Below are 125,663 nucleotides of genomic sequence, written 5' to 3' on the forward strand. Positions count from 1 at the left end.
GGGCCTGTTTCCACATTGTAGGGAATCAATCAAATATCCAATGCTTTCTCTTTTTATTTTGCTAGTATTCATTCTGTCAATCCCATCTCCCTTTCTTCTTTCTTTTATCTTCCTTAAAAGGCGTTCCTTTCAACAAATGTCTGAACAGCTCGTTCTTTGGCCCTGCACCTATTTCCTTCATACAACTCTGCAAAGTGCACTGGGATGTTTGTCCATGTTAGGGGTGCTATATGAATGCAACTTGCTATTGCTGACATTAACAAAGGAACTTTAGCACTTATATTTGGGTTGCCATAATCCAGAATGGGACAGTTTGGAAATGAATTGCTTCTCAACATAGGAAGTAGATGATGTGTAGAATGACAACTGGATTGATTGTAAAATTAATTTGATCAGATCAGATAGATACTGCAGAGCATCACTTTCTAAAGAAAATAGTTCCAAGAACCAGGACTCAAAAATTTTGTTTTGCTTTATGTTCTTACAGTATTTTTAAAAGCAATCACTTTGTTCCAACAAAAAAGGAAGTGTTTGATCTTTTGCACCATTCACAGGATGTGGTTGCCATTTCCTTATGAGTTTTTTGCAATCTCTTACACGTCTTACCACTTACAACCTACATTTAAGGGGGCAGTTGATTCGATTTGGCAAGAAAATGGCCTGGTCTTTTAGCCAGTTTATGATTTCACTGGCTTTTATTCTCTCACTTGGTAAGTAAAAATGTTAGTTTCACTTTGAAGATACTTTTTATTGTTGAGAAGTTATTGCAAGTAGTTGATTATATCTACGGTTTATTAGCTCTGCTAGTTCCCTGTGTAACCAACACTACATAAGTTCAGATAGTCTTGTTAAATGTGAAAGAAAAAGAACCTGAAGTTTATCAGCAATTGATGAAGAATTGGTCTGAATTCAGTAAATGTTAGTTTCTTTCATATGTTGACTACCTTTGTTCGGCATTATCAATTTTCTAGCTTTGAGAAAATCTGGGATCATCTTGATTGCTTTAGTGTAGACCAGTCTTACAATTTCTGATCTGAAGAATGCCCTGAAGAACCTTAAAGTTCATTATTGACCTGGCAAATCTTCACTGAAATCAAAACTCAGAGAGCAGTTCCAACTAAACTTGAACCGAGGGCTTTGTGTCCTGAGTCAAGAGGTTTGAATTGAGCAATAAAATAGCTTGGGTGGTAAGTTGGCTTTTCATTGACAGATATAAATAAATTTGTTGAATTTTGTGCTGTTTTAAGTTGGCCACCTGTGAATTTCAGAATTAAAAAAGTAAGTGTATTTGCTATTGTGTGAAATGCTCTATTTTGTTAGTCTTTAGATTCCTAGCTCCTTTACTATTCCTACAGCCATTAATTGACAAACGTTGTTTGGCCAGGTACCATTCCACTAGCACATTCAAATAGTGGCTTTGTAATACCAACCCTATGGGTATTGATGGGTCATTCCAGCAGTCAACGCCAATGGAAAACTTGGGCATTCAGAATTTCCTGGAAGCATTTTGGCGTTGTGCCAATGAGCAAAATACATTGACTATTCTGTTCATGCTAATTTGCATGTTGTCTGTTAGGATAAAGTGACTGGTTTGTTAATTCGATACATAAGGGATTTAGCAAAGCTGCCCAAATCTGTGAACTATACTGATTCCAATACTGATTAATATTTCTCTTGGAAATTGTACATCTTCTTAAATATCCTCAAATTCACGGTGTTTTCCTAATCCTATATTATCGGGTGAGACTTTGGGCCACTCCTACTGCTAGAACATTGACAATAAATATTCATGCCAAGAATACAGCCTCACAAGATTTAGCCTTCTCTCTTTGGTTACTAGTAAGAAGGGCTAGTTATTTCAATACATTTCGGTGTCCTTTGCCAGTTCTCTCCTGAGATTGAGGAATCATGCTCCAATATACTGCCAGAGGAGAAAACTCAAAGTTTTAATGACCTCCTTCGTGCACAAGCACAGGTAGGGAAATGTCATGAGACTATTTATCGACCGAGATCATTGCAACTGACAATATCCTTGCCTGCAGTTCAAATTACAAACAAAGGTCACTGCACAGCCATCAGGAATAAGGAACCACACAACCATTTACCTTTAAAACTGAGGCAATCATTTAGATTGAGAGGGACTGCCTGAGGCCAGCTACGAGACTTGTCCCCTAACTGTGACCTCTTCCATTAATTTTCAGCCTTGAGTAAAGTCATTATCAATGTAAAATAAATGATAAATGAGTTGCTGTTCTTTTGATTGGACTTGGGTCCAACCCGTCCAGGCCAACCAGATATCCCAACCCAATCTAGTCTCATCTGCTAGCCCATATCCCTCCAACCCTTCCTATTCATATACCCATCCAAATGCCTCTTAAGTGTTGCAAATGTACCAGCCTCCACCACTTCCTCTGGCAGCTCATTCCATACACGTAACACCCTCTGTGTGAAAAAGTTGCCCTGTAAGTCTCTTTTATATTTTTCCCCTCTTAATGGTTTTGATTATCAGTCATTTCATGGCTTTTGCTTTTCTCCAACTGTAGCTATGTGACTTTGGAGAGAAAGTATTGATTCCAGAGAGAGGTTTGGAGTCCCACAGCTTTACTGTCCACATCTGGGCTGGTTACTTACACAATCTTTGTCACCCGGTGGAGAACACATTGGTGAACAGCTATGAAGCCCTGCATTTGTACTCGGCAACCCCAGTGATAATGGCAACATAATGGGCCATGAATAAAGTTTGAGCATTCACTGCAGCATCCCAATGTCAGGTGATTGCTGCTGGTGTCGCAATAGAAGTTGTTATGTTCACTATCAGACTCTGCTTGTGGTTAGGTCCAAAGGGTGCATTGTTGGAAAGGATAGACTCTCAGCCCTCTATATTGTGCAGTGTCATATCCGTGCTAGACTCCTCCAAATAGGCTGCGGCTATTTTCCTTGGAACAGCAGATCTACGGGGTGACCTTACAGAGGGTTTTAAAATCATGAGGGGCATTGATCGGGTGAATAAAGAAGGTCTTTTTCGCAGGGTAAGAGAATACAAAACTAGATGGGTTGAGAGGGGATGACTTAAGTGCCAACCTTTTCATGTAGAGAGTGGAATGGAATGACCTGCCAGAGGAAGTGGTGGAGGCTGGAACAATCACAACATTTAAAAGACATCTGGATGGGTATATGAATAGGGAAAGTTTGGAGGGATATGGACCAAGTGCTGGCAAATGGAACTAAATTAGGTTGGGATATCTGGTCGGCATGGATGAGTTGGACTGAAGGGTCTGTTTCCATGCTGCACAGCTCTATGACTCTACGATCCTTGACAATGACACAAGGATGCTTCCTGATGCAGTGAGAACTTTTTTTGTTTTGTGTACAATCATCAAAATGCTCATTGGATTCCTTTGCAGCATAGCCCATGGGGCTATTTGTTCCTGTGGTAAGCCAGCATCTATGCTATCCTTGCCCCATCTTCTGGCTGAAGCCCACCTATGCCTCTATCTCACAGGGGAGGATTCCATCCCCTTGCTGTCTCGTGAAAGTTTGCAGTAGGTCAGAATCTGAGCTGTTTACAGACTGCAATTAACTGACGGTACATCTTTATCAGCACTGTCTCCTTGCTTTCCTGCACCGCCTGGGCAAATTGCACATCTTGCAAGCAGGCCTATCCTCTTCCGGTTAGAGAGAGGGTAGTGTTTCAGGCAGAGTCCTCAATTTGTTTGGTTAATGTGTCCGACATAGTCGAATATCTGGCAGTGTGTGCAAGTTGTGAGATTTGGAAGTTTTGCAATGGTGCTGTGAACGAAGGTGTATTGAAGGGTAAGAATTTCAGGTATGTGTCCTGATTGTCGGAGAATGTTAGTAAGTGAGTAATGCAGATGTGATCAATTGAGCAGAATCTGAGGCCAATGGTGCCAGTGCTAGGATATGCCATTTGAAGATGCATATGTTAACTTTGAGCATGCATGCAATGCCATTGAATTTCATGCAGCACTGCATCCAAGTCCTCAGGGCGTGACCCCTTGCTGACCTCTACTTCCATGGCCTTTTGAAAATGTGCCAGCAGCCTCCTGATCCCATGTCTATACACAATGTCTGTCCTTCTTTACACCACTATCTGTTGAATTCACTATCCCAAGGTGCAGTGGACGCTAAGAATTGGAATAAATTTAAGGAGAAGTTAGACGGATTTTTAATGAGTAATGGGTAACTAGTTATAGGGAGTGGGCAAGAAAGTGGAATTGAGGCTGAGATGGGATCAGCCATGATTGTATCAAACGGGGAGCAGCTTGAGGGGTTGAATTGCCTACTCTTACTCCTTGTTTGTTACGTTCTAATGCACACACCAATTGTTCAAAGGCTCTCTTTCCTGTGTTGTGTCCCAAGTGTGAGAATCAAAGCTCACTCACTTCAATAATTTCAGTCCGAGACAAAAATCTGAAACAGTAGTGTCGTTTATTTGTACACTTGCAAGTGGGTGCAATGTCTAATGCCAGGTAAGTCAATGACAAATACACATCAAATCCAACAAACTCTCGAAATTTATACAATTTGAATCCCTATATTTTTTTCTTATTTCATTGTTTGCCCCCTCCTCCGCTTACGTCACTCATTTCCTTAAGACTGATCCCACAATTTCTGTTTATTCGGCCTTGTCCGTGACAAATGCCTATCTCTGGCCCCCATAAGGTTGTTTGACGTCATCCCATCCTTTGCTTACCATTATCTACTCCCTCCATCTGCGCTGCCCCTCACAAACCCAGTCTTCGTCCGATCTGTACTTTGGCCAGAAGACAGCGGGACGAAGAATGGATTCCTTAGTCCATACAAAGCAACAATATTTAATCATCTTTCTCCCTTGTACAAGTATTATTTTGCCAATTCCACAACATCCTGCCCAAAGGACTTTCTGGAGGTATGTTGTAAGGGACCCCGCCTCCATTTTAATTGGGGTTTGTTCCTGTGTCTCTGTACAAGTGGGAAACCTACTGTTTATACAGGCCTCTCTTCACAGCATTTTATCTAGTGCCTGTATTTCTACCATTGTTTTGTAATCACGTCTCATGCTGACATATCATTTTTAATGGATTATATATTTCCTCATTCTTGCTAATTCAGCTCTCGGCCGAAACAATCCCAAACTAATGTGAATTCATTTACTCTGTATCAGAACTTATAATTGCAGAAATAACATTAATTCACCTATATCCCACACAAGTGAATAATTCCCAGTTTGTAGTCACTTCATGACAACTGCCAGAAGTTACCCCAGCCATAATGGAGATCCCCTCGAAGAGGTGCAGGCTAGTTATAAGCAGTGCAGGCCTGTTTTAAGTAGTCCTTGTCAATCTTTATATTTGCTAAAGTTGTTAGGCCTGCTGGACACTGAAAATTGGTGTGTTGCTTGCAAGACAACACAGATCTATGGGTTTAGTGTGCATTGCAATTTGCACATTTGCAGGGGCTACTCCCTTAGTTTGCTTGGTAGAACATCTCAGCATTGTACAGGCTAGTAAAAATGCAGAGTCATGTTTGGTAGATTTAATGCAAAGTCAACAATAACAAATTCTTAATTTCTATTAAATAACTATTACATCACGAGTATGTCATCTGATGACTTGTGTAGGCGACTTGCTCAGATTACGTATGCAAGTTTCTATGGAAAATTGAAATTCTTTTTATTGTTTGTAAAGTGGGAATTAATTATAAATTAATTTTAATGACAAACTTAGATAACAATTGCATGGCTTTATTGAAATATATTGAAACACCTTTGAAAAACATTTCAGAACTGCATTGCTTATGATGAACATGAATCATGCAATATATTAATTAAACACAAGGTGGGAGAGAGTCAGCTTTGCAATTTTAGCTTGAAATTGGGCCATTTTGAAAAGTGCTTATCCTCCATGAATCCATTCAAACTAAATTGTGTAATGACGAACACAAAACCTGCTTTCGACTGGCACACCAGCCTTTTTTTTAAGTTGCTTGGTAAAATATACAAGGATACAATTTCTTAAGAATTGGAATAGATCATCTAGCCCTTTTGAATCATCTTTACCATTCGATACAATCTTGAATGATCTTCTCCCTCAATCCCACTCCCCCGTATTCAGTGACCAAAATTCTGTTGATCAATAGCTTTACTTAAGAATGGTAACTCACTAAAGTTTGATCATTAGAGCTGAAAATGTTAAAGGAGGTAATTTTAAATTCATGTTAATCCACCAAAGTCAGATTTTAAATGAATGGAAAAAATTTGAAAACCTAAATAAATTTTCTTGCTCGGCACAGCAGTCAGGACTTGTACATTTTTAAAATTAATTCAAAACCTTTTAAAACCTTCCCTGCAGCCAAGAGATTCAGCTTGAGTCTTAGCGTGTTTTTAAGGACCTGCAGAGAAGCATAATTACCTGCACCCCACTGTTTATTAACTTATTCTGAGATCTTGTGGACATAGCTTGTTTCCTCATGAGTTATTTTCAAAACTAACAGAAATGCTCAACAAACTCTGGTTGCACTGTACACAAATTTTGTGTGCTTTTACACTGGATTGGCTGATATTCCAACAAGAGTGTTTGGTATTCCAGTGCAATCAGGTGGGAGCCCCATGCTTGCAGTTCATGGCATGTGCTCAAGGATCAACATTGAAAATAATTTCATGGTGCATGAACAAATGAGACAAATTAGGCTGAGAGAAAAGCTAAGTGCTGGATGAAAAGTCGTCACCAGGAATATAACTAAATTTGCCAAAAGTTTGTCCTTTGAGAAAGAGCATGGATGTTGTTACAATTACAGTCCAAAAGAGTAACTGTTATTATTAAAAGTGCAAATCCAAAATTGTAGCTATTACTTTTTCTCTCTCTTCCTCTCCTGCTACTTTCAGTGATCTATACACATATCTCTCTCCTGCAACACCCCCTTTAGAATTGTATATCTTTTAATTTATATTATTTTTCATAAGAAAGACTTAAGAAAGCCTGCAATTTTAGCTTGATATCTTTATTTGTTTAACTTGGAGATGCCAGTGTTGGTTGGACTGGAGTCCAAAGTTAAAAATCACACAACACCAGGATATAGTCCAACAGGTTTATTTGGAAGCACTAGCTTTCGGAGTGCTTCCAAATAAACCGTTGGACAATAACCTGGTGTTGTGTGATTTTTAACTTTATTTTTTGACTTAATACTAAGAGTGACTTTAATGTTTAATTTTTAACTTTGTTCCTTATTTGTTTCTACCTTGTTCCTAAGTTTTTGTAACTAGGTACTTGTACCTAAGATGGCGCTGTGCGTGGCGACATTGAAAACTTTTGTACTTGAGTACACATGACAATAAAGTCTAAATCTAAATCTTTTCAATGTTCTTCTTACCAAAATGGATCACTCACATTTCTTCTCTGCATTGAAACTCATCTGCCACCAACTACCAACTCCCCAACTTGTCCATGTCCTTCTGGAATTCTACACTGTCTTTCTCTACAGTTTACAATTCTTAAAGGATATAACATGACTCCCAAGAGAACGTAAGGCACGACCAAGCCAAGTTCCACAGGTATGGTCACCAGCAAAAATGACACTGCTCTGGGCAACATCTACCATACAATCTTAGATGGAATAGATTCCCCCAGTGTAATCTTCAGGAAATGAAACAATTTTAGTAACTGTGTGTTTGCTTCTTCTTAGTTTCTGGGTCTAGATCTGTCTTCATTGTCCTGCCTGGGCTGCACTACTGGACCCATCAATTTAGATTAGATTCACTACAATGTGGGGACAGGCCCTTCGGCCCACAAGTCCACACCAGTCCTCCGAAGAGTAACCCACCCAGACCTAATGCACCTAACACTATGGGCAATTTAGAATGGCCAATTCATCTGACCTGCACATCTTTGGACTGTGGGAGGAAATCCACGCAGACACGGAGAGAATGTGCAAACTCCACACAGACGGTCGCCTGAGGTGGGAATTGAACCCACGTCTCTGGCACTGTGAGGCAGCAGTGCTAACCACTGAGCCACCGTGCCGCCCACATGTAATCTTATCATTTGAGAAATCAAATCTCAACCTGTTATATTATGATTATAGCATCTAGCTGTTTCTACAATTCAGCAATTTATTTCAATCATTGATCAACCACAGAACCATGGGATTTTTACGATGCAGAAGGAGGCCATTCGGCCTATCCCGATCCATTAATGTACCAATCTGTATGCTTCTAATTAGAAAAAGTTGAAAATTTTCCAAAGGGAAAGCAAATGACTCTTTAGTATTCCTTGGATTTGTAAACATGGTACTGTTGTGTAATCAAATTTTGCATGAACTTTCTCTCATTCTTTCATTGGGATCAATGGCAAGGTAAGGCTTCCTTCATTGCTTCTTGAAAGATGGTAGTGAATCATTTTCTTGAACCCCAAAGTCTACCTAACTGTGTAGGCTTGGTTTGTTTGTCCACCTCACAGGACAGTTCAACTACATCGCTGCGGGTCTGGAGTCACACGAAGGGCTTTTGCTCGAAACATTGACTCTCCTGTTCCTTGGATGCTGCCTGATCTGCTGTGCTTTTCCAGCACCACACTCTCGACATTGGCCAGACCTGGCAAGGACAGCATTTTCCTTCCCAAAAGATCATTAGTGAACCAAATTTTTTTTTTTTTTGCAACAGCTTCCTGGCCACCGTTCATGAGATTAATTTTATTGTCCAAATTAATTAAATTTTAAAATTCCACCTGTTTCCCATAATGGGATTTGAATCTTTTATCCCAAAACAGAGCCTAGGCTAACATTTTCCCCTCAACAAACGTTATCAAAATACTTACATTACATCAGCAACCATACTGCAAAGGTATTTGACTGGACATAAACATCTTTGGGTGGCACGGTGGCACAGTGGTTAGCACTGCTGCCTCACAGCGCCAGAGACCTGAGTTCAATTCCCGCCTCAGGCGACTGACTGTGTGGAGTTTGCATGTTCTCCCTGTGTCTGCGTGGGTTTCCTCCGGGTGCTCCGGTTTCCTCCCACAGTCCAAAGATGTGCAGGTCAGGTAAATTGGCCATGCTAAATTGCCCGTAGTGTTAGGTAAAGGGGTAAATGTAGGGGAATGAGTGGGTTGCGCTTCGGCGGGTCGGTGTGGACTTGTTGGGCCGCAGGGCCTGTTTCCACACTGTAAGTAATCTAATCTAATCTAATCTTGAGATATCTGGGGGATCGTGGAGTTCATTTTTGAAATGAGTGTTCCTTTCTTACTTTTCTGTTTTCAGTTCTCAGTATGTTCATCCTTCCTCAGTACACATTATGGTGGGTGATTTTCTGCAGGTAATGTCTGGGGCTGTTTTACAAAGTTGGAATTGAGGCCCAAAAGCATTTGAAGCTTACACTGTTACCAAATTAAATAAGTAGCAAATTCTTATTTCAAGCTGAGCCAATTCATTTTTCGACTACAATATAATTTGATTGCCAAAGTATTGAACTTAATAGGAAATAAATTGCCAGTTAGTCATTAAAATCTATCAGATTCAGTTGAACTTTCTTTCTGACACAGATGCTATGTTAATAACGACATTAATCTTATTAGAATTTATATGTTTAGAATTATTTGTACAAAATAAATCATGATCATTACTTTTTCATGAAATTTAAAAGCTTTGGGCAATATAGTGCAGTTCATTCCTTAGTCAACACAAACTTGACCACTCATTTCTTGACACTCCTGCTAAATGTTAGCTACCATCTGATCACCCAAACAGCTCTGATAACATTTAAACCCATCGTATGTATGTTCAACTTCCTTACAAGCTGTCACAACTTTCCTACAATATGCATTAGTTAGGACCAGGTGTAAGCCATTTGCCTCCTTGAGCATTTAATTATGTCATTGTTGATTTGATTGTAACATCAACTGCACATTCCTATCTACCCCTGATTACCTTCCACCCCTTGCTTACCAAGAAGTTGTCCACCTCAGCCTTACAAACCTTCAAAGACTTTGAGTCCATTACCTTCAAGAGAAGAGAGTTCCAAAGACTCGTGGTCCTTTGGAAGAGGAAATTCTCTCAAATGGATGACCACCTACCTATTCCTGATGAAGGGCTTTTTCCCGAAACGTTGATTTTTCTGCTCCTTGGATGCTGCCTGACCTGCTGTGCTTTTCTAGCACCGCCCTAATCTAGACACTTATTTTTGAATGGCAATTTCCAATTCTAGATTCTCCCACAAGAGGAAATATCCTTCCACATGTACCCTGTCTAAATCCATCAGACTCTTATTATTTCAGTCAAATTGCCTTCTACTGTTTGAAACTGACAGCTGATCACAGTCCCGGATTCCTTGACATTTGAATTCAAATATTTACTTAAAATAAAAGACATATAGCCAAAGATGTCAAATTCAGTGATTTTCTGACAACACCTTGAGAGGAACACCGTGCATGAAAGTGAACAACAAACAGGCACCCTACAAAAGGGAGAGAAGGCATTCAAAACAAATTGGCTGTGATTTACTATGATGACTGACTGTTCTCAAGAAAACAATCTTCTGTGGGTTATGTCTATTATTACAGGAAAAGAATAAGTCAGGGTCAAAAACAATTTGCAGTCCTGGTTTGTGTGTATTTGTAGGCTGATACATTAATGTGGACAAATATGCTCTGAGCGTCTCAGCTTAAGGACAGTCATTAAACAGCCCTGCAATGCAAGTAAAGGAAGGATATTTCTCACTCTGAGTACTGGAAGCCAGGCAAGCCAGTTAAATCACTGTTAGAATGAAACAGGATAAAAGTGTGTTGGCTAATTTGCAGAGCTTGGTCATTTGGCTCCTTTTAAACGATAATGACATTTGGATTGGAGAATGTTATCAATGAGGTAAAATATTCATTTTAAGTTAACCATGAGTGATTGAGAGATGGGTTTGAATTAAGAAAGGGAGACAGTTCATCCCTCTTCATCTTGCAACATAACTATTTGGGGGTATCCTGCTCAGAATCTTAATGAATTGGGTACCCTCACCCAGGGATTTTTTGTAACAATTTTCTCATAAGTCAACATGCCTGGATTTGTTAGCCTAACAAATCTTCTCTGAATTGCTTCCAACACATAGTTCCTTGTTTAGACAGGGAGACCAATGCCATATACAGTATTCCAGATGTGCCCTCACCAATTCCCTGTATAACTGAAGCATAACTTCCCTACGTTTGTGTACAACATTTCCCTTCAGAAGAGGTAATAGCATGCTGTTAGCATTCCTAATTACTTTCTGTACTAGCTGTTTTTGTGATTCATGAACTAGGACACCCAGATCCACTGCAAGTCAGAGCCCTGCAGACTCTCACCATTGAGATAATAATGTTCCTTTTTCCAATTCCTCCTGCCAAAAGGAACAATTTTATATTTTCTCATGGAATACACTATTTGTCCACTTACTAAGCTATCCATATCTCTTTTACAACTTGCTTTTCTGTCTATTTTTGTATCATTAGAAAATGTCACAACCACATGTTCAGTTCCTTTATCCAAGTCATTCCTATAAGTTGCAAAAAATCAAGGTCCCAGCAATGAACCCTGTGGCATTAACTACTCAAGTTACTCTTGCCAACCAATAAAATGACCCAATTATGGCTACTCTTGATTTCCTATTAGCTAGTCAATCTTCTAACCCATGCTAATATGTTATCTACTACACCATAGTAATACAGGGATAGACATAGGACATTGAGCCTACTCTCAGTGTAATACAATTATGGCAATTGAACGCTTCTTTTTAATTCTTTCCAATTCCTTTCACCCATACTATCCTCATATCCTATAGACTATTTGTAATTATAAATCTACCAATTTCAACTTGAAACATACTCAAAGACTGAGCTAGCTTCCAGAGGTGTGTGGGTAAAGACTTTAAAAGATTCATAACCCTTAGAGGGAAAAACAAATTCTCCTCATCTCGGTCCTAAATGTCAACTAACTCCTTATTTTCAATGCTTGTCCTCTGGTCCTAGGCTGTGCTGCTGGGGAGATCATCTTACTTGCATCTACCTTGTCTATTAAAGAACAAACAGCAAAGAACTTTACAGCACAAGAACAGGACCTTCGGCCCTCTAAGCCTGCGCCGATCTAGATCCTCTATCTAAACCTGTCCCCTTTTTTCTAAGGATCTGTATCTGTCTGCTCCCTACCCATTCATGTATCTGTCTAGATGTATTTTAAATGTTGCTTTCGTGCCCAACTCTATCACTCTGCTGGCAACGCATTCCAGGTACCCACCACCCTTTGTGTAAAGAACTTTCCATGCATATCTCCTTTAAACATTTCCCCTCTCACCTTGAACTCGGGACCCTTAGTAATTGAGTCCTGCACTCTGGGAAAAAGCTTCTTGTTATTCACCCTGTCTGTACTCTCATGATTTTGTAGACCTAATCAGGTCTCCCCCTCAACCTCTGTCTTTCAAATGAAAATGATCCTAATCTACTCAACTCCTCATAGCTAGTGCCCTCCATTCCAGACAACATCCTGGTGAACCTCCTCTGCACCTCTCCAAAGCATCCATATTCTTTTGGTAATGTGGCGACTAGAACTGTATGCAGTATTCCAAATGTAGCTGAACCAAAGTTCTATACAACTGTAACATGACTGCCAACTCTTGTAGTCAATACTCCGTCCAATGAAGGAAAGCATGCCGCATGCCTTCTTGACCACTCTATTGACCAGCATTGCCACCTTCAGGGTACAATGGGTCTGAACACCCAGATCTCTCTGTACATCAGTTTTCCTCAGGGCTTTTTCATTAACCATATAGCTCGCTCTTGAATTGAATCTTGAATTCCATCTGCCATTTCTCTGTTCGGCTCTCTAATCTTTCTATATTCTGCTGCCTTCTCTGTCAGTCTCCTTCACAATCTGCTACTCCACCAATCTTAGAGTCATCTGTAAACTTGCTATCCTTAAAAACATTTTGTAGGTTTTAATGAGATCATGTCTCACTGTTTGAAACTCTTGAGAATACAGGCCCAGTTTGCTCAATCTCTCTTCATAGTGCAGTCCTGCCTATCAGAAACAAGTCTGATGAACTTTTGTTGCACTTCCTCAATTCAACAATATCCTTCCTGAGACAAGGAAAACAAAAAATGCACTCAGTACTCTAGATGTGGTCTATTCCATTTTCTATACAATCGAAGCAAACCTTCACTACTCCTGTACTCAAAACTTCTTGCAATTATGGCTGCCATTCCATGAGCTTTCCTTATAGCTTGCTATATCTGCATGCTGACCTTCAGTAACTTATTGGCAAGAAACCTAGGTCCCTTTGGACATCCAATAAAAGTGGATAACCTCACATCTTTCCACATTATATTCCATTTGTCGTGTTCTTGCTCATTCGCTAAGCCTGTTCAAATTCTCCTGGGGCCACTTTATACATTGAATCCCTACAGTGTGGGAACAGGCCATTCAGCCCATTGAGTCCACATTGAGCTTCGAAGAGTATCCCACCCCTTATCCTGTCTCTGTAACCTTACATTTCCCATGGCCAGTACACCTAACTTGGACATCTTTGGGCTGTGTGATGAAACCGGAGCCTTCTGAGGAAACCGACGCAGACACAGGGAGAATGTGCAAAAATTCTAGCCCGAGGCTAGAATCAAACCTAGGTCCGTGGTGCTGTGAGGCAGCAGTGTTGCCTACTGAGCTATTGTGCTGCTTAGTGACTCACAGCACCAGAAATTTCCTCTTCATAACACACATTACCAATTAGCTTTCCACCATATGTGAAGTTGGAAATATTACATTTGGTCCCCACATCTAAATCTTTGAGATATGTAGTGAACAGTTGAGGCCCAAGTATGAATCTATCAGCACCCACTCGTTATAGCCTGCCAACATGAGTATGACCCATGTATTCCTACTCTCCATTCTCTGCCTGTTAGTTAATCCCTGCCAGTACATTTCCTTCTATACCGTAAGAAATAGGAGCAGAATTAGGACATTTGGCCCATTGAGTCTGAACTGCCCTTCTATCATAGCTGATATGTTTCTCAACACCACTCTCCCGCCATTTCTCTGCAAACCATGTGCTTTAATTTTGCGAAGCAACCTCCCTTATTAAGTCAGACCTTATTAAAAGCCTTCTAAAAATCCAAGTATTAAATGTCCGTTGTCTCACCTTCATCAAGTTTGTTAGTAACACCTTCAAAAAACTTCCAACTTCATCAAACACAATTTCCCATTCACAAATCCATGCTGACTATGCCCAATCAATTCACCAAAGATCTTCAAACAGCACTTTCCAAACCCACAACCACTTTCTTCTGGAAGGCCGAGGACAACAGACGCACTGGAACACCACCACCTTCAAGTTCCCCTCCAAGCCACTCACCATCCTGACTTGGAAATATATCGCCATTCCTTCACTGTTGCTGGGTCAAAATCATGGAATTCCCTCCCTAATGGCATTCTGATTCAACCCACAGCAGATGAAATGCAGCAATTCAAGGAGGCAGCTCACCCCCACCTTCTCAAGGGTCAAGTAGGGACAGGCAATAAGTGCTGGCCGGCCAGTGATGCCCACATCCTACAAATGAATAAAGGAAAAAAAATTAGATAACTATTATCCAAGCATCCACTTATCATATCCTTTATAAAATGTTTGAATAATTTTCCTACTATAGGTCCATAAAGACCATCCATTGTCACTGCACAGTTTTTAAATTAGATTACTTACAGTGTGGAAGCAGGCCCTTTGGCCCAACAGGTCCACACCGACCCCCCTACATTTTACCCCTTCACCTAACACTACGGGCACTTTAGCATGGCCAATCCACCTAACCTGCACTTTTTTGGACTGGGGGAGGAAACTGGAGCACCTGGAAGAAACCCACGCAGACACGGGGAGAATGTGCGAACTCCACACAGTCAGTTGCCTGAGGCGGTCTCTGGCGCTGTGAGGCAACAGTGCTAACCACCGCGCCACCCATATTGTTATAAATGTATTTTCCCATCCACCTCAGTCAAATTTGAGTCACATGGAGTTTCAGTTTTTGTTATTCAAATTTAGCACCCTTGCTTCAGGTTGAACCACCTCACCTTTCAAGCATAATGAAAAATTCTATCATTTTGTGATCGCTCATTCCTGAAGATACTTTTACCACAAGATTTTCAATTAGGCCTTTCACATCATGCAATACTAAAATAGCCTACCCTCTGATCCCCTCTTCAAAACAATACTTTAGTAAACCATCCCTAAGACTTGCCAGAAACTTGTCCTCTAACCCTTTAGTGCTCAGTTGGTTTATCCAGTCTTTATGCAGATTCACGTCACTCAAGATAACTGCGTTACCCATGCTGTAGGTTTCTCTAATCTCCTGATTAATACTTTGCCCCAAGCTAGGGCTCTCATGGTACCATGGTAGTGTCCCTACCTCTGCGCCAGGCGGCCTGGGTTAAGTCCCATCTGCTCCAGACGTGTGTGATAATACCACACTGAACCGCAACTTCTGGCTGATCCCCCTTCACCTGGAAAGACATCCTACAGCTGCTCCATGACATTCTTGACCCTGGCAACTGGGAGGCAATGAATCTTACTAGAGCCATGTTCAATGTTGCTTGCCTGATCCTCTGATGATGTAACCCTCCAGCCCTATTGTCCATCCATTCTTCTTCAACAGCACTCCACCCTGACCCCCACACAGCTGAGATGGCTGTGGTGCCATTGCTTGGGATCTGGCTACACCCCCCCCACGGAACCAACGTCTTCACCAGTTTCCAAATGGAATACCCATTAGCAAGGTGAATGGATCTGGGGACTCCTGCACTACCTTCCTAGGTTATCCATTCCCTCTCTGCCTGCATGCTTCTAACCTGGGATGTGATTACCTCCCTGTACCATATAGTCCTCTGCCTTATAGATACATAACCGTGACTCCAGCCGCTACTCAAGTTGTTAAACCCAAGACTCACGCTGGTACAACCGAAGACATTTCCTGCAGATGGGTCATATGGTGATAAATCCATACAATCTGCTGGATGTACGTTCCTATTGGCCTACTGACCTGTCATTATAAAACTCTAAAAATGAATTGTTGCCTTTAGAATAAATTTTACTAAATTTTACTTCTCTTATGATAACTTTATTTTCTTCAGTTTACTTGAATAATTTAGTTTACTTTGGCTTGATTTAATTTTACTTTCTCTTTGGTTGGGGTCCTTACTGAAATCTAGATGGGCTACGTCTTTTCTATAAACAATATGTTTTTCTGGTTTTAAGATATTTTATCACTAACAGCAGCTTGTCACTAAACAATGCACTTCGAGATTTCCTATGATTTCCCTCTTGGACTTCCAGTTAGCCTGGCTGCTGAGTAGCTATGATTTTTTTATATATTCATTCTTGGGCAGCATTTATTGGCCATCGCAGAGGATTGTTAAGAGTCAACAAGATTGCTGTGGGTCTGGAATCACATGTGGTCCAGACCCAGTAAGGGTGGCAGTTTACTTCCCTGAAGAGCATTAGTGAACCAAATGGGTTTTTCCTGATAATTGATTATTAGGCTTTTAATTCTAGAAATTTATTGAATTCAAATTCCACCATCTGCCATGATGGGATTCATACCCTGGCTCCCATAACAGTATCTGGGTCTCTGGATTAATGGCCCAGCAATAATACCACTAAGCCATCTTGAACATACAGCGCAGCATAGGCCCTTTGGCACCTGGATGTTGTGTCAACCTGTGAAACCAATTTGAATCTAATGGAACCTTCCCCAAATCTCAGGAACTTTGGAAAATTGGAACCAGTGCATCAACTATCTCACTGGTCTTTTATTTTAAGACATAAGATGAAGTCCATCAGTATTGTCAGCTTACAGCTCCAATAATTGAACAGTACCACCTCCCTGGTGATTGTAATTTTTTGAGTCCTTGCCCCCCCCTCCTTTGTTTCTTGGTTAACAACTAATTCCACAATGTCACTTGTTTCCCCTATAGTTGAGACCAATGCAAGATACCTATTCAGTTCATCTGCCTGCTCTTTATTTTCCATTGGAGAAGGGCTCCAAATTTTCCTGAAGAAAGGCTCATGCCCGAAATGTCGATTCTCCTGCTCCTTGGATGTTGCCTGACCTGCTGCGCTTTTCCAGCAACACATTTTCAGCTCTTTATTTTCCATTACTAATTCACCAGATGCACTTTCTATAAGACCACTTAACATACTCTTTTCTTCCTAAATATTTATAAGAACTCTGTTTTTCTGCTTCTAGTTAACTTTCTCCCATATTCCCCTCCTTATTAATCTTTTAGACATTCTTTGCTTTTTAAAAAAAAATTCTGACAATTTTTCTGACCTGCCACCCATCCTTGTGAACTTATATGCTTGTTCTTTAAGTTTGAAACTAACTTTAACTCTGTTGATTAATCACAGATGATAGGTCCTCCCCTTGGACTTTTACTTTCTCATTGGAATGCACTTTTAATGCATAATTTGAAATACCACATTAAATGTCTGCCATTGACTGATTCCTTAACATAATTTGACATTAAGAATTATTCTATCATTATTACATTGCTGAGCTTCCTTCAAAAATAGGGATATTGTATTTCCAAATTGAGCAATGTTACACTTTAAAAGGTCCTTAGATTGCTTTTGTTTTTTTTTTCAAAGATATTCCAGGTTCATGAAGCACTATAGAAATGCAAATTTTTCTGTCCCATCATTTAGAAAAGAAATAGTAAACTAAGGTTTATCGGCCTGATATAATCTAAGCATTTTGAATGTTTTCCTGCCACCTGGTGATTTGAAAAAAAAAACAAGGGTACAAGCTCAATTATTTTATATATCAGCCTGAACTGAATCAAATGTTGAAGCCAACTCAGATTTCATGGGATTAGTCAAGCTGAACATTTGCTGTTCAGTCAGAACTTGGCTCAGATCGTATGTTGCAGAGGGGAGAAAGTGCAAGGGAACATTGCTAGGTCTTTACACACACCAATTTTGAAGAAAAAATATTGGCTTACTTACAAGTGCGTAGTTTCTTTTCAGAAACGTGCAGTATAGCTCCCATTTTGGCTAGCTGGATTAGTCTGGCTGATGCTAAGCTAAATTAAACTAAACCTCAGAACCACAGCATGGTGCCATACCTGCAGACTGCATTATTCTGACTCCGGACTGCAACAATCTTAATGGTACTTGCATGGAATAAGACGCTGTGGAAGGAACATTTTTAATGCCTCTGAGTAATTCCTATTAAAAGGTTCTTGTGTAAAAATAGAACTTTTGCTTTGTTTTGAGAGAGTACAGTAGAAATCTGGCTCTTCCCCATGCACTTTATCAACATTGCTCATAAGATGTCAAATGATGTACACAGGATTATTTTTAGAGATATTTGGTTGCGGAAAGTTGTCAAGGACATTAAACCGTAACATGTTAAATGAACTTAGAAAAACTGAACAAAAACGTTTGTTCAAGAATAACACTCAATATCACTGAGTGCAGCAATTAAGCAAGTAGTCAGGATGTTTATTTGAAATGCAAGCTGACAAAGAACAAATGTATAACAGCAAGGGGACACATTTCTGCTTTCTCTGCAGAAATGCATCCCTTGTGAGTTCAAGACAAAATTACGTTTTGGTGGTTACCACTTTTTAAAAAATCTGTGAGATTGTGCTGTGCACAGATTAGCTGCTGCATTTCCCTCACTCACAACAGTGCCTACATTTCGAGGCAGGATTTTATGGCCTTCAGATAAGAAGTGGGCTGCCTGAAGTTGGGGAGGTTGCTGCATCATCATAGCATAAGCGTTCATAATTCTTTATAAAGCCACTTGCCAGTTAAAGTTAATGTCCACTTGAACCCCTTGTAATCCAGCTCAGCCACAGAAACCTCTCTCCATCACCATCAGTGTCAATGTCCACACTAGATATTTCTTCTGAAGCTGCAAAGTTCTTTTATTCATTCACAGCATGAGGATGAGAGCATTTATCACCCAGAGGACAGTTAAGAGTTAACCACATTGCTGTGGGTCAGGAGTCACATGTAGGCCAGACCAGGTAAGGATGGCAGATTTCCTTCCCTAAAAGATATTCATAAACCAGGTGGCTTTCTGTTAACAATCGACAACAATTTCCTTGTCATCCTTAGACTCGCCTTTCCAGATATTTATTGAATTCAGATTCCACCATCTGCCATGGCAGGATGTGGACCCAGGTCCCCAAAATATTACCTGGATCTCTGGATTAACAGTCCAGTGATAATACCTTCAGACCATCAGAACCAGTCTTCTGACCTGTATTTTTGTCCAGTTTCCCATCTTGTAGCTTTTCTGTGGGAGATTGTCATTTAGTGCTGAATCGTGTTTACTCAGCACTTACTACATCTTCAAATGAACCTTTGAGGTGTGGGCCTCAGAAGGTATTCTAGCTGCCTCGATTCTTTAAGCTCTAATCATCATAGTTATCTTTTTCAAAAGTCTATTTCTTCACCCAAACTGTGTTTTTATTGTGTCATTCCGATTAGTCTGCACTTTGGAAAGGCAGATCAGAAAAGGACTTATACACTTAATGGTAAGGTTCAGGGGAGTGTTGCTGAACAAAGAGAACTTGGAGTGTAGGTTCATAGCTCCTTGAAAGTGGAGTTGCAGGTGGACAAGTTAGTTAAGTAGGCGTTTTGTATGCTTGCCTTTATTGGTCAGTGCTTTGAATTTAGGAGTTGGGAGGTCATGTTGGGCCTGTATAGGGCATTGGTTCAGCCAACCATGGAATAATGCATCCAATTCTGGTCTCTCTGCTACAGGAAAGATGTTGTTAAACTTGAAAGTGCACAGAAAAGATTTACAGAGGTGCTGAGCTATAGGGGGAAGCTATTTTCCCGAGAGTGTCAGAGGCTGAGGTTTTATAAACCTTATAGAGGTTTATAAATCATGAAGGACATGGATAGTGTGAATAGCCAAGATATTTTCCCTGGGGTGGGGGAATCCAAAACTAGAGGGAAAGGATTTAAGTTGAGAGCGGAAAGATTTAAAAGGGACCTAAGAGGGATTTTTTTCACTCAGAGGATGGTGCATGTTTCGAAGAGTGTGGTGCTGGAAAAGCACAGCTGGCCAGGCAGAAAATCAATGTTTCTGGCATGTGTTCTTCATCAGGGCTGAAACATCAATTCTCCTGCTCCTCGGATGCTGCCTGACTGGCTATGTTTTTCCAGCACCACTCTTTTCTTAGGATTCCCACAGTGTGGAAACAGGCCCTTTAGCCAAACAGGTCCACACCAACCCTCCCACCCAAACCCATTACTCCAAATTTATCCCTGACTAATGCACCTAATCTACACATCCCTGAACACTATGGGCAATGTAGCATGGGTAATTCACCAACCTGCACATCTTTGGATTGTGGGAGGAAACCAGAGCACCCAGACACAGGGGGAATGTGCCAACTCCACACAGACAGCCACCTAAGATTGGAGTCAAACCTGGGTCCCTGGTACTGTGAGGCAGCAGTGTTAACCACTGAGCCATTGTGCCAATCTCCAGCATTGGCAGTCCTCACTTTCTCCTAGATAGTGCATGTATGGAATGAGCTGCCAGAGGAAGTGGTGGAGGCTAATACAATTACAACATTTAAAAGGCATCTGGATGGGTATATGAATAGGAAAGGTTTAGAGGGATATGGGCCAAGTGCTGGCAAATGGGATTAGATTAATTTAGGATAACTGGTCGGTGTGGATGATTTGGCTCGAAGGAGCTGTTTCCACGCTGTACATCTCTGTGACTCTATGTTAAAACAGCAGTATACCCGTGCTGGCACTCCCTTGTACCACATATTTTCAGCTGGAAGACATTTACATACCAGACGTAATCTGCATGATAAAAAATGTTACCAATTACCAATGTAACCATTTCACTGAGGGGCGAAACAGTAATGTGGTTACTTGAGTAGTAATGACAGCAACTTTGTTACTCTGGTTCCACCGTTAGATGTCATCAGAAAGCTTATTCTTTGGGGGCCCACCATTGCACTTACGCTGCAACTATAGAGACAGAGTTGAAGCATTCCGAGAAAATTGCTGACCAGTAATGTCAAACAGGAAAAATAAAATCTGGGAGGTGGTGCTCTTTGACACGCAGCTCAGAAAGTATTTCAAATCACTGTTCTTTCTCTCATGTTGTGCTCAATTGTTTTGTATTTGATTATGACAGTCTGGTAACTGATCCATGACCCAATGTGCTTGTTTAGTTCAGCCTGGGTATTGACTCAAAGATAACAAACAGACTGGAACTGAGCTGGAAGGGGAGTATAGACACGTTAAAGCATCGTATAAGACTCCTGCATACTCAGAAACTGTATAGCTGAGGAAAACTAAACATATAAACTTTACAACATTCAAGATGTCCCAAAGCATTTTAGTGCCAATACTTTCTTTGAAGTGTAGTGTACCGTAGTATCACAAAAGTCTTTTAGGTCCCCTTGGACAGACAATAACATGTTAATGCTTTATCATTGTGCACACTTTGAATGCTGCAAGGAAGCAACTTAGAATAAAGGGCAGAAAAAATCAATCGTCCAGGTTATCTTAATGTTCGCAGGTCTTTGAGAGGACAAATTTTTAAGGGAACATATGATGGATGCACTATTGTGAGTACAGCACTGTACACCCTTGCTCCATTTAACCAGAAACTTTGGTAACCATCTCCATGCTGAGCATAAGATTGATTTCCTAGACCCTAAATCATGTGCTTTTTAGCCCCTCGGCCTTTTTGATTTCAGGAACTCAGGCCATTTATCCTTCCAGAGCCTGCTAGCCTCAACTCAGTTGGCTTGCAGATATTGACAGGCACACTGATTATCAACTGACCCAGAGGAGCCCCTTGACATTCAATGGTGTTAATATCACTGAATCCCCTGCTATCAACATACTGGGGGTTATCATTGACTAGAAACTCAACTGGACTCCCCACACAAACACAGAGCTGCTTACTGATAAGAGTACTGCAGCAAGAAACCAGCTCGCCTCCACTTTCTCAAAGGGAACTGGGCATGGGGTTGGGCACTAAATGCTGGCCAACCTGCAATGCCAACACCCCATGGATAAAAACAAGAAGAATCAAAATAAGGCTCTTAGAAGCAAGAAAATGGTCTGGAAAGTGAAAATCCTTCCCAGATATTTTTTTCACACTCATACAGTTTCAAATCTCCTTTCCAAGTCATTACCTTGTTTCAACAGTAATATCTGGCATCGTCTTATAAGGGAATCCTGTTCTCTGTAGTTTTCCTGCCAGGACTAGCTTTGTGGGTCGGATCACACTGCATCAAGTGTACGTGTCTAGAAGAAGTAAAACAATGCTCTCTGAAACTGATCTTGCTGAACTGATCACCAAGAAGCTTGAAAGCTATGCGTTGTTCATTGCAGTAATGCATGGCTCCCGCTATATATGGTTAACAACGCGACAAGCAGACTAGTACATGAGAAAGCCAAGCAGTGCCGTGTGGTGATATTAGCCTGCATTTCTCACTGATAAACAAACAAACACTTGCTTCCACATATAATGCCTTTGAAAACCTTAGGGTGTTCCAAAACACTTCATAGCTAATTAGAAATTGAAGTTAGTCATTTTTATAATATAGAAAGCCAGCAGCTGAGTTGCACTCAATAGCTTCCCTACAAACGATGCAGAGGGAATGGCTGGATCACTTTTTGCAGCATGTTAGTTGAGGGATAAGTAGTAACCAGAATATCAATGACAATGCTATCCTCCCAGCCATCCCACCCCAGCTATAGGATCCCTTCCCAATCACCTCCAGGTCTTTGTTTTAATCTCTTGCCTGAAAGCCAGCACCACTGACAGTGTGGTACTCCCTCAGGACTGTGCTGGTATATCAGTCTAGATGATGTAAACAGATCTGTGGGGTTTGAACTTATATCCTTCCAGTCTAGATGTGAAACTAAGCTCCAGGCAACAACACAGGGAGCATAGGTTTGCTATGGCAGCTGTGAGTTACAGGTCTTAACTATATATTGACAACAACAGAAGCTTTTATTCAATTAGGACTACACCTCTAGTGTCAATTTGGAAACTGTTGCTTGTGACATGATTGTCGCATCATTCTAGGGTATATAGCCAACCTATTATTGGGTCCATATCCTAGAATGACATGACAATTGTGACCAGACAACTAGTTCCTCTTAATTTAAGAGTTGGGGAGAAAACCAATTGGAATCCTTTAAACCAATCAGAATTAACCCGAGTTTTGATGCTGTTTGCTGTAACCTTGTGTAACTGAAGCAAAACTTTTAAAATAAATATTTCAATGGTTAAGCAAGAAGATTAGACATGCAAGGGAGGAGGGCCTACAAAACATGAAAATAATGTGAAACATTTGCTGTGCAGCTCTGACAATCCTGGTATGAAACCTATCATTGTGCAACATAAACATGAAATCTAGTAATTTGACGAGGTACTATGGAACTCCGATGTCAGTTCAACATTAGTGAAAGCTAGTTGATAAAGTACACAGAACTAAGTTGACAAGCCTATGAGTGAGAACTATGTCTTACATAGTTGATGACATTAGATTCACAGCACTGTTAGGTTTGTTACCCTTCTCTGTTAAGTAGATTCTGCAATAGTTTGATCAGACAGTGTTCCAGTTTTGAAATTGCTGTCTGTGCTGGTGATGATTTGAGTTTCACTCTACCCTGTTTTGGGAGTTTGTTCAAATTGACTCAGCTGTTCAACCTATCTCAATGTGAACAGCACAGCAAAGCACCATCATGTATAATCTTGAGCATTCTCTCTTCTTTAAGTTGTGTCACATTATTTTGCAAGCAGATAGGTTTTTGGCTAATTTAGGTACACAGAGACTGGCAGACATGCAAAGAACCAAGTTTCAAGAAGCAAGTTTCCTGTATTTCTGGCATTAATCCCCCTTTGGCATTTGATTCCATTTTCAGATCAACTTGTTGCTTATATTTGACCTCTATATTGCTACCTACAGTGAGCATTCGGTGAGCTGTTATTTCTCAACAGGAAAGCACAAGGTACAGCACAACACGGTGGCACACAGTACCAGGGATCCAGGTTTGATTCCAGCCTTGGGCAACTGCCGGTGTGGAGTTTGTACATTTTCTCCATGTCTGCACGAGTTTCCTCTGGGTGATCTGATATTCCTCCCACAGTGCAAAGACGTGCAGGTCAGGTGGATTGGCCATGAGAAATCTAGGGTTACAGGGATAGGATGGGGGAGTGTTGGGTCTTGGTGGGATGCTCTTCAGAGGGTTGGTAAGGACTCAGTAGGCCAAATGACATGTTTCCACACTCAGTGGACTTTATGATTATGATTGTATTAATGGTTAAGAGAAGTCAGTAAAATATAACTGGGTTAGTCACCTGGCGCCCAGCAGATACCCGGTGACCATGGCAAGGACTGAGTGACATCGCAGCTTCTAAAAAGAGACAGTGCAAGTTAGCAGACAATGACACATCCCTCCCAGATCATCTCAACACGTTCTATGCTCGCTTTGAGCAGAATTGCGGCAGAGAGATAACACCTAGTCCGACAAGTCCTGATGAACCTATCCAAGTCACTGTATCAGAGGTCAGATCAGTTTTCCTTTGTATGAATCCAAGGAAAGCGATGGCAACAGACGGAGTACCAGGCCATGCACTCAGAGCATGCACAGATCAACTGGCAGAGGTCTGCTCGGACATCTTCACCCTCTCCCTGCAGCAGACCACTGTCCCTGCCTGTTTCAAGAGGGCCAACATCATCCCTGTGCCTAAGAAGGCTCATGCAGCATGTCTTAATGACTACCACCCATGGCCCGAACTTTGGTGATCATGAAGTGCTTTGAAAGGCTGGTCATGACATTAATCAACTCCAACCTCCCCACTACTACTGATCCACTCTAATTTGCCTATCGGACAAACAGATCCACATCGGTTGCCATATCAATTGCCTATCACTCCTCCCTATAACATCTTGACACCAAGAACAGCTATGTAAGAACCTTACTCATCGAGTACAGTTGAACCTTCAACACTATTATCCCCTTAAGACTGATCACTAAAGTTAGTGATCTCGGACTAAGCCCCACTCTCTGCAACTGGATCCTCAGTTTCCTGACCCACAGGCCACAATCAGTGAAGATTGGGGATAATATTTCATCCTCACTAACACTCAACACAGGAGGCCCCAGGAGTGTGTTCGCAGCCCCCTACTGTACTCACTGTATACCCATGACTGCGTTGACAAATACCAGACTAATGCCATTTACCAGTTCGCTGATGACACCACCGTAGTCGGTCGAATCTCAGCTGGCAATGAAACAGACTACAGATGGGAGGTGGAAGACCTGGAAAAATGATGCACTGAGAACAACCTAGCTCTCAATGCTGGCAAAACCAAGGAACTCATTATTAACTTTCGGCGGGATGTTACTCATGCCCCCCTACATGTTAACAACACGGAAGTGGAACGAGTGGAGAGTGTCAAGCTCCTGGGAGTGGTCATCCACAACAAGCTTTCCTGGACTCTTCATGTGGACGCACTGGTTACATAGGCCCAACAACGTCTCTTCTTCCTCAGGCAGCTGAGGAAATTTGGCATGATGGAGAATACCCTTGTCAACTTTTATAGGTGTACCATCGAGAGCATTCTGTCTGGATGTATCACTTCCTGGTAAGGCAGCGGTACCATTCAAGATCAGAGATGGTTACAGAGAGTGGTGAACTCAGCCTGGACAATCACAAAGGCCAACCTCCCATCTATAGAATCCATCTACCAGGCCCGCTGTCAAGGAAAGGCCGCCTGTATTCTCAAAGATCCATCCCACCCTGGCAATGTTTTTCTACAACCTCTACCATTGGGGAGAAGGTACAGAAGCCTGAACACATGCATCAGCCGGTTTCAAAATAGCTTCTACTCTACTGTTGTTAGAATACTGAATGGACTCACAAACTCTTAACATTCGCCTGGACCTGTGCTTTGGTTTTTGCTGCTGTTTACCTATTAATTATTTATCTATGCTACTTAACTCTGTGATCTGCTTGTATTGCTTGCAAGACAAAGCTTTTCACTGTGCCTTGGTACACGTGACAGTAAACTCCAGTTGCGTTAACCTGGAGTAAATATTTGACTGATTGCCAATCTGAAATCGCGTCCTACTTCTGAACATATTTTGGAAGTGACCTAGAGTTGTATATTGTTGTGGCATTCTTTTATTATAGCTGGACATTACCTGTGTACTTTGCTATTCCACATCATTTACACTGACTTCCAGTATGTGCTGTTAGATTGTACTTGTGATGTCTTGTCAAATGCTCTTTGCATTGCCCATACTTTATAAAATGTCATCTGAGGTTGGGTTGTTTTCTCCTCTCAGGATGTCTTTAGAGATTGTGTTACACTATGTGATTGGGTGAATCTAATGTGATTTCAACGTTAACTCTTTCAGAACCATTACCATATACAACGGTAATTGTTGTTGCAGTTCAGGAAGGTAACTTGTGGAAACCAAGGTCCTGCCATGAGATAATACTTAAAAATGGATTATTGGGCAATAAATATTGGCCAGGTCACCGGGAAGAGCTCCCCAGCTCTTCAAGTTGAGTTATGGAATCTCTTATGCCCAACTGAGAGAGCAGCTAAAAGAAAAATGACAATGATGTTAATAGTGTCGTACAAAGATAAGAAGTTAATTTTGATACATGTGATGCAGGCGATGGTGGGGAAGGCATGACAATGTGCAAATTTATGGCTGCAGTATGCACTGGTAATTATATAGGGGGGAGCAAAAATCAGGCTCCACATCTGTATTAGATAAATCTATCTCAAAATGTCAAAAGCCACACACTGCATAACACATTTTGCGTGATTAATTTGACACCAGGATCCATGACTTCACCATATGTCAAATATTCACAGGAGACTGTTTGTACAGCATGTAGCATTAAATGTTTAAGGCGAAGAAGCTTGCCAAATTAAACTTCGCTGCCCTGTTATCGTCTTAGTCCCTCACATTGCTGTGTTCACACTTTCCATTGACACTGTATTAGTGAGAGGGCACTAACCATAAAAACTCAGGCTTCAGCCAGAGGTTCCTTGGCATGGTCCACACATGTTTTCCCAATAATTACCCTGTCCGGAACATTACTACTTTAACTGAACTTTCAACACTTTCTGTAATCAAAGTCTACTACGCCGGGCTCTGTGTGGAAAACTGAGATTTATGGACAGGTTTAGCAGGGGGAATAATCTCATTTTTAGCAGTCACGCTCAAACATGTTTGGAATTTAAACAATGATTTCTTAGTTTAATAAAGGAATTATTTGCAGGGTTTGTAAATCTCATTTGGTGTCGATTAAGGTCAAAACGTGTCTCCCACTTGCTTGCCTTCACCAGCATTCCTTGCTGTGAGCCAGAATTCGGGACAACTGTAATTCCAGAACTTCCTCACAACAGCTAGCAAAACTCCTCTGTCAGCAGATTTAAGTCCAAAGTAGGCTGCGATGGTGTGCAATAAATTGATTCCCAAAATGCTAATAAAGATTGCTTTGGCTCCATGAGGGACTGTTTCTGCAGGGATATGTAAGGATTTGTTAATACCCGCAGGACTTTGCTGGAGAGTGCTGGATGTATGAAAGGCTGGACTTCCTAAATGTGACATACTAATTCTGCAAGATATATAGACGTGTGTATTCCATACATCTGTAATAAGGTCTTGCATAGAATTTGCGCATCTTCTAAAGGGCAGACATTTTCTGTCATTGTGTTCAGATCGCACTATTTTTGGCATGCTATACAGTATTCCACCTATTGTTCTCAAGGGTGGCACGGTGGTACAGTGGTTAGCATTGCTGCCTCACAGCACCAGGATCCCAGGTTTGATTCCAGCCTCGGGTGACTGTCTGTGTGGAGTTTGTACATTCTCCCTGTGTCTGTGTCTGTGCGGGTTTCCTCCCAGAATCCAAAGATGTGCAGGTTAGGTGAATTGGTCATGCTAAATTGCCCATAGTCCGGGGTGAATATGGGGAATGGGTCTGGGTGGGTTACTGTACGGAGTGTCGGTGTGGACTTGTTGGGTCGAAGGGTCTGTTTCTATAGGTTAGGGGAATCTAATCTAAAAATAACCTCTTCAATAGACCTCCTAATCTCTGTTTCTCAAATGGCCCTGTTTTCCACAGTATAACCTGGCTCAGCCCAGCCTTACTACCCAAGTATTTCCCTGGATTACCTTTCTTCCCCTGTCCCAATTTCACACTGGGATCCACGAGTTCACCATTTGTCACATGTTTAGAGGAGAAGGTGAAATAAAATGAGGAACTGCAGATGCTGGAGATCTGAAGCAAACAAAAACAGAATTTGCTGGAGAAACTCAGCAGGTTTGATAGCACCTGGGAAAAAGAAATTGAGTTAACATTTGAATGAATGATTTTATTGTCATGTGTATTTTACAGTGAGAAAAACAGTAAAAAGCTGTGTAAAACTTTTCCACTGTTGCCATGATCCATCGCAATTTTGAATAATTTTAAGAATAAGTAAAAAAAAAGTATAGCTTAAAGAGAGTCCATTGGTCCCGAGCCAGCTCATTACCAACAACGCCCTTGCCACCATCTCTCCTCCATTGCCTCACCGCTAAACCCAACCAACAGAGAAGTTACCACTCCTCAAGCACCATCTACCACCACTGAGCCAGTTCTCCTCGGCCAATGCCTTGCTGCCACCTGTGCTAGCCCCACCAATGTCAGAGTCACAACTCTCATTGCTGGATCCATCGCTGCGATGCCCTTCCACCACCGCTTCGCTGCTGCTGGCATCGGGTCCAACCAACATCAAGGTCGCCACTCTTCAAGGTGCCATTATTTTGCCATTGGGCCTACCTTGCTCCCGTTGGCTTTGCCAATGTAGCAGCCACCAATTCAGATGCCAGAACCTGTGCTTGGCCCAAAAGAGTTAGTAGGGGCTTACTCAAGCTGGGATTCCTCACTGCCGCCGATGCCAGGACAAGAGATAAGTAAAGTAAAAGAGAAGAATAAAAACGAGGAAAGAAAGGTGATCAGAGCAGAAAACGCTTGGCTCAGGAACCCTGCTCCACCGCCATCTTGAGTTTGAGTTCAATGGCCTGTTCTGAAAGAGGGTCACAGGACTCGAAACATTAACTTTGTTTTCCCTCTCCATGCCACTAGACCTTTTTCCAGCAATTTGGCTGTTCGTTTCAAAGGTAATTCATTTCTCTTCCTGATCACCCTATCAGCTGACTGGCCATGAATGCCTCCCACACGTGACCCTACATAAGCACAGACTGGCTTTAAGGTATTGCCTGTGCTTCTCCAATCATGAATAGCATACTCTGCGTTCAGCCAATGCATTAACTTAACCGCATGTAGCAGATTGGGAATCTAGATATACTGTTAATGGCATTTAAGTTTGTAAATATAAAATGAGCAGTGCTTTTTATCTCAAAGTAATGTACTAGTCTGTGCATGTGTTCACAAACCTAACTTTTCAGATTTGTTGGCAAAATGCTTAGGTGTATAAATGTTTTACTTCCTTCGTTACTGAATGGTGAGAGATGTTTGTTCAGTAAATATACACCCATGTGAAGTAAATTAACCTATAATGTTGAGTGTAGATGTTTTGCGCTTAGTATGTCCAACTAAACAGTATTACCGCACCCATGCCTGGATGAAGAATGTTTGTTGGATAATACCGCACTAAGCAAGTTTTGAGTTACAATCCTGAAATGTGTTTCCTAGAACATTAAGCCTCTATTATTTAAGACATTTCACGATGAGCCCCTTGTAAGTTTCAATAATCATGCTTGTTCCAGCTTCTGTTATGTAGTTCTTCTGTGGAGGCAAAGAGAGGGGGGAATGGAGTGTTTGTAATATTTCATCTTCAGTGCACTTTGCACCCAATCCCACCTTCGCCCTCAGTTCCTTGGATATCTCCCAAACCCCACCTTCCGCAAAATTTTCTCCTATGTTTCCTTGGAACATTCATCACTTCCCCCTAACTTTGCATTGACCCTTGATGAAAGACCCTTGGATAAGCATGACCATAAGCTTCACATTTTAAGTTCTAACATGAGAAATGAAGCACTTTATTGAGGACTTACGCCAGGTTCTGTGGAGAGATTGCAAACATGACCGTCTTGCTTTATCTGAGGCTTTCTAATATAAACACCCACTAAGATCCACTTTCCCAGTTTCCCTAGACCCATCAACACCTGCCACTATGCTTTACACTGCCAGCAAAGTCTTCTTTTCCATGTTTCAGAATAGTTTTGTCAGTCGTAATATTATTGCTTACAGAAAAGTGATTTACTTATTGCAGTCTGCTTCAACCGAAACTTCTGCATTCCACAGTGATTAAGGATTACTGCCTAGTGATTGAAATGACAGCGAAGCCAATTTTAGTTGCACATCTGACTGAGACAAGCTCTTTGATGGTCTGAATTCTGTTGCATCTAAGTGCGTAATTGCATGATAATTGTTTCAGGTTGGCATCTTGCCTGAGCTGAAATATATACTGGGAATTCAGGAACCTTTTCCCAGCATTTTATACCTGTTATTTCTCTGAATTGAAGATGATGCAGCCCTTCCACTATACCCTTCCAGCAGGCAAAGACACATAAGGGCAGGAAGACTTTACAGAAAATTAGCCTTTACTTTTTGTACCCTGTCCATCAAATATTTCATCATTGTTTTCCTCTTTGTGTCAATCTTCTGAATATTTAGGCAAATTGATTCTTTTCTTCAATATTTCCTTGTCCAAGATATCCCCATACTTGAAGATAACACTTTTTAAAATTAATGAGGTGTGAGTGTCACTGGCTGGGCAAGCGTTTATTGCCCATCCCTAATGACTTGGAGAAGATGCTGGTGAGTGCCTTCTTGAACTGTTGTAGTCCAGGTGTCCATCCCACAATGCCATTAAGAAGGAAGATCCAGAATTTTGACCTGGTGACAGTAAAGGAATGGTGATATATTTCCAAGTCAGGATGCTGAGTGGCTTGGAAGGGTACTTGCAAAAGGTGGTGTCCTCATGTATCTGTTGTCCTTGCCCTTCTAGGGGAGAGGTCAGAGGTTTGGAAGGTGTAAGGAGTGTTAGTGAGTGTTGGGGATAGTGACATGATTTAACAGAGAAGGGCACACTGATAATTGGGCTCCATTGCTTTATAAGCCACCACAAAATTTATAGATGTATCAGATCCCAGTGAGACCACCACAGTGAGCAATTTGTCTGGCTGACTGCTACCTAAGATGAAAGCAGTTCACACCAGTGAGTTGAAAAGATTGCTCTATATTTATTGTAACACACTTCCCTGGGACCATGGCAATTTTATAACGTAGTGAGTACTATTTGTGGTCTCGAGTGTGGTACTGGAAAAGCACAGCAAATCAGGCAGCATCCGAGGAGCAGGAGAATCGATGTTCCAGGCAAAAGCCCTGATGAAGGATACTGCCTGACCTGCTGTGCTTTTCCAGCACCACACTCTCGACTCTAATCTCTAGCATCTGCAGTCCTCACTTTCGCCTATTTGTCGTGTAGACTATTGTAATGTCAGATAAGATCTGGGATATCTCAGGTAGATTTGCACCCACCAATCTTCCTTTTCAGTATTATCAAGTTACCGATACCATGTCGAAAAGATGCCCACATGATATCTTAGAACATAGAACATTACAGCACAGTACAGGCCCTTCGGCCCATGACGTTGAGCCGAGCATTTATCTTAATCTAAAATCAACCTAACTTACACATCCCTCAATTTTCTGTTGTCCATACTCTTGTCCAGCAGTCGCTTAAATGCCCCTAATGTTTCTGACTCTACTACCACCTCTGGCAGTGACTTCCACGCACCCACCACTCTCTGCGTAAAGAACCTACCTCTGACATCTCCCCTATACCTTCCTCCAATTACCTTTAAAATTATGACCCCTAGTGACAGCTATTTCTGCCCTGGGGAAAAGTCTCTGACTATCTACTCTATCTATGCCTCTCATTACCTTGTACACCTCTTTCAAGTCACCTCTCTTCCTTCTTCTCTCCAGTTTGAAAAGCCCGAGCTCACTCAACGTCTCTTCATAAGACAACCTCTCTTCATTAGGCAGGATGTATGTGCCATTTTCCTGAGTGGTGGATAGGTTTATTCCATGTTACTTAATAACTTAGTTGCATTACCTTTAAAATACAGAATTGTGTCTTGTGAGACATGAGGGTCAACTTAAAAATAAGTGCACATCACTACATTAGCAACATACGGCAAGCCCAACGTGTACCTTTCGGAGGACATGAGCAGTAGATATAACCTAAGATATGGGATTCAAACACACAAAATATTCATCCGGGATTACTAGTCCAATTACATTATCACTACACCACCAGCATGCCTCCACATAAATGCTATGGATTAAAAATAAATGCTTCAAAGGGAAATGAACTCCAAATGCAGCAACTTCACAGCCAGTCAATTAATGCGTGGGAAAGGAAAATAGGCCAAAGTTTGAATTATATCCCTTCATCAGGAAAAGGCATTCAAGCTGCAGATGTACCTTTGACAGGACAGAGAGACCCATGAACAGTTGGTGTAGTCTAAGAGGCATAAAGCCTAACTTCCTCAATGAATCATGATCTTTACTTTGGACTAAGTTTGAGTGTAAATCTAATAATGACAAAAATAGTCGAGAGGTCAGATATGTTGACAGCTTTTACGAAATGGCAATGAGTGTCATGAACTTTTTACATGGCTGTCTAATTTTGATTAGATTAGATTAGATTACTTACAGTGTGGAAACAGGCCCTTCGGCCCAACAAGTCCACACCGACCCGCCGAAGCGCAACCCACCCATACCCCTACATTTACCCCTTTAACCTAACACTACGGGCAATTTAGCATGGCCAATTCACCTGACCCGCACATTTTTTGGATTGTGGGAGGAAACCGGAGCGCCCGGAGGAAACCCACGCAGACACTGGGAGAACGTGCAAACTCCACACAGTCAGTCGCCTGAGTCGGGAATTGAACCCGGGTCTCTGGCGGTGTGAGGCAGCAGTGCTAACCACTGTGCCACCGTACCGCCCAAAACACAGTAGAGTCACACGGAGCCCAGTCATTGGGATTCTCAGAATCAGAAGTCCAGAGAATTGAAGGTATTTCTAATTTATGCAACTCTAACTATATTCCTTCAAAATTTCAATCATATGCATGTTTAATCATCATTAAAACAGGCATAAGACAAACAGCTTCAGCTATACACTATGGGTGGCAATGGAATATAGTGAGGGTGAACAGAATTCTAAAGATCAAGAGTCTGAACCACAAGATGGAGAATTATTTTTCTCAAAGCAGTTTTGAGTTTCACAATGTAGATACATGTAAAGAGATGGTCACCCTTCAATGTAAAGGTCTGACAGATGAACTTAAATATTTTCTTGCATTAATTTCCTCTTTTGAGCATTCTTATTTTTTGTGTCTTTTTTTCCCACATCGAGGTGGGAAGAGAGAAAGACAGAGACAGAGAGAGATAGGTGTTGTCTGTATGCAGGTTCTGGATGGTTCTTGCATGCTCTGTTGCTCTTGGCACTTAAAGCATTTTAACATACTGCAACTCAACCAATCAGAGGGCTGTTTCCAGGCAGAATGTCCTTAATTCAAAAGTGGATTCTCAGATCCATTTAGTCTTGAATATCAAAGGGCCTTGGCTGTATTCTATCTTGCAGGATGTGGTCATTGTCTGGCTCTAGTTCCCTCCCACAGAGATGTGGATTTAAAGGTATGAAAGTGTCCAGGGATGTGCAGGCTAGTCGGTTAGCCGCAGGACTTAAAGAAATGAGGTGGGACTGGGTGGGATGCTCTTATGAGGGTTGGTGTGGACTTGATGGGCTGACTGTCCTGTTTCCACACTGTAGGGATTCTGTGATAAATGATTGTCCAGCCAGTGAGACCCACATTCCATGAGTGAAAAAGTGTCAGTCAATCCGTAACGAGTTATTAATTATTAAACTATTACCATCAACATGACAGTAACTACTCATTGTGGATAAGAAATTCCCCCTATTCTTCCAATGAATCTTTTGACACTAGTTTATTAAAATCATGGGGAGCAGTTCCTTGTAAATAGGTATAGATATGTGATGGGACTGTGCTTCTGAAGTGAAAATCTCTTCAGAGAGACAGAGGTGTAACGTGACAAGTATCCTGTCTGTTAAGCAATTACCAATTAGTGTCTGACTTGAAAGAGGTACTATGGGTCCACCGTGACAAAAAAAAAGCAAAACTTTGAAGGAAACTTAAATTGAAAAGCAACTCCAAGCATTGATAAGGCACTCTAATAGTTCTCCGATTGCAGAAAGATTGTCAAAGGCTTCCCAGCGACAGCTGGTCATGGACACACACCAAAAGAGAGGTAGACAGTCAGGCAAGTAGCCTCCTTCTGTGCTGTGGATATCTTCATTGAATGGATTCTGTTTATAATTTGAAACAGTCACTGTTGCGGTTCAGTTTTAAAATAGACAAAGTTTTTTTTCACTTTGAAACAAATCAAAACCTGGTAGTTTCCACTTGACATCTTACAATAGACTGGAAAGAGTTAAAAAAGTACTGAATATTAAACCAGGAAGTTGGCTGATGACTGGTAAAAGGAAGTACAGACGCAACACTTTTTGCAGTCCGACTTGTGTATACAGAAAGTGTGGATACAAAGACAGAACTGGGGCAAAGATGCTAATAGTGGGTGAGCAAAAGTAAAAATATACCGTGTTATACTTCGATAATTTTGTTATAGTTTTATGCTGTTTTGTTGTAGTGTACGCTGTTACTCCCCTGGACTTTCTTGGTGCTTTAGTCTCTTCATTATTTACTTTTCTATCTGCTCTGCAGCCCATAATGAATTTCATAGAGTCATATAGCACGGAAACAGACCCTTCAGTCCAACTAGCCCATGCTGACCATAATCCCGAACTAAACTGGTCCCACCTGCCTGCTCCTGGCCTGTATCCCTCCAAACATTTCTTATTCGTGTACTTATCAAAATGTCTTTTAGATGTTGTAACTGTACCCGCATCCACCACTTCCTTTGGAAGTTCATTCCACACATGAACCATTCTCGAGGTAAAAAATTGCCACCCCCATGTCTTTTTAAAATCTTTCTCCTGTCACCTTCAAAATATGCCCTCTAGTCTTGAAAAAACCCGCCCGAGGGAAAAGCCACCTGCCATTCATCTTATCTGTACCCCTCATGATATTATAAACCTTTATAAGGTCACCCCTTAGCCTCCTACCCTCCAACAAAACAAAGTCCCAGCCTATCCAGAACATCCTCATAACTCAAACTCCCCATTCCCAGCAACATCCTGGTAAATCTTTTCTGCATCTCTCTAGCCGAATAATATCCTTTGGATAACAGGGCGTCCAGAACTGGACACAGTACTCCAGAAGAGGCCTCATCAATGCTCTGCACGCCTTAACATGATGTCCCAACTCCTATACTCAAAGGTCTGATCAATGAAGGCAAGTGTGCCAAATGCCTTCTTAACTCCATTTACATGTGAAGCAAGTATCAAAAAATTATCTCCCCTAGGTCTCTCTATTTTACAACATTACCCAGGCCTTACTTTTAATTGTGTAAGTCCTGCCCTTACTTGTTTTACCAAAATGCAATTTCTCATATTGATCTGAATTTCATTCACTCAAACTCAAATCTAGTCATTCTTTCACATCTAACTGTTTGTTGAATATCTTGAGAGGTTCATCAAATATATCTCAGCTTTCATCAAATTGAGCTCTGGAATGTTTGATACAATTCTAAGTGGCTTGGAGTTACAGAGGTGTGTCTCAAAATATCTTGCAGCTAAATCCTGAGGAAGATAATGTTTTACCCAAATTGCTATAAATCTGCACATTCACTCCACATAACTGATCTCTCAGTCTTCAGGCAAACAATCAAGTTCCTTCCAGTCTGAATAATTGCACTCAAATCTAACCAGAAATTATCCATTCCAGAGCTTACATGATTTTTTTCCTGTGCAACAGATGATCCCACAGTCTGCTGTCAAACAACTTCCTCTCCTTGCTGAACTTGGAGTGTACATTGTGGATAGGCTTGTTGCATGAGATAGGACTGAAAGTCGTAACTGACAGAACAGGAAAAGCAACGCCCATGAAGATGTAAAGAACTCGAAGGAGTTAAGCTGTGCTCTACAAGATCTCTCTAATTTCTTAATCAGTTCCTCAAATGTTGATCTTTGTGTTGCTGCATGTAACTAACGTTGTAATGTGCACTTATTCTTGAGTTAACCTTGATATCTCACAAAAGGCAATTGTATATCTTAGACATAATGCAACTGGTTATAAAGTAATATGGAATAAACATATCTATTGCTGAAGAAAATGGCCCCTGCTTAAGATGATGGGCATCTCTCCACAAGATATCAATAATTCAGTTAATACCATTAAGGAAAATTGGTTGTAGTGAATCTACCTGAGATATTCCAGATCTTATCTGCCATTACAATAGTCTAGATTGTACCGGATGCTTTGTAAAGTTGCCAAAGCCCCAGAGGACCATAAGGCTGCTCTTTCATTAGGGAGTGGTGGTGACTTTAACCTGAGTGTCACCAGACAAGGGGAGAAGTAGAGAAGGCAGAATTTTCATGATAACCTCAGCTGGTGTGGGAATTGAACCCGTGCTTTCGACCAACTAAACTAACTGACCCCAGCTGCATTACAACCTCATTCTAACCAGCAGGAGTGGCAAGAGTCTAGTAGGCTATTGTCTTAGAACACACCAGAGTTTGCAGCACACCTGAGGCTATCTAACATACCGTCACATCACTTGTGCACTTACAGTGGTATAACTTTGTTCTGGTCCAAAACCATATTTCTAAAATGCCAGCACACCATTGGGAGCTTTGGTCAGCTTTGAAACTCAGTCTAGAATCCTTCCTAATGCCAGAGAAATGTTCCTGCTCTCCTCTCTCCATCTGAGCAGCTATGCACAGAATCCCTTTTTTTGCTCACCTCTGTGTGACTCACAGATGCCAATATAGCTAGAATCAAGTGGCTACACTTCACAGTATGTTGATACATCAGTAGCACTATACAACACAGACATTAAACAACAGTGTGACTGAGAGGAATAGTACTGGCTTATATACCCACCAATTGGACATATCACTCAGTGTCTGCCTGACTGCAACACAATTTATTTTGTCTGAAAGCAACCTCGATCTATACCTCAGCAGAGCAAAGAGATTTGAATATTTGGAGGCGGTGAGGGTGGCAAGGGTTGAAGGAGAGAATCACCATTTCTTTGAATATTTAATTTGAGGCAAGGATTAAAAAGCTGGATAGTGTTCAGAAGAAATTTACCAGGAAGGGGTTTAAGCTGAAACGTTAACTCTGATTTCTCTCCACAGATGCTGCCAGACCAGCTGAACTTTTCCAGAAATTTCTGTTTTTGTTTGAGCTTTGCTAGGATGTTGCCCAGGCTGAAGTTATCAGGAGAGAATGGATAGGTTGGGACTTCTTTCACCGGAGTCTGGAATGTTGAGAGGTGACTTTATGGAGGTTTACAAAATCATCAGGGTTATAGATAAGGTGAATGGCAGCTGTCCTTTCCTTAACATGGGGGGGATTTGAAGACTAGGGCATACTTTAAAGATAAGAAGAGAAAAATTTAAAAAGACATAAGGAGCAATTTTTTTTAACGCCGAGGGTGGTTCATGTGTGGAATGAACTTCCAGAGGAAGTGATGGATGTGGGTATAGTTACAATGTTTAAAAGACATTTGAATAAGGACATGAATAAGGAATGTTTGGAAGGATATGGGCTGACAGCCGGTAGATGGGACTAGTTTATTTGGGATTATGGTCAGTATGGACTGGTTGGACTGACGGGTGTGTTTCCGTGCTGTATGACTCTATGGTCTAACAATCTCTTTGAGTTTGCAAACTAGATTAAACGCAACATGCCAAAATGAAAGCTGAAAGATCAGGGGCTTGAACTCCACCTCTCTCTGAGTTCCATACTCTGTACTTACAGGGCTGTGTCAGTACAACGTGAAAATGAGCGAACATACAGTGTCAATGCATCTTTGGTTTCTTTCACACTATGAATGGAAGAGTTCCTCCCGGAAACTGTAAATTATTTATAATTGAAGCAGTCATTCAGCATTGTTTAGGCATGGATGATACATAATGGAAGATTATTTCTACGCAGGGGGGATGACTGACTTCTCCAGCCAATGGACTTTGCTCTTGCTATGAGACAGACTGTGCCTTTGCAGGCTAGCTGTCTATGGACAAGTAGTGAGACTTGAAAGCACATGCTTTCATATCCAAGCTTATTTCAATGCCACCTCAGAATCATCTTCTCTTTATAAGGCAGGACAGAATACAACCTATCAGGTCAAGAGTCAGAGCATAAGCCAAAGAGCACAATTATTTAATGTTGAACAAGTAAATAATTGTCAATTAGTTTCACCATATATTTGTCAGAATAAACTCAGTTATGCTTTTTGAAAGGTTAGGGTAAGAAAGATTAAAACCACAAAGATGCTTCTTTAGTGCTATTGCCTTAACAGCATTAATCCTTAAAGTGGCAAAATGGTACCATTGAGATATACACCATTGACTGCAAAACATGACAGCCTCTTACATCTCAATTTTCTGAATATACTTTAAAACCTGTGATTTTCTCTATATAAGTTTAAAAGCTATTTGCAAGTTATCAGTTGTGAAGGATGGTTTATCACTCATTGGGTACTGCTACCTCACAGCGCCTGGGTCCCAGGTTCAATCCCACCCTTGGGTGACTGTCTGCATGGAAATTGCACATTCTCCCTGTGGCTGTATAGGTTTTCTCCGGGTGCTCTGGTTTATTCCCAAGGTCCAAAGATGCGCAGGTTACGTGGAGTGGTCATGCTAAATTGCCCATTGTCCAGGAATGTGCAGGCTAGATGGATATAGCCATCAAGAATGCAGGGATAGGGTAGGGGGTCTGGGTGGGATGCTGTTCAGAGGGTCAGTGTGGAGTCAATGGGACGAATTGTCTGCTTTCACACTGTAGGGTTTCTATTTACAAACTATGTTGGTTCCCAGTCTGCAAGTCTTAACTTTTTAAATTATTATCCTTGTTTTCAGAACCCCCTGTGACCTTGTCCTCTCTCTTTTTGCAACCCTTTCCAAACCTCCAAGATTACAGGCAAACTGAGGCAGATATTTCCAATTTTCACTTGGATGTCAAGTAACTTGTACGTGAGTCACGTTCATGAGATCAGAGTGGATTGCGTCATGCACTCGGATCACCAAAATTTCAATCCATTTACATCAGAGGATGTACACAATAGTGGCAGCATGCTTGGCAGATGTCCGATCTCAGATTGCTATCATATGACAGGAATCTGCTGTTATCATTGCTAAGGGAAAGCTGTATAATTATATACTGAGCGGATGAGTTGTAGCTTTGCTCTGTCGAGTATTTTTAGAAATGTTTTCAAATTCATTTTATGTTTGCAGACTACTTCACGACAAGATCATCTGCAAATGGAGCAGCTAAGAATGAAGATGAAATAGGTATATAATTATTGTTCTATTTAACTTCCAGAAATACATTATTTCATGCCTGATGCTGATAAGCCCAATGACTGGGTTCAGTGTGATTCTATTGTGTGACAACATTCAACAGACATGTAAAACGTGCATGACTATCTGTGCTTTTCTATAAAAGCTGCTAGCGTATCTGATCTCTCAACGATATTTGTCATGATTAGATTTACTCCAAAACCTAGAACCCCTGCAATGTGGAAGCAGGCCATTTGGCCCATTGAGTTCACACCGACTCTCCAAAGTGCATCCCACCCAGACCCACCCCCTGCATTTCCAATGGCTAATATACCTTATCTATATATCCCTGGACACCAAGGACAATTTAGCATAGCCAATCCAGCTAACCTTTGGACTGTGGGAGGAAACCAAAGCACCCTGACGAACCCTTGCAGACAAGAAAAGGAATGTGCAAACTCCATACAGACAGTTGCCCGAGGGTGGATTTGAACCCAGGTCCCTGGTGCTGTGAGGCAGCAGTGCTAACCACTGAGCAACTGTGCCACCCCTTTCCCAAAGTGCATCGCACCCCTCCCTCCTCCTCCTCCTCCCCCTCCCCGCACTTACCCCCCCCCCCCCCCCCCCGCACTTACCCCCCCTCACCCCACCCTTCTCTGTAACCCTAATCCAGAATATAGAACATAATTCATGGGGGAAGTTAGGCTTTATGCCTCTTGGACTAGATCTACTGTTCATGGGTCTCTCTCTGCCCTGTCAAAGACACTGCCCTACAACTTGAATGTCTCATTCCAGTGAAGAGGTATAATCCAAACTTTGGCATCTCTTCCTTTCCCAGGCACTGATCAGCTGGCTGTGAAGTTGCTGCATTTGGTGCCCATTTCCCTTTGAAGTATTTCTATCTAATCCGTGACACACAACACATATAGGCAAGCTGGTCGTGTAGTGGTAATGTTATTGGACTGGTAATCCTGGCTGAGTAATTTGGGGAAATTAATTCAATAAAAATCTGTAATTGAAGAAAAAAGTCTGATCATGACCACTGTCAATCTTTGTAAAAAACCATCTGGTTCACTAATGTCCTTCAGGGAACAAAATCAGTTGTCCTTAGCAATTCTGACCTCCATTTGGCTCCAGATCCACAACAAGATGGTTGACTTTTGACTGGGGAATAAATGCTGGGTGACCCAGTGACACTCACAGTGAATGCATGAATAAAAAAAAGTAAAAAGGTAGTTCTTAAAGTTATCACTTCGGGCTGTGAGCAGCGGAAGATGGCAATTCTGCCCTTGTTCTCAAGGACCAATGAGGCTCCATTCCAATCAGCCGGCCTGGTGGTTGTTGTTGAGCAGATGTCCCACCTCAGTGACCTGCTGCCAAGTCAGGTTTCAATACTGGAAATGCCATTAGGAGCGGTGGCCACTGCCGGTAATGCAGTCGGCCTGAGGAGAACAGCTGAAGCCCTTGGAACATTGCAAAGGGACAGGGTAGGCCATGGTGAGGGTGAGAGGGAACCATTGGCATAAAGGGCAGGGAGTGACTTCCTACAGGCGCAACCCATGCCACTAGTAGGTCCCTGCATCAGGCGCAGGGAGATTATGTAGGAAGGAACCCCTCTACTACGCTGAAGGCAGCTGGTCCCACGCATAGGCCCCTTACCCCTCCCCCCGGCAGCAGGTAAAGTACCAGCAACAGTGGGTTGGGTCCTTTAAGTGGTCCTTACTGAAATAATTCCAGAGGCTGGTATCCCATCACTAAATTACTTTTTATTTTGGAATCATAGACTCCCTACAGGGCGGAAACAGGTCCTTTGGCCCAACAAGTGTACACCAACTCTCCAAAAAGTAACCCAGCCAGACCCATTCCCCTACCCTATTACTCTACATGTCCCCCTGACTAATGCACCTAATTTACACATCCCTGAACACTATGGGCAATCAACATGACCAATCCACCCTAATCTGTGTATCTTTGGATTGTGGGAGGAAACTCCTGCAGGCACAGGGAGAATGTGCAAACTCCACACAGCCAGGTCCCTGGTGCTGTGACGCAGCAGTGCTAACCACTAAGCCACGTGAACAGTATCTGACACTGACCCAGCTAGCACAGAGCCAACTCCTAGAGTGAACAGAACGCCTGTTTATATCTGTCAGCCAGGGCTCCCTGATTGGGGTTGTTGATCCGTTCAAATCAGGGCACTCATATTCGATGAGGTATAGCTGGCTGCCCTCATTCTGATGACTATGTCCCTCCCCCTCTAAGTCCAGGGAAGTAGCCCCATTCTTTTTTCTGTAGCTTCGCCTGGGGCATTTTTGTACCAGGTCTGGTTCCTCAGACTGCGCCTTGGATACTGGCGACATGTACTGGACCGTAGCCTGCCTCTTGCACCTGGAGCATCTCAGCCAAACCCCTCTTCTTCAGGCGGTAACGGCATTGTGGTTGCGACATCTGCTTTTTCTGTCTCGTCCTCAGTGGTTACTTCGATGCAAGGTGGAGGGGGAGATCCCATAGTTTCTGACAGCCTTGCTGGATGTTCTGAGGGGCCGGCTATGTTCTGCTCCTGCCCTGTTTGTGAGTTTGCAGCTTTCATGTGGTTCACACGCTTGTACAGGATCGCTTCACCCACCCGAACCTTGTACATCCTGACTTCACGTCGACCATGTCTCCTACCCATGCAGGCCAGTCCCATGGTTTCAGCACCTAATGTCATCCCTTGAAGTAACCTGTCTCTCTCTCCTCAAGGAATCTTGTGTCCGGCATCTGCCTTCCTGTTTCATCATCGACCCCCTCAAAGGTCCTGGACAATCAGGTTTAACCTGATGTGGAGTCTTCTCCCAATTAGCACCTCTATTGGAGCTGTCCCCGTAGTGGTCCTATAATCAAGTAGGAACCAGGACAGTATCAATTGAAACTGTTGGCTGTTTCTTTAAGACTTCAAATTTTGGACTGCTCTTTCCGCCAGACCATTGGACAATGGATAGTACAGAGCTGTCCTTACTCACCGAATGCAATTTGACTTCAGGAAATATTCAAATTCCCTGCTGGAAAATGATGGCCTGCTGTCTGTGACCATCACCTCTGTGAGTCTGGGTATAGCGAACGATGCTCGCATCTTCTCAATCATTACTGAGCTGGCCAAGCATACTTTATGCATGCCTGACCACTTTGAATGGGCATCCACAATGACCAGGAACATAGAGCCCCATGAAAGGTCCTGCATAGTCAACGTGTTTACCCAGTTTACCCGGCTATTCCCACTAATGTGGGGGAGCTGCTGGTGGTAATTTTTGTCTTTGCTTGCACTAAGGGCACTGCCCCACCAATGCAGCTATGTTGGCGTCCAATCCTGGCCACATCCTGCTAACATGTTCATTTTGGAAACCCCTGGTTAATCCTGGAGGAGTTCAGCCGATATCTGGCAGTGACCTATACTTGGGACAATCGCTCTTGCTCCCCATAATAACATGCCGTCCTCCGTTAGAACCGGGTGACCATTTAACCAGATGTTAATTTTGATTGGTTCTGATTTGGCTGTTGCTAAGCAACATAACTGTTCCAAACCAGCAGTAGATGGACTTTCCAGAGTGTGCACTCTCCTGGATATGGCCTATGAGTTCTTTTACTCAGTTCAGGCCAAGTGTGAGTCTTTTGCCATCTTGTGTCCGCATACCTGCAGCAACTACAATGGCTTGCTGGCCTGTATCCTGAAGAAAACTTTAACTGTCTGCCCGAGGCTTAGCTTTGTTTTGAGATTTTGCTGTGACCTAGAGTCCCTCTATTCAGGATGTGTCCTGAGTGAGGCTAAGCCTTCACTCAAGTGGTGTTCCCCAAGCTCAGATGGACTGGTGCAGGTATTCATTTCCATTGATATATCTTATAACTCATATGTTCCACTTGCCGCATTTTCCAATGACAAAACCAATTGTAGTGCCTGTTTGAAGTTCAGTTAGGCTTCAGCTAGTAGGCACTTTTGCATGATTACATCATTAATCCCACATACCGAAAGGTCTGTCAGCATCTCACTTGGGGTTAAACCAAAACTACATGCTTCTGCCAGTTGTCTTAACCTCATCAAAAACTCAGACAGATTCCCCTGGTTCTCAAACTGTTGACTAAAACTGATAGCATCTCAGAATTAGAGATGGTTTGGGTTCCTAATATTCCTTAACTAAATCTGTTAACTCTTGAAAGGGCTTAGTATCTGAAGCCTCAGAAAATATTAGGCTCCTAATAACCGAAATAGCTGCGGATCCACAAGCTGTCAGGAGAATTACTCATTGCTTTTCATCTGCCCGAAGGTCATTTTCCTGGAATAGCTAACACATTCTTTACACATACTGGGCCCAGTCTTTGACAGTGGGATTGAATGAGTCAAGCTTTCCAAACAATGGCATGATTCCAAAAATGCTCATCCCAACTCAAAGACAACTATTGCAAGCAAATTTCTTCAGGGGCATGTTTTCCTCTCATTACCACTGAATTAACTCCACAAAGTCATCCTTTATTTGCACATGCATAGTACATAACATTGACCTAGTTGGCTCAGAGCCAGCTCCCAGCATGCACAAAACCCCTGACACTCCTCTTTTTTTTTATATAATTTTACCCCCACACTACCACCTAAGTGCGGTAGTGCTTATTTTATCCCCAGCACCCATGGTGTGTGTGTGCAGGTGTGAGACACAGTGACACTCCTGTTTATATCTGTCAGCCAGGATTCAGTGATTGGAACAGCTTAACAGCCCCAGTCAGGGAACTCATCCACCTGGCTGACCTCATTCCAATCATTACACTTACATTGATTTTCAATCTTCAATTTGATTCCCGGCATGAAGACTGAACTCAACCCTTCCCACCTTCAACTCAATTTTGGGGGAGGAAGTCAGGAAAGTGAAAGGCTCACCACTCTAATATTTCCCACCTCCTTCCATGCTCTCCAGTGCCCATTTCCTCCCAGCCTGCTCCCAATAGGGGTTAATATTATCCAATGTTTCACCCTGTTACAGTTGGGACGCTGCAATTGTTTAAAGGAGAAAGACTCGGTTTTATATCACTCCTTTTATAAACTCAATTTGATCAAAAAGTGCTTTACTGTCGATCAAAGTTCTTAGGAAATGTATTAATTGCTACAAAGTCAGGAATTTGTCTGCCAATTGATGTAGTGTCCCACAAACAACAACTCAAAAATCTGTGTCAGTGAAATTGAGGGAGAAATATTGACTGGGTGACTGGAGAGAATTCCTTTGCTGTTCAAACAGTGCCATCGGAATTTTTATGCCTCCTTTCGAGTACATATAGCACCTGAGTTTTAAATTTCACCTGAAAGATGGCACCTCCAACTATGCAGCACTCCCTGCTGTGGAATGTCAATATTTGTTCAAGTTTCTGCAATGGAATTTGGAGCCACAACCTTAAGACTCAGAGTTTTGACACTTCATAAAACATCTTACTGCTATTTTGTAGCTTTAACATTGTGGAAACATATTTTTGACGTGGTGCTCTCTCACACATTGAGTCAGACAACTAAACTGCAGACCAAAGGCAGGCAGCACAGTAGTTAGCACTGCCGCCTCCCATTGCCAGGGACCCAAGTTTGGTTCCAGCCTTGGGTGACTGTCTGTGTGGAGTTTGCAAGTTCTCCCTGTGTCTGTGTGGGTTTCCTCCAGGTGCTCCGGTTTCCTTCCACAGTCCAAAGATGTGCAGAATAGGCGGATTGTCCATGGGACATTGCCTGTAGTATCCAGGGATGTGTGGATTAGGCGGATGAGCCATGGTAGATGTGGGGTGGGAGGTGCTGGTTCTTGCTGGGATGCTCTTCAGGAGGTTTGTGTGGACTCGGTGGGCTGAATGGCCTCCTTCTGGACTGTAGGGATTCTATGATTCTATGAATGTCACCTGAAACACATCATTGCCATAACAAACACAGCTATTAATGTACCAGAACGGTCACACATTACTGTTTGTGGGAGCTTGCTGTGCACAATTTGGTTTCCAACATTCCCAAATGTGATTATATCTCGAAAATACTTTGTTGATGTGAAGCACTTTGGGAGATTCTGAAGTTGTTGGAGGTGCTATATAAATGCAGTGTTGTCCTACCTAATGTGAATCTATCAGGATACATTATTGTTGCATGAAGAGAACAGCCTTGCTCTCCTCTGTTACACCAATAATTATTGGCTATATTCTGTCTTCTCTTTTTTAGAAATGAAGTATGCCTTACTGGGTGCTGGAATAGGAATATTTCTCGTTGTCTCATTTGTCCTAATTAAGATTTACATGATCAAAAAGCACATTTATGAAAATGAGTTAACAGGTAAGATACAGTGACAAGGCGCACTATTCCTAGGTGCCTTATCTTCTAATATTAGCATGAGTGAAGTATGACTAATTCTCCTCAGGCACAAACACGTCAGCTTTAAGTAAGAGGTAACAATTTGGGCAAATGCACTCTTTCACCTTATGTTGCTTCAATCTCATTATTTCCTCTCAGCTTGCATTCTCAAAGCTTCACTAATGAAAGTTGAATAAACTTCTCTTTCTCTGATGCATGCTTCACAGTCAGAATCTCCAAACTGGCCTATGATCAGGCATGTAATGAACCCTAGCTTCTTGCTGAAACCACATTTTAATACGTCCTAACTCCCACTCTATTTATTTTCCCACTGGATATCTCAGTGGTGTCAGGAACACACAAACAGAAAACAAGAAGGGATGTCTTAGAAACCTGGGAGATGTCGGCCTGTCCTGCTCCATTTCGAGAAACTTTACCCAGGTGGGCTTTTTCAGACTCTCCATTCAAGAGAACGTCAATCGCTGTTTACCCAGTCAGCCCTCAGAGTTGTAGTCAGGCCCCTGTGTTGTCAATGATCTGCATTTTGAATAAAGAATCCCAGTGGCTGCCCTTGATCAATGTTTTGGTCAGGTTGGAATGGGACATTTGAAACCAACACACAATGCTGTAGAAATTCAGCAGGTCTAACAGCATCTGCACAGAGAGAAACAGTTAGCGTTCTGAATCTGGTATGACTCTTCTTCATTGGATGACTCCCTTTGTTTCTTTGTATCTGTCTCTTGCCCAGATCCTGCAAGGCAAGAAGAGGGCTGAAGGAGAGTCGGGGTGGGGGGGAGGGCACAGTAGGTTAAAATTTCCCTTTCAGGGGTCAATGTACAGTCCATAATCTGGCAGCAAAGGTGAAGGTGCGAAGCAGACAGTCTGCAGGTCAGGCAGCATTGGAGAAGCAGGAGAATCAGTGCTTCGGGCACACACCCTTCTCCACCATCTGAAGTCCTCACTTTCTCCTAGTACCAAATCTTTGTGTCATACAGACAGCTTTGCACACTGCTGGAATCTGAAAAAGGTTTATATAAAAGCTTTCGTGCCGAGACAGGTTTGCACAGCCATCACTAACAGAAATTGTTAAACTATTAAAAATCTTTATGAGTCTTTAGAAAGGCTTGTCAGTAGCTTACTAGTAAACAATGGCCTCATGTTTAGATAACAACTTCTAACTCTGCTTATTTATGTCGTTAGTTAGCAATGGCTCAGTCCAATTCTGCGTGACACTGCTGAATGTCTTGTTCTGACAATGTCCTGCTGTCTAATCAGATATTTCCCAACCAGTGTTTACCTTTGTGCATCTGAGGAGTCCAGTCATCAGCAAAGTGTGTCAAACATTGCAGCAATAACAGTTTTAATCATCTATTCAAAACAAGGCTCTGAGTTAGAAGTTCCTTTAACCCACTCGCATTTTGCTGCATATAAATCAATCTGCATTGTATTTGAAACAAGGAATGTTGGAAATTACAGCAGGTCAGATAGTATCTGTGGAGAGAGAGAACAAGCTAACGTTTCAAGTCTAGAGGCATTGTATTCAACTGACTCAATGTACTGAAAATGCTAAACTTGGAAAAGCAGGTTCTGAACATTCTGCTACTTCTCAATGGTAATGCAGCAAAACGTCAAGACTTCCTTGCACCCTATAATATCCCAATGCAACCAGAAGTTACTATTATAGTGACTGTGTTTTAATTACCTCTAATAGCTCACAAAGAGTTAGCAGTGCATTACCTGGCAGTTACCAAACCGCAAGGTCCTGTTGACATTTACAAATCATTCAAGATTTACTTTTGTGGTTTAGCTGAAGATTATAGGTTAGGTTTGAATCTTTGTCTTATCTTGCCCTTTCCACTACAGTATTCTGAGGTAGATATGAATCCCTGTGCCCATGCAACCTAAAGAAGAGGTAGTTAAATGTTCAACCTATTAGAATTACGTATTTGGCCAAGTGTCAATTTACGCAGAGTATCCAAACCTTCCACATGGCAGGTGCCACAGTTATTTAAAGAATTCATGTCAAATTCATGAGCCACAAAGACTGAGGGACACTTTTGAATGATATAATCTGCAAGTTCTTAATTTGGGTTGACATTGCTATCCCATTCAGGTTCAATCTCTGATACAGTCCATGGATAGAAGCCCTAACCTCAGCTCCATGTAAAACTGCACTGTCCAATCTCATTAATGAAACATTGCAGGCTGATAGTGCTCCAATTTGCAAGATGCATTCTCAGATCACAGCAAAAAGCAGGCCATCAGAATGCCTTCCTATTTACAGCCCATCAGTTTTCATTCTTCAGTGAACTGAGGAAGAAACCATTTTTCTTCAATGACAGTACATTATTCATACATAAACATATCAGCAATATATCAGTAACTTGTCTCTGTTTCATCACATTGGACTGTGGAGCTAACTTCCGGGACACCCGTACCAATCAATCCCACCATTCCGTGGCCCAACATTTCAACTCCCCCTCCCACTCTGCCGAGGACATGCAGGTCCTAGGCCTCCTCCACCTCCACTCCCTCACCACCCAAAACCTGGAGGAAGAACGCCTCATCTTCCACCTCGGAACACTTCAATCCCAGGGCATCAATGTGGACTTCACCAGTTTCCTCGTTTCCTCATTTCCCCTCGCCCCACCTCACCACAGTTCCAACCTTCCAGCTCAGCACCATCCTCATGACCTGTCCGACCTGCCAATCTTCCTTCCCACCTATCCACTCCACCCTCCCCTCTGACCTATCACCTTCATCCCCACCCCCAGTCACCTATTGTACTCTTTGCTACCTTCTCCCCATGCCATTTATCTCTCCACCCTGGAGGCTCCCTGCCTTCATTCCTGATGAAGGGCTTTTGCCCCAAACATCGATTTTCATGCTCCTCGGATGCTGCCCGACCTGCTGTGCTTTTCCAGCACCACTCTAATCTAGACTCTGATTTCCAGCATCTGCAGTCCTCACTTCCTAACTAGAAATTACAGTTTCTCTTGCAGTTGGTTCTTGATCTTAAACATTCCAAAGTAAATTCAAAAAGAAGGGAGTGTCCCCCTGCAAAAAAGTATGTTAATGACATTTCTCTATTTTCAAAGGCCAAATTTAGGAAACAAAATAAAAGTTTCTCACTTTTAGGTTCCCAGAAGGGGCTGGGAACCTAACATGTGACTTCAAAAAGGTTAATAAGGCATTCCAGACATTTTACTTTGAATTATACCAATCTGAGGGTTGTGAGGAGTTGGCGGGCCAAGCTGGAGTCCTTTTACAAAGATCTGGAGCTCCCATGTGTGTGAACCGCAAATAAAAGTCTTTTCTCAATGCCCCCTTATCAGAGCAAGAAGTGCAGGAGGCTGTGAAGCAGCTTCAGAGTAGAAAGGTGCCTGGTCCTGATGGTCTTCCAAGTGAATTCTATGAGGAATTTATAAGCATATTGTCAGGCCCGATGCTCTATATATTCAATGACTCGTACACTCATGATCGTCTCCCGCCATCTCTAAGAGAGGCCAATATTTTGCTTATTCTTAAAAAAGGGAAGGTCCCAAAGGACTATGCTTCTCACAGGCCCATTTCACTCTTAAATGTTGATTTAAAATCCTCTCTAAGACTCTCGCGTTAAGGCTGGAAACTGTATCACCTTCTATTGTTAAAGAGGACCAGACGGGCTTCATAAAAGGGCCACAGATCCTCCAATAATGTTAGGAGGCTGCTTAATGTAACCCAAGCGTGTCAACAACAGTCAATACAGAGTTTGGTGATTTCTCTAGATGCAGAGAAGGCATTTGACTGAGTTGAGTGGCCGTACCTTTTTTATACTCAAGAGCATGTTTGGCTTGGGCGAAACCTTTGTAAAATGGGTAAAGATCCTCTCCAGTGGCCCTCTCACTGCGGTCATCACCAATGGGGTACGATCAAGCAATTTTAGTAACTTAAGGGGCAGCTGACAGGGCTGTTCCCTTTCACCATTGCTTTTAACATCGGTGATTGAACCGTTGGTGGAGGTCATTCGTAGGCATCCTAATATACTAGCTCCAAAAGTGGGGTCAAAATTACATTAGATTTTGTTGTATGTGGACAATGTCCTAAGTTTTTTGTCAAATCCAGCAGTTTCGGTGCCTTGCCTGATACAATGTATCAGCTCATTTGGCACCTTTTCAGGGCATAAGATTAATCTTCCTAAATCAGAAGCTATGCCTATGGGTGGTCTTACGAAGGTGCTAGGTCTTGAGGGCGAATCTAGATTCCCATTTAAGTGGTCACAGAGGGGGTTAAGTATTTAGGTTGTTTAAAGCTAATTTTGTTCAATTATTTGACAAAATCAAATAAGACCTTCAAAGCTGGGAGGCGCTTCTGGTCTCATGGCTAGGTCGGATAGTTCTTATTAAGATGAATATTCTTCCCATTTGTTGTACCCTATATGAATGCTTCCCCTGATTTTCGATAAGCAAATGTTCAGGAGACTGAACGGCTGGTTCAGCTCATTTATGGGGCATTGTAAGCAGCCCTTTATTAGATTAGATTACTTACAGTGTGGAAACAGGCCCTTCGGCCTAACAAGCCCACACCGACCCGCCGAAGAGCAACCCACCCATGGCCAATTCACCTAACCTGCACATTTTTGGAGTGTGGGAGGAAACCCACCCAGACATAGGGAGAATGTGCAAACTCCACACAGACGGTTGCCTGAGGCGGGAATTAAACCCAGGTCTCTGGCGCTGTGAGGCAGCAGTGCTTACCACTGTGCCACTGTGCCGCCCACTTAAAGTAAATTAGCGAAACTGCAATTGCCTCACACACTGGGGGGAGTGGACCACCCAGACATTAAAAACTATCAACTAAGATTGCTTTTATCCTATGAAAGTGATTGAATTTGTAGGGACCCTCCTTCAATATGGTTAGATATCAAAACCTCTCAGGCAAAGTGACCCCTTATTAGCTTGCTGGTTTTGGACAAAATGAGGACAGTTAAGAATTTTGCTATAATCCAATAGTTATCGATACTGTTAAAGCATAGAGGGCAATTCAGCAGAGGGAAGGCAATATTGGCAAAACATTTTTTCTTACACGTGTAGTGGTATACTGGGTTTTCAACCGGGGATGATGGATCAGGATTCAAACATTGGGCAGCTAGGGGTGTGTCTTGCATGGGAGATTTATGTGAGGGAGATGCAATAATGCCTTTTGAACAGTTAGCGTGGAAATACGAGCTACCTAGCAGGGACCACTTTCGTTTTTTTCAAGTTAGGGATTGTTTTAAAAAAAAACACTACACTTTTGACTGATCTCTAGAAATCTGACATAGGGTGCTCAGTGCTAAGAGTACACTTTCTGTCAGCACTTTATATCATCAATTGGCTTTGCAGGGTGTAGGAGAGAGAGCTAGGCGTTGAGGTCTCCTCAGAGGCATGGAAGATATTTGGGAGAATGCAAGAAAGATATCAATTTGCAATAGGACCCATGTTTTACAGTTGAACGTTCTCCACAGGGTCCACTTGGCTTCTGATCGCTTGTCAAAATTTAAATCAGGCGTATCTTCAACATGCCCCAAGTGTAAAGTTAGTACGGGCACACTTACCCATTGTCTCTGGTCCTGTGGCAGTCTTCAGACATGCTGTAGTTCTGTGGCAGGTGCAATGGAGGAGATTTTGGGTGTTAGGGTGGAGAAGGACCCGATCTCTCCTCTTCTTGGCCTGCCCTGTGTGCTCGCTGTAGATGCGCATAGGGAAAAAAACCTTTTCAACATGCCTCACCTTCTGCACAAGAAAGAATATCTTGTTAGGTTGGGTGACCGGAAATCCCCCAGGCTTGTTGGGTTGGCGTAAGATTGTTATGGAGCATATCCCCTTGGATTTTCTCACAAGTATGCTACACCACAAAACTGAGAATTTCTATAAGACGCGGCAGTCCTTTTTGGACTACCTGGACACAGATTTGTCTGCCACACTAATAAGGACTTTTATATAGCCTCAACAATGTGCTTTACGAGTCCAATATCCAGAGAGGTGCCACTGCGAACGTATGAATATGTGAAAATTAATGCTCTTGATATTTGAGAGTTACTGTTTTGTTTTACTGAGCTGTATACTTATTATTTATTAGTTTGTTGTTAGTTATTATTTATTTAGTTAAGTAGTTAGTTGGGTTTTTTTTTAAAATTGTATATATAAATTATATATACGGTGGCTCAGTGGTTAGCACTGCTGCCTCACAGCACCAGGGTCTCAGGTTCGATTCCAGCCTTGGGTGACTGTGTGGAGTTTGCACATTCTCCCCGTGTCTGCGTGGGTTTGTTCCGGTTTCCTCCCACAGTCCAACGATGTGCAGGTCAGGTGAATTGGCCATGTTAAATTGTCTGTAGTGTTAGGTGCGTTAGTCAGAGGGAAATGGGGCTGGGTGGGTTGCTCTTTGGCAGGTCGGTGTGAACTTGTTGGGCTGAAGGGCCTGTTTCCACACTGCAGGGAATCTAATCTAATCTATGTTTGTACATGAGGGCGGTTTGGGTTTAAAAATTTTTTTTGTGTTCTTTCTTTGTATTGTTTTGAATTGTATTGCTTTGTATTTGTTGTAGTATTAAAAAGTCTATTTTTTAATAAAAATATATTTCAAAAACAATGTGACCACCCCAACGTCAATAATTAAGCTGCAGGATGCTGCCTGCCACTTGTGTGCCCAGAGGATTGCTTCTTCCCCGCTCAGGCTCACTCGAGTCTCTGAGTGAATTTAATCCCTCCACATGTCACAGGCTGGCTTTGGGGAGCACACCTGCAGTTCATAGACACGCATTGAAGGAGGCAGTTCCTCAAACCAAATTGTCATGTACAAAGTAAAGGGTTAATTAAGCCTTTACTCAAAGGATAGCTACTGCATGCGTATGTACGTGATGTACTATCACATGACACGAGAGTGCTAGTCTATCGGGTTCCAGAGACATTGTCTCTTTCCATCACTTCCTGCATAGTACGTCTAATTAAAACCTGTTCAAGATCACTCCCCCAAGTCCCGATCTTAGTTCCCAGCTGCATAGAATCATAGAATCCATAGAATGCAGGCAGAGGCCATTCAGTCCATCGAGTCTGCACTGACCCTCTGAAGAGCACCCCACACTGACCCATTCCCCCCTACCCTATCCCCGTAACCCCTCAATTCCCATTACTAACCCACCAAGCCTCCACATCCCTGGACACTCTGGGCAATTTAACATGGCCAATCCACCTCACCTGCACAGTTTTCGAGTGTGAGAGAAACTGGAGCACCCTATACACTTCCCTATAAGCAGACTTCTATTCTTCACATCTACTGTATCACATCATGTCATAATCTTAAAGGCAGCAAGCAAAATTAAAAAGAAAACGCTTTTTAAAAATGTCCAGTTATTAATATCCAAAGAAATGAGACCCAAGACTTTGAAGGTTCACTTTCAGTGTCTGTGAGGGAGTTTGATATACATTAAGATCTACCCCAATACTGAGACTGTAGTGCAGCAAGGTGACCCAGTGGTTAGCATTGCTGCCTCACAGCACCAGGGACCCTGGACTCGATTCCAGCCTCAGGAGACTGTCTGTGCGGAGTTTGCACGTTCTCCCTGTGTGTGCATGACTTTCCTCCAGGTGCTCCTGCTTCTTCCCACAGTCCAAAGATGTGCAGGTTAGGCGAACGGGCCATGCCAAATTGCCCGTAGCAGTCAGTGATATGTAGGTTAAGTGCATTAGTCAAGGGTAAATGTAGAGTAATAAGGGAATGGGTCTGGGTGGGTTACTCTTAGGAGGGTCGTTGTGGACTTGTTGGACACTGTAGGGATGGAAAAACAAAAACTAAAATTTACTTACACACAAATGTACAAGCCCTAAACTAAAAAAAAACTAAAGAACTGCAGAAGCTGGAAGTTGGAAACTTTAACAGAAATTGCTGGAAAAAAAACGCAGCACATCTGGCAGTCCAAAGACGTGCAGGTTAGGTGAATTGGCCATGCTAAATTGCCCATAGTGTTGGGTGAAGGGGTAATGTAGGAGAATGGGTGTGGGTGGGTTGCTCTTCGGAGGGTCGGTGTGGATTTGTTGGGCCGAAGGGCCTGTTTCCATGCTGTAAGTAATCTAATCATCTGTGGAGAGAAAACAGAGCTAATGCTTCAAATCCAGTGATGAAGGGTCAGCAGACCCAAAATATTAAACTGCTTTCTCTCCACAGCTGCTGCCAGATCTGCTGAGTTTTGCCAGTAATTTCTGTTTATATCCAAGTTCTAGTTTTTTTCTGGTGTGTATAGTGCATATATCACGCAAGGGACAGACTTTTTTTTGCTTATAACTGATTTTATGATTATTAGTTCAAAATAATGACCATCCATTATGGTAAAATATTGCTGTTCTGTTCCAGATACTCCATCCAAACAAAGCCACTCATTAAGGTAAGATTGGAACTTTCCTCAGACAGAATAATGAAGACTGCCAATTAGTTTTGGCTGATCATTACAAAGTATTCACTAAAATAGTCCTGCTGCAGACCAAGTTTGAATGATGTTTCAGCATCGATTTATACTTAATTGCAACTTTAAGATACAACAAATCTCAAGGGGCTTCATAGATATAAGGAGAAAAATAAATTTGGAACCAAAAAAAAAGTATTCAGAAGGGTAACCAAAACCCGTCAAAGAGATGGTACTTAAGAAGGCAAGGGAGTTGGAGACATGCAGGGTATAGAGTAAAGTCCGCATCTTTGAATCTACGCTTCTGGAGACATGACCAATATTGGAGCGATGGAATGATGAGAAGGTGTGGCAGTATTTAGAGTCAGAGAGACAGAGAGTTCAAGGAGAAGGCTCGTGGAGTAAAGAACTAAGTATGAGATGAATAGGAGGCCATGATTGTAAAGAGTTTGAGACATTGGCCATGGAAGAGGATGAACTCAGTGGTAAGGAAAGATCATACAATGACCAAGTCATAAAGCTGTACAACACAGAAACAGGACGTTTGGTCCAACTTGTCCATGCTGACCAGATATCCTAATTAATCTAGTCTCATTGGCCATCACTTGGCCCATATCCCTCTAAACGTTCCTATTGATGTACCCATTCAGATGCTTTTTAAATGTTGTCATTGTATGAGCCTCCATCATTCCCTCTGGCTGCTCATTCCATATACGCAGCATCCCCTGTGTGAAAAAGTTGCAGTCAGCCTTGCAGGTTTGCTGCTGAGTCAGACAACTGTGCAGGTTTGCTGCTGAGTCAGACAACCGTGCAGGTTCACTGCTGAGTCAGACATCTGTGCAGGTTTGCTGCTGAGTCAGACAGCTGTGCAGGTTTGCTGTTGAGTCAGACAGCTGTGCAGGTTTGCTGTTGAGTCAGACAGCTGTGCAGGTTTGCTGCTGAGTCAGACAGCTGTGCAGGTTTGCTGCTGATTCAGACATCTGTGCAGGTTTGTTGCTGAGTCAGACAGCTGTGCAGGTTCACTGCTGAGTCAGACAACTGTGCAGGTTCACTGCTGAGTCAGACAACTGTGCAGGTTTGTTGCTGAGTCAGACAGCTGTGCAGGTTCACTGCTGAGTCAGACAGCTGTGCAGGTTCACTGCTGAGTCAGACAACTGTGCAGGTTTGCTGCTGATTCAGACAGCTGTGCAGGTTCACTGCTGAGTCAGACAACTGTGCAGGTTTGTTGCTGAGTCAGACAGCTGTGCAGGTTCACTGCTGAGTCAGACAACTGTGCAGGTTTGCTGCTGATTCAGACAGCTGTGCAGGTTCACTGCTGAGTCAGACAGCTGTGCAGGTTTGCTGCTGAGTCAGACAACTGTGCAGTTTCATTGCTGAGTCAGACATCTGTGCAGGTTTGCTGCTGAGTCAGAGAACTGTGCAGGTTCACTGCTGAGTCAGACAGCTGTGCAGGTTTGCTGCTGAGTCAGACAGCTGTGCAGGTTTGCTGCTGAGTCAGACAACTGTGCAGGTTTGTTGCTGAGTCAGACATCTGTGCAGGTTTGCTGTTAGGTCAGACAGCTGTGCAGGTTCGCTGCTGAGTCAGACAACTGTGCAGGTTCACTGCTGAGTCAGACAGCTGTGCAGGTTTGCTGTTGAGTCAGACAACTGTGCAGGTTTGCTGCTGAGTCAGACAGCTGTGCAGGTTTGCTGTTGAGTCAGACAACTGTGCAGGTTTGCTGCTGAGTCAGACAGCTGTGCAGGTTTGCTGTTGAGTCAGACAACTGTGCAGGTTTGCTGTTGAGTCAGACATCTGTGCAGGTTTGCTGTTGAGTCAGACAGCTGTGCAGGTTTGCTGTTGAGTCAGACAACTGTGCAGGTTTGCTGTTGAGTCAGACAGCTGTGCAGGTTTGCTGTTGAGTCAGACAACTGTGCAGGTTTGCTGTTGAGTCAGACAGCTGTGCAGGTTTGCTGTTGAGTCAGACAACTGTGCAGGTTTGCTGTTGAGTCAGACAGCTGTGCAGGTTTGCTGTTGAGTCAGACAACTGTGCAGGTTTGCTGTTGAGTCAGACAGCTGTGTAGGTTCGCTGCTGAGTCAGACAACTGTGCAGGTTCACTGCTGAGTCAGACATCTGTGCAGGTTTGCTGTTGGGTCAGACAGCTGTGCAGGTTTGCTGTTGGGTCAGACAGCTGTGTAGGTTCGCTGCTGAGTCAGACAACTGTGCAGGTTCACTGCTGAGTCAGACATCTGTGCAGGTTTGCTGTTGGGTCAGACAGCTGTGCAGGTTTGCTGCTGAGTCAGACAGCTGTGCAGGTTTGCTGCTGAGTCACAGAACTGTGCAGGTTTGCTGTTGGGTCAGACATCTGTGCAGGTTCACTGCTGAGTCAGACATCTGTGCAGGTTTGCTGTTGAGTCAGACAGCTGTGCAGGTTTGCTGCTGAGTCAGACAGCTGTGCAGGTTTGCTGCTGAGTCAGACAGCTGTGCAGGTCTGCTGTTGGGTCAGACATCTGTGCAGGTTCACTGTTGAGTCAGACAGCTGTGCAGGTTCACTGCTGAGTCAGACATCTGTGCAGGTTTGCTGCTGAGTCAGACAGCTGTGCAGGTTTGCTGCTGATTCAGACAGCTGTGCAGGTTTGCTGTTGAGTCAGACAGCTGTGCAGGTTTGCTGCTGAGTCAGACATCTGTGAAGGTTCTCTGCTGCGTCAGACATCTGTGCAGGTTTGCTGTTGGGTCAGACAGCTGTGCAGGTTTGCTGTTGAGTCAGACAGCTGTGCAGGTTTGCTGCTGAGTCAGACAGCTGTGCAGGTTTGCTGCTGAGTCAGACAACTGTGCAGGTTTGTTGCTGAGTCAGACATCTGTGCAGGTTTGCTGTTAGGTCAGACAGCTGTGCAGGTTCGCTGCTGAGTCAGACAACTGTGCAGGTTCACTGCTGAGTCAGACAGCTGTGCAGGTTTGCTGTTGAGTCAGACAACTGTGCAGGTTTGCTGCTGAGTCAGACAGCTGTGCAGGTTTGCTGTTGAGTCAGACAACTGTGCAGGTTTGCTGCTGAGTCAGACAGCTGTGCAGGTTTGCTGTTGAGTCAGACAACTGTGCAGGTTTGCTGTTGAGTCAGACATCTGTGCAGGTTTGCTGTTGAGTCAGACAGCTGTGCAGGTTTGCTGTTGAGTCAGACAACTGTGCAGGTTTGCTGTTGAGTCAGACAGCTGTGCAGGTTTGCTGTTGAGTCAGACAACTGTGCAGGTTTGCTGTTGAGTCAGACAGCTGTGCAGGTTTGCTGTTGAGTCAGACAACTGTGCAGGTTTGCTGTTGAGTCAGACAGCTGTGCAGGTTTGCTGTTGAGTCAGACAACTGTGCAGGTTTGCTGTTGAGTCAGACAGCTGTGTAGGTTCGCTGCTGAGTCAGACAACTGTGCAGGTTCACTGCTGAGTCAGACATCTGTGCAGGTTTGCTGTTGGGTCAGACAGCTGTGCAGGTTTGCTGTTGGGTCAGACAGCTGTGTAGGTTCGCTGCTGAGTCAGACAACTGTGCAGGTTCACTGCTGAGTCAGACATCTGTGCAGGTTTGCTGTTGGGTCAGACAGCTGTGCAGGTTTGCTGCTGAGTCAGACAGCTGTGCAGGTTTGCTGCTGAGTCAGAGAACTGTGCAGGTTTGCTGTTGGGTCAGACATCTGTGCAGGTTCACTGCTGAGTCAGACATCTGTGCAGGTTTGCTGTTGAGTCAGACAGCTGTGCAGGTTTGCTGCTGAGTCAGACAGCTGTGCAGGTTTGCTGCTGAGTCAGACAGCTGTGCAGGTCTGCTGTTGGGTCAGACATCTGTGCAGGTTCACTGTTGAGTCAGACAGCTGTGCAGGTTCACTGCTGAGTCAGACATCTGTGCAGGTTTGCTGCTGAGTCAGACAGCTGTGCAGGTTTGCTGCTGATTCAGACAGCTGTGCAGGTTTGCTGTTGAGTCAGACAGCTGTGCAGGTTTGCTGCTGAGTCAGACATCTGTGAAGGTTCTCTGCTGCGTCAGACATCTGTGCAGGTTTGCTGTTGGGTCAGACAGCTGTGCAGGTTTGCTGTTGAGTCAGACAGCTGTGCAGGTTTGCTGCTGAGTCAGACATCTGTGCAGGTTTGCTGTTGGGTCAGACAGCTGTGCAGGTTCACTGCTGAGTCAGACAACTGTGAAGGTTCTCTGCTGAGTCAGACAACTGTGCAGGTTTGCTGTTGGGTCAGACAACTGTGCAGGTTCGCTGCTGAGTCTGACAGCTGTGCAGGTTTGCTGCTGGGTTAGACATCTGTGCAGGTTTGCTGTTGGGTCAGACAGCTGTGCAGGTTCACTGCTGAGTCAGATAACTGTGAAGGTTCGCTGCTGAGTCAGACAGCTGTGCAGGTTCACTGCTGAGTCAGACAGCTGTGCAGGTTCTCTGCTGAGTCAGACAGCTGTCCAGGTTCTCTGCTAAGTCAGACAGCTGTGCAGGTTTGCTGCTGAGTCAGACAATTGTGCAGGCTCTCTGCTGAGTCAGACAGCTGTGCAGGTTTGCTGCTGAGTCAGACAGTTGTGCAGGTTTACAGCTTATAAAACAATAATTATTGTTCCTCAAATTCAATAAAATCAGTCCCAACACTGAAAATACCTCATAAAATGAGCAACTCTTTCAGGAATAACGTTTTCCCATACTCCATCTCGGATTACCCAGAGTGTTTTATTATTGGTGACCAATGGGTGAATTTAGTCTTTCTGACACAGAGTTGAAAGAAATTGTGACTCATGTAAGGCTTGATGCGTCTACCAACTACAGAGATAGCCAAGGTGCTGGAAGGTACTGTAGAGTTTGAACTCATCTCAAGTTGGAGGACGGTGCTGTCATAGGCTATATATAGATGAAGCTTTGAAGGGGTAGGCCCACATTCTTGGGAGATTGTGGAGGCAATGACAGCAGAAAGACAAACTTTTCTGGGATGTACGGTGACTACAATCAGATGGAGATTAGTGAATTTAGCAAGCATAGTCTCACTGAGGTAGCTAATGAAGAGAGGTATGGGTGACTAACATTTTGTCAAATGTGACCAAGGTTAATTTTTAAGGACATAGATTGAAGCAATATTTGGTGAGTTGTTCCAATTTGTTACATTTTAATGACTATGCCAATGACACCAACATTCGAGGTGTAGTGGACAGCCAAGAAGGTTACCTCAGAGTACAACGGGATCTTGATTCAATGGGCCAATGGGCTGAGGAGTGGCAAATGGAGTTTAATTTATATAAATGCAAGGTGCTGCATTTTGAAAAAGCAATCCAGAGCAGGAATGTAATGGTAAGGTCCTGGGGGAGTTTTGCTGAACAAAGAGACCTTGGAGTGCAAGTTCATAGCCCCTTGAAAGTAGAGTTGCAGGTAGCTAGGATAGTGAAGAAGGCGTTTGGTATGCTTTCCTTTATTGGTCAGGGTATTGAGTAATGGAGTTGGCAGGCCATGTTACTGCTGTGCAAGAAATTGGTTAGGCCACATTTGGAACATTGCTTGCAATTCTGGTCTCCTTCCTATTGGAGGGATGTTGTGAAAAGATTTACAAGGATTTGCCAGGGTTGGAGGAACTGAGCTGTAAGGAGAGACTGAATAGGCTGGGCTGTTTTCCCTGGAGCATCAGAGGCTGAGGGATGACCTTGTAGAGGTTTATAAAATCATGAGGGGCATGGATAGGATAAATAGACAAGGACTTTTTCCTCGGGTGGGGGAGTCCATAACTAGAGGGCATAGGTTTAGGATGACAGGGGAGAGATATAAAAGGGAACTGTGGGGCAACTTTTTCACACAGAGGGTGGTACATGTATGGAATGAGCTATCAAAGGAAGTGGTGGAGACGTCAAATTAATTACAGCATTTTAAAGGCATCTGGATGGGTATATGAATAGAAAGTGTTTAGAAGGATATGGGCCAAGGGCTGGCAAATGGGACTAGATTAGATTAGGATATCTGGTCAGCATCAACGGGTTGGACCGAAGGGTCTGTTGCTGTGTTGTACATCTCAATGACTCTATATGGATGTTATTAAATGACAGAGTTGGCTCAAATGGCCTACTCCTGTTACCCATTCATGTGGATGAACTTCTCTGACTCTGAACATGTGACTTCTAACACATTCAGTGACCTATCAATGGGGATAGGTGTCAGTATACATGTGGTGTGGAGGTGCCTGTGTTGGATTGGGGTGGGCCAAGTTAAAAATCACACAACACCAGGTTATACTCCAACAGGTTTATTTGGAAGTACAAGCTTTAATAGAATGTATAGTAAATTTACTATATTCTGTATCCTATGACCCCGCCCCACTAGCTACCTGACAAAGGAGCAGTGCTCCAAAAGCTTGTACTTCCAAATAAACCTGTTGGACTATAACCTAGTGTTGTGTGTTTTTTGACATTATATACCATGTACTTCTGTATATTTAAGGCTGAGTTAGATAGATTCTCGATCATTAAGGGAATCAAGGGTTATTGGGAAAAAGGGACATGATGAGTGTCAGAGTGGCTATGATCTTATTGACTGGTGGAACAGGCTCGAGGGGTCACTTGGCCTACTGCTATTCCTAATTCTTATGGTTATATAAAATTAACAGAGTTGCAAGAAGTGGGGAAAATGAGAGTGCCCTATTTTCCGAAGTTGACAGAGGCATAGGAAGAGTGGCAATTGAAGAAAGGGTGCTTTGTTTTAAATGGGGTCTGGCAGAATGGGTTTCCTTTTGACACAAGAAAGTTGAGAAGAGTTGGACACAACAAACTGACAAAGAATGGGTGCTAACCTTTTAATGGTAATCGGATTTACAGAGGTTTATAAAATGATGAGGGGCATGGATAGGGTAAATGGACAAGATCTTTTCCCTGGGTTGGGGGAGTCCAGAACGAGAGGGCATAGGTTTAGGGTGAGAGGAGAAAGATTTAAAAGGGACCTAAAGGGCAACTTTTGCATGCAGAAGGTGATGTGTGTATGGAATGAGCTGCCAGAGGAAGTGGTGGATGCTGGTACAATTACAACATTTACAAGGCATTCGGATGGGTATATGAGTAGAAAGGGTTAAGAGGGATATGGGCCAAGTGCTGGCAGATGGGACTAGATTAATTTAGGATATCTGGTCGGCATGGACAAGTTGGACCGAAGGGTCTGTTTCCGTGCTGTACACCTCTCTGCCTCTATGACACATCCCCTTGAAAATCAGTCGCAACAATCAGACATCCTACAGTCATGGTATACATATACTTTTAATTCATTTTTAATTCATTCATGGGTGAGGACATTTCTGGCTAGGCCAGCATTTATTGCTCATCTCCAATTGCCTAGAGAGCAATTAAAAGGCAATGACACTGCTGTGGGTCTGGAGTCACATGTAGGCCAGACCAGGTAAGAGTGGCAGGTTCTATCCTTAACAGACATTAGTGAACCAAGTGAGTTTTTCCCAACAATCAATTCACAGTCATCATTAGATTCTTAATTCCAGATATCTGTTGAATTCAAATTCCACATCTGCTGTGGCAAGTTACAAAACGTTGGTTCCTCGAACATTAGCTGGGATTCTGGATTAACAGTCCAGTGATAATAAGCTAGGGCCATCACCTCCCCTAAGAGTAACTTAAAGTGGTGGGAATCAGTTGCTGCACATAACCATGTTGCTAGATGAGGTATGGGCTCAACTTTGATGAAACAGTCAAGAAGCAGAGTGGATGCAGTCAGATTAACATCTCCATTGCACATATTCTTATTATAGCCTTGTTTTCCAGTTTTTGGAAAGACGTCCCAGAGATCACAAGGATTAGCCTCAAGGGATGTTCTGAGATGACTACTTGCACGTTCAAATAAAAAGGGAAGCTAACTTTCTCACGGGTTACAAATCATCACTACAATACTCTGCTGTTTGCTGCAGTAAAATTCCAGCGAATGAGGAAGAGTGTCCTATACATAGCACATACATCTTTCACCAGTTAACAAGCTAAATCTTCTAAACACATGCACAGTAATCAAGAAGGAAAACTGGTTTGATTATCCCCTAAGTCACCAATGGCTTGGCTGCATACAATTTCCCAAGGCTTGGAATGGTCTTTCCTTTCTATCTGTGTCTCTTATCTTCTCACACTGCTTTGGCTAACGTAAAGAACATTTTAGACCAGCATGAGGTTTGACTTCCAATACATCACTCGGAATAAATATCATGGGCAGCCTTCTCAAGCTTTTTGTAAATAAAAAGATATTAAAACCACATCAATGAGTCTAATAACACCGAGCCAGATGTCATGATGATATAAACCACCAGCTACTGAATTTTGAATTCATCGTCCAATTTAATACCTGGGACGTCATGGGTGGAAACAGTTTGAGAAGGGGACAAACACTAACGTAAAATGGTCACAAGTATCATCTGGGAGAAAGTGACACAGTTTGGTCATGTTTCATGAAACTGATGAATCAGAATTAATTAGTTTTGTTGTCATGTGCACTTGAATGAGTGCTGTGAAAAGTTTGCAATATCGCTGCGTATGGCACCATCTTAGGTACAAGACTTCTAGGTACAGATACTTAAGTATTTGGTACAAAACTGAAAGTAAGTAAATAAAAAATTTAGCATAAGAATGACTGTCTGACTAGAAATTAAATTTTCCCTGGAGACAATGAAAGCAGTCAACCAGGCACCCCTGTGAGAGTGAGAAAAGGTCCTTAGTTCCTGATTGATTTAGAATTTTCACATGTTGCAACTGCCTTCAATTACGAAGCTTGAAAACTTAACCTGAACAGACACAGAATAAATGAACAAGCTGCAATCTCAAGGAGCATTGTTTTTGGCAAACTGGAGCAGATGGAATTAATGTTGAAAAACACTGAACAGAGACTGTGAAGGTTCTCTCTCTCATTCTAAAAGGAAGAGAACAGTTAGGGCACACTGAACAGGGCAGAAGCATCAAAGAACTTAAAAAAAAAAGCTGATGATCACCAAGAAACCAACCAACCATGGACTCAGGTTAAAACCTTAGGCTTTAAGGTCACTCAAAGGATTCTAAGCTGCGTGTAGTTTTATCTACTGTGATCCTGAACACTATCTCCTTCAGTCTTGGCTTGTGGGCCCTACTAACTGCATGAAGGCAATACATTTGATGTTGCAGCTTTATTATTTTCCTTTGGGGCTAGCAGATAAAAGAAAATTCTTTTTCTTTTATTCATGCAAACATTGTGGTTTGGCCCCTCACAACGTGAAGTAAAAATAATCCACTGCATTTTAAATGAAGATATAGCTTTGTGCTATAGGTATTTTAACTTCTGTGTGACCAACCGTACAGATTGAAAAGAAAGGGAGTCAGTTTTCCCCTTCTCGTAGACTAAAACATTTCTTACAGGTTAGTCTTGTCGATGATTATCGCTGTGGTCTAATCAGTTGTCAATGCTCTTCAAGTCGCATGCACGACCAAACCACATTTGGAATGCTGTTACCTGCAGGCTACCAGCGGAGTGCAGGAGTGGATGCCTTTGAGAATGGAGACACAATTAGACGATTCAAAAATGCCGTGAAGAAAATGCAAATACAGCAATGGCACATGACCTTGGTTAAAGTCAAATACCCAGCTAGTGACTGCATATATCTATTTAAAGAACCGCCGTCATGACTAAATTGTGATGACAAATCCTGTCATCGATCTTCCCGGGATGGTGAGTTCAGGTTTTCAGGGCAACATAATCCCATTTCTCAGGTGATTAGTCATTGAGGCACAGCTCAACCCATATAGTGGGAGCTGAAGTTTAGGATAGACGAAGGAAATTACATAGATTGGGTGTCACAGCCTTCAGTTAATTGGCTACCATGACCAGTTAGCGGAAGAGTTTGTCATTGTGCTATCTGCTCTGCCAACTCCTACAGCTGCCTACCCATTATCAGTTTTCCCTACAGAGACTGCCATTTGCTTTGGCTCTTAGACGATTGTAGTGCAGAAGAAATTAAGAGCGGTTATTACACTGCTCTCAAGTTTTCAAAAATTACAAATAGATTTCAATTTAAATAGTGAACATCAGAAATATTCCCTTATTACATGGTTCTGTGCTAGATTCCTCAAATTCCAGATATTAGCAAGGTTGGACATTATTACTCCAAAATATGCACTAATTGGCAATACTGTCACATTAGTTCAGAATGGAAGTTGTGCATTAAACGGGCAATAAGTAGAGCTAAAGTCTGCAATGATTACAAAATGCTTTTAACATCAAGTAAACCAAAAGTGGCAACGAATGAATGTCCTCCCATAAGCTTATAGAAGTTTACAAAATCATGTGAGGCATGAACAGTCAAGGTCTTTTCCCCGGGATGAGGGAGTCCAAAACTACAGAGCAAGGATTTAAGGGGAGAGGGGCAAGGGACCTAAGGGGGATGTTTTTCACGCAGAGGGTGGTGCGCGTAGGGAATGAGCTGCCAGAGGAAGTGGTGGAGGTTGGTACAGTTACAGCATTTAAATGGCATCTGGAAAGGAAAGGTTTAGAGGGATATGGCAAATGGCACTGGGATTACGTTAATTTAGGATATCTGGTCGGCATGGAGGAGTTGGACTGAAGAGTCTGGTTCTGTGCTGGGCAACTCTATGACTCTATGACTATGACTCTAAGAGAGATAGAAAAAGTTATGAAGGACACAATTAATAGAGGTCAAGTCTTCATTGGGCGAATTGCTTTATCTTGTATCCCATCTAGGGGTGTGGGAGAGGGGATTATATCACAAAAGCCTGTTATACAAGGGATCAACAATATCTATTTCAAGCAATGGGCTTTCAGAGGTTAATAGCGATTGCACCACAGTGTTTGGCAGAAAGGAGAAATAGATGCAGCTTTAACTTAGCAGGGAGAAGAAGTGGGTGTTCCTTTTGGGACAAGAATTAAATGTAATGTTTTCAGTAAAATTGACAATGCTGCCAAAGTAAATTCTGCCACAAGATTTCCCAGCCTGGTGTGGAGCCTTCTCCCAGCCAATTACAATCTTTATTTATTTTGTTAACGTTTTAACACGAGGCAAATCCAAGTGGTCTAGTGTGGATTGGAACCTTGATGAATTACATTTCAGGCCAAAAGACAATCAGACAGAATGGGGTCTGGGACGAGGTAAATTGGCCACCATATCAACACCTATTAGAAAATGATCAATCTGTGCAAAAATCATTACAATCCACCAATTTGTTTCTAATGGATAACTAAAGTAAACAGCCCTGAAAACAGCTTGTAGCAAGAACGCAGATGAAAGACTGTATTTAATACGGGCTTTGGGTCACTTAGTCTCACATTGCTGTCAACGTACTCCAGCTGCAATGCTCTCCAGTTATTTTTGGGTTGCCAATCCAGAACTCAGACCAGACGCTCATTAAATTGGATACAAGTTAACTTGAATTGGTCAGACTGCTTCGGAGAAAGTGCTTGATAGAGATATACTTCACTTGGCACAGAAATGTTGCTATATCAGGAGACAATCAATAAAAAAAATTTTTAAAAACTGCTGCTGGGCAGAAGCGTTGATCTGGAGGCAAGCGTTTGAAAAGAAAAATCCCTTAGAGAATATGAATCCTCTGATGTGGATTGGCTATCAGTGATGGTACTGTAAGTTGTCTACAGTATATGCCAGGGGCTTATACTTCGGATACTGAAGTGCCTCTTTTGAAAATATCTTGAATAATGTCTCTTTTGACAATCTCAAAAGAGCAGTCACTTGAGGAGGGATTTTCAGATCCAAAAGACGGTCAGATCAGAGATGGACTATATCCGAAAGTATCAGAAATGGCTGACATGCAGCTTTGAAAATGCCATTCCCAAAATGACAGAAGAACAGTCAAATACCTCAGAGAAAGAAAATAAGCTCAACACAGCAAAGTAGAAAGAAAACTTCCACCCTACCCCCCTCCAATTCCATAAAATAAAATAGAGCAGCTCAACAGTGGCCAACACAGTAGTGGTGCCAAAGTATGAATATGTTCACAGTGATCAGTTTACATCATCTAATTCATCTCCAGAGTATTTGAAACATTAAAGCTAAACTCTGGTATGTTGATTTGTCTTTTCCTATTGGATGTACAGGTTGCAGGGTCCAGACAATCAGCTGTTCCAAACATTTTGATTTGCAATTGGGGGTTGGGGGAGGGGGGGGCAGTGCTGGTTTCTGGGAAAATAACTCAAAATAACAGAGAGAGTCTGAACAAGGCGTCAGTATTAGACAACACTTCATGAAAAAAGCAGCCAGCTGCTGTCACAGGAGCTGAAACAACTAAGCAGTAAAACACTGTCTTTCCCACTCTGCCCCGGGCACGTATTGAATTTTCCAATGGGTTTTGGGCTCCCATCATTGCAATGCACTAGGGATCCTGGGCTCACACTACCCCCTCAGCTATTGCCGCCAGCTCACTTGAGGGCAGCACGGTGGCTCAGTGGTTAGCACTGCTGTCTCACAGCGCCACGGACCCGAGTCCGATTCCCACCTCGGGCGACTGTCTGTGTGGAGTTTGCACATTCTTCCCCGTGTCTCTGTGGGTTTCCTTTGGATGCTCCAGTTTCCTCCCACAATCTAAAAATGTGCAGGTCAGGTGAATTGGCCATGCTAAATTGCCCATAGTATTAGGTGCATTAATCAGGGGTAAATATAGGGTAGGGGAATGGGGCTGGTGGGCTACTCTTCGGAGGGTCGGTGTGGACTTGTTGGACTGAAGGGCCTGTTTCCTCACCGTAGGTAATCTAATCTAATCTAACAGGGGGCCATGTGAGCAATGATGTGGTGGGACAGGGATTCAGAGGGCACCTCAACATTAAGGTGCCCTTGCTTGGTGACACAGCAGTGAAGACATGAATGCCATCTCGGATGTCAAGACCACAGGGATGGAAGAGTGAGTTCTTCTGCAGGGTCTGGCTCAGCTGGGATTGTGGTTTCTCTCTGTCATAACGGCCCAGTCATTAGGATGTTAGGATCCAAGGACTTGCTGCGGGAATCCTGCCTACATCAAGCTGATGGCTGTTGGGTGTGGTGCTGAGAATGGGGCACGCTCTACCTGGGGTACAAGGTGCTGGCTAAGCTGCACTGTTCCTCAAACTGGAGCCTTAGCCAGTTTAATTTGCATCCCACCAATTCCCATGTCACTCCATATCAGGAATATGTCATGTGAGCTCCTGGCTCTCCGACCTCCCAGCCCGTCATTATGCAGCTAGGAAACTTTCCTTCTTTCTTCTCATAATAAGGAATTCAGGACAGCCTTCTGAGTCTTGAGAATGTGAGGCTAACTAGCCCAGGAGGCAGTTGAGATGGATAAGCATTAAAGAGGGGTCCAAGATAAATAAATGAGGGAGAAAGGAATAAAAGGATAACCAGAGAGGGTAAGACAAAGCAGAATATGAGAAGGTTTGAGTGGAATGATAATACTGGTGTAGGCCAAATGATCTATTTCTCTATTGTTCACTCTGTGTAATTCCTGTATTTTATCAGTGCCGTCGCTATTCTAATTGGGGTCATTAGCAATGTAGTGCTGGGATATCACAACCTCTATGGTGTTCTTCTGCACCCTAGTGAGAGAAAGAGATAGTGACAGAAGTTGCTGACACAGTGCACTAATAATAAATCCAAGGTTGGAGCACATTCAATTGTGATCTCGTGGTAAACATTTCCTGCTGAGAAAATTCTCTTAACTCTGGCTTAATCCAGAGAATGTGTGCTTTAATCACACTGTGTCCATTTGAGAATTAAATTCAATTTTTAAAAAATTAAATTAAACTTCGCTGAGAGGTGACAAGATTTTGAAGCGTTTAGTCTAGCACTCATCGGAATTAGGACACGTGACAGATGCGATAAAGATTGGCACCAAATTATACGGCATTGAAAAATGAGTTAAAGCAACATTTCCATCATGAACAGTTAACTGTCAATCTTAGTTCTTGGACCAGGCAGATACACTATGATTGATCAGGGAATGCAGCAAAGTTCAACAGTCTCCATGATCCTTTTTTATGCCAAAGAAATAGGTGTAATAGATGTACAAATTCCTTTTGGCTAAATAAAACGGGGTCCAGTGTACTCATATATGTGGCTTCTAGCCAGAACATTATAAGCCCAACTGATTATCTTAACGTGGTTTTAGGGGTAATTAGTTAGCAAATGGTTTCTGGGGAAATAAGTCAAAATAACAGAGAGAGTCTGAACAAAGCCTCAGTATTGGACAACATAATAAAAAAAAGCAGCAAGCTGCTGTCACATGAGCTAAAAACAAAAAAGCAGTAAAACACCATTCTTCCTGCTCCGTCCCGGACACATATTGAATCATAGAGTCATAGAGTCATGGGGATGTACAGCACGGAAACAGACCCTTTGGTCCAACTCGTCCATGCTGACCAGATATCCCAACCCAATCTAGTCCCACCTGCCAGCACCTGGCCCATATCCCTCCAAACCCTTCCTATCCATATACCCATCCAAATGCCTCTTAAATGTTGCAATTGTACCAATCTCCACCACTTCCTCTGGCAGCTCGTTCTGTACTAACAGAAGGCTGCCGTCAAAACAAAATGACGTTTTGCTCACAACACCAATGAGTAATGAGTACATGCGTTTCAGTGCCAGTGTGATGTCAGCTAGGTAGGTCATTCATCTCTGTAACTGATAGAATGCAACAAACAACAAGTTCCATTGATCATTCACAGTTGGCAGCTTGCTGATCCCGCTTAATCAGTTCAACAAAACTCCTGAACAGTATGTTTACCATAACATGTAATTCTGCTATTAGCAATCATTTATTAAATAAACTGTGCTCGGAATTTTATTGGAAGCCAATTCAGAATTTAGTTGGACTCACATGTATTATTGCATGTTGTAGAGTCATAGGTCATAGAATCAGAGATGTACAGCATGAAAACAGATGCTTCGGTCCAACCCGTCCACGTGGACCAGATATCCTAAATTAATTTAATCCCATTTGCCAGCATTTGGCCCATATTTCTCTAAACCCTTCCTATTCATATATCCATCCAGGTGCCTCTTAAATGTTATAATTGTACCAGCCTCCACCACTTCCTCTGGCAGCTCATTCCATATACGCACAACCCTCTGCATGAAAATGTCACCTCTTAGGTCTCTTTCCACTCTCACCTTAAATCTATGCCCTCTAGTTTTGGCCTCCTTCATCCCAGGGAAAATACCTTGTCTCTTTACCCTATCCATGGCCCTCATGATTTTATCAACCTCTAAGAGATCAGCCCGCAGCCTCTGACACTCCAGGGAAAATAGCTCCAGCTATTCAGCCTCTCCCTGTAGCTCAAACCCTCTAACCCTGGCAACATCCTTGTAAATCTTTTCTGAAACGCTTTCAAATTTCACAAGATCCTTCCTATAGCAGGGAGACGAGGATTTCAGACAGTGTTCTAAAAGTGGCCTAACCAATGTTCTGTACAGCCGCAATGTGACCTCCCAACTCCTACGGTCAATGCACTAGCCAATAAAGGAAAGCATACCAAACACCTTCTTCACGATCCTATCTACCTACGACTCCACTTTCAAGGAGCTATGAACCTCTACTCCAGGTTTCTTTGTTCAGCAATGCTCGCCAGGACCTTACCTTTAAGTTGCTCACCACTGACGTCAGGCTCACTAATCTATAGTTCCCTGGCTTGTCCTTACCACTCTTCTTAAACAGTGGCACCACGTTAACCAACCTCTAGTCTTCCGTCACCTCACCTGTGACTATCGATGATACAAATATCTCGGACCCAGCAAGCACTTCCCTAGCTTCCCACATCTAGGGTACACCTGATCAGGTCCTGGGACTTATCCACTTTGATGCATTTCAAGACATCCAGCACTTCCTCCTCTGTAATATGGACATTTTTCAAGATGTCACCATTTATTTCCGAGTCTACCATGAAGAACATTGTTGAACGTCTTACTGAATTCCACATAGATCATGTCCACAGCTCTGCCCTCACCAATCCTGTGTTACTTCTTCAAAAAGCTTAAACACGATAGTGAGGCACATTTTCCCATGCGCAAAGTCACGTTGACTAATCAGTCCTTGCCTTTCCAAATACATGTAAATCCTGTCCCTCAGGATTCTGTCCAACAACTTGCCCACCACCGATGATAGGTTCATTGGTCTATAGTTCCCTGGTTTGTCTTTACCACCTTCCCTTAATAATGGCACCACATTAGCCAACATTCAGTCTTCTGGAACCTTAACTGTGGCTATCAATGATACAAATATCTCAGCAGTGGGCCCAATACTCACTTCCCTAGCTTCCCACAGAGTTCTAGGCTACATCTGATCAGGCTGCAGGGATTTATTCACCTTCATGCATTTTACATCTATTTCCCCACTTTTCACATCTTCCATATCCTTCTCCACAGCAAACACTGATGCAAAATATTCGGTTCGTATCTTCCCCATCTCCGGTATTCCACATATAGGTGGCCTTGCTGACCTTTAAGGGGTCCAATTCTCTCCTTAATTATCCTTTTGTCCTTAATGTATTTGTATCCTTAACCCTATTTGCCAAAGCTATCTCATGTCCCCTTTTTGCCCTCCTGATTTCCCTCTTATATATACTTCTACTGTCTTTATACTCTTCTAAGAATTTACTCAATCTCTGCTGTCTACATCTGACATACGTTTCCTTCTTTATCTTGACCAAACCCTCAATTTCTTTAGTCATCCAGCATTCCCTATACCTACCAGCCTTTCTTTTCACCCTAACAGGAATATACTTTCCCGTTATCTCATTCTAAAGGCTTCCCATTTTCCAGCCGTACCTTTACCTGCAAACATCTGCGCCCAATTAGCTTTTGAAAGCTCTTGCCTAATACTGTCAAAATGGGCCTTTCTCCAATTTAGAACTTCAACTGTTAGATCTGGTCTATCCTTTCTCATCGCTATTTTAAAACTAATAGAATTATGGTTGCCGGCCCGAAAGTGCTCCCCCACTGACACCTCAGTCACCTGCCCTGCCTTATTTCCCAAGAGTAGGTCAAGTTTTGCACCTTCTCTAATAGGTACATTCACAAACTGAATCAGAAGATTTTCTTGTACACACTTAACAAATTTCTCTCCATCCAAACCCTTAACAATATGGCAGTCCCAGTCTATGTACGAAAACTTAAAATCCCCTACCACAACCACCCTATTATTCTTAGAAATAGCTGCGATCTCCTTATAAATTTGTTTCTCAATTTTCTACTGACTGTTGGGGTGTTTATAGTACAATTCCAATAAGGTGATCATTCCTTTCTTATTTCTCAGTTCCACCCAAATAACTTCCCTGGACGTATTCCCTGTCGTAATTTTATCCCGAATCAAAAACACCACTCCCCTCCTCTCTTTGCCTCCATTTTTGTCCTTCCTTTAGCATCTCTACCCTGGAACATTAAGCTGCTAATCCTGTCTATCCCGGAGCCATGTCTCTTAATTGCTATGATTTCCCACTTCCATATTCCCAACCATGCCCTGAGTTAATCTGCCTTACCTGTTAGGCCTCTTGCATTGAAATAAATGCAATTTAAATGATCAGTCCTACCTTGTTCTCTGCTTTGTTCCTTCCTGCTGTGACTATTTGACTTGCTCCTTTTCCCAACTGTACCAATCTCAGACTGATCGCTTTCCTCACTATTTTTCTGGATCCCAGTCCCCCTTCCTCACCTTACTACTTTACCAGTATTACATATGCTGGCGTACACAACCGTGTTTTGTGTAGGCAAAGGAATTTGTACATACACTGCATCTTTTTCATTGCAACAAATATGGATCAGGGAGACCACCAATCTCTGCTGCATTCTAAGGGAAATCAGAGACTACTAGCTTGATCTGAGAGCTAAGATTGATATTCAATTGTTCTTGCTGCATCTCCATTCCAATGATGGCCCAACCAACTAGCAGCCTCTTTACATGTTGTCTAAATTGGTGTCCCTTCTTAAAGTTGGGTTCTTGCATCGTTGTCCTGATAAGTGCAAGGTGAAAAGCTTCTACTTCCTGTATCCTTTCAGCAATGTTTACTTACTGTACCACCGAGCAATTATTTATCTGGAAATTTAAAGTAGCAGTATAAGTACCCATAAAACTAATGGAATATATTGAAACCACAATTGTTTTATTAACAGCTTTATTTCTCTGATTTTTAATTGGGCTCACTAATTGTGGCCCCAGCTTCACAACAACCTGCGTGACCCTGTAGCGAGTGGTCGGAAGTGCAGTTTGGAATAACACTGTGATAGAACTTTCATCACAGAGGTGAAGAATTCTAACCACAACTTCCTCACACCAACCAGCACTGAGTGATTAATTCCATTCTTGCTAACGAGACCTACAACCTGAGATTAGAAATTAACCACAATGATTTAAAATAGTACAAATGAGCCATTGTTCAATTTGTTATATTTCTACTGAATAAAAATGTGCACATACATCATTCCTTCTCCCTGATTGAAAGTTCCACAGGACGCCAGGAATTTAGCTTGATATTTAGTTATTTTATACTGTGTGGCAGCTCTACACAGTCGGATGGTAAACGATCTGATGGAGACCCATGGAAGTAATGGCTCAGCATATTACAACCAAACCTCAATATGTTCCCCAATATGTTATAGTTCCAGATAGGATATTCTAAAACGTTAAGCTCCCATGTGGGGAGGGATGAACAGACTCCTGCTGGTTACTCACATGCCCCTTCACTTGGTCACAATAAGGTTCTCTTTGCTTGTGGATATCTTATGCACTTATGTTTTGAAAGGAATCAGTTTAACCAGGCTTTCTTGAATTTAGGAAAAGAGTGAATCTATTAATTACTACATGGGAGATGAAATAGTAATGTAACATATACAGACCCAGAGGAGAAATAAGAGATACATTCAAAAAGAAAGAAGCAAAAAAAAAGTTATGAGAAATTTTCATGAAGATCAGATAACACCACATTGTGGCTATTACTGGATAACAGCAGGAGTGTTGATGTTAGCAATTAAGCAGTCAGCTTCAAGATTATTAGCTTTATAGATTGGCAAGAATTAGGTTGGTTTAATTCTTTCAATGGTGACTGAATTCCAAGTGAGAGAGAGCCTTTCATTTCATTTTACCTGCAGTGAAGGAGTGTTCAAACCAGCTACTCTCAAAGCTGTGGCCTTTACTACATTTTAGTTCGTATGTTAGAACATTCAACCTATAACAAGACTGTTCCAGTCAGGTTTTATTTTGTTCTTGTATATTCCTAGAAGGAGTGGAGATTGAGGGGGATGGGGGGAGGGGGGATGAGGATGGGGTGGGTGTAACACAGTCTTGTCTACAAAAGGTGGCTTTCTGCTGAGGGCGACAATAATTACATCCTTGTTCTCTCTTCTTATTAAGTCTTTTCTTGTTTGAGATTTCCCTGACACTTTATAGATGCGACATTCTATGGGTCTCTCACAGGACAGTGCCAGTCAATGACTTTACATCTGAAGTCTCTTGTTTCTCTCTCTCTTAGAAGTCCCCTTGTTTCTTACAAAAAACACATAATGAACTTAAAAGCATATTAATATTTTTTGGTTCTGATTCATTATTGTAACAGTAAATAGCATAAAGTACAGAACACAAAGGATTACAGTTGACCAACAGCAAAGACATAGAGTCGTAGAGCAGTACAGCATGAAAACACACCCTTTGGTCCAACTCATCCATGCCGACCAGAAATTCCAAATTAATCTAGTCCCATTTGCCAACATTTGACCCATATCCCTCTAAACCTTTCCTATTCATGTAGCCATCCAGATGCCTTTTGAATATTGTAATTGTAGCAACCTCCACCACTTTTTCTGGCAGCTCATTCCCTACACATATCACCCTCTGTGTAAAAAAAAAGTAGTATTTTTGTCCTTGGAAATTGGAATTGCGATTATATTGGTGTAGTAATATCAGCACTGAACTAGTAAGGCTCTGGGAACATGGGTTCAAATCCCACCATGGCAGATGAGAAAATTTGAATTCAGTAATAAAAAAATCTGCAAACAAATATCTAGCCTAATGGCCATCAAGTAAGCATTATCGATAGTTTTAAAAACCCATTTAATCTACAAATATCTTTACCTGGTTTTGCCTATGTATAAGTCCAGACTGACAGCAATGTGGTTCACTCTGAACTGCTCTCTGCACAGTTAAGAACAGGCAATAAATTCTGGCTGAGTCAAAGCTAAAAAAACATGGATAGCATTGCATGTGTTTGTAACTGTTATTATATTCTTCAACTGTAACCAGTTCAGATAGGAAAATGGGAAAGTTTATGCATTCAAGGGAATCAGAGTATCAGGGTGAATGATTCTTGGTTTTATTCTCATTTGTGGAAAGGGATGACTTTTAATCACTGAGGGGGGAGAATGCTACATTGTCGAGCCTAATTGTACCATACAGGGGTAAGTTCCTTTTGCACTATACCAAGCACCGACCTGGGCAATAATGTGAGTAGAATGTCATTTTCACATAGCCAACTAGAATCTTTGACAGTGGGGAAAGGCAGGATTTATAATTGCTCTAACTAATCGTGATAGGGACTAGTAGTATTTGTTGAAACTTTATTGCTGGAACAGCACAGCAGGTCAGGCAGCATCCAGGGAACAGGAGATTCGACGTTTCGGGCACAGGCCCTTCTTCAGGAATGAGCAGAGAGTGTTCATTCCTGAAGAAGGGCCTGTGCCCGAAACGTCGAATCTCCTGTTCCCTGGATGCTGCCTGACCTGCTGTGCTGTTCCAGCAATAAAGTTTCAACTTTGATCTCCAGCATCTGCAGACCTCACTTTCTACTAGTAGTATTTGCTAAAGAACCATAGGACTGCTCTCTCATTGGAGAGAATCAGAAGAGGGTGAGGTTGAGAAGGTGGGACCTTCATGGTAACCTCAGTTGCTGTATAACTCTATGACTTTATAATTGAATCTGCAATGTTGGTATCACTCTGCACCACAAACTAGCCATCCAGCCAGTTGAGATAACCAACATGGCCTCCAAGTTATTATTTTTTAAATGCCTTTTATTGGTCGGGAAAGCACACCACCTGCTCCTGTCTAATTACAAGGCCAATTCTTTTTCGCTGATTCTGTCTCCAATGCATTTATTAGGATCAATCTGTGTGAGTCAGTTTTAAAATCAATTTGATCTCAATGTGGTGCTCAAGTAATCAACCATTGATGCCACTGTGGTCAGGAGCAAAAGAAACATGAATAAATAAGTTAAGTGGTTTCATCACAAAGGTAACTGCAGATAACTCAATAAATTATTACAGGTTTATCCTATTACTGACACTGAACTTTTTTCAGTTTGAAGCTAACTCTTCTGAGGAAATTAATCTCTGAATATTGCAAATCGAATAATAATGACTCCCAGTTATACACCCAACAGTTTCTTTCTGTCTATTTGTGAAGCTTCTTGGAATGTTTCTACTTGTTAAAGGTGCTATTTAAATGCATGCTTATCTGCAAGATGATATGAATGTATTAACAATGTCATGATGTGATCAATTTAGAAATATAGTGGTGGGAACAAAGTAATGAGCCTGTTAATCAATGATTAGGAAAAACTCATTGGGGAGTCCAATTGATCTGCACTTGACAACAGAACATGGAGGGGGTGGGGTTGGGTGAGTGGATGAAGGAGAGGGGAGAGCAAAATATCCTTTGCATAGATATACAAGTGAGAAACATTCATTTCTGTGTTTCTGCTTGGAGGTCTGATGCAAAACTACATAAGCTGAAAATGTGTTGCTGGAAAAGCGCAGCAGGTCGGGCCACATCCAAGGAGCAGGAGAATCGACGTTTTGGGCATGAGCCCTTCTTCAGGAAGCCTGAAGAAGGGCTCATGCCTGAAACGTCGATTCTCCTGCTCCTTGGATGTGGCCTGACCTGCTGCGCTTTTCCAGCAACACATTTTCAGCTCTGATCTCCAGCATCTGCAGTCCTCACTTTCTCCTGCAAAACTACATAAGTTTGTTTTAAATAATTATTATCCTCAGAGTCTAAAATAGTAGCTGTTTTAAATTTTGGGGAATGGAGAGACATCATTCTCCAACTGTAATGTTGGTCATCTGAATTCAAATTCTGAGTCAAAGATCAATGGAGAACTTAACCAGGCTCCTCCTGTTCTTATGTCTCTGCCTCAATGTAAAATTCGAAAGGTACCAATGAGATTACAAATCCTTCTGTACATGTAACTCTACAAAGTTAGCTAGTTTAACTGTTGGCTGACACTTCTTCATCAAAAACATTTTTAAAAAATGTATCTTTCACAATCTTGATGTTGTTTTAACACTTTTACAATTTCAAATTACAGAGAAGAGAGAAAGAGAATTGCCCAGAACTAAAAGACATGGGAGCTGTGATGGGGACATCACCTCACAACTGTACTTCCTCAAAAGAAGGAAAATAAAAAGTGACATCAAGTACTGGATACATTTGGATTCATTCTCAGACATTTGGTGGATTTGCAAAGAATGTACAACACAAGAAACAAGCCTTTGGCATTTAAGTCCCAATCATGGCCCCTTCCATTCATATTCATCTATCTCCATCAATATAACCCTGTATTTATTGCTCCCACATCTGCTTATTTAGCATTTACTTGAATGCAATATATCTCAATGGTTACAAGTTCCATATTCTCACTGGGTAAAGAAGTTGCTTCTGAACTCTCCATTAGATTTCTTAATGACAACGATGTATTGATGGCCTCTAGATTTATTGAAGCAATATTATATTCCTGGTGTATGTAATCTAATATGTTTAATCTAAAAACCACTTTATTGTACTGCCTCTTATCAGTCTTTCTCATAACCTATTACAAAAACATGGATAAATCCTGTTGACCCAAGATTGCTTATTGTTGCATAGGAAGGATTGTGTGTGCCTGTTGTTTTCCTGATGGTGTATATTCCTACATATTATGATGTGGGATCAGGAAACTGCATAAAGATATGAATTTTCTGTGAACCCTAAACTGATCTCAAATTATTTTTATGAAACAAAGAACTGTGATGCTGGAAAACAGAAATTGCAAGAGAAACTCAACAGATCTGGCAGCATCTGTGGAGAGAAAGTATTTTCAAATTATTTTCCTTGATTGTTCATTCGGACAAATATTTTTACCTCACTGTTGTGCTTCATGGCCATCTTGCTGGAATGGAATGCTCTCTGGTCACCAGGCCCTAAACTAAAAACAGGTCAATCATGAGTAATGTATTTCCAAACAATTTGTTCATCAAAACTGTCATTGTAACTCATGGTTAAATGTATAGTACGCCTTGTGAAGCTCTGGCTGTTTTCCCAAATGGCTTGTCTCTGTGCTATAACTGTTCTGTAACACTTTTTACTGCCAGTTCTGTAAATATCATTATATTAGGAGGAAGAGGAACCCAAAATGTGTCAGTAGAAATCCTGGCTGTGTGGTGCTAATATTTAGCAGTTTGGCAGTTATTTTCAAAGATTGTATTCATGTAGCCTCTTTGTTGGCACTTACTTTTTCTTACTGTACATACTTTATATAATGTAAATAACTAAACTCAGAATAAGTGGTTTCTTTTCTCCATTGGTTATCTTTAAACTTGAAGTGATATCACATGATCCTGAATCATTGCTATATTGTAATTGTAAATGTTGTATTAATTTGTTGTATAATGGTAGCATGCAATGTTTCATAAACAACAAAACTACTTAAGTGTGAACAGTGGGATGTAAAGAGTGATTACTTAATGAATTAGTTCTTGTATCTCACTACAGCCAATCAGTAATCCTGGACACGTTCCACACACTGTAGTTTCTGATCCATCATCTCTTCCGTACAATTCAACCTGTTTTCATTCCCTTACCTCTCCCTGGGGAATTGCTGCAACATTAATCATAAGTCTATCAACCCCTCAGAAAACGAACAGGAATGACATCACCACAAACCCCAGGAACCCCATTCAGGAGAAAGATATAAATAGAAAGCAGGAGACAACAGCTTCGCTTCACTTGGAGGTCACCACTGATGATGTTACCTAGCCAGGTAATGAAACGTCTGGATATCAAACCTACAGCTCAGCGAGCAAACCTACACCCTAAACCTCAACCTGAGCTACAAACCTTCACAAACCTTGCATAAGTCTACTTTCAGAACAAACTTTCTGTAAGGATTGCAGTCCAACAACAACCATCAGGTCTGTTTCTTCTACAGCTTAAAATGAAGAGTTCTATTTTGCAAATATATTAATTTTCAGCAATTGTTATGAAACAGCACTCAAAAATATATGAGGAGAAATTCATATTTCATGTGTAAATTAATAAAACATAATATCCTTAAGTGTTTATGTCTACTTTGAATACAAAATTTATATTGAAGAATGCATTCCTGATTGCTTACAACCTATTAAAGACTCATTAATTAAAGAGTGACAGTGTTCACAGTCAAAAAGGGAGTGTCGTGGTGCAGTGGTGGCCATCCCAAGTATTGGGACAGAAATTTGAAGTTCAAATCCCACACCGGGATTTGTTGACCATAGACAATGTATTTGTAACGTGACCAAATAAGTTGTTTTTTTCAGCCTGTAAATCCTTCCAGTACATCTGGTGGTAGAAGGCTGCTTTAGTGTTATGGTAGTGTCCCTACCTCTGAGCCTGGATGCCTGGGTTCAACTTCCACTTGTTCCAGGGACATGTTGTAACCTTTCTGAACAGGTTTATTCGAAAATTTATGTTGGGAAGCATGAAGTACGGGAGTGTTTGCTAGTCAGCCACCCTGCAGAAAGTAATGGTTGTACTTTGCCTATAATCATAGACCAGTCATGGTGCAACCCTTGGAAATGAGGGGAGGTGAAATGATGGACAAGCAGAATACTCCAATTCATAGATGTGCCCATTGTGGCGTAAATGGGTAGTGTGTTCACATCTAAATCAGTGGCTTGTGGGTTCAAATCCTACTCCAAAAAGTACAAAACTCAGCTCCTTTTCTGGGGTAGTACTGTGACAATTGGTGTGGGTCTTGTGATTGATTGACTCAGTCTAACGCTTCACTAGTTCATTGTGACCAACAGAGTCTCTCATAACTGGATTTTAAAGTCAGTCATGACATATACAGAGTGATGCTAAACTATCAAAGCAGCACGTCGAACTAGCTAGCATCACTCCAAGTGGAAATGCAACTGTTCTCCCTCTGTCCCCCAGCTCTTTGAGGTTGCACATGGAAACATCTAGTGGACTTGTGTGATTCCTTGCAAAATGAAGTCTCAAAGTATCTGTGTGGAGATGGAATTTAGTAGTCTTTAACTCAATCCTCAGCCTGTCAAGAACAATAAGGCACACTGTTCAATACAGTTATCCAATTGCTTTCTTTTGAGATTTTTTGGAATTGTTTAAATTGACTGTTCAATTAATCATATTATTTAGTGAGCCAGTATACATTTTTTTTCTGGATGGCTCGGAATGGACAATGAATATGGCCTTGCCAGAGTAACCCATATTCTACAAACAATTTTTTAAAAAGTGGGAGGATCAATTTTCCATCATTTTCTGATGTGCATTGCTATCTGTGAGGTAACTAACCACTTACAAACTACAGAAACTCTATCCTTAAATGTATTTCTGCACCTTTCTGAGCATCTGTTAAATTCTGTGGTATAAGTCAAGTGAATGCACCTGGACATATGCACATATATTTGACATGATAAGTGTCTCCCTCAAATGAAGACACAGTTGTACAATGAAAATATTGGGCTGATTTTAGCACATTCAAAACTTAGCTACTTGCACAATGTCGAAATCCAACTGCATGCTATATTGGTTAAGCCGAGAATATACACAATGTAAAATTGAACTTCCATCACATTTATTACAGTACTGGTAATATCACAAATTTATTCTTGTCATACTCAACACCAGAGAGAGGGAGTTGTCCCCAATTGATTTTGGATAGAAAAGTCTTGATTTCAACCTTCTGCAACAATGGGTATAGAATGATTGCAAAGCTCATCCTGATGATGTTGGGAGATTTGAATCTTTTTGTTGGTAAGGCTTTTTTAAAATTCAATAGTTGTGGTTTCAGCCCATTTACAGGGCTGTTTGGGAGATTTCATAAAATGTCCCGGTTATTGGTCTGATGCAAGTCATTGTAAAGGATTGGAGTGATCTGTGAAATTAATGTGGTGCAAAATGAATGGGAATTGAACCTTTGTCAAGGGAGAAACATGTGAACTTGTCACCTTGAATGATAAAAACTAGTCCATTCAGAAATTATGCTCTAATCAACTTGTCCAGCAATGTTATTACCTAGTTCTGGAGCAGGTGGGACTTGAACTAGGTTTCTTGGCTCAGAGGTAGGGACTATCAATGCACCATAAGAACCCTCATAAATCCTAACTAATTTGAACTCTGTACTGCATGCAAAGTGGGGTCCCCTCATGCTCACTCTAAGCTCATTTTCCCACTCATGTCCCGGATGTGCATTGATTGATGAGATTTCCTCTCACTGTTGGGGATACTAGTCAGAAGTCAGAGTGGGCACACCTCAGTGCAAAATAATTGGTAAGTTGGAATAATTTGGTTTTGCTTTGCTGCAACTCTATTGATGACTAAAGAGCAGACAACTGACAGTTAACTCACCAGGCTGCATGTAACATGCTGGAATTTGTTTATACCACATGTCACTTGGCAATCAAATGGAGAGAGATAGTGAGTAATATAAAGGAAGTGTGACTATGCATGTTTCCTCTTCTGACTCCTGTACTTGAGCTCTTGGAGAGTTACAACTCTGATTCTGACTCATCAATATACTCAGGAAATGATCTGTAAAAATGTTCTTTTCTTGCAATGTACAGTGAAGTATGTCCTTTTCATCTTAATGATAATGGTCTAATCATCAATCTTTCATCAGAAATTGATTAACTCATGGGTTTATTGAAAACAATAAAACAAATAATAAGTTATGAAGCAGAAATGAACCAACTTCAGGCAGCTTGAAAATCCCTAACACACTAACCACCAGGCAATGTGACAACACTATGCGTTTAAGAGGTATTTTGCACTCATTGTTTTTATGAAGAACGATTGAGACAGAGGTTCCAGGCAGTCTGCTCAAAGCCAATATGGAAGGGCAGAGAGTTAAGCCTGCAAGATTAGCAGTGGAAGTAGTGGATCATTACAATTGGTTCACAAATCAAAGTTGGCTTCCGACTTCGATTTTGGTCTGTGAGGGATAGAAATTGGGGGAAAAAGAAATCTTCAGGTGGTAAGAGAAAAGGAGATCTCATTAAAGATAGTAGAGATAGTTTGCCAGGCAGTAAAATGGAAACCCTTTAGGGGGAAAGAGAAGTAAACACGCTCAGGTGTTTTCATAGGCCACGTGAAGTTGCAGTGTTGATTTAAAAAAATGAACTGAGAAGATGGATGTTGGAAAACAGGATAAGCCAGTGAGTTTTGTGGAAGTGGTAAAGGAAAGTACAGTGGATGCTAAAAAGCTCCAAAAGAAGGTACAACCTGGTCAGTCTTAATTGATTGAATTGGACTCCTCTGTGTGGGGTGGCACAGTGGCTCGATGGTTAGTGCTGCTGCCTCACAGCACCAGGGTCCCAGGTTCAATTCCTGCCTTGGGTGACTGTCTGTGTGGAGTTTGCGCATTCTCCTTGTGTCTGTGTGGGTTTCTTCCAGGTGCTCGGTTTCCTCCCACAATCCAAAGATGTGCAGGTTAGGTGGATTGGTCATGGTAAATTGTCCATAATGTTAATGCATTTGTGAGGGGTAAAATGTAGGGGAATGGGTCTGGGTGGGTTACTCTTTGAAGGGTTGTTGGGCCAAAGGGCCTATTTCCATACCATAGGGAACCCAATCTAAATCTAAAAAAAAACAGAAAGTGGGAATCTGCATTTGTTGACTATAATGTATGTGTCTACTAGATTTCCAGAGGCCATTCTATGCTGCAGTATTATGGCTAAAAGGATCGTAGAAGGTATGGACTACTCACGGAAAGATGATCAAATTTTGCATCAATATTATTTAAGGAAGTTATGGATAACTTAGGAATAAAACAATTCAAATCCACTGTGTACATCCAGAATCACAGGGGGTATTAGAACAGTGGCAGCAATCAAAGAGCACGTTGAAGGCTATAGTCAAGACTATCCAGAGGATTGGGATAAAGAAATTCCATTTGTACTTTAGGGATGTACCTAATGAATCAACTAAATTCAGTCCATTTGAATTAATTTTTGAAGTGAGAGGATGAAGTGAGAGGACCACTGGAAGTAATTAAGGAGAAATTGGTAAGTTAGAGTTCAGAGACCATACATTCAGGGTATGTGTCAAATTTTAGGGAGAGATTAAATAGAGTGGGTGAGTTGGCTAGACACCATTTAAAAGTAGCATAGCAGACAAGAAATCAAAAATGCATAATTTTGTTAGTAGAGATAAATTTTTTGTGTCACTCCTGGTGATACATGAACCTTTGCAGACAAGGTTTAGTGGGCCTAACCAAATCAAAAGGAAATTGAATGAGGTGAATTATTTGAAAAGAATGCCAGATAGAAAGAAATCTCACACTTTATGTCATGTGAATATGTTTAAAAGGTATTTTGATAGGGAAGGAAAGCAAAAGAAAAATGTGTCACTGGTTACAACACAGAGTGAAGAATTATGAATTGGACAATTCCTCAAATTAGATTGGAAAAAGAGGAAGTTCTCAAAACTTGAAATAAATTATTGAGTTAATTTCCAGAAGAAAATTGAAATATCCCGTGGGATCTATTACAATCGCATGGGGAGATACATGGGAATAAGTTGTGAAGTACTAATCTAAGTATGTCTGGTATAGACATAGGAAATGCTGTTCCAATTAAGCAACATCCTTATAGATTTAACCTTCTAAAATTGGCAGAGGTTCAAAAAGAGCTTGAAGGCATATTCAAAAACACCATAATTGAAGCGAGTTGAAGCAAGTAGAACTCATAGTGATGTACCAAAACCAGATGGTACCCAAAGATTATGTGTGGATTATCACAAAATTAATGCAGTTACAAAATCTGATTCATATCCTATTCCACATTTGGAACATTGTCCTGAGAAGGTGGGAAAGATGGGACAAGCATTTGGGGTATTACGGTGGCTCAGTGGTTAGCACAGCGGCAGGGATTCGGGCTCGATTCCACCTTCGGGTGACTGTCTGTGTGGAGTTCTCCCCATGTCTGCCTAGGTTTCCTCCAGGTGCTCTGGTTTCCTCTCACACTCCAAAGATGTGCAGGTCAGGTGAATTGGCAATGCTAAATTGCACATATTGTTCATGGATGTGTAGGCTAGGTGCATTAGTCAGGGGTAAATATGGGATAGGAGGAATGGGTCTGGGTGGGTTACTCTTCGGAGAGTCAGTGTGGACTCATTGGGCTGAAGGGCCTGTTTCCACACCATAGGGATTCTATTCTTATATTTCAAAGTTGGACTTCCTCAGAGGACACTAGTAGGTACCTTTTTTCGAAAGAGCAATAGAAATTACAGATTTCCTGATGCGTAATGGGTCACCAATTTAAAGTCATACCATTTGGTATGAAAAATGCACCAATCATATTTCAAACACTAACCAATAAAGTCATTTTGGGATTACCCAATTGTGTGGTGTTAATCGACAATCTGGTGATTTTTAGTCACATGTGGAAGGAATATTTGGAGCACCTATCGGAATTATTTGATCGATTTTGAGAGGTAGGCTTGGTGATAAACTTGAGAAAGAGCCAGGTTGCAAAAGCCCAAGTCACGTTCCTGGGCCATGTTGATGGACATGGACAAATCGCTCCACATACTGTGAAAACAAAGGTTATCATGGAATATTCAATACCATTGACCATTGAAGAGGGCAGTACTCTGACTCCGGGGACTGAATGATTTATATCGAAAATTTGTGCCAAAGTTTAGAGTGTGGTTGCTCCACTGACTTGTTGAAGAAGTGTAGAAAATTTCATTGGACAGAGGAATGTCAGAAGGCATTTGACAGCCTGAAAGCTGTGTTAACTACTGCCCCAATGTTAGCCACACTTAATTGTGTATAGCCATTCAAGGTGGCTATTGATGTGGGTGGTGTGTGCTAGTGCTGTACTCTTGCAAGAAGATAGTGAGAACAAAAAAGTAGCTAATGGGTATTTTTTAGAAAAATTGAACAATCATCAAAAGAGGTATTCCATGATTGAGATGGGGAGCTTGAGCTTAGTTTGCATCATTTCAACACTTATGTTGCTAGTAATGTGTCTGAGACAATTGTATATGCTGGTCATAGCCCCTTAAAGGTTTTGAAAAGATTTAAGGATGAAAATATCAGATTGTTTAGATGGACAGTTGTATTTCAGCCATTCAATTTGAAAATTATATACCTGGCAGGCCTATGCCCAAAACATCGATTCTCCTGCTCCTCGGATGCTGCCTGACCTGCTTTTCCAGGTCTCGACTCTGATCTCCAGCATCTACAGGTCTCACTTTCCCCTAGGACGAATAATTGCCAACATTGTCACAACCTTGACGATCGAGCCCTCCACAATCACCTGATGAAGGAGCGTCGCTCCGAAAGCTAGTGTGCTTCCAATTAAACCTGTTGGACTATAACCTGGTGTTGTGTGATTTTTAATTTTGATGAATGAAAGCATTCAGTGGCACTCAAACAGATTGCAGCAGTGAATGTTTGCATGCTTAGAGTCAATGTAATGTCTATGTATTGTAGTGTACTAACACTGTAAGGCTAAAGATTTTTAAAAATGAAGCCATCTTTGTATAGTGATTTTTTTTAAGGGGGAGTCATGACGATACTATGGCTTTAAGAGGTATATTTTATCTGTTTTTTTTGATGAAGAGAGGTTGAGACAGTGGTGCTGAGTGATCTGCTCAAAGCCAATAGAGTAAACAACTTCTGAGACCTTGGAATGTTTTTGGAAGTTGGAACAAAAGAAGTAGTGTGAATGTGTGTGGCCAAGCTGTTCCCAGAGCCAGGATTTTTAGTTTTAGCTTTCCGCACTTGTTGGGGTCTTGAACCTGGATGTGGAAGCTCTTATTCCTCTCTCTCTTACAGCTAAAAGCTGGGGATTCTCTGCCTGCTGCTAGAGTTACAAGCTATTTACTGAATTTGCCTTTGCCAAGGGTGTGTTTATGGGATTTTACGATATTGGAACTGTTAATTAGTAATTAATATATCTATTATTTTGTTAAACATTTAGGTAGTTACAGCTAAGCCAATTCTTTTCTTCCATTTTTATCTTGTGAGTATTTTCACTGGAATGTAAAAATCTGGAGTGTGTTTTGTTTAACGTTGATTTGCATACGGAACACAATGCCTTACACTTAGCTTTAAAATAAGAAAAAGTTAGGGTTTAAGTTATCTTCTTAATATATTTTGAGGGGGTTTGGTCTGGTCCATAACAGCAGGGTGGAAACATTATTTACATACAGCCCTTAAAGGCAAAGACAAGGTACACAGACAACAGATTTTAAAGGCACTTCACAAAATTCATATCCTGTGTTCTATTTAGATGTAGCACAGTAATACTATTACAAAGCACGGCTGAAGCAAAGCCATAAATTATGGGCTGATGTTTAAAAAATGCTGCTTATTCATCTGCTTTTACAGTCTAAATGCATTGGGGTCATGCGGAGAGTTCATTTGCCTAGAAAACAGATATTGATCTTAAAAGAGAATTGAGGTGAACAGGTATCTCTAACTTTACATTACAGCAAAAAAAAAGATGTGGAGCAGGAATTAACTTGTTACTGAAATCACTCCACAGGGGCTGGTATCTTGCCACCAAGTCACCCTTTAGCTACACATTCTTGACACTGTTCCAGTTCTCTCAGAGCCAGCTCTCAGAGTGAACAGGACATTTGACACTCCTGTTCTTTTCTTTTAGCTCGCTCAAAGCCAGTCCCTTGACTAAGGAGCCTTCTGAATGTCTTGTTTTAATACCTTCCCCCTTCTCCCCAGCCTACCACCGCACCCAGAGAGTTCCCAGCAGTACTGTGCATGTTTTCCCCACATTACCTGTGCCTGTGTGCAGTGAGTCAGTAAAGTGACACCGTTGTGCAAGACTTTTATTCCATAGTTTCCACCACCAGAAGAGCATCCATGAGCTTGTGAAGCATTAACAAGCAAGGCCTGACAGGAGCAATGTTTACATGAAGAAAGTGAATGGGGAGGGTCAAGATTAAATCAAAATGGAAAGGAAGGGGAAATAAAGCAGTCTAACTTCCTTGGTATCCATCCCTCCCTCACAGCATGCTCCCTCTCCAAGGACATGCAGGCTTGAGCATAACCACGGAACAGGGTCAGGCAGTCAGCATGGACGACCCCCTTCACTGCCCACTGCCTGGATCTGTTTACAGCTGACATTCCTTTTTTTTCCTCTTTTTATTTTCTTTCTTTTACCCCCACACTACCGCCTAATAACAGAAGTGCTTATTTTTCCCCAGCACCCATGTTGTGTGTGCGGGTGTAGGACACAGTGAAGAACAACAAGTGCGTAAATCTTTATTTGTATTCCACCATCAAGAAGAAAGGAAACACCAGAGAGGCCAGTGACGACCAGTGCTCTTCTCAAAGGGCAATGCTGCACGATCAAAAAAAGTGAAGGGAGGGCAGGGATTAAATCAAAATAGAGTTGGAGGATGAACACTCCACTCCCTGCAGCGCCCACCTTTTCCTGAACAGCTCAAGGGTGTTGGTGGACACTTCCTGCTCCTTCTCCAGGGACACCCGAGATTTAACATAACCATGGAAGAGAGGCAGGCAATCCATCCTAATGGCCCTCTCCACTGCCCACTGCCTGGACATGTTTAGAGCTGACATTCCTCTTCTTATCTGTCAGCCAGAGCTCCCTGATTGGACCAGGTTAACAGCCCCAGTCAGGGAACTCATATTATTTGAGGTCTAACTGGCTGACTTCATTAGAATCACTACATGTACCTCAATAGCAAAGCAAAGGTACGTCCAACCATAGTTTTCTATTGACAGACCATGTACTGCAGGCTCACTCATCTGACTGCTCAATTAGTGTGGTCAAAAAACCAAGGGATTTAGTGCAGAACAGTTTGGGATTAAACTATAATTAGCATTTTTCTTTTTTGAACAAAATAACCTTACAGCAGCAATCAGAAATGTAGACTTCTTAAATTCCAAGTCGGATGCAGCACAGTTAGACTTAGTCTCATTGAAATTAGAAATGACATCTGCCTGTGGTTTATAATTGTTTGTCTACGGAAGCAGATTGTACTAAATTGGTCACATTAGTTAGATCCATATGTCATGTAAAGTTCTTATTTCCAGGTTGTTCCCAGCATATCCTGTTTATAGCCATTTCATAGCCCTTCCTAAATCTTTTTATGACTTGGAGAATTCCTCTGTGGTATGTGGTTTTTTTCAGTATCATGAGCAATAGTATTAATTAGCATCATTTAAAAGGACCTTTTTTAAAATTTGTTTGCTTGCACCTCCTTTACCAATTCACTTGCTAAAATTACTAAAAATGTGTGATTATAGATGTAGCAAAGATAATTTATACATTGAACATATGGTTATGGAAGGCTAATTTCCATAATCAGGATTTTTAGTTTTAGTTTTAGTTTTCAGCAGTTGCTGGGGCCTTTCTGTGTGTGATTCGTTTCATGTGTTGTTTTGCAAAAATCACAACCTTTGCAAAATGATCCTGTCCCTGTAAACCTTCTAGGGGCAAAACCTCCAGTCAAAATCGGACAATTGAGATTCAGTGTTTGTGACAGATCTGGGATTTAGAGGCATGGTATAGCATGACCAAACTCTTTGCCCAATAACACATCATTGGAAATTATGGATCTATCTGTTCACCTACAAGGGCCTCATTAAACCTCAAACAAACATATTAATGAGAGTCATGATTATAGAAAGTGCCTAATCTCTAAAGTTGCTTCAGACAGAGAAATGTAGAGCAGGAGGAGGCCATTCACCTTTTTTAATCTGCTGGGACATTCAACATGGTCATGGCTGATTCATTATCTCCATTAACAATTCCCACTTTCTCTCAATACCTCTTGATATTAATAGATATTAATTTTATTATTGAATATACTCAGTGGCCTGGCCTCCAAAGCTTTCCATAGTAGTGAATTTCACAGATTGACTACACTCGGAGTGAGTAAATGTTTCCTCATCTCTGTCTTAAAAGGCCTGCTAACCACCCCAGCCTGTATCTCACAGGATCATTGAGACCAACATTAATGACTCCCTGTGGATGAACACAGGGCTTACTGACAGTTGCAGAATTGAACAGTTTGTGAAAACGCCAATTGCAAATAATGTTGAGACAAGTCACAACATTAATAGGGTTGACTAAATACTTACTGCCTTTAGAGTTTGACCCTACATCTGGAATATAAATTCTGCCCCCTGTCTTGTCGACATGAAATGACAGCATCACTGGGCAGTTGGTCAATGATGACCAGCAGCAATTGCCTGCTTCTTAGTCCAGCAGTCACAAAGTTGTGTTCTTGACCAATCATCTGTAAAAGTGAAACAGTCCTTGCAATGCACCAGTTACAGTATTATCTCTAATTCTATTACATCATCGGTCAATTCTTTAGCTAAGTTGCTCATGTTGGTTCCTATGCACTGCATTAACTCTTCGCTCACCACCATGCCTCTCCCATGTCATTCCTCTGAAGGGAGTTTCTGGAAAGTTGAAGATCCTTCACCAGAACCCCTAACTTCCCATTGCATAGACATGACTTCGCAGAATTAATCCACATCCTCGGCTAATTTGGAGTCAGGTTGAAGGCTCGAGCAAAAATCAAAGGTAGAACAACAATAACATTAATTTGCATTCTTTTCCCATTAACATTGCCACCGTAACTTTTATCATCTGATTTTATTTTTAAAGCTGTAGAGGTATTTCTGTGGGATTGGCTGGGTTGTGTATATTGACATAATGGCTGAATTGGCAGTTTCAACTTTGACATTTTGCAGTTGTTGCAGGTATGTCAGCACTTGGTGTTAGGATTTTAATACTTTGACATGAATTATATATATTATATATCCATTTTAAAAGCAAAATCCATTGCTCATTAAAATATAGCATAAATAAATAAACACTTGGACTATCTACTCAGCAGTATTAAGATGACAATATTCAATCTTCCGGTCTCTCTGTGCTCCTAGCAAGAGCAGGTCAGACTGATAAGAGATGGGTACTGGCCTTACACATTTCTGACTATGCTGTACTGTGAAGATATCTAATATACAAAGAAAAACTTTGCTCTGGGTTTGTACTTTTTAGGCCCAATCCAGTAAGCAAGGCCATGCTCCTTTGCACAGACTTTAGTGAAAATTAGATGATGTTATATTCTTTGCAGGCCTCACCAGTTTACCCACTGTTCTCACTGCTGGAGACACCAGTTTCAGAATAATGGATAATCTTGAATCAAAGTCAAATATCGCTGCTGGCATACAACTCAAACTTTACTATAAATGATTAGATTACTTACAGTGTGGAAACAGACCCTTCGGCCCAACAAGTCCACACCGACCCGCAACCCACCAAGACCCATTGCCCTACATTTACCCCTTTACCTAACACTACGGGCAATTTAGCATGGCCAATTCACCTGACCTGCACATCTTTGGACTGTGGGAGGAAACCGGTGCACCCGGAGGAAACCCACGCAGACACGGGGAGAATGTGCAAACTCCACACAGACAGTCGCCTGAGTCGGGAATTGAACTCGGGTCTCTAGCGCTGTGAGGCAGCAGTGCTAACCACTGTGCCACCGTGCCGCCCATATAGTCATAGAGGTATACAGAATGGAAACAGACACTTCAGTCTAACTCATCCATGCTGACCAGATTAATTAATCTAGTCCCATTAATCTAGTCCCATTTGCAAGCATGTGGCCAATATCCCTCTAACTCCTTCCTATTCATAAAACCATCCAAAAGGTTTTATATAACTTCTACAGAAAGCAAGTTTCCAATCAAATTTACTCACCTGTATCTTTATCCAGAACATTCCAGGTTTGTACACATGATTACATTATCCAGGCATATTCAAATTAGCTCACATGACTACATTATCTGGTTGCACCATAACATGTTCACATCTTCTAAATGTGAGTACATACATGTGATTATCAGAAACCCTGCACTGTCCTTTTTCAACCCCCTATCAGCTTGGACTGTTATCCATGGAGAAAAGTATGCTAAGGGGAGTCTGATAGAAATTTTGAAAATCGTGAGGCGTCTGGATGGAGTTGATAAGGAAAAATTATTTCTAGTAATAGAAGGATTGAGAATGAAAGGCCCGATATTTAAAGCAATCTGCAAACATATGTGACATGAGAATAATCCTTTTAACACATGTGTGGTTGGGGAATGGAATGCACAATCTGAAAGTGTGGTGGAGGCAGATTTAATTGAGGCATTCATGATGATTATTTGAATAGAAACAGAAACACATGGACTTTGGGAAATGTCAGGAAAGTGCTACTGAGTCATGATATTGATTTGGAGAGCCAAGTCTTACACTTTGGGCTAAATAGCCTCTCTCTGTACCCTGACATTTCAGGTGATTTTCAGTGAGAGAGGCTGCATTCTTCAGAGGAGGAAAAAAGGAGGTTGATCATTTTTACAATGATAGAACCCCACAGCTCCAATGAACCTGACTAGACTTATTGGAAAACTGCTACCAATGGATCTGATTTGAGTAAAGTCATCATTCATTGATGTCAATGCATTGACACTACAAAGGCCAGAAGCCCTTGTTCAATCCCAAATATAAGTGCAGCTTTTTGTTTTATATTTCATTCACTCTTCCTATAGTGCAATAAAAGTTACTGTTACACACTTTTGAAGACCTGATGGTGCTGCATTCTAACATGACCATGTTTTATGATAGTGTGTCTGCTGGGGAAAGTATAGCAGTCTTTCAGACAGAGTTTGAACATCATGTGGTGCTCAGGGTGAACAGTCTCTCGAGCTTTGTTCTTCTAACTGCAACAAAAATGACAGTCGATCAGGCAAGTGACAATGCAAAGTTAATTAAAAGATTACAAATGTACTATTCAGTTTACAGTGAAGTGTCAGCCACAAACGCTCATTAAGTTTCTGTTTTCTTTCTTTTGCACTCCATCTCGGTACAGTCCCAGGGTTCTTGAGGTGAAGGAAGCCTTGCCTACCGTGGAGCTTGTTGACTTGGAGTTTTGGTCAGGTGAGCCCAGAGGTGTTTATGAACAGAGGAATACACTTACTAACAGGGTCCTAGCCAGATGCTGGCTCACCCTCCTCTGCTTGAACTCCCACAGGCTTCAGGGTCAGTAGAATGACCTGGCATCTCTGAAGAGTCCAGTGAGGAGACTTCTGGAGGCCCTGCTTGTGGTTCCTCCTCCATATAGGTGCCACTCTATCTCCTTGTGAGGAAGGGGCACTCAGAGTGAGGTCAAGTTCCCTCATTCTCTTACCATTTTACATTGATTTTGAGCACCAATGCAATTTTGGTCGGCTTGCTCAGTCAAGGTATATTCTGCTGGGCCTCGCTCTTCATGGCAACTCAATGTATCCATGGCAACAGCAGGAATGTAGTATCCAGCGCTGCACTGATAGTGTTGGTGGAGTCCTCCACCGATCGTCTCCAACAAACCAATCCTCTGCTCCACTGTTAATGTGTGCATTTGAACAAAGCTTTCGATAGCTGAGGCCCATGGGGGTCCTCTCTTGCGTAGGGCTGACCAGGGTATCTGGTCTCGGGCAGCCCTCCGAGTGCTGAAGCAGGGCATTTCGTTCTCAGCCAACTATGGAGATGTGCTACCACATACATAGAATCACTGAATCCTTACAGAGAGGAAGCAGGCCATTCAACCCATTGAGTCTACACTGACTCTCCAAAGAGCATCCCACCCAGACCCACAGTCCTATCCTATCACTGTAACTCTGAATTTTCCATGACTAATCCACCCTGACCTGCGCATCTTTGGACTTTGGGAGGAAACCAGAGCACCCAGAGGAAACCCACACAGACACGAAAAGTATATGCAAACTCCACACAGACAGTCACCCAAGGCTGGAATCGAATACGGGTCCCTGGTGCTGTGATGCGGCTGTGCTAATCATTGCCGCCCCAGGTGAGGAAATGGAGGTCGGGCACTCTAGCATGGTTCCCATGCTCTGTAATGGGCCATTTTCTCCTGAAATGAGAGAAGGGCAGGAATTGAGTGAGATGGAAGTGACTGGGGCGCAGCTGTTAATGCTGGTGCAGGAGAGAATGAAGGTGGGAGTTGTCTCAACTGAATGAACAGGAAGCACAGAGGGCATGGGAAGTCTGGGTAGGATGGAGGGTAGGGAAGTTGGGGGGGAGATGAAGTGCAGATTTAGTGGGTAACAACCATTGAGCCATGTAATAGTGAGAGTGGTGGATCATAAGACCTGTTCGAAGCTGAGAGTGGTAATGGAGTGAGAGGTAACACAGAAATCTTACCCTTGTAGAGTGCAGAAGATTACCTTCCTGCACTCCTGGGCATCCTCAGGACACCACACCTATCCTGACCTGGTTGGTAGGATCTGGTGATGTGGTCTCCTTCAGTGGTCCCTCTCCACTCCATCTATTAGGATCTCCAGATCTATGTCAATAAAGCAGAGAGCAACTTGCCTCTGTCAACCATCTCCAGGGTAATTCTTCCCTCTATGTCTTCTTTAACAGACCTACTCCTGCCTTGTAGTGTTCGAGCTGGTGCAAGGCTGGACTTCAAACATGGTGACAGTGGTGGTGAGTACTTCCATCAATGTTGAACTCAAAGTAGCGTTCTGTGGTGCATATTTAACGTGACCAGCATTGTGAAATTGCACTGGAGTGGTCATCACTTTAAGATGGTCACTGTGAGGATAAATGAAATGGCTGGAAGAAATTTTTAAAAAGTCAGTAGAAGATTGAAAATTCTCCAACAGAGAGCAATGGATGCATAACTCATAACAGTATTGTTACAGGACTACTTGAGAGAGAAAAATGTAAAAGCATTCAGAAGAAGGCTTAGGGAAGTGTGACAGGGTGAAAAGCATTTTCAAATGTTTTGTGAAACTCTGTGTGATTGAATGAGAGATGCAATTCAACTTACACTTTCTGAGATTTAGACCCATTTCCCTTAATCCCAGCTAATTAATCACAAATTGTCCCTGTCCTTAAAGGAAACCATATATTCTGCTCACTCCATTACGCAAGCCAAATCACAATATAGAGACTATTCCATTACTTCAGTCCCTACTTATCCTTGTAAGCTACCTTATTCTGTAAGCCCCTGTGGTTTTACATGTTTTCCCCTCACTCTCTTCTTTCCTCATTTCCTATAAGAATAACCTGCTCACTGACGAACATTCCAAAGGACCAAGTCATTCTCTAGTACCACACTCTTGTGGTTAATCTTCATTTCTGAAAGTGAACCCAGGTCCCTGGTGCTGGGAGGCAGCACAGAGGTTCAGTGGTTAGCACTGCTGCCTCCCAGCACCAGGGACCTGGGTTCACTTCCTGTCTCAGGCGACTGTCTGTGTGAAGTTTGCACATTCTCCCCATGTCTATGTGGATTCCCTCCCACAGTCCAAAGATGTGCAGGTCAGGTGGACTGGCTATGCTAAATTGCCCATAGTATCCAGGGAAATGTAGGCTAGGTGAGTTAGCCATGGGAAATGCAGGGTTAGAGGAATTGGATCTGACTGGGATGCTCTTCTGAGGGTTGGTGTGGACTTGATGGGCTGAATGGCCTTCTTCTAGACTGTAGGGATTCTATTCTATGACCTTCTACTGTGCAGTTCTCGATACTTGCACAATTCTGATAATCTATATCTATAAACTATGCATATACACTTAATGCAGGGACTCTGGAAAGTAAGATCCCCAGAATAAATAAAACTTCCCACTTACACCCTTTTGAGATTGTCATAATGGATATATTGAACCTTTTATTAAAACTCATAAATTCAATGGCAGTCTGGCCTTGTGTGAAGTGACACACCTGTAACATTTCAGGAAAACTTCAAACAAACAAACTTGAAATGAAGAGATAATGAGGGATTGTATATCACTCACAATAGAAAACCACATCCTATGATTATATTGCAAAGTGCCAACATGTTGGTGGATTACTCTTCCAGAGAACATACAAAGAAAAGGGTTGTAAACCAACTGCAATCTCTTACCTGTGTGCAGTAGAGAGCTGAGGTGCTAGTGTGGACCTGTGAGACATGAAGATGATGGTTTAACAGCAGCATATAGACATTTCTGCACTGTAGGTAAAAAATGACTCTCTCTCACTTTGAGTGCTACAAACCAGGCCAGCCAGTGAAGTCACCAACAAGAAGGTAACAGGACAAAACCCATCAGCAAGCAGCAGAGCCAAGAATCTTGAAATCAACCACTTCACTATCAATGTCAGTGTTTTTATTATCATCCAATTTAACAGCCTCAATGTTCCAACATCTACATAGAATCCAAAGACTGATTTTATAACTTTATTAAAATTTATCTTTTCACTCAATTCACATTGCTAAACTTTGCGTATTCCAGAATTGTTCTTGGAATCATAGAACCACTACAGTGTGGAAGCAGACTATTTGGCCTAGACTGACTCTCCAAAGAGTATCCCACCCAGACCCACACTCTCTGTCCTGTCCCTGTAACACCGCATTTTCAAGGGTAATCCACCTAGCCTGCATTTCCCTGAACACTATGGAGCAATTTCCCATGGCCAATCCCCACCTAACTTGCACACCTTTGGACTGTGGGAGGAAACCAGAGCATCCAAAGGAAACCCATACAGACACGTGAAGAAAGCTGCACACGTCACACAGACAGTCGCCCGAAGGTGGAATCAAACCCAAGTTCCTGGTGTTGTGACGCAGCAGTAGAAAACATGCTGCCTCTCTGTTTTGGTGCAGAAGGAGGCCACTCAGTCCAGCATGTCTGCCTTATCCATTTGAGCATTTATACTTATCATGAATCTCCAACCTTTTCCCTGGAACCCTGACATTATTCAAATAAATACACAATCAGCTAATTCCATCCTGAATACCACAATTGAACCTCCTTGCACCACACTTTCCAACAGCTCATTCCAAACCCTAAAAGTTTAAACCAGCCATCTCTCTCTCTCTCTCTCTCTCTCTCTCTAATAAGAGAGCAGCCTATGGTCCTCTGGGACTCTGGCGACATTACCATTTATTCGCTGTGGGAAGAAGTCTGTTCTCACCTTGCATTTGCTGCTATTGCAAAGGCAGGTATATGGAGTTGGGCCACAGGTCAGCCATGATCTCATTGAATGGTGTAGCAGGCTTGAGGGGTTGGATGGTCTACTCCTGCTCCTTTGTTTCTCCTCCTCAAGAAAAACACTGCTAACCTCTCCAGTCTGGTCTCATGTGTGAAGTTTCACATCCCTAGCATCATTTTCGTAACCCTTTTCTCCAGTACATTCACATCCTTCCCAGTGAGAGAGCCAGAATGGTACACAATACTCTATCTATCCAGAATCTTCTACAAGATCATCATATCCTCCTTACTTTTGAACTCCATGCACCTATTAATGAAGCCTAAAATACTGTAGGTTTTATTAATAGCGCTCTCTACTTGTCCTGCCACCTTTAATGGCATTTGTAGATATACACCCAGGTCTTCTGCTCCTGCACACTCTTTAGAACGATATGGAGATACCAGTGTTGACTGGGATGGACAAAGTCAGAATTGACATGACACCAGGTTATAGCGCAACAAGTTTACTTGAAATCTCAAGCTTTCAAAGCACTGCTCACCTGTCAGGTGGACTTTACCTGACGAGGGAGCAGCGCTCCAAATGCTTCTGATTTCAAATAATTTGTTACACTATAACCTAGTATCGTGTGATTTCTGACCGTTCAGAATGGCACCCTTTATTTTATACTGTCTCTCCACATTCCTTGCACCTCACAGATCTCCACATTAAACTTCATCTGCTATCCATCTGCCCACACAACGTATGAACAGCGTCTTAAAGTTCTACACTGTTCTCCTCACAGTATATATTTTTTCATAAGTTTTGTATCATTGCAAACTTTGAAATTGTCCCCTGCAAACAAAGATTTAGATCAGTTATATATATATCAGTAAAAGCAAGAGTCCTGTGTCAGCTCTTGGGGAACTCCAGTACAAATCTTCCTCCAGTCCAAACAATGTTCATTGATTTTACTCAATTTTCTTCCCTTAGGTAAATTTAAATTCATGTTGCTACAGTCTCTTTCAGTCCACAGTCTACCACTATCCTCGCAAGCCTGTCGTGTGGAATAGCATTGAATGCTTCCTCGAAATCCATGCACAACACACCAACAGCCTTTTCCTCATCAACCTCTCTGTTACTCTTCAAAAAACTCCAGAAAGTTAACCATAATTTTCCCTTAACAAATTCATGCTGACTCTTCTGAATTAATCCATGTTTTCCATGTGACTATTAATTCCAATCCAACTAATTCTTTTTAGACATGTCTCCATCACTGGAGTTAAACTGACTGGGCTGTAATTGTGGGCCAATCTTTGCAAACGTTTTTGAACAAGGGTGTAAAGTTTGCAATACACCTAACCTCTGGCAGCATCCATGAACTCACGGAAATTTGAATGATAATTACCAGTGTCTCTGAAATTTCCATTCTCATTTGTTTCAGTAATCCCAGATACATTTCATTTGGTCCCAGTGTCTTCTCAACTTTACACATCAATAGCTAATCTTCTATCACCTCCTATTCAATGTTAAAAATCACACAACACCAGGTTATAGTCCAACAGGTTTAATTGGAAGCACACTAGCTTTCGGAGCGACGCTCCTTCATCAGGTGATTGTGGAGGGCTCCACAATCAACTGATGAAGGAGCGTCGCTCCGAAAGCTAGTGTGCTTCCAATTAAACCTGTTGGACTATAACCTGGTGTTGTGTGATTTTTAACTTTGTACACCCCAGTCCAACACCGGCAGCTCCAAATCATATTTAATGTTAATCTTTCCAGTGAATGAGTTCCCTCCTCTGTCACTATGGGTTATGCAGTAACTGTCTCTTAGAGTCATAGAGATGCACAGCACACTTTGATTCAATTCGCCCATGCTGACCAGATATCCTAAATTAACCTAGTCCCATTTGCCAACACTAGACTCATATCCCTCTAAACCCTTCCTATTAATATACCCATCCAAATACCTGTTAAATGTTGTAATAGTTCCAGCCTACACCACTTCCTCTGGCAGCTCATTCCATAAAATACCTCTGCATGAAAAAGTTGCCCCTTAGGTCCTTTCCCTCTCACCTTAAACCTATGCCCTGTAGTTCTGGACTCCCCCACCCCAGGGAAAAGACCTTGTCTAATTACACTAGCCATGCCTCCTATGATTTTATGAAGCTCGATAAGACCATAAGACATAGGAGCAGAAATTTGGCCATTCGGTCCATCGAGTCTGCTCTGCCATTCAATCGTGGCTGAGAAGTTTCTCAATCCCATTCTCCCGCTTTCTCTCTGTAACTCTTGATCCCCTTGACAATCAAGAACTTATCTATACCTGTCTTAAATGACCTGGCCTCCACAGCCTTCTGTGACAATGAATTCCAGAGATTCACCACTCTCTGGCTGAAGAAGTTTCTCCTTATCTCCGTTCTAAAAGGTCTTCCCTTTACTCTAAGGCTCTGCCCCCAGGTCCTAGTCTCGCTACCAATGGAAACATCTTCCCAACGTCTACTCTGTCCATGCCATTCAGTATTCTGTAAGTTTCAATTATATCCCCCCCATCCTTCTAAACTACATCGAGTATAAACCCAGAGTCCTTAAATGTTCCTTATACATTAAGCTTTTCATTTCTGGGACCATTCTCTTCAACCTCTTCTGATTATGCTCCAGGGCCAGTACATCCTTCCTGAGATATGGGGGCCAAACCTGCACAATGTGGTCTGACCAGAGCCTTATAGCGCCTCAGAAGTACATCCCTGTTTTTATATTCAAGTCCTCTCAAAATAAATGCCATGACAGCATTTGCCTTCCTAACTACTGACTCAACCTGCAAGTTTACCTTGAGAGAATCCTGGACTAGCACTCCAAGTCTCTTTGCACTTCAGACTTCTGAATTTTCTCCCCATTTAGAAAATAGTCCATGCCTCTATTCTTCCTACCAAAGTGCATGACCTCACACTTTCCCACTTTGTCCTCTAACTGCCACTTCTTTGCCCACTCTCCTAACCTGTCCAAATCCTTCTGTAGCCTCCCCACCTCCTCAATGTTACCTGTCCCTCTATCTATCTTTGTATTGTCTGCAAACCTAGCCAGAATGGCCTCAGTTCCTTCATCTAGATTGTTAATGTACAAAGTAAGAAGCTGTGGTCCCAACACTGAGCCTTACGGAACACCACTTGTCACTGGCTGCTATCCTGAGAAAGACCCTTTTATCCCCACTCACTGCTTTCTGCCAGACAACAAGCTTCTTTCCATGCTAGTACCTTGCCTCTGACATCATGGGCCATTCTCTTACTCAGCAGCCCCTTGTCAAAGGTCTTCTTGAAGTCCAGGTAGATAACATCCATTGGCTCTCCTCGGTCTATCTTGCTCATTACTTCCTCAAAGAAGTCTAGCAGACCTGTCAGGCATGACCACCCCTTGATGAAACCATGCTGACATTGCCCTATTTTACCATCCATTTCCAATTATTCAGAAGTTTCATCCTTCAGAATGGATTCCAGGATCTTACCCAAAACCGAGGTTAGGTAATTTTCTATCTTTTGTTTTTTTTTAAACAGGGGTGTCACGTTAGTGATATTCCAGTCCTCTGGGACCCTCCCTAATTTGAGTGATTCCTGTAGGATCACCATTAACGCCTCCACTATCTCTTCAGCTATCTCCCTTAGAACTCTGGATTGTAGTCCATCTGGTCCAGGTGATTCATCTACCTTTAGGCCATTCGGTTTTTCTAGCATCACCTTCTTGGTGATGGCCACCGTACTCATCTTTGCCCCCTCACTCACTTGAATGTTTGGTGTATTACTTGTGTCTTCCACTGTGAAGACTGATACAAAATAATTATTCAGTTCCTCATCCAGTTCCTTATTCCTCACTGCTATCTCTCCAGCATCATTTTCTAGTGGCCCATTGTCCACTTTTGCCTCTCTTTTGCCCTAAGGGGTCACCCAAGGTCACTCAGCCTCCAACATTCCAGGGAAAACTTCTTAGGCAAAATATTCATCTAACTCTTAAGTCATGTCTCTTGCTTCTATGTGAAAATTCCTTCTTTGGTCCCTAATCAGCCTACTCCTCTTCTGACCACTCTTTTATTATTGATGTGCCTATACAAGACTTTGGTATTTCATATATGTAAGCTGCTAGTCTTTTCTCATAACTACTTTTTGTTTCTTGCATTTGCTTTAAAATCTGCCTTTTGAACCTTCTATATTCAGCATTGTTCCCAATTGTGTTTTCTACGTGATACCTGCCATCAGCACGCTTTTAATTGTTCAGCTTAAATTTCTATCTCCTTTTTCCCTTAGTATCTGATAAATTCACTCTTTGTCAGTTCAATAAGGCCTGTTTAATTTGGCTCCTTAGAAAAGGTAGATACATTTGGATTGGGAAGAGGTCTCCACGAAGGAAGAAATCCTTTTCCTAAGTTAACCTCGTGACACCTGAGAAAGGCATTGAGTAAAGAAGCCAGTTCATAGCTCATTGCCCTTTTGGGGGGAGTTTCCATCTGAAACCGTAATGGAGACCCTTGCCTAGCTATCAGTCATAACAAGACCCAGGCTTAGGTGGGAGTACAGACTGACATATTCCTGCACAACTTTCCTCAGCTTTAAAGGGCACAGTCAGTGAGGGAGCGAGTGCCCAATTTTAAAACTGCTTGGCTCACACTTCAGAAACCCCACAAAGGCATCAAATCAGAACATTTTAGATTTTGCCATAAGACCTCTGGTTCTGCTTCATTTGAAAAGCTTGTTGCTAATTATTTTCTTCAACATCTCTCGCCTAGGCATGTTACACCAAAAATAAGGTAACAATTAAATCAGGACAGAATACAAACCTGAAATTATCCAGAGGTGGATAGTTCAGAAGTCATACCTGAATTTATTTCGACTGTTTTGAAGGAGCTTAATTTGTGGCGAAACTTCTTTCAATCGAATTAGACTACACACAAGCACGAAAAAAACACAATTATTGCATTGTGTAAAAATACCCTGTCTCAATTATTTGTGATCTACTTCCCACTTCCAAATGACCAGACAATGGCTTCTCTAATTTACTATTCATGAGTAAAAATTTTAATTTAGTCACATTGCTATTAACTTCAACACTTGTGCCATCAATTAATAGCAATGTGTGGAAAAGTGTTACAGTGAAAAGGTCTCTGAATGCTTATGACTTCAGACCACCAGGTTTCAATCCGATCATTATAAACAGGAAAAGGAAAATGAAGAGTTAAAAAGTTATGGTCATTTAATGCAACTGATTTCTCATTTAATAGCACAAAGACTACATGTTCAGTCATTGCTGAAATATATTATTTATATCTTGCAGAGAAACATCAGAGAGGGCAATATAACCAATTGCTCCACTATTATGAAATATTACATTCCCTCCTCACTTGTAGAAACGTTTACATTTAAGTATAAAATGCGACATGCATATAATTCCCAGAATACAATAGAGCTAAACTAATGGTGGAGGCGATGACCTATTGGAAATATCGCTGGACTGTTAACCCAGAGATCCAGACAATGTTCTGGGATCTGGGTTCAAATCCTGTCATGGCTGATGCTGGAATTTGAAGTCAATAAAAATCTGGAATTAAGAGTCTAATGTTGACCATGAATCCCTTGTCATGAAAAACCTAGCTGGTTAATTAACATACTTTAGGGAAGGAAACTGCCATCCTTACCTGATCTGGCTGACATGTGAGTCCAGACCCACAGGAATGTGGTTGACTCTTAATTACCCTGTGAGCAATTAGGGATGGGCAATAAATGCCGTCTGGGAAGTGACATCCTCACCCCCTGAATGAATAAAGAAAAAAAAATCTGAAATGTAGGAGCAAATTACTGCAGATGCTGGAATCTATACTGAAAACAATAAAATCCTGGGATCACAGCTGGTCAGGCAGCATCCATGGAGCGAGAGCAAGCTCCATTTTGAAACCAGATGACTCTTCATCAGAGCTGACGTGAAGTGTGGAGGGGGCAGCATGCATGCAATAATGGGATGGTGGAGTGCTGGGAGAGAAAGGATGTCGATAGTGCATCAGGATGTGAGAATGGAGAACAATGGTATGTTTAAGTGCCAAACTTTCCAGTTTCCCTGTCTTACCCCCAGCACCCACTCCCATTCCTCCCCTTTATCTTAGATTTGCTTGTTGCATTCTTGGTCACGCTCTCTCCCCTCCCCCACCCCAATGGGACTGTCTATCCTATCTAGTCTGGCAGTTAGACACACCGTTGTTCTGCCATTTCAAACACTTAATCTGAACTATCAACATTCTTTTGTGCCCCCCAGCACTCCAGCCCCACTCCTGCACTTTGCATAAATACTGTATCCTCCATACTTCATGTGAGCTCTGGTAAAGGGTCATCTAGACTCTGCTCCCCCTCCATGGATGCTACCTGACCCATTGTGATTTCCATAATCTGAAATGTAACAGGTTGGATTACAAATTTGTTGTTACTATGATCATATTTCAAACATGTGATTAATATTTCCACACTAATTTACATTAAATAAAATCATTAATACCAATAAGTAATGGGAAGAAGAGAAAAGAGTAATATTTTCTTTCCAATGTAATTTCAATTAATCTATCTGGCTTCTTTCCCTTCCTATCCAGATATCTCCTTCTCCTCCAATCACTTGATCTTGCTCACTTGACATTTCCATCTGAGTCAAACATGAACTTTGACTAACAAATCCGCTTAATGGTTAGAACTGTGACATTTATACATTTGATCTAATCAAAGCCCTGATTCACTTTCTCCACCAGTGGATTCTGTAAAATGAGCAAACTTTCAGTTTCTTTGACAATATTTGTTTCTGACTTTCACTTTGGTTAGGAGGAATTGAGTAGGAGGTTTATCATGCTCTCCTTTTGTCGCAAACAAATGGCTTATGTGATACTGGCGGAATCTTTCTCCAATCTTCACTCACTTTGTGAGTAAACCTAATCTCTTTCGGTCAACTCCCATCACAAAATTCTCCAGTCAGTGGTTTTGTGATCATGTGATCAGCACTAAACTCTTTAAAGTCTCTTGACTCACCTCGACTTTGTTTTGCTCTTCTCTCACTTTATTATTAATATCACGCTTAAGTAAATTAAACATTGCCTAAGGAACATATTGAAATGTTACCTTATAAAGATGAGCAATCTGGTGTCAACTGCTGGGGGTTATTCTATTGGAAGATAGAAAATTGACTAACCTGGTCACTACTCTTTCAGAAGGATATAAATAGGAATGCAAAGGCGATTCAATAAGATGTGGAGTGGGGTGGAGGAATGTCAGAATAATTTGGAACACACAACACACACACAGAAACACACTCTCTCTCACACACAAACACACAGAGACTTGCACGCAGATAGACACATACACACACATGCACACACACACACACACTCTTTCACACACACACACACTCACACAGACACAAACACACACAGACTTACATACAGACACATACACACACACACAGACACACACACACTCTCTCTCACACACGCACACAGACACAGGCACTCTCTCTCACACACACAAACACACACAGACAGACAAACAAAGACACACAGACACAAGTGCACACACACACTCTCACACAAACACACACGAATTAGAAATAAGAGGCAGATCCAAAAGGATGCAAGTTTTAAGAAAAGTTCTTCGGATTAGTCTCTGAATTATTTTGAGGAGCATATTCTTGAAAATCATGGGAGGTTACTGGTTGCATCAATGTTGGTAGTTGAACAAAAGGTTTCATGATCCTTAGTTTTGGACATAGATTGAGATTCTTTTGGACCACGATTTAATTCCATATTCAAGTGTGAGGGAGAGAGTCCTTCTGTTGTCCTGGTCCTTTCATGTTGTTTGCAGCACTGTGAGTGAGGAATAGTCTTCCTTTCCTGTAACAGAGGTACAAACAGGAAATATTTCTTTAACTGTGAACTTCAGAGCAAGCTAATGCTTGAACCCAATCTGGTACAAGGAAAAGCATTCAGCCCCACTAACACACTCCAGTAGAGGTGAAACTGGCTTTCTAGCTGCTCTCCTCAAACGTTCTTCAGTGAGAAGAGCAGAAAATGTGTCTGTACGTAATCTGAGCATAATCCATAGGGGACAACTTGCTGTTGGACTATGAGTCTTTAGTCCCTTGTTATTCTTATAGTCACCAGAGATGACTATTATCCATTCAAGAGATTTATTTGGTGCCTTAGGCACTAAAATAAAAAACAAAATCCGATTGGTCCCACATAGTTCTTTTTTACTCCTGCAGTTATCTTGTTTCTTTCTAAAAAACACATTTTAATTTGATTTATTATTGTCCCATGTACTGAGATACAGTGAAAAGTATTGTGTGCCAACCAGACAAATCATACCTTACATGAGTACATCAGGGTAATAAAATAAAATTCAGAATATAGTGTTACAGCTAAGAGAAGGTGCAGAGAAAGATCAACTCTAACATGTGAGAGGTCCATTCATAAATCTGATAACAACGGGGAAGAAGCTGTTCTTAAACCTTTTGGTACTTTTTCAAATTTTTATATTGTATATCAAACGGAAGAGGGTGGAGGAGGGTGTAACCGGGTGGTTTTTGATTATGTTGACTGCTTTCCTGAGGCAGCAGGAAGGATAGACAGACTCAATGGATGGAAGGCTGGTTTTTGTGATTGACTGGGCTGTGTTCACAACTCTCTGTAATTTCTTGTGGTCCTGGGCAGAGCATTTACCATACCAAGTGTCTGGATAGGATGCTTTCTATGGTGCATCCATAAAACTTTGGAATTAAGTGCTAAAAAACTGATGGTCGTATTTAATCTTTCTGACTGATCATCATAACAGCAGACAACAGGAAGCAGTTCGTATCCAGGTCATGGTTCAAGTTTCAGCAACACACCAGAATGAGGTCATGGTTGATCTAAAACTACTTCAGCAGTCTAGAAATCCTGCTATGCACATGTGATAAATATGGAAACAGAAGGTAATATTATCAAGCAGAAAAAATTAAGATTTGAACACTGATAGTGAAATGGAAGATGAGTGTGCTTAGGCTGCAGATGTAACACCCACATGGAATATAGCGTGCAATTCTGGTCTCCTTCCTATCGGAAGGATGCTGTGAAACTTGAAAGAGTTCAGAAACAATTTACAAGGGTGTTGCTAGGGTTGGAGGGTCTGTGCTATAGGGAAGGTTGAATGGGCTGGAGCTGTTTTCCCTGGAGTATCGGAGGCTGAGAGGTGACCTTATAGAATCATGAGGGGCATAGATAGGATAAACAGACAAAGTCTTTTCCCTGGGGTGGGGGAGTCCAGAATTAGAGGCCATAGGTTTAGGGTGAGAGGGGAAAGGTATAAAAGAGACCTAAGGGGCAACTTTTTCATGCAGAGGGTGGTGCGTGTATGGAATGAGCTACCGGGGAAGTAGTGGAGGCTGGTACAATTACAACATTTAAAAGGCATCTGGATGGGTATAGGAATAGGAAGGGCTTGAAGGGATATGGACCGGGTGCTGGCAGGTGGTCCTAGATTGGATTGGGATATCTGGTCAGCATGGACGAGATGGACCAAAGGGTCTGTTTCCATGCTGTACATCTCTATGCCTCTATGACTGTATGAAAAAAGTGAAAATTGGAGATTCACACCTTAAGAACTTTCATTGTTGATACAGCTGCAGGAGTGTTTGTTATCCAAAAGGAGAGCACAAGGAGTCCTAAAGTCATATTCCTTTTTGCAGTACTAGTGTGAACTGATTAGTATTCCAATGTTGGGTGAAGATTGTATAAGATTTGTTGCAATGATGGGTCAGAACCCCAAAAGTACTGTGGACATTATAAACTTGTAATTCCATAATGTGGCTGTGGATACATATTAAGTGGCTGAAAACAGACAGACAGATATAGATAGAGAGAGAAGCTCAAACAGAATGGATTGTGATCTCTTATAATTAGAAAGATAAGTTGCTGAAGAGCCCCTGTTCAACAGCAAGCTATCCTTTGTGGATTACATGCTAAAATGCAGTCACAATTTGTTTTACTCTTACGAGAATACATAAGGACTGGAGTTAAAAAGTCAGTTTCAATTCTACTGGCGTGGACTAGTGGGACTGAAATCTTTTGCGTGTACCCACCTGGGTCCAAGTGTTAGACTGCTGTGAAGGTCACAGTTGAAGAAATATCCCTTAGTTACCCTGTATGTTGCAGGTAAAGACACTAACTCAAGTGCTGCAAATCAGTTGAAAAAGAACCTGGACAACAAAGTACTCTCTCTCTCACCTGACTGTTAGAATTCTATCATGGCTGAAAGTCATCAAATTTCAAACAGCCCGTAAAGCTAAGGATTGTGGAAACAATCATTCAACGATCAATGTCAATACTACCAGCTACAGTGGGGCAAATAGAGAGGGTGGGGCAAATATATAAATTACATTTTGCATTGTATACATTATGTGCTCAAATCGTTTAGTTGCAGTTATTATTTCTTATGAAGAAATGCAAAGCAGAGCAGAAGTGGCTCAGTGTCACGGTGGCTCAATGGTTAGTACTGCTGCCTCACAGCACTAGGGTCCCAGGTTCGATTCCAGCCTCGGGCGATTATCTATGTGGAGTTTGCACATTCTCCCTGTGTCTGTGTGGGTTTGCTCCGGTTTCCTCCCATATTTCAAAGATGTGTGGGCCAGGTGAATTGGCTGTGCTAAATTGTCCATAGTGCTAGGTGCTTTAGTCAGAGGGGAAATGGGTCTGGGTTGGTTACTCGTCGGTTGGGCTGAAGGGCCTGTTTCCATGCTGTAGGGCATCTAATCTAATCTAATCATAAGGCTTGCCAAGTGATTTTAATCAACCAATATATAATAATGGAATGGTTAAAAATAGTTACCTATTATGAAGGAACCCTGACCAGATTACTTTTAGCTACAGCTATTTTGTAGGTTTCTTGAATTCCAGCAATCTGTTCTCAACAAGCACAAATTCAAAAGGAAACCTGGAAGGCTAACAACTTGAACTCAAATTTACATGAAAGCAAGAAACTGACATCTGCACATTCAAAGAACAAAGAAAATTACAGCACAGGAACAGGCCCTTCGGCCCTCCAAGCTGCACTGATCAAGATCCATTATTTAAACCTGCCGCCAATTTTCTAAGGATCTGTATCCCTTTGCTCCCTGCCCATTCATGCATCTGTCTAGGTACATCTTGAATGACCCTCTCGTTCCCGCCCCTACCACCTCTGCTGGCAATGCGTTCCAGGCCCCTCCCACCCTCTGCGTAAAGAACATCCCACGCATATCTTCCCTTTATTCTTTTGGATTTGGAGTGAATCAATGTCAACGAATAATAGGAGCATCTGGGTAGGGTTCAGATTTCAAAGAAAAGATAGAGAAGCCCCAGGAAAAAAACACAAAGAAAGCTGGAGAAACTCAGCAGGTCTGGCAGCATCTGTTGCACAGAGAAACACGGTTAATGTTTGGAGTCCAGGATGAATCTTCTTCAGAGCCAGAGTCATACTGTTCTTGAAATGTTAATTCTGTTTCTCTTTCCACAGATGCTGCCAGACCTGTTGAGTTTCTCCAGCATTCTTTGTGTTTGTTTCAGATTTCCAGCAGCCCTAATGCTTTGCCTTTATTCGAGAAGATCAAGGAAGTTGGATACATTATAAGGTCAGCCATATGCCACACACATATTTAAATCCAAGAATCTTTGGCTTAAGTCTCGTTGGAGAACTTGATAGAATCATAGAGTCATAGAGACGTACAAAACGGAAACAGAGCTTCGGTCCAACCCGTCCATGCCGACCAGATATCCCAATTCAACCTAATCCCACCTGTCAGCACCTTGTCCATATTCCTCCAAACCTTTCCTATTCAGTGACCCATCCAGATGCCTTTTAAATGTTGTAATTGTACCAGCCTCCATTACTTCCCCTAGTAGCTCATTCCATACACGTACCACCCTCTGCATGAAAAAGTTGCCCCGTAGGTCTCTTTTATATCTTTCCCCTCTCACCCTAAACCTATGCCCTCTAGTTCTGGATTCCCCCACCCCAGGAAAAATACTTTGTCTATTTATTCTATTAAGCCTCACAGCACCAGGGATCCGAGTTCGATTCCAGCCTCGGGTAATTGCCTGTGTGGAGTTTGCACATTCTCCCAGTGTCTGGGTGGGTTTCCTCCGGGTGCTCCGGTTTCCTTCCACAGTCCAAAGATGTGCGGGTCAGGTGAATTGGCCATACTAAATTGCCCAGAGTGTTAGGTGCATTAGTCAGAGGGAGATGGGTCTGGCTGGGTTACTCTTCAGAGGGTCGGTGTGGACTTGTTGGGCTGAAGGGCCTGTTTCCACACTGTAGGGAATCTAATCTAAACTATCCATGCCTCTCATGATTTTATAAACCTCATTGCCATACATTCATAATGTGGTCAAACAGGTTGATGATAAACCTAGTGATCTTTCCAATGTATCTGTCAGGTAGTAAGTGTGTGGGGCAATCTCCTGGTCAGTCAGAACCATGTTGTAGCTACAATGCAACAGCATTCCCCAGTAATAAAAACACCACGTGAAGATTCGTGCCACAGTTTCTATTCTCTTGCTTTCAGAGCCTGCCAATTTCCTCAATTTTGTGCGTCAGAAATCTGGATTGAACTGTGATTACATGGTTTTATGTCTCAAATTCATAGGGATATCAAAGCCATGGAGAAACTGTAATTAACAGGAGGTCATTATCTTTCAAGATTTCTCATGTCATTTTAATTCCCACTTGAATGAGTTAGGAATCAGGTGCACTGCTGCCTCACAGCACCAGGGTCCCAGGTTTGATTCCAGCCTCGGGCAACTGTCTGTGTGGAGTTTGCACATTCTCCCCGTGTCTGCGCGGGTTTCCTCCGGGTGCTCCTGTTTCCTCCCACATTCCAAAGATGTGCGGGCCAGGTGAATTGGCCATGCTAAATTGTCCATAGTGTTAGGTGCATTAGTTAGAGGGAAATGGGTCTGGGTGGGTTACTCTTCAGAGGGTCAGTGTGGACTTGTTGGGCCGAAAGACCTGTTTCCACACTGAAGGGAATCGAATAAATAATACGAAAATACGCACCACTTGCTGTGATCTAATGAAAATACAGCACTAGAAAGTGTTCAATATTTTAGTTCATGCTACCCAATGATAATTGTCATTGATTTCTCCATTTAATATAGGAATAATATTGACTAAATGATACTCAACATTGTAAGTGCCAAAACAAATTGAGGGAATATTTCTACCCATGCACAAGTCATCAGATAGCACTCTGCAATAAAGAGAAAGGGGAAACAATGGAAGCCCTGATAAATATGTTTTTGGTGTTCCATTCATAGCTTTTCTCAGGATTTTCAATTTAAATTCATTTATTCATGGGATGTGTGCTTCATTGGCCTAGCCAATTTGGCTGTTTCCAAATCGGGACAGTGAGTGGCTTGAAGGGGATCTTGCAGAAGGTGGTGGTTCCTACATATTGCTATTCTTATCCATCTCTTTGGAAATGGTTGTGGGTATAGAAGGTGCTGCCCAAGGATCCTTAGTGAATTTTTGCAGTGCACCTTGGAGAGGAACAAACTGCTTCTACTGAGCATTGACGGAGGGAGTGAATGTTTGCCAGAAAGCTACCAGGTTTATATCATCTCTGGCTGCGCACCCTCTATTCAAATGTATGTTGTTACCAAAATTCAACATGTCCAGAGGAGGTGGTGTAGGCTGGATGGGTATCTGGATGGGTATATGAGAAGGAAGGGTTGAGAGGGATATGGGCCAAGTGCTGGCAAATGGGACAAGATCAATTTAGGATATCTGATCATCATGGTCGAGTTGGACTAAAGGCTCTGTTTTTTTGCTGTACACCTCTATGACTCTATGTCCATAAGCAATCTGAGGTTCTAATCAGTTGTTATAACAACTACTGTTGATAGTTTCTTTCCAAATCAGGAAGTGGTCTGCTTCTTCAAGCATGAAATCCGTGCTGACAAATTCCAGAAATGCACACTGAGCACTTATTTGATTTACGTGAAGCTGCTGTTTAAAAAATATACAAGTTAGAGCTCATCAGTTCATGCTTCATGAGTGTTTATGTCGCAAATTCCAATCTTTGTCTGGAACGGCTTCTTGGCCATCTCACTCATGCCCTGAGGAAGATCCTTGTCTGAAGAAATGAGGCGGCCTGCTCTAAACCTTCCAGCCACTCTGCTTTCAGCCTAGCTGCCCTCCCCCTCTGGTTATCCACAATGTAGTGACAGTCTTCCCACATTCTCTAGCTTTCCCCGAGCTCTATCAGTATCAGCCTGACTTGTCCCCATGACAGGAGGTGATGGCCTTGTGGCAATGTTACTAGTAATCTAGAAAACTCAGGCTGATGCATGGGCTTGAATCCAACTTTGATTGATGGCAAAATTCAAAATCAATAAAATCTGCAGTTTAAAAAAAAATGCTAGCCTTACAGTGAGCATGCCATTTTAAAAAAAATCTAATCACATTTCAGGAAAGAAATCTGACACTTTTATCTTGTGACTCGAGACCCAAAGCAATGCCTAGCCAGCTTCTCACAGAAAAAGTCACAGCTATGGTGGTCAACCTACTCCCAGAAATGCCTTCACTTTCCCCTCTACCACTTCTGCCAACTACAATCCATCTTAGACCTCAGCTTTTCTCTCTGAAATCTCTCACGTGCCAACTCTATCCCCATCCTTCCCTGTGGATTATTCCTCAATCTGCTTTCCATCCAGTCCATTGCATGGGCCAAAACTCCCCAGAGTATACAACTACCATTCTGCCAATGCACCTACAACTCCTGCAATAATTCTGATAGAAAGTCCACATTCTTACTTCTAGTGTTTCAAATGACTATAAACTTGCCTCAGTGCTCTTTCTCAGCTTCATGCTGATCCTCAAGCAAAGCCATCCATAGAAATGGCATCAGTCTCCATCTGGATGTTTACACTGCCCAGCTTCTCGCTTCATCACATTTGATACCATTTTTATCACAGTACTGTCTAACTGTCCGCCCATCATCAAGCCATGGCTGTACCAGAGCTCTCTGCATCTCAGGACTGGAAAAACCACCCCGATCTATCACCACCAGAAATCACTTCTCATTGTCCTGACACAATCATCCCGATCAAATTCAAGCTGCTGGGGTATTATCTGAGGATTCTGCTTGACTTTGATCTGAGCATTATCAAATATTCCTGTCCTGAATTTTATTGTCAAAATTGCCCAAGTCATTTCGAGCATATTGGCTAACATGTTCTCGATCTCACTCCCACCCCTGCTCAAACCTCACACATGCTTTCCCGCATCAGATATGACTTTTCCACCTTCTTCTACCAAACACCATTAATTGCAACTCATCCCAATCTCCGCATTGGCAGCACCTATCCTACACAAAGTCTTACAGGACCCCTTTTGGATTAATACACTGGCCCATGATTTAACTTCAAAACCTTTTTCCTCCGTTCTCATCTTCATGTTCCTCTGTGGTGCCTCCATTCAACCTTCCCAGTTATGTTCAATCCTGCAATGTACCTTCATTTTCCACTCCCACATCCCATTATATACTTTGGCTTGTTGAATCCTCTGAACTTCAATCCATCTCATTCCAGTAGCCTGCAATTCTCAGATTCAGTCCTCCTCATCCTCAAAACCTTCCCTGTTAATCAGCGCCATGCACCTCGTGTTCTGCTCTTACCCAAGTCCAGGACCTAGATGAAACCATTTGGAAAATTCTAAAATAAGAGTGCTGCATAAATAGTACACTTTAATTAATAGCCTTTATTAAATGCTCAGGTAATAGTCTGGGAACTAAAACTCAAATTTACTGACATTCACCTTGCAGTAAGAAAGAAATTGATTTGACGCCTTTCACGATAATGGAACATCCCAAAGTGCTTTAAAGCCAATAAAGCCATTCTTCAAGAATCATCACTGTGGTAATGAGGAAACATGACAAGCAATGTTTGCACAGCCTGCCCCCACAAACAGTAATGTAACATTGACCAGACTTTCCACTCCTGTGGTGTTCATGAAGGGGTAAATATTGGCCAGGATACTGGGGGAGAACCCCTTGGTTTTCCTTCCAAATAATGGAATCCATCACAAACACAGGAAAGGGCAGGGCTGATCTCATATAAACCTCAGCTGGTAGTACCTCAGACAGTGCAGCACACCCTAAGTTCAGCACTGTTGGTGACAGCCTCAATTTCTGTGCATGCATTCTGGATTGGGACTTCAATCTAGAGACACTGAGATGAGTCCACTACCAACTGAGTTACAGCTGCAGAAGGGAAAAGGAGGTAAGAAATTGGTTTAGATCCCAAATATTGCTGGACACCCTAACACCAGTTTATCCTCCATGAGTCATGAGGCATGTTCACGCGCAGCAACGACTGACACCACTTCAGACCAATTTCTTTGCGGGGATGTGATGATTAAGGTCAAAATGACAATAACTTGTGAAACAGGAATATCTGAAAGTCAATTCATGTATGCAGATAGCTGCTCCCCCGGTGATCCACACTAATCTGTTATTACTATTAAGCTGTCCAAATTCACTACAATATATTATTGGCTTGCAACCCGTGACCAGAAATGATTTGCAGTTGGAAGAGTGTCGTGTGTAAGCGAAGCAGTTACCTCAGCCTTTACATTGGCAGACACCACAGTCCCAGGCCTCACAAAGAGACTTATTCAATCCATGCCAAATCTTTCATTCTCACTCTCGGACTTAATCTAAACAGTGCAATATTTCACTGCAAGCTGTATGGGCCTTACATACCTGGAATCATTATTGAACCATAAAATAAATAGAAATGGGAGCTTTTCAATCAAATTATACATTTTTCTGAAATTGCGTAACAATTAAGATGACTGGACATTGCAAAGTAAAGAAAGCATCATTAATCATCTGAGTTAATTTAGGTAATCGCTGCAATATTGATTTAATACATGCTTTGGCATTTTAGGATTCTTTTCACAAAAGTAATGCTCCCTTTTTGCAAACAAATTTGTGTGCATCCATATCTGGGTGTCTGTCTGTGAATGTGCATCCCTTTAACATTGAATCACTTTGATTATGTTGCCTTTTATTCGTCTCCACACTGAAATGTAGAATTTCTCACATTTCCGCCTTCAACTTCTGCCCTATGTCTGCCCATTCACCAACATGACTATGTCAAAAATCGTACGACACTGGGTTTTAGTCCAACAGGTTTATTTGAAAATACAAGCTTTTGGAGCCCCGTTCCTTCTTCAAATAGCTCGTGAGAGAGGATTTATCGGACACAGAGTTTTAAGTAAAAGATCAAAATACCCTTTGATGTGGGCGGCACGGTGGCTCAGTGGTTAGCACTGCTGCCTCACAGGTTCCAGGTTCAATTCCAGCCTAGGGCGACTGTCTGTGTGGAATTTGCACATTCTCCCCGTGTCTGCGTGGGTTTCCTCTGGGTGCTCCGGTTTCCTCCCACAGTCCAAAGATGTGCAGGTCAGGTGAATTGGCCATGCTAAATTGCCCATAGTGTTAGGTGCATTAGTCAGGGGGGAATGGGTCTGGATGGGTTACTCTTCAGAGGATCGGTGTGAACTTGTTGGGCCAAAGGGCCTGTTTCCACACTGTAGGTTATCTAATATAATCTTTTACTTAAAAACTCTGTGTAAATCCTGTCTCACTAGCTACCTGAAGGAGCAGCATTCCAAAAGCTTGTATTTTCAAATAAACCTGTTGGACTATAACCCAGTGTCATGTGATTTTTGACTGTGTCCACCACAGTCCAACATCGGCACAACCACACTATAACATGACTACGGCCATATCAAGTCTCTTACTAACCTCCTCACGCTTTACTATACATGCAGGTGCCAGGCCTTTTGCAAAACTTTGTGGTTATGCCCTGCATGCTGGGACAGGCAGGAATATGGAGTGATCAGGTCAGCCTGACCGTATAGAACGGTGGAGCAAGCTTGAAAGGCTGATTGGTCTATCTCTGCTCCTAATTAGTCATGTCTCCTTATTCAAAACGAACTCAGTTCCTGATTGAGGGGCCCAACAGCAAGAAGGGGGAATCCACCGAGAGCCGCACCCTCTACCCAGCCTAAGAGCCACCAGCCTTAATTCATCATGTGACCCCCTTCCCAACCATTAGAGCAGCATGGTGGCTCAGTGAATAGCACTGCTGTCTCAAAATGCTCAGTATCTGGGTTCGAGCCCAGCCTCAGGCAACTGTCTGTATGGAGTTTGCACATTCTCCCCATGTTTGTGTGGGTTTTCTCTGGGTGCTCCGTTTTCCTCCCATAGTCCAAAGATGTGCAGGTTAGAGCGGATTGGCCATTCTTAATTGTCCGTGGTGTCCAGGGGATTGGAAGGCTAGGTTGATTAGCCATGGGAAATGCAGGGTTAGAATGATATAGGTGGATTGGGTCTGGATGGGATGGTATGCTCCCCGTTCAGGAGACTACAGAAGCACACCGTGCACAAGCCCCCGCCCCCAACCCCACCCCCCCCAACCCCGTCCAACACTGCCCCCCAACTGTCCAACACTGCCCCCCCTGCCCCTCAACCCCATCCAACACCGAGCCCACCCCCCCCCCACCGCCCCCGTGCACCACTCTCCCCTGTCCTCAGTGATGGGATGGTCCTCAGTGGATCGGTACAGACTCATGGGCTGAACGGACTGCTTCCCACACTGTAGGGATTCTATAATATGTGTCTGGGGCCTTGTTCAATCTAGGACCTCGGATGTGTATCGTATTAGCAGCGGCTACTTCCTTCGAATGGTGGTGCTGAGTGTAAAGAGGTTCTTTGTCCTTTGAGTGATAGAGCTGAAAATGTGTTGCTGGAAAAGCGCAGCAGGTCAGGCAGCATCCAAGGAACAGGAGAATCAACGTTTCGGGCATAAGCCCTTCTTCAGGAATGAGGAAAGTGTGTCCAGCAGGCTAAGATAAAAGGTAGGGAGGAGGGACTTGGGGGACGGGCGTTGGAATTGCGATTGGTGGAGGGAGGTCAAGGTGAGGGTGATAGGCCGGAGTGGGGTGGGGGCGGAGAGGTCAGGAAGAAGATTGCAGGTTAGGAAGGCGGTGCTGAGTTCGAGGGATTTGACTGAGACAGGCTGCCTACTTGCGGAACGTTTCAGTACCTCTGGGACACCCGGACCAACCAACCCAACCATCCCGTAGCCCAACACTTTAACTCCCCCTCCCATTCCACCAAGGACATGCAGGTCCTTGGACTCCTCCATCGCCAGACCATGGCAACACAACGGTTGGCGGAAGAGCGCCTCATCTTCTGCCTGGGAACCCTCCAACCACAAGGGATGAACTCAGATTTCTCCAGTTTCCTCATTTCCCCTCCCCCCACCTTGTCTCAGTCAAATCCCTCGAACTCAGCACCGCCTTCCTAACCTGCAATCTTCTTCCTGACTCTCCGCCCCCACCCCACTCCGGCCTATCACCCTCACCTTGACCTCCCTCCACCTATCGCAATTCCAACGCCCGTCCCCCAAGTCCCTCCTCCCTACCTTTTATCTTAGCCTGCTGGACACACTTTCCTCATTCCTGAAGAAGGGCTTATGCCCGAAACGTTGATTCTCCTGTTCCTTGGATGCTGCCTGACCTGCTGCGCTTTTCCAGCAACACATTTTCAGCTCTGATCTCCAGCATCTGCAGTTCTCACTTTCTCCTTTGAGTGATAGAGTCAGATAACCCTGAAAAGGCTCTTTGGCCCATGGTGTCTTTGGGATGGGCCCGACAATTTTCTATTAAATCCTTCAAGATGCAGGGAGACTTTCTGAAAGTGCAGACTTGGGGAGATAGATGAGGTGGTCTCCAGATGTCAGCTGACACCTCATCATTTCCACAATATTCAGGCCAAACTTTCAGGTTAACCATTTATCATCAGATGTTAGAGAATTAATAGAACTTACACAAACAGAAACTGTGGTACAGGGATGGGATAGTGGGAAGACATGTTACAGGGTGGAGAACAAGAGTAATTAAGTCAACAATGTGATGACAGTGCAATAAAGGCAAAAGTGATTCGTAATGGAGCAGCAAAGATAACAAAGGATGGGAAACTAGAGAATATTTATCAATGCCTTACTGTGTGATAAACTGGGAGCAGTGGTTAGGATCTGAAGTTGTAGAAATCAATGTTGAGTGCAGAGGAGTTGTAACTGATACCGCTCCTGATGTCACATGCAGTGGAAATTGCCTGTTTCACGCTGACTGTAGCATTAAGCTACAGGACTGATCGACATAGACACTGATGTGTAGAGCCTTAAATAAAATTCAGGCAGAGTAGCTTGCATACAGAATCAAAATCCAGGGGCTTGGTGACCACCCACCCTCTCTAGTTACCCCATCATTATAACTACTTTATCAGCAGTGTTTAATACCTCATTGTACTTCCCCTTTATGATCAGTATTATTAACTGTTATTTTTGTCCACTTGCTTCACGGAAAGGGGTACTTTCATGCTATTATAATTACCTAATGATCAACTTTTAGAATTTTCTATGGACAGTAAAAGTTCAATTTAATTTAGTTCCATTTGATAAAGCAGCTTTCATTATTTTACAATTAAAGCATTTGACTGTCACATTTTACATTGCAAAGTTTGATGAACTTCACCCAAAATGTATAATTTAATTCCATTTATATATAACGTAATTTCACAGCCAGCCTCTTCCTTGGAAACACCCATGTATTTGGGCAGCACTGCTGCCTCACAGAACCAGGCTCCCAGGTTCAATTCCAAACTTGGGCAAGCATCTGTGTGGAGTTTGCACGTTCTCCCTGTGTCTGTGTGGGTGTGCTCCAGTTTCCTCCCACAGTCCAAAGATGTGAATTGGCCAGGCTAAATTGCCCATAATGTTGGGTGCATTAGTCAGAGATAAATGGGTCTGGGTGGGTAACTCTTCAGAGGGTCGGTGAGGACTTGTTGGGCTGAAGGGCCTATTTCCACACTATAGGGAATCTAATCTAACTTGACATTCAGTGTTAAGTGAAAGAAAGAATGTGCATTTAAGTAGCAGTTATAAAACCTTAGGTCAAACCTTGCAGCCAATTAATTACTTTTAAAGCGTAGACAGGGAAAGATGGCACCTAACTCTATACAGCAAGATCAAACAACAAACATGTAATTCCTGGATAACCCATTTTTTGGTGAATAAAAACATTGCACTGTGACACTGGAACTCTGCAACAAACAGAGAGTGCTGGAGAAACTCAACACAATAGGCAGCATCTGGAGAGTGAGAAACAGGGTTAACATTTCATTCGCGGTTCGACTCTTCCTCCAAGTTCACCATCATTCTCTCTTTTTTAGTGAAGATGTTTTGAGGATGACTGGTGTTTACAACATGCGGGAGTCTGCCTTACTCTTCTTCAAATGGCACCAATTGCATCAAACTGGGAGGGCAATTAGAAGTTGAAGATTTTCTTCACGAGCATAGCATGTGGAGTAGTGTTGCCCTCCTCAGAGCTGAACTGAAGTGTCAGCCTGGATTTATACTCCGGAGTGGGATTTAAAGGTGTGTGAGTGATGCCAGTGAGTGATTTCGGATCTTACTGAGTATCAGGATAAACTGCAAGGTTTGCCTGCCACAGTAATCGTAAAGCATTGGTTAACAGCTAACCTTTTTTCCCTGCTTTCTCCAAATCTTATTGGAATTGGTTCTATGTCAATCTGTGAGTTTAATAATTCCTGATAGCATCCAATCTACAATATCCTTACATTGCTTCCTACTATAGGAAAGATATTGACTATGTGAAACTTGAAAAAGCTCAGAAAAGATTTACAAGAGTGTTGCCAGGTTTGGAGGGTTTGAGCTGTAGGGAGAGGCTGAATAGACTGGGGCTGTTTTCTCTGGAGTAACGGAGGCTGAGAGGTGACCTTATAGAGGTTTATAAAATCATAAGGGGCATGGATAGGTTGAACAATCAAGGTCTTTTCCCTGGGGTAAGGGGGTCCAGATCTAGGTTTAAGGTGAGATGGGAATGGTTTAACAGGGACATGAGGGGCAAATTTTTTCATGCAGAGGGTGGTGCATGTATGGAATGAACAGCCAGAGGAAGTGGTGGAGGCTGGTACAATTATAACATTATAACTGGATGATAAATGAATGGGAAGGATTGAGAGGGATATGGGCCAAATACTGGCAAATGGGACTGAATTAATTTAGGCTATCTGGTCAGCATGGACATGTTGGATCAAAGCGTCTGTTTTGATGCTGTATATCTCTATGATGCTGTGACTCCATTTACTATCTGTTCACATAAAGAAAATAATACATTTTTGTGGAGTACAGGTACATTTTGGGGTGAAATAGTGGGAAAGTGTTAATGTCACTGGACTAATAATCCCGACATCCAGGCTCATGCTCTGGGGGCAAAGGTTCCAAATCCATCACAGCAGCTAATGGAATTTCAATTCAATTAATGAGTCTGGAATATTAAAGATACACAGTTCGAGAGCAATTAGAAATAGCCACCAAATACTAAATTTGCCAGTGATGACCACATCGCATGATATAATTCAAAATAATTACTCACTTAGTAATCCAAAGGCCTGTAGGAATGATTGGGAAAGGTGAATTCAAACCCACCATGGCAAATGGGAGCTGTAAATCCCAACTAAACAAAGAAAATTTGGAGAGCAGAGCTATATTGATGATGGAGACCACTGGATTGTTGTAAAAGGCTCTAAGGTTACACAACATTCTTCCACATTTATCTCAACCCACCTCGACGCAAGAAAGGCTGGATTTCTAATATAAAGGTTTTCTTGTCACCTGAGACCCCAGAACAATGGCGCTGACTGCAGCTAAGGGACATTTATATTTTGCAAACTTTTCCTCCTCAATAGAAAGTTCAAATCTAGAATTTCACTCAGCCCTCATTCCAATTGGAAACAGAAATGTGTACTGCTCAATCATTGGCTAGTTCACATGTTTCTGTGCAGGAGATTTAAAATCTGGCTGCGTGAACTCCCAAGTCATTTCCACTTGACCTTGGCTATTGATCTTTATACCTGGGTCTCACCGGGACAAAGGGAGCATCAAAAAGCTTTTTATTACTGGTTAGTTGCAACACTGTAATTCCCATATTTAGTCTTGCAGAGATAATGGATAGAATTATCCAGGATAATGTCCACTCAACAAAACATCAAAAAACTCAAGTGTTCTGAAGAAGTCATACTGTGCTCAAAACAATAGTTAGGATTCGGATGGATTATCAAGGTCACTTCCTCTTGAACTCTGCATCTGTCTCCACACATGCTCTCAGACTTGCTAAGTTTCTCTCACATCCTCTGTATTTGTTTCAGATTTCCAGCATCTGCAGTATTTTAATTTTACTGCAACATTCAAGCCCCAGTGTCACAATTATAATACGGTGTTTTGTTCGATGGGATCTGGCTGAGTGTAAGCAAATGGAAGGCATATGACTCCACGGGTACATGTGCAATCCTGATGGCCCATGCTATAAAACGCAAACCATACGCTGGCTGACAAGGCATATCATTTGTTGTTGCAGTCTGTGTCGCTCATTGATTCTAATTCTTGTGCAACCCCCCCCCCTCCAGAAAGACACAGCAGCAAAAAGACTGAAAGAAAAAATGCTGGAGATCACAGTGGGTCAGACAGCATCCATGGAGAGAGAGCAAACTCGCATTTTGAGTCCAGATGATTCTTCATCAAAGTTGATGAAGAGTCATCTGGACTTGAAAAGTTAACTTGCTGTCTCTCCATGGTTGCTGCCTGACCCACTGTGATCTCCAGCATCTTTTCTTTTTAGCATAGATTACAGAATCTGCAGTCGTTTGCTCCCAACATCAAAGAGAGCTAAATACAGGCTGCTGGAGTGTCCTATCTGAAATACAGAGCAACCTCATTATCCCAATGCCAATTATCTGAAAATTGGATTATCCGAAGGAGATCTCAAGGTCCCCGATAGAAACATTACATCAAAGACGTGTTTCCAACAGTGATCGCGTCTTTTGTTTACAGTGATTAAACAAGCACCGTCTCCAAATGACTGACCTCCCGCCCTCTCTCTCTCCCCACACTCTCCCTGGTGTTCTACAGAGGGGTGTACCCTAAACCACCCCCCCCCCCTCCCCAGAAATTCTAACCAACATTGTCCTGTACGGGGCAGAGGTGGAACCTGTCAAAACGTTGCAGTAAAAGGTGTGTGTGTGTGTGTGTGTGTGTGTGTGTGTGTGTGTGTGTGTGTGTGTGTGTGTGTGTGTGTGTGTGTGTGTGTGTGTGTGTGTGTGTGTGTGTGTGTGTGTGTGTGTGTGTGCGCTATTTGCAAACTTACCCCACACAGGCAGCTGTAGCAGCAGTCTTGTTGTTGGTGTCCAGTCTGGCTGACCTGTAGAGGGGGCGAGGGTGGACAGGGGAGAGTGGTGCACGGGGGCGGTGGGGGGGGGGGGGGGGGGTGGGCTCGGTGTTGGATGGGGTTGAGGGGCAGGGGGGTCAGTGTTGGACAGTTGGGGGGCAGTGTTGGACGGGGTTGGGGGGGTGGGGTTGGGGGCGGGGGCTCGTGCACGGTGTGCTTCTGTAGTCTCCTGAATGGGGAGTATACTTTCAAAACTGAGCCCCAGAGGAAAGGCATTTAATCAATTAACCTAATAATTGATTATCCAAACAAAATAGTGCCCATCCATCTCATTCGGATAATCAAGGTTCTCCTGTTGTGTGGAGTCGGACATCATTGATACTGCTAGTCAAAGAGTGTGGTGCTGGAAAAGCACAGCCGGTCAGGCAGCATCAGAGGAGCAGGAGAGTCAACATTTCGAGCATTAGCTCTTCAGTATCAGCCCTGCTTTTCCAGCGCCACCTCTGGCTTGAGCCAACCCAAGAGGACATAAGAGGCCACTGGTGCAAATAGTGAATATGCCCCAGTCTCTCATTCACTTTTTTTAAAGTTATTAAAGTTATTATGAATTCAAGGTAGGGTATTGCAGAAATGTAGAGACAATTCTGCACACATAGCACATGGTGTACAGATCTATGTACTTTACCAATGCCAAAAATATATTTGATTTGATTTTTCTATTGTCGCACATATCTAGGTACAGTGAAAAGTTTTGTTTTGCATTTAGTACAGGCAGATCGTACCATACACAGTTTGTTAGGTAATAGCACAGAGCAAGGAATGCAATGTTACGGCTTCAGAGAAATGCACAAAGAGCAAGATCAACATTAAATTTAAAATTTGAGAGGTCCATTCAGAAGTCTAATAACAGCTGGGAAAAAGCTGTTCTTGAATATATTTGCATATGTTCACAAACTTTTATAATTTCTGCCCAATAGAAAAGTGTATTACCAGGTTGGGCGGGGTCTCACCTTGGTTATACTCTCATATTTCTCTGTGTTGTTAGAAGGCTAACAGAGATCAGACAGATAGCACCCCCAACAGTTGTAGAGCCTGATGCACTGTTTCAGTACGGGGCTGTCCAGATGTGCTCCAGAGACTGGGTAAGCATTCACTATACAAGCATTCAAGGACCCTGAATGAAATAGCCCTCCAGGAAACGTGATCAGATCTGAATGGCAGGAGAGGCAACCAGGGGCTTATACAGATTGAGGCAGACCAACTGCAAGATGTCAATTGTCCCTGCCAGGAGCAAACCCTTACTGTGTAATATATTTGCTTGCCAAATCAATGTCAATATGATTTTCTGTTTCAGATCAGAGGACAGCATTTGGGTGGGAAGAGAATAAAGTACTTGGTTTCCTGAATTTGTTTGCAGCATGACAAACTCCATATACCAGACAAGTCTTGGATCATGTCAAATCAGAACCATTCAGAATGTGGTGGATGAGCAAGAGCCCTACACTGCCATTGACTGGCACAGGCAGGGAGTCCAGCATTTGTGTAGACATTCTGTAGGCCCCAGTCAATGGGCTGGTAACTACTCTCACATCGCATCAAGTAATCGTCCTGAATCACCTCTAATAGATGCAGATGTAATGATAAAGACATGTCCACAGCCCTCCAGCTCCGGAGAATACCACATGTGTCCATACATTCACAATCCTTTTGTCCATAGAAAATGACAGAAAACTGCTGTGTCATTTTCCCCGAGAGGTACAAGATGGTCTGGACGTCACAGAGAACCAATGGGCGAATGTTCTCAGCTCAAAGATAAAGACAGTGTTTGGCTGTTGCTGTAAGGAACTTGGACAATACAATCCATTAGCCTGCCTCATCAATAAGGACAATCCATCCAAATCCAAATCGTCACATTGTCCTGTTAAGCTGCTTGTAGTTGATGGTAAACTCTACTGTGATTAGTCACATTTTTTGACCCTTGAGAGATTTCCCAGCTTGCTTCATTTTTGAAGAAGTGTCATTAGGACATTAACTCTGATTCTCTCTTGGCACATGCTGCCAAACCTGTTTTTATTACTGGTGCTACAATGTAAATTTGTACAATTAGTGCCCACATCATCAATAGTTTCCTTTTCCAAGGCTTCTACAATCTTTGGCTGTGTTTGGTACACAGAGATATTTCCTGACCCCTTTTAGATAGTCGCACAGTCTATTTACACAGCCTCAAAAACTGGTCAACTCCATAAATGGTGCCTAAATATATAAATTTACTGCTGGCTTGAGCAAAGTATTAGGTTTAAAGAATTTTTTAATACAACATTGCCTTATGACAGGATGCTTGTGAAGCTCAGATAGAATAGTTGAGCAGACCAGGGGCAACCTCAGTTGTACTACTGTCTGGGAATACAGATTTATTAAGTGCAGTGCATTACAGATAAAAGGGCATAGACCTGATTAGATTAGATTAGATTCCCTACAGTGTGAAAACAGGCCCTTCAGCCCAACAAGTCCACACTGACCCTCTGAAAAGTAACCCACTCAGACCTATCTCCCTCTGACTAATGCACCTAACACTATGGGCAATTGAGGATGGCCAATTCACTTGACCTGCATATCTTTGGATTATGGGAGGAAACCGGAGCACCCGGAGGAAACCCACGCAGACATGGGGAGAATGTGCAAACTCCACACAGTCACCCAAGACTGGAATCAAACCTGGGACCCTGGTGCTGTGAGGCAGCAGTGCTAACACCCAACTTTTTTCTTTCAACTTGAGGTTCAATATTCCAAAGTGGGCTTGTGTCTAGCCATGTTCTATGAAGGTGTGTCAATGATTCAGGACCAGCCATCTCTCTAAATAGGCTCAGCACTGACATACACCAACGAACCTAAATGTGGAAACTCATAATAATCCTAATACCACTCACCAAAATTAGTCTTCCAGGTTGTCTAAATGTCACTGATCATAGAATCATAGAGTCATAGAGATGTACAGCATGGAAACAGACCCTTCAGTCCAACCTGTCCATGCTGACCAAATATCCCAACCCAATCTAGCACCCGGCCCATATCCCTCCAAACCCTTCCTATTCATATACCCATCCAAATGCCTCTTAAATGTTGCAATTGTACCAGCCTCCACCACAATCACACAACACCAAGTTATAGTCCAATAGGTTTATTGGGAAGTACTAGCTTTCAGAGCACTGCTCTTTCATCAAGTGGTGATGGAGTTGGCGTTGTGTGATTTTTAACTTTGTATACCCCAGTCCAACACCGGCATCTCCAAATCATGACTGATGATGTACACTGCCATCCTATGTTAAACACAGTTGGAAGTGAAAACTGCAATAAAAGAACATGATTCTGGCTGGGGTTGAAGTACTTTTTTTTAACTAAGTGACTCTCAGTCTCAAAATTGACACTAAGAGCCTCTTAAAGAGTGTACCAAATCCATCAGAACATTAGGACTTATATTTCCTCATGTTACAACAATGGCCATATTTCCAAAATATTAGCTCTACAGCACTTTGGATTTTGCAAAATCTGAAAGTCACCATGTCAAAGTTCTCTCTTTATTAGCAAGAATCCAATTACTGTACACCAATGAAGTGTGCTTTGCAGAATTTTGTTTACCCTCTTGCTCCCTGTTGACCATGACCATAATAATCAATACTGACATTTAATGTATTTTCTTTCTTTCAAATAATTTATTTTGCTTTTTCCTCCTGTATTTTTTCTCTGTCTTGAATGCAAATGTGAATGCAATCTAACATTTTCAGGGAGTGTGTGTACCAAATTTCTGCACCTATAGATGTACATAGTTTATTTTAAAAGATCAAGCATTGCTTACAAACTCTAAAAGGAGCCTGTGTGATAGCATCACAGTCAATGATAATGAATCCTAATAGTTCTATAAATCACTGCAGTCCCTTAAGTAGCTGAATGCGTCTGACAGATTTTTAACTAAGTACTTGTTTAATAGACTGGAAGAATTAAAACCTGCTACAGATATATCTTCAGTGCACAGAAATAATGTGGGCTATGGCAGGTTGCTATTGTCATCAGCTGTACCCCTTAATTAGTGTTTAATTGGTATTTTAACTTAATTTGTTTGCCTTGTACTGATCCAATTACAGTTTTAATTCATTGTGAAGAATCCAGTACCTGAATTTAGATAAGAAGCAGGTATTTTGCAGTAAACGTTCAAGAAAATAACCTCGGAATGATTCTGATTTGTGTCATTAATTCCCTTTTGAGTTGCATATGAACTCATTTCACAGACCCTAGTTGAATACAGTCGAGTGTTTAGTTCTGTATCCAGTGCTAAGAAGAAAAGGTTATGTTGAACTTTGTCCCTTGTCTCTGCACTGTCTGTATCCTGCATGCAGATTTAATTGAAGCACGCGTCAGAAGGACGACCTTTAATGGTACAATGTCTACTTTAAGCAAGAATTTCTTGAGGAACATCTGCTTTTGGACAAAAAAACTGATGTCAGGCACATTAAAGATATAAAAACTTATCTGAAGGATTGGGCGAGAGATGGTAAAAAGGCCAACTCTAAACTGTAGCAAAGCTTTAGTGAAGCGTGTTGGTAAATGTATTAGTTGGATTACAGTGAATTCCAGGCAATTTGAGACAAACCAGAAGATAGCATTGATGTGATGACAACGATCAGAAGCTGCATTGTTTCATAGACTTCAAACCTAATATAGTCATGTGATTGGTCTTGGGGTATTGCAATAGTCTTATCGCTTTTACTCTAAGTTTGATTTTTAAGAATTATGCAAAGATTTAACTTTTAGGAGTGCATAATGAAAATCATCAATGAGGAATGTTTCTAATGTCCCAGTAACATGGTTCTGAAATCAGAAGCTTGACACCAGTAAAGTATGATTGTAAGGTCAGCTGTACAGTCATGTTTTTGCCATGAGCAAACCTATAACACACTAGCCCCTGGATCTAACTCCTCCACCTTTGATCAACCATTGTCAAGGAAATCGATATCATTTTCAAGAAGATAGCACCATTAGTCCATTAGTTTCATTTCTTGTACAGAGTTTGGTCCAAGCTAATCGTCTTCTCAGTGCAAGGACAAGGAGGACTGCATCACCATGAAGGAACCCACTCAATGCAATTTCTAGGGCAGCCCAATGGCTCAGTGGTTAGCCTCACAGCACCAGAGACCCAGGTTCGATTCTAGCCTCGGGTGATTGTGTGTGTGGAGTTCGCACCTTCTCCCCATGTCTGCGTCAGTTTCCTCCAGGTGCTCCGGGTTCCTCCCACAGTCTACAGATGTGCAGGTTAGGAGGATTATCTATGCTAACTTGCCCCATAGTGTCCATGGATGTACAGGCTAGTTGGATTAGTTATGGGTTACAGGGACAGGGTGGGTCTGAGTGGAATGCTCTTTGGAAAGTTGGTGCGGACTCAATGAGCTGAACGTCCTGTTTCCTGCACCTTAGGGCTTCTATGAAATAATGGGCTCCCTTACGGTCACTGCAGCTGGCTATGTGTTGAATGGCCTGTAGAAATGGGACAAAGAAGATGGGGAAAAGCAGGATCACATGTCTGAAAGCCAGCATATAATGTAAATGAATGATGTCACATCAAGTGATATATAATTGGTTTGCTCCCTCTGTACTGTCTCTCCATGGTCTTGTTAAGAACAGTGCACGAATCTGCCTCTGGCCTCTTCCCAGGCCCTCCCACACCCAGACGGCTCAATTCTCCAAACTCAAAGCTTTGAAATCCTTTAATAGGATGCGCTAAATGGTTTTCTCCCTGTAACTTCTTTTATAATACATCAATTACTGATCAGTCAAGCTCTGAGAGTTGAGTTGTTTTTGTACACCCATACAATTCACCTCCC

The 125,663-nt window shown here is 42.2% G+C and overlaps 1 protein-coding gene and 1 long non-coding RNA gene across 8 annotated transcripts; one reads left to right on the forward strand and one right to left on the reverse strand.

Annotated features, from left to right (window-relative positions):
- Positions 1-602: 602 nt before the first annotated feature.
- On the forward strand, positions 603-78,554 carry LOC148137451 (uncharacterized). 7 transcript variants are annotated; one of them, XM_087982287.1, is made up of 9 exons: positions 619-710; positions 33,058-33,117; positions 35,999-36,133; positions 37,384-37,520; positions 39,484-39,540; positions 45,734-45,844; positions 46,207-46,303; positions 54,233-54,263; positions 76,551-78,554. In XM_087982287.1, exons 4-9 carry the CDS (start codon positions 37,475-37,477, stop codon positions 76,644-76,646), a joined length of 438 nt encoding a protein of 145 aa, XP_087838413.1. In that variant the 5' UTR covers positions 619-710; positions 33,058-33,117; positions 35,999-36,133; positions 37,384-37,474; the 3' UTR covers positions 76,647-78,554. The 7 variants fall into 7 exon arrangements, with proteins under 7 accessions (XP_087838411.1, XP_087838417.1, XP_087838413.1 ...); XM_087982289.1 differs by lacking the exon at positions 33,058-33,117 and having other exon boundaries at positions 647-710; XM_087982286.1 differs by lacking the exons at positions 619-710; positions 33,058-33,117 and adding an exon at positions 34,614-34,700.
- Positions 78,555-90,967: 12,413 nt separating this feature from the next.
- Positions 90,968-101,247, reverse strand: LOC122541706 (uncharacterized). Its single transcript, XR_006309654.2, has 4 exons — positions 101,130-101,247; positions 100,313-100,378; positions 94,407-94,442; positions 90,968-91,217 (listed from the first exon to the last, which is right to left on the reverse strand). It is a non-coding gene; the product is annotated as an uncharacterized LOC122541706 (long non-coding RNA).
- Positions 101,248-125,663: the final 24,416 nt, after the last annotated feature.

The sequence above is a fragment of the Chiloscyllium plagiosum genome, unplaced genomic scaffold, assembly GCF_037043375.1.
Source record: "Chiloscyllium plagiosum isolate Xiang-an unplaced genomic scaffold, Cpla_swu_hap1 HiC_scaffold_43, whole genome shotgun sequence".
NCBI lineage: Eukaryota > Metazoa > Chordata > Chondrichthyes > Orectolobiformes > Hemiscylliidae > Chiloscyllium > Chiloscyllium plagiosum.

Coding starts and splice junctions, on each gene's coding strand:
- LOC148137451 (XM_087982285.1), top strand. CDS start 656: ATGGCCTGGTCTTTTAGCCAGTTTATGATTTCACTGGCTTTTATTCTC. Junction 45,845..46,206: donor TTATGAAAATGAGTTAACAG/GTAAGATACAGT, acceptor TGGATATCTCAG/TGGTGTCAGGAACACACAAA. Junction 54,264..76,550: donor AAACAAAGCCACTCATTAAG/GTAAGATTGGAA, acceptor TTCAAATTACAG/AGAAGAGAGAAAGAGAATTG.